The 142,754-nt window shown below is 46.9% G+C and overlaps 12 protein-coding genes across 12 annotated transcripts; 5 read left to right on the forward strand and 7 right to left on the reverse strand.

The window, feature by feature from the left end:
* Nucleotides 1–20,761: 20,761 nt before the first annotated feature.
* On the forward strand, nt 20,762–21,798 carry PtA15_10A317 (uncharacterized protein; the record flags this gene model as incomplete). The annotated part of the gene is made up of 4 exons (XM_053160480.1): nt 20,762–21,016; nt 21,082–21,159; nt 21,229–21,248; nt 21,315–21,798. 4 exons carry the CDS (start codon nt 20,762–20,764, stop codon nt 21,796–21,798), a joined length of 837 nt encoding a protein of 278 aa, XP_053024450.1.
* A 2,223-nt stretch (nt 21,799–24,021) lies between these two features.
* On the reverse strand, nt 24,022–26,176 carry PtA15_10A318 (uncharacterized protein; the record flags this gene model as incomplete). Its single annotated transcript, XM_053160481.1, has 3 exons — nt 24,022–24,297; nt 25,840–26,096; nt 26,164–26,176. 3 exons carry the CDS (start codon nt 26,174–26,176, stop codon nt 24,022–24,024), a joined length of 546 nt encoding a protein of 181 aa, XP_053024451.1.
* A 997-nt stretch (nt 26,177–27,173) lies between these two features.
* PtA15_10A319 (uncharacterized protein) lies at nt 27,174–28,975 on the forward strand (the record flags this gene model as incomplete). The annotated part of the gene is made up of 8 exons (XM_053160482.1): nt 27,174–27,291; nt 27,362–27,687; nt 27,756–27,896; nt 27,973–28,089; nt 28,158–28,298; nt 28,366–28,443; nt 28,510–28,724; nt 28,786–28,975. 8 exons carry the CDS (start codon nt 27,174–27,176, stop codon nt 28,973–28,975), a joined length of 1,326 nt encoding a protein of 441 aa, XP_053024452.1.
* A 9,645-nt stretch (nt 28,976–38,620) lies between these two features.
* Nucleotides 38,621–38,901, forward strand: PtA15_10A320 (uncharacterized protein; the record flags this gene model as incomplete). The annotated part of the gene is made up of 2 exons (XM_053160484.1): nt 38,621–38,750; nt 38,843–38,901. 2 exons carry the CDS (start codon nt 38,621–38,623, stop codon nt 38,899–38,901), a joined length of 189 nt encoding a protein of 62 aa, XP_053024453.1.
* Nucleotides 38,902–43,272: 4,371 nt separating this feature from the next.
* On the forward strand, nt 43,273–44,618 carry PtA15_10A321 (uncharacterized protein; the record flags this gene model as incomplete). The annotated part of the gene is made up of 4 exons (XM_053160485.1): nt 43,273–43,547; nt 43,650–43,779; nt 43,879–44,430; nt 44,532–44,618. The coding sequence occupies 4 exons, from the start codon at nt 43,273–43,275 to the stop codon at nt 44,616–44,618; spliced, it is 1,044 nt and encodes a 347-aa protein (XP_053024454.1).
* Nucleotides 44,619–45,097: 479 nt separating this feature from the next.
* PtA15_10A322 (uncharacterized protein) lies at nt 45,098–46,721 on the forward strand (the record flags this gene model as incomplete). The annotated part of the gene is made up of 3 exons (XM_053160486.1): nt 45,098–45,403; nt 45,543–45,625; nt 45,710–46,721. 3 exons carry the CDS (start codon nt 45,098–45,100, stop codon nt 46,719–46,721), a joined length of 1,401 nt encoding a protein of 466 aa, XP_053024455.1.
* A 29,900-nt stretch (nt 46,722–76,621) lies between these two features.
* PtA15_10A323 (uncharacterized protein) lies at nt 76,622–77,788 on the reverse strand (the record flags this gene model as incomplete). The annotated part of the gene is made up of 4 exons (XM_053160487.1): nt 76,622–76,924; nt 77,004–77,399; nt 77,508–77,648; nt 77,759–77,788. The coding sequence occupies 4 exons, from the start codon at nt 77,786–77,788 to the stop codon at nt 76,622–76,624; spliced, it is 870 nt and encodes a 289-aa protein (XP_053024456.1).
* A 7,355-nt stretch (nt 77,789–85,143) lies between these two features.
* PtA15_10A324 (uncharacterized protein) lies at nt 85,144–85,887 on the reverse strand (the record flags this gene model as incomplete). Its single annotated transcript, XM_053160488.1, has 2 exons — nt 85,144–85,337; nt 85,665–85,887. 2 exons carry the CDS (start codon nt 85,885–85,887, stop codon nt 85,144–85,146), a joined length of 417 nt encoding a protein of 138 aa, XP_053024457.1.
* Nucleotides 85,888–90,806: 4,919 nt separating this feature from the next.
* Nucleotides 90,807–91,716, reverse strand: PtA15_10A325 (uncharacterized protein; the record flags this gene model as incomplete). The annotated part of the gene is made up of 3 exons (XM_053160489.1): nt 90,807–91,064; nt 91,122–91,538; nt 91,699–91,716. 3 exons carry the CDS (start codon nt 91,714–91,716, stop codon nt 90,807–90,809), a joined length of 693 nt encoding a protein of 230 aa, XP_053024458.1.
* A 9,407-nt stretch (nt 91,717–101,123) lies between these two features.
* PtA15_10A326 (uncharacterized protein) lies at nt 101,124–104,609 on the reverse strand (the record flags this gene model as incomplete). The annotated part of the gene is made up of 4 exons (XM_053160490.1): nt 101,124–101,331; nt 101,927–102,101; nt 102,191–102,337; nt 104,099–104,609. The coding sequence occupies 4 exons, from the start codon at nt 104,607–104,609 to the stop codon at nt 101,124–101,126; spliced, it is 1,041 nt and encodes a 346-aa protein (XP_053024459.1).
* A 2,182-nt stretch (nt 104,610–106,791) lies between these two features.
* PtA15_10A327 (uncharacterized protein) lies at nt 106,792–108,852 on the reverse strand (the record flags this gene model as incomplete). The annotated part of the gene is made up of 4 exons (XM_053160491.1): nt 106,792–107,285; nt 107,358–107,691; nt 107,765–108,003; nt 108,075–108,852. 4 exons carry the CDS (start codon nt 108,850–108,852, stop codon nt 106,792–106,794), a joined length of 1,845 nt encoding a protein of 614 aa, XP_053024460.1.
* An 11,644-nt stretch (nt 108,853–120,496) lies between these two features.
* On the reverse strand, nt 120,497–120,790 carry PtA15_10A328 (uncharacterized protein; the record flags this gene model as incomplete). Its single annotated transcript, XM_053160492.1, has 2 exons — nt 120,497–120,543; nt 120,622–120,790. 2 exons carry the CDS (start codon nt 120,788–120,790, stop codon nt 120,497–120,499), a joined length of 216 nt encoding a protein of 71 aa, XP_053024461.1.
* Between the last annotated feature and the right edge of the window lie 21,964 nt (nt 120,791–142,754).

Consider the following 142,754-nt stretch of genomic DNA (forward strand, 5'->3'; position numbering starts at 1 on the left):
TTGTGCGAGGTCGAAGTCGCCCAGGCAAGCGGCAGGCTGGACGTCGAAGTTAACCAGACTCTGGAGAGTTCGGGCGCGAGTGCTGTAACCTTGAAACGATTCGGTGGGCAGCATGCTGAGCTGCTTGACCTGCTTCTTGAGCTCCATGCGCCAGTTGATCGGCAGCGCTACCTCGAACATCCGCTTCTTGAAGTCCGCCCACGACTTGTTCAAGTAATTTGCCGACTCATTGGCGTAGAAGGAAATAAGGTTAGTCTCCGCCAGCCGGTTTCCAACCACCTTAATCTTGTCCTTCGACAGTACCACGTCTTTTGTCGTGAAGTAGATCTGCATGGCGTGGACCCACTTCACGAATGGCTTGACTTCTTGGAACGGGCCCGTGAAGATGGGCCCATCCGACCTGAACTTCTGCATGTCGATGCCCTCGGTCTCGGCTCTTCCTGATTGACTCGGGGGTTTGGTCTTCAGCTGCGCCAAGGATAGAACAAGGTCCTCCAAGCGTCCCGCTCGAACGGACAGGGCTTCCTCCGCTTTCCGTGCCGCGCGACGGTCTTCTTGGGCCTGGAGGGCTGCTGCATGCTGAGCTTTGAGGAGCTGCTTCAGCCAGTCCTTGATATTGTCGCCCAAGGGTTCGGTGGCGTTGTTTACGCTTTGGTTCCTGGCCGTGAGGTCAGCGGCGGAGTTATCAGTTGGGACGGGGTTGTCGGGCATTTTGAGGGTTGTGACTGAGGACGAGGGGAGGGGCGCGATTGGACAAAGGGATGCGTTATCGGCTGTTGTTTGACCCAAGGCTATCTGTGTCGCCCGACGAATTGCGGCGTTTGCTGCTCTGATGATGGCTTCCGGGTCCGTGCGGGGGAGAAGACTGTCAGAGGTCGAGTGTCGTCTGGTGGTCATCCACAGGGGGGTGGCGATTTCGGCGGGAGAAGGGGAGCAGCAATGAAAACAAGGACGTAAAAAAAATTGATTGATTCGCAGTCAGGCGGAACGGATTCAGAACAGAGCGGAACGGAACGGAGCGGAGCGGAACAGATTTCTTCGGACGGAACGGAGCGGAGTCGGAACGGAACGGAGGTGGGTGGTTGGGATTTTAGAAAAAAAAAATGTAAGGGGTGAAGTCCCCTTCACTGGAAACTGGGCTCGGAGGAGGCGCGGAGACGACTTCTAGGACCAACCAAGGGTGAGGAGCTTGTATTGCGCTGGCTCAGAGAGAATGAGGATCAGTTCTCTACTGATGAAAGAGAAGGAGGAAGGATCAGGAAAGGGAAAAGGTCTTACCTGGCTCAGAGAGAATGAGGATCAGTTCTCTACTGAGCCAGAGAAGAAGAGAGGCCGAGCTATGTACAAGTATGTGAAAGGCCAGGTGTCCATTGGTGACACCTTGTGAACCCCAAAGGAGGAGGGGGGTTTACAAATGCTCAACTGGAGGGGTTTGGCATATACCACTGAGTGTCAACTCTTTGTCTTATAGCCATCAACAAATCCGGTCTTGCAAGGTACCGCAATGGATATTCGCATTGCTCCTATTTTCCTGTTTGCTCTTGATAGACACATCTACCGGCTTGATTCTTTGGCCTCCACCGTTCACCCCTTGTACAACATTTTGCGGACATTGGGTCAGCGCCCCCCCCCCCCCGAAATCCTATTCCGTCCTTCCTGTGCAGTTTACGGTCTCGTTGAGTGGGGGGGTGTTGTAGCTTGGTTCAGATTACGTCTCGCTACAGTATACGTCATGACCAACGTATACGATGGTCTCAACAAGACGTCCGACATTCTCACGTCTCTCATTTCCCATGTTTTCCTTTCTTTTCTCTTACATAATGGACCTATAAATACCTTGTATTTCCAGCCACATTATGGTTTTCTCTCTATGCAATCTACCGATTATGGTTTGTCATCCTTGTACTACGTACTTGTGCCTCTACACAAGCTTCTCTGGCGGGATGCCCCTTTTAGCTTGGGGCTGATGGATTTTCCCATCAAGCAAGATAGAAAGGAGGATTGGTTGGTGATCAGAGGCGTGATTGTCAAGACCGACTCTACAATGTCTCACGTGCTGTCGGCATTGGGTGTTGATCCAACACAAATAAATAGTGGTTTGCGCCCCTCGAGGGCTCAGGAAAGTGGGAATGCCAGTTGGCAAGGCAAGGAAAAAGCCTTTTTTGCCGCAGAGCTTGATCAAATCTTTGGAGGTCGTGTGAGTATGATGGTAGTTGGGGGGATTCCAGCGAGGGTTGTGGAGGTTTGAGTCCATCATAATGATGGAGGGGGTATGGCGGCAGTTTTTCTTGCCTAGCCAATCACTTAGTATGGGAATCGCAGAGAAGGAAGATGGAGGGTTTTAAAGCGAGAGGATGTGAAAATGGAGAGGGGTGTTGGTGTGGATCTGGATGGATACCGCCGTGAGCAGTTTGGAATTGTCCGGCAAGCGGTGGAAATGATGACTGGGTAGTGATTTACTGATATATATGCAGCACCTAGGCCTGTCTTCCCTGGAGTGAGGTTGGTCAATTGGTGAAATACGGTACCAGTTTGGATGAGTGGGTGGGAGAAAGTCAATGGGGTTTGTCCAAGGTTCAGCAAGGGAGTAAGTTTTGCAATAAAGGACACTGAGCGTGGAGTCTTTTCTGTTATGGCAGTTGAGTTGAAGGAGAGAGAAAGAATGGGGGGAATGCTTGGCAGAAGATGGAATAAAAGATCTGGTGAAATTTGGAGGAAGAGAGTCTGTGGTAGAGGGTTTGTACAAGGATAATTCAGGGGTAGAGGTTGCGGAAGTTGTACTTATCATTGACGGGGGTTGGGGGTCTTATCCTTTGACAATTTTTCAAGTTCTTTGGTCCGGACAGGGCAGGCGCTACTGAAGGTGGAATGATCATATTTAGGATCCGACAGGTCAATGGCAGTTGAAGCTTTACGGTCAACACGGAGGCAACACTGGCAGCTTCTGCTGGCGTCCTCCATCTCTTTGCAAGAGGCAGAGTTGTGACCTGCTCCGCAGCATGAGCAGATTGGCTTATCTTTGCAGGAGTGGGCTAAGTGACCTACTGCTAAGCAGTTGTAGCACTGCTTGGGGACCTGAAGATAGTGCTGCCCTTTTAGGTGCAGGCTTTTGTAGCATAACCCAGCCCTCTCGATTTCGAGGGCTAGGCTTCTGTCTAAAAAGTAGATCAGGAGCGTGCTGAAGGTCTTAACTGAACCTTTGGGACTGAGGAGCCATCGTATCTTTTGGATTTCCTTTGAGTCGATGTTGTTTTGTTTGCAGAGAAGCTCGAAATGCTCCTTGTTGTCGAAGTCAAAGCTGGTGGGGCAGGAGTGGAGCAGAACTGGGTGAGACACTTGGGGTGTGATAAAAACTGGGTCAGCCTTCTTGGTCCACAAGTGTTTATTGTCTAGCAGCCATTTTGCGGCTCTGCGGTCTTTGGTGAAAATCTTCACATCTCCGTTGGGGAACTGGGCCACTGCTTTTACCTTTATAGTCTCGTTATCAATGGTCGCTTTAGCAAAAGCCAAAGCGTCATTGATCTTCTGGCAAATGGCTGCCGCTGTGAGGCCCTCGAAGGGTTTGAGTTGGTTGAACTTTTTTCTTATCACCACCTTTCCCAATTTGAACCTATTGATATATGAAGAGGAGGGAACCTGCGGAAGAGTCTTGGCCGCCCTGGGGACGGAGGTCCCGGCTGCCTTCTCTGAATAGAGAGGATTTGGTCTAGGAGGTAAGTTGCTTGGTTTCGGGACTGTGTGAGCACGTCAAGTTAGAAGAGTGTGGTAGAGACAAGGTCTCTACCTTCTTTTCTAATCTGTCCATGTTATACACCAGGAAAAAAAAGTAGTCACTTGATGGCAAGTGACATGACACAGCTTTTTTTTCAGCTCCAACACTGCTCCAATGCTGCTCCTCTCCACCAGCACATCTCGGGCTCACATTACAGGTGTCAGGATCAAAGCACTCAATGTGACAAAACCAGATGATGCTCAGCTTTGGCCCTGACCCAGCTGATGTTCAGCTTTTACCCTGGCTCAGCTGATGCTCAGTTGTTTCCCTGGCCCATCTGATGCTCAGCTTTATCACCGGCCACCTGATGATCATCTTTGGCCCTGGCACAGCTGATGCTCAGTCTGGTCTGTGGCTCAGCTGATGCTCAGCTTTGGCCCTAGCCTAGCTGATTTTCAGCTCTGGTTCTGTCCAAGCTGATTCCCATCTTTTTCTTTGGCCTTGCTCAACTGATACTCAGGAAGCTGAGCATCAGCTGGCCAGCTGGCCCAGTACTGGGTCAAAGATGAACATCAGCTGGGACAGGAATAGGAAAAGGCTGAGCAAGGACTGCTACAATGCTGAGCATCAGCTGCGCCAGGACTAGTACAAATCTGAGCATCACCTGGGCAAGGACTAGTCAAAAGGCTTTATTCCAATTCTGAGAGTGAGCTGCCTGAAAAAGCTGAGTATGAGCTGGGTACCAAAGGAAAGAACTGAGGATCAGTTGGGCTCATCAAAAACTGAACAGGACCTCCTTGGTAAATTTTGGAAGTTGAGGAGATGGCTGGGAAATTGGGGTAGATAGTGGATAGATATTGGATAGATGGTGGGTAGCTGCAACGCTGCAACCAATCCGGGACATGGATTGAGATCGGGACGGATCGTATTGTGATACTGTCCAATACTTGGTATTGGTATTGTATTTGTTCCCAATACAATACATGGTATTGGCAGCCTTGCATATTGGTCATCCAATCCAATCCACAGTATTTTACCTGTGTGTATCTGGCAGACCGATACTATCCAGCCTAAACCCAATACGTATTGGCAACACTGGGTCGATACAATTCGATACGATATTAGGCCAAATTTTGTATCGAATCGATCCCCGTTACCTATTTGGACCGTTACCGTTAGCAGTAACAAGATTTTTTGCGCGCTGCGCGTCTCGAAACGCTATCTACGTTACCATACCGTTACCGTTATGGTAACGCAGATAACGTGGTAACGGCAGTATTAGAGCCAAAAAAAGGCTCAAAGAGCCAAACAAATCTCAATAATGCGGCGATATTGACCTCATATCGGCGGCAATATCGTAACGGCTTGAAAAAAAATCCAAAAGTCATACTGAATATCGGCAACGCGCTGCCGTTAATGCTAACGGTAACGATAACGCACCAAAAATCAATACGATATCGATACGTTACCGATACTGGTATCTTATCGACCCAGTGTTGGTATTGGGCTGTATAGACAAGATAGCCGCAAGCCTGTGCCGTCACAATAGTTGGCGGTATGTTAAGAAAATTCACATCAACCATCAGACGGCAACCAACATCCAACGACCAAACCTCAACACTGGCTATCATCCCACCTCACTCCAAAAATTACCCAACCATCTGCATCACCCCACCAACCTCCATCTCGACCACCATCCCGCCAGTCCACTCGTATCAGAACGCCTGCCTGCACCAATTCAAACTCTCTTTGGACTAACCAAGATTCTCGGAGATCGCTAGTGCCGCCAGCAAGTCCTAACCCGAGCTCCCAACAAACTCCAAAAACAAATCAATCTTCGTCTTCTACTCGCAAATCAAAAACAAAGGCGAAGAGAAAAAAAACTGGTACTGCTGCTGATAACGAGTCCGATCAAGTAGAAGATGGGATTGACCGTGAATAGGACTCGGATGAAGATAACTTGAAGGTTAAGAAGCTGAGGGGGAAACAAAATAGCTTATTTGATGATATCACTGACTACTTTGAAACACCATTTCATGCAAATGAAGGAGATACTGCACGTCTTTACTTCATTTCCAACACCAAGTTATCCAGAGCAAATCTTTACAACACTAATATCTTCCTGTTTTAGGGGGAGAAAATGATGTATAAGTGCAAGTGGTGCTCGACAGTTTACAAGAAGGGAGTCGGTACGAAATCGAACCTTATGAAACATTGTGATGGTAATCAGGACCGTATACCCTGCTCGGCACAAATGGACGCAATATCTGCGGGGGCAAACCTACCACCCACCGCAAAGGATGTTGAAAACGAAATGCGAGAAGGACAACACGGGATGATAAAGGCCTACGCAAAACACACCATCTTTGACCCAAGGGTGTTTAACCAGCTTCTAGTGATGTGGCTTGTGCGATTTTTGCTACCCTGGAGCGGCATTGAAGACTTTCTATTAGGTGTCGCATTTGATTACGCCCAAAGAGGTATCATCCTCTTTTCCCGGACTTGGGCTGCAACCGAGGCCCATCGGCTCTATCTCAACCTACAGAACAATGTCATTTCCGGCCTACAGGTATGTTGTTTTGCTTGGTTTCTCAAATGCAAAGGTGGCTGAATCCTGAACTTGTCTGCTTCCAGAAACTGAACTCCAAATTCACATTAATACATGATGTCTGGATGACAAAAGGTAACCATCACGCATTCCTTGGAATCTCAGTTGCTTATGTTACGGTAGATTGGGAATTTAAAATCTCGCATCTTGGCATGAAGTTCATTGCATCGAGTCACAAGGGAAAGTATTTGGCAATCCCATTTGCTAATATTTTAACAAAATTCAAACTCGGAGACAAGATAAGGCTTTTATTTCCTCTTGCTAATTTAATTCATGGATGATCTTTTGAACTAACATATTGGTGATTATTGTTGTTAACACATTTTAGCTCAAACAACCGATTCAGGCTCAAATAACTTCACAATGGCTTCAGAGGTTGATAGGCTCATTTTCACCAAGACCGGTGTCAATCCCGACCTTTCAGCAAATCACATTAGGTGTTTTTGCCACAAAATCGCACTGATACTCAACGCGGGGCTTCGGGCGATTGAGCTACCAACAAAAGGGTTGGTCACATCGAAAAACGGCCCACTCGGAATCACCCCAACCTTGGACCCCATTTGTAAACCCCCACCCCTTGTGGGGTTTCAAAAGTCCTTTCACATGCTTACATCATCACAGACTTTCCACGAGTACATAGACTCGCCTCCTCCCCCACCTTCCTAGTCCGGTAGAGAGTTTTCCCTCTCTCCGGTCTAGGTAAGCCATTCCTCTGTTTCCCCTTCTTCTCCCTTTTCCAGTTGTACTTACAGAGAGATTTTTCCCTCTCTCCGGTCTAGATACTTGCAACGAAGCCCCCCCAACGTTGGAACTAGAACGTTTCATGGCCTTTGTGCCACTTCCCGTGCCCCTTCGACGACGCTCAGTGAAGGACTCGACAGACTCCTTACACCATTGCCAAAGAATCTGAAGAATTTGACGAAGCCGATCTATATGTGACTGAGGACACCATTCTGGGATCATCGGACAACAACGAATTCAGGGAGAACAATGACGAGGAGTCTGATGAATACAAGAGTGAATACGAGCCTGATTCCTGGGATATACCTGATGGAGGAAAGAATCAAATTGACAAAAGCTTAAAAAAGGCACGCTTTTTCTGCATGTTGGCTGTTTTCCAAAGCTAACAGTTGGTTTTTCCGCTTAGGTCAACTTTATTATCCAGAGGATCACATCCTCAGCAGCCAAACGATCTGAGTACGACACGTGGTGCAAAAAACTTGACTTCGACGGCCCCAGCCTCATCGCCGGATACGGTATTCGCTGGAACATTAAGTTCCAAAGCCGGGATCGAGGTTATAAAGCTCAAAAGATCATTGCAAAATTACTGGAAAACGAAAACGATCGGGTGGAACGAGAGGGTGGAAATCACTACTTCAACAATATTGAAATACTCCCATATGAGTGGAAGATTGTAAATAGATTGAATGAAACTCTCAGTGTGAGTCAATCTTCGATTTATTTGCTTCAATTTCACAAAACACTAATAGACCATGGAACATCTCATTTGTTAGGAATTTTATTATCTGACCAAAAAAATGGAGGGTGACTACTCCTTGGCGTGCTTAATCATTTCGGAGTATCAACACATCAAAACCTTCATCAAGATGAAGATGGAATCTTTCTCCGAACCCGAACTCAACACAATGTTTGCAAGGATGCTCACAAAAACGACTACATATCTTAACGAGGCAATGAGATGTGATGCAATCCTCATTGCAACCGTTCTCAATCCCAGCTTCCGAATGTCAATTTTTAAGTTGTATTTCCCTGCCAAGCATGGATATGTCTTTGATTTACTGAGCAATCTCTTCAACACTCGGAAAGCTCAAGTTGATGCAGCGTCCAGTGCAAGCCCAGCCCCGCCAGTTCTTGATAAAGCCAACTCAAGCAAAACAGTTCGCGAAGAAATTGACTACTTTCCTCAATTGGTCAATGTTCCTTGCTCAGATGAGCTGACTATCTATCTCAAGGGTAAGCATAAGTTACCTACGGCTGAAGCAAGCAAATGCTTGAATTGGTGGAAAGTAAGCCTTTTTTATCTTTGAACTAAAAAGATCGATTCGTTCTGAGCTTCACTTATGTGATAGGACCATGGCTGAGAATTCCCAACCTTGGCCCTCGTTGCCCGCGACTATCTGGCTTGCTCGGCAACCTCTGCAAGCGTTGAGAGGTGCTTCTCAGCTGCAGCCGATACCTGCAGCGGCAATCGAGGGAGTCTAGCCGCAAGAACTATTGAACGCTGCGTCAGTTCACATCAATGGGTCGTCCAAGGAGTTCAACCGGACAATGCTCAGAGCATCATCACCCAGGCCACCGCACAGAAGGCCCTTGAGAAGCGCTGATTCTCAGACTTCAACACATTGTTTTTTAAAGTGCATTCCTCATTATTGTATCCGGCAGCAATCTGTAACCAACTCTATGTATAGTAAAAATAAAATCTAAATTTTTACGTGCCTAAAAGTGGATCCCTTCAAGCCTGTATCTATATTGGATTGGTATCGTGATGTGATACCAATACATCCGATACTTTTTATCGGGTTCTCGATACAATCCCGTGGGATCATATCAAGAAGTCGATACGATCCATAGTTTTCAATACTCTGTATCAAAAAAACGATCCGATAACCTGGATTGGCCAATACAAGGATCGGATCAGATTGGTTGAAGCGTTGGTAGCTGGCTGGAGCTGGTGTGATGTCACTTGTCATCAACTGACTATTTTATTTTCCTGATGAATTAGTCGCTATCTCTTCAATCCTCACAAGAAGGGTGTTGAACGAGTCTGCTCGAGAAGGTCCGACTGGTTTGGCAATCTGACCGGAGACCGCTCTCTCAAGACTCTCCAATCTAGGGATCAAGGTATCCACTAATTTATTTAACTTGTCCGCTAGTTGGCTTTTGACAACAGGCAGAGCACCCTCAGTAACGTACATGTCCATGCTGGACATGTTGCTGTCAGAAACCAAAATGTAAGTTGTGCGCTATGGGATTTGAACCCATGTCCTCAAATTTCATGAGTGATGCTTTTTACCAACTAAGCTAAGTGCGCAGTTGAATCTGGTGCTCAATTCACTGTACGGTTACCAAAGTTTGCGCATTTAACATATATCCTGGGATCAAGTCTTACATGTGTTTACATTGCTTGTTATGTTACCAGGGTCAACCTCAGTTGTCTTTTGGTTACAGGCTTCATAAGAGCAGAATTAATTATAACAGTCGTTGCTGGTTGCGGGGCCTCCGCCCTGCGGGAGCAGGGGGGTTGGCATGGGTTTGAGAACCGGTGAGCAATTAAAGTGAGAGAAGAAGGGAAGGGGGAGGAGCGGGGCTAGTGCTCTTGTTTATTTCTGGTGGGATGGATGGGAAGGTTGGGGAAGGGGAGTTTGGCTGAGTAGGCAAGGTAGATTTTAGGATAACATTTTTGGATGATTGAAGAAAGGGTAGTGACATATAGGTAGAAGGTGAGAACCCCCGACTGCCTCTGATGCCCCACCCCGGATGACTGAAACAAACCCCCAAGTCCCGCCGGGCAAGTTGACACAACCTTGCGCTGGCAGTTTGGTACCTAAACATACCTAGCGGCCCTGTTGCCAGAGGGAGAAGCGTGACAATTTTACTGGCTTGTCTGGCAGGAAATGTGCCCAAAACCCTGGAGTATACCTCAAGCTTCACCAGTGTTTTTCATCTGGCATTTGTACCTCGCTGACTTGCCAGGAGGCTCCTCGGCGAAGTTGGTTCTCTTGGTTGGTACCAAGTGTACCCACTTGGCTTGGATGATTCTTGCTTATCAAGTAGATGCGGCCTACACTCACATGTGGATTTTCTGGGGAGGATGCCCAAAAATTGGTGAAAATCTGCCTGCCAACAGGTGACTGATCCAAAAAACTGAAGAATATCACGGTTTTGGCCTCTTGTAAGCCTCTTGAACTCTTCTAATACAACTTGGTCAACTGCCCACTTCCTCTTCTTTGCCTCACAATCCCTTGTTTCATTTTCTTTTTTTTTCAGTTCAAACTGTTTTATTCTCAGAAATCTGCATGGCACTTGGCCTTGGTTTGCTTGCTTGGCACACATTTGAAGTCAATCCCTCTGGATTCAAATTCAATCCTTCCAAATTTGAAGTTGATCCTTCTGGGCCAGCCACATCTGAGTTCTCCTTATCAATTCCTTTTGCTTGTACCGGTTGTTTTTCAGGTATTTATTTCTTAAGATTGTTTAGTCTCTCCATCTCGTTATCAATGCAAATGCTGTATTCTTCTAGCTCTTTCAAATGCTCCAGCCAGTTGCTCTTGCCTTGAAATTTGATTACACAGTTATACAGCATTTCTAATTGTCCATCCAATGCTTCTCCGCCAATGAACTTAGCAATTTTGGTGGGCTTGTGGATCTTTTCTAGATTCAATGCAATGTAATCTCCTTCAATCTGTCCAATGAGCTGTTGAGGACAAAAAGACCATGTTTTTCCATATTTATCCTTGAATAATTGCGCAAAGTCATTCACAAGTCAGCTCAAGAGCTTGAACATAACTGGTTTAGGTGGGTACTGTTTTTCTGGATTTGCTTGTTTGGTTTTTTTCTTTGGCAGTTCCATGGGAATTGCTCCATTTGATGGTTTATCCATAATGGTGTCAAAGTTGCTTTCAGTAATTTCATTCAGTCTATCCTTTAACAAGATGGCCTCCTCCGGCGCGCAATTTGAGCATTGACAAACTGGAAACTTCTCTGTAGCTTCATTATAACTTCTATGTCATTCCGGTGTGGCAATTTATATGGGGCTAGCGGCGTAGAATGTCTGCTCACTGCATCACATGCGGAAATGCAGTGGGGCGGCTGAGCAAATGCTCAGTCTACATATCCAAACAAGGGGATAAGCATGTGTTCTTATGCCTCTGATATATAGACTGAGTGGAATTTTGAATGTACTGCTGAGAAAGCACACAGAAACTTGGCGAACGGGGAAGCTGCGGGACCGGGGACAAGGGAAACGGGGTTTGAGCCACACTCTGGACAAGCGGTGTGATGAAAAAAGTGGTCTCTACTTAGAATTGGCAGGACTCCGCCGCTCCAAGATAATTCCCGTGTAAAGTCGGGTGATCTGCAGAAACTCCGCTCCACAGCTCTGCCGGGTTGTAGGGCTCTGAGTAGGATAAATAAAGTAAAGCACGTAAAATAATAAAGCTCCACAAAAGTAAACCGTAAAATAAAGCTCGGCAAAATAAACCGTAAAATAAAGTTCCGCCGCATAGAGAAGATAACTCCGCAAAACCGCAAGAAAACAGCCGTAAAGCAAGCACAAAACTCCGCAAAAAACAACCATAACACATAAAGCAAGTCTGCAAACGTAAAACTCCACTCTGTAAAGTAAAGGAAGCACAACAGTCCGCAAAAGAGAGAGTGTGGGGAGTATCCTCTAGTATCCTCCCTCCCCCACCATGGTTTTATAGAGAAAAGGAAGAGAAATAAAAGATATCCTCCACCCGCTTTCTGGCACTAGTACGTCAGCTCCGCCCGCTGTTGAAATTACTCAGGTGAAAAGAATTGTGTGTTGTGGGATTTGAACCCACAACCTTCTACATTCATGAGAGCTGCTCTTATACCACTGAGCTAAACACACAGTTGGTCTTACTGGTGATTTTTGGATATTAGATCATATAGCTTGGCCCCTCAAATGGAGATTGAAGCATATATTCCAACACACCCCCTTGCTTCATGCACCATGAACAAACTATGAATATTGCATATGCAATATTCAATTTCATAATTGTTATGCATTAATCATTATCTATGATGCATGACAAACATACATGATTTGCATATGCAATATTCATAGTTTGTTCATGGTGCATGAAGCAAGGGGGTGTGTTGGAATATATGCTTCAAGCTCCATTTGAGGGGCCAAGCTATATGATCTAATATCCAAAAATCACCAGTAAGACCAACTGTGTGTTTAGCTCAGTGGTATAAGAGCAGCTCTCATGAATGTAGAAGGTCGTGGGTTCAAATCCCACAACACACAATTCTTTTCACCTGAGTAATTTCAACACCCGCTTTCACGCACGCCATCCGCTAACTCCGTTCACACGGGCACACTTGTCATCTGCCAAGCGCTATACACACACGCACGTCATCTGCCAAGCTCCGCTCTCACGCTAACTCCTGTTGTCTCCACCATCAAACTCTTCTCCCTAGCTTCCACACCTATGATGTCATGATCCCACACGCCGCCCTTTTGGATGCCATGGCTTCCCCCAATCACCACCTCTGCTAGCATGCTTAGTTTGAGTCCAGTTCCGCCGTCGAGCTCCACGCGCCGCCACCTTAAGTTGTGCGCTCCGCTCCGTTCCGCACCGTTCCACACCATTCTGCACTGATTGCTCCGTGGACAATTTGACAGGTGTTCCAGAATTCATCACCACAGCAAACTTAGTTTAACTGTCGGAGTAGGACTTTTGCGGGACTCACAGAAGGACTGAATAATGCGGACTGGCATCAGGTGAACTGGGGCAGCGGAAGCGGACAGCATCAAAGCAGATGATGTTGGGGTGGATGCGCCAGGTAGAGACTGGGGTTGGAGGCTATTCAGAGGGTGCGGGAGAACAAGCGTTGGAGATGTGCTAGGCTGGGAAGTGATGCATGCAGAGTTTGAATAGTGCAGGAAAGGAAGGGTGCAGGTGACATTGGCTGGGAGCAGAGTTATGCGGGTGAAGGGAGTGGAGGAACAGGGACCTTTTGGGGGGCTTTTCTCTCACTTCTTTGTCTATCATTCTACAATCTTACTACTCATCTTACGGTATTATTGTAGTTAGAGACTTACTTGCAAAGCTTTTGCAATTGCTACAACACAGAGAGTTTTTACCACCTAAAACATTCTTACTTGCTTGCGGAGTTTTGCTACTTGCAGACGGAACGGCTGAAGCTTACGCAGACTAGACAGATCATATCAGGCTCATTGCAGAGTGCTGAAGAGGTCTGTACGTTGCGGAAACCCAGTGCCAATAACCATTCAAAACCAGAGTTATCTAAGGAGGCGTAGCACCAATTCTCATCAGGCAACACACTTTTATCTCAACACCATTCCATTGGGATGTAGCCGTGTCTGGAAAATAAATCAATCCGCAGAAGTAAGTATGTTTTCAATAATAGGAAGATTGATAGGCTGTCACAAGCAAGACTTAAACATTATCTACAGAAAATACTATTTGTACACAGACTGGATTGATTGCAAGAGCATCCATTTGGTTGTTGTTGGCGTCTTTATTGGCTTTACAGATAGCTTCAGGAGTGTTCAAGCCCCATTTGTGCTTCTACTCCATAAGCAATATAGCTACTCTGTCCCTCCCATCACACCCACAACGTCCAATCATCTGGCAGATACACAATGGATCGCCTTGGCCAATCTGGATCACCCGGTGAACCCTCTTCCAGTTTTCTGGCCCAGTCCTAAGGCCATGGTACACAATATACACGGAAAATCACCAGGCTTGTAGCCAGATATTACGTCTTCTTTGTCCATGACTCCATGTCACCGGAGCAAGCGTGGTATCTTTGAATCAATGAGCTTTCTGGATTGTATTCTTTGCCACTTTTTCTGTGCACTTGGTTTACAACTTTCATTACTTGCAGTGTCACATTTCTTGTTACAAAGAAAATTAAGGTAGGTACAACATCCTTCCTTTGGATTTCTTATTTCTTTCCAAACATGGGCAGAATGTTGTTGACTGACTTGAGAGAAGATTCCATTGGGTAGCGGAGGATTTGAATCTCAGGCGGAGTCAGTTCAGCGTAAACAAAATTAATGCTTTCATCTGGAATCTTAAGGTTTTTGAGGATCTCAGTAACAGCTGAAGGACAACAGGTTGCCAAGAGGAAGAGGATTGGTGTGTTTTCAGCGGCTAATAATGCACGGCCCAAGTCACCATACGATGGCCGGAAGACTGGTGTTTGTGGGCAGAAGATTTTTTAGCTTCTGCATTTTGACCAGGCCCCAGCTGTATATCATATGTGCCTCTTCAACCACAAGCAAGGCCAGTTGATTTTGAAATATTGGATTGTTATAGACATTGGTGAACATTTCATTGTTTAGGAATATCTCAGGACTCAAATAGAAAAATTTGTATTTCTCTTGTCAAATATCTGCCGCAACAGTTTTGTTGAAGGTGAGTTTTTTCAAATTAACAGCTGTGTATCCCTGTGCAATATATCTTCTATTTGAATTGATTATCACCAAGAGAATCAAGAGGGTTCAAAACAAGGATGACTGGTTTCTTTTATTTAGCAAATAGGTGAAGGTACATTTCCGAGATTCATGATTTCCCACACCCAGTCCTGGCCATAAAAAATGTATGTTTTTGTTTGACCAGGCTTGTCATGGCGTCAACCTGGACCGTCTTGGGATGTGGGGTAGCAGGGCAAGCATTTGTTGATGACTGCTTCATGGAGGTCAGTATTGCCCATTTCAAGCAGATGCTTGGTTAGGCTAATTTTCTTCAAAACCCTTTTTGTTTTCTTTTTTGTTTGTGAAGGCATTTGTTGCGGCATTGTTAAGGATGTAGCTGTACTGTGGTTGATTGATGCAACTCCAAGATTGATGGGCGCGACTCCACCAAAGAAAGAACTATTGATCATGGTATTTTTTTTCTCCTATGACTGCTCTGTCAATCTTTTTTCATCTTGTTTCACTTTCAGTATGGCCTTATTTCTAAATGCCCAGAGGTCCAAGCATGCTTTTAATTGTCACAGAATAAAAACCTTAAAAGCTCACTTGGACCAGAGGAAAGCCTTTCTTTTAAAAAGTGTAGAGTGAATACACAAAATGATTAGAGAAAATGGAGGAGATGGAAAGCTAGGCAGGAAGGCAGCGCTTCATGGTGGTAGGTTGGAATTGAATTAAAATTGAGGTTTGATTTTTAAGCTGAGAAACAAAAAAGCTAGGGTTCCAACTCAGATCCTGTCACGCAAGGCTCTTGTTGTTAGGCATAAGCCCGGCTTGCACCTACAGCTCCGCGGTGCCGCGGGCTTTGTTAAACTTGGTATATTGGCTGTCAATTTGCCTGGGGTGTATGAATGCCTTGTGAAAATGTATGAATTTTGGCCAAATATCAGTTTTTTGGTTATCCACCTCCATAGGGTTTTCTCTAACTTGACCAAGTCCCACCCTCCTACCCGTGGACTTGGAGTGGTAAAACACTGGTTGCATTGCACCAACCACTAACTTAACTAAGTCCCACCCTCCTACCCGTCAAGTGGTAAAACACTGGTTGCATTGCGCCAACCGGAGGGAGGGACTTTTGTTTTTTGGTGGGGACTTTTTTAAAACTTCTCTGACCCATCCATTTCCTGCCCAATTTCATTATTGTTTGGATTTCCATGATGACCTAAGTATTCTTTATCCTTGTACTATACCCACTTATCCCCAACCAGTCTTCTTGATGTGCAATGTACCTTGTAACATCATGAGTTTTGGATTCTGTACAGTGTGAACTTTGTTTGATGACCGGTCAACCAGTCATTGAGAGGGTGCAGAGTCCCTCTCGATGACTGGTCCGGTCATCGAGAGTTGAAGTCCTCTTCGATGTCATCCGGAGGTGAATAGGTTGTATCCTCTGGATGGCCTGTCCAATTGGCCATCCAGAGTGTGTTGTGTCCTCTTCGATGACCGGTTGACCGGTCATCAAGAGGTGTTGTGTCCTCTGCGATGACCGGTTCACCGGTCATCAAGAGGTTGTGTAGTACGGGCCATGGCCACATATCACCCGGAAATAGAGGTCAGAACCTCTATTTCCGGAATGGCTGGGGATATAAATGGCCTGCGATATGAGGTGATGAATTTTACAATATTATTGGCTGCACCAAACATGAATAAAGCAGGTGCTATACCCCGAGCACCCCCGGTTATAAGTCGCGCGACTTATAACGGAATTTGGGGCGTCCAAACGGGGCCTAATATAGGATGAAGCAGACCACAGATAGTCACAAAAAACAGATCTGAGGGGTTCTGAAGGCCCTGAAAAATTCACAAAAATTTGGAGAGATTCTCCTTGATCTTGGGAATCTTTTGTTCCCCCAAACCTTTGCTGCCCAATGGGAAAGGGTGAAGCCAGAAACATTTGAAAAAAGGCATATGTAGTTCTTATTTGGTCAGCCCAAACTTGAGGGTCCCTGCGGAACAGCGTCCCTCAAATAGAGGGACTTTGTTAAGTTAGGGGGTTTCTAGCTGGGTCCAATTACACTTGTTTTTTTTTTCTTTGTACACATCTTTTTTCAGCTTTGTTGCCAACTCAACGGTCTTCCCAATTTGGAATTGCTTAGGGTCCTCCCTCCGGTTGGGGACATGCCTTGACATGCCTGGAAGGTGGCTGGTGTTGTATGTAGCCCAGGGCTACGCACTCTGACACTCGCCCCAGTCGCGGTATCTTTCTCATCCCGGACAACAATTGACTTTGTGAATCCAATTGGTCACTTCTGGTCCTGGATGTTATATCAAAACATGTATTTATTTCTATTTCCATATTTTCTAGATTCACACACTTTCTATATTTATAGCTTTTATGTGTTTGTGTTCTCATCAACCCAAGTATGTACTTACAAACACTATATATTGTCTATCCATGCTCTGAAGTATATTTCCCTTGAGGGAGTTTTCTTCATCTTACTCGCACAGTTGGTTTCGCATCGAATGGTTACCATATTTCTAAATGTACCGCGGTTCTGGAGGAAACGTGTGCGTAACTGCTTGGTTTAATTTTTATGGAATCAACATTGGCTTACTATTTTTCATACTTTCAGGTCATGACATTTTTGACTTGCCGTTTGAATCTATCAAGTTTTGTTCACTTATAAACCCAGACTTCTTAGGGCAGGATGTACCCCGCACAAAAGAAGCTATTTTACCTCCTAGCAAAGCGGTGTTTCTGAAATTGGCGCAACAGTTTCAGCAGATTCGCCCAAGAGACACCAACACATGCAGTCAAGTGATCTCCTATTCAGTTCAGATGTCGGCTTTGCATGATCAAAAAGTAGGATGTACATCTAGGCCATCGAATACGTCGGAGGCGTGTGCGCTTGAGGAATTCTACTTGCTTGTTTCAGTAATCTTTGACTCATTGCTGCTGCTACAAAAAAATACCACGGGGTCTTCAAACTGTTGCAGCTACAAAACTTCTCCTCTTGGCCTGCTCTGCTGTTTCTTGGTTGCAGGCATTTGTGGACTATTCTTTGGTCCTTGTCAGCCTACGTGATTCCAAGGATATTATCCTTCTAGCTACACGTGGTGCAAAGCAAAAGATTAGAGTTGTAAAACTCTAAGACAAAAGTATGAGGGATAATTCCACCGTAAATGTTGGGAATTATGGCGTAAAAATAGGGCAATTTGGGCCAATTAGACGTAATAAAATTGATATAATTAATTTTAAGAGGGGCATGATAAATCAGGGGTGTTTAATCCCTCTAGAATGAAGAACTGGGGCCTTTAAACAGGGGTGTTTCAAATCCCAGAAAGAAATGGCGGAGAATCTCAAGAGAAGGGGCTTAAACTTACTAGTATAAGACCCTAGAGGCACTTGAGGTTCTTCAGGCGTGAAGTTGGGCAGTTGGAGGCGCTCAGAGGAGTTAATCTTGAGGGCAGGGTGGTTACTGGACAGCTTCAAGGCGGAAATTAGGGCTAAAAATCACGAAAGTAGGTATTTTACCTGGCAAATCACAGGCTATTGAGGCTGTTGAAGGCGGGTAAAATTCTAATAGGTAATGCAAAGCTGGGGAATCTCCTTTTGGTCGGAGAAAGGGCTCTTTTTATAGCCTAGGCAGGCCTCCAGGGGCGCCCAGGGGACAGGGGGACACTTGTGGGCGCATTCTGAGGCAATTTGGTTGCGCTAGAAGGCGCTGTGGGTTGTGGAACCTTGCGTCTTGGATACAAGAGTTGCCAAGGACCATTTACAGAGGTTCTGCGGGTTTTTACACATGCCTTACACGTCATAGGGGCTGGTTTGGGGGTTCTGTGACGCTCATTTCCGTGGAAATGTGCCACAGAAGGTACTAGAACTAGCTTCTGTGCACTTTTACACGTGCAAGCAGTGCTTTATACATGTTCTGGAGGCGCTTATTAATTGCTCCAGTTCATTTGACCCCTTCTACATATTTACTACAGTTGTAATTTACGTGTAGTGAGGCTTGGGAGAAGCTGGGGCGCTTTCTAGTGTCTCCTGTGCACGCTGCAAGAGCCCTTTTCAATCTAGAATGTTTTTATATTGAATGAAGTGGTAATTACATCTTTTTTGGTGATTAATTACATGTGTACAAGACATATAACACATGTAATATTGCTATTGGGGCGTATTCTGGCCCATTCTTACTTACTAGTAGCCTGAGCGCTTTGGTTGCGGGCTAGTTTATGCACTATGCATATGTGTACACCATGCGCGCGGGCTTGAGCTCTAGGCAACAGAGCACGCGGGCTTGGGTGCGCCACACAACAAATAAAGCCATCTTTTAAACTACTAGGGAAATCGCGGCTGCGCCGCGGAACATGAGTCGTACCTTTGGTGATACAAGAGGTCTGGCACAATGATTGAACAGCTGAGGACTCACACAACCACGTTTGAATCCTAAGTACATAATGTGTTCCAATTATGTCCCGCAATTATAACCATAAGATTGAATATTGAACACAATTGTGTGTAAGATACCGAACTCCTGCCCTCAATTGATGACAATTGCTCGGTTCTGATTGGGCAATGGCTAAGTGACTAATTAACCGAGATGTTGTTAGGATCTTGACTTCAGAATAGGAGTAAGTACCAGGGCGAGAAACCTGATATGTACCCTGATTCCGGCGTTGGATGCCCAGGGGGGAATGTACATAGACTGTGTCTATGCTATGCTCTGGCATACAGAAGTTGATCAAATGGTCAGCTTCTTGACGCTCCTTAATTTGTGGTAATAGGTAGTTGATATCCATATAGAAGGGATGGTGAAGGCTCAAAAAGGCCCTAATCTGGCTCAAGCAAAACTCATCATTGTATTGGAACCCTATGTACTTTGCTTGTAAGTGGATCTAGAAATAGGTTAGAAACGGTTATAACAAAGTTCTGAACAACAAGTTGGCAGAATAAACATAATCCAATTTGTGCTGAAGAGATTCAGGCACTGAAATGGGGCTACTTATTGCTGGAATGCATGATGCCACTTAATGATGCTGAGAGGCAAATGAGCAGGCATATGGTGATGATCTGTGCCTTTGACCCGGGCTAACGAATAATGAATTACACCGGTGCAGAAGCCGTACGCGTAGTAAACAATTACAACAAATTTTGTAACGGTCTCATTATACTTCAGCTGGTGGATCAGTGACAGTTGGGCGGAGCCACATTATGGAGGCTGGTGCGTCATGTCCCAGTCACAACTGAGGCGGAAATGTGGGACATTAACTGATCAGAATAGCAACACGTAATGAAGAATTTAACCGCATAAAACATCTACTGCAGGGTATATACACATATTCTTAGCAAGAGTTTTACCGTGGCCCAGATTTGGTATTGAGGCACTTGTTTGATGACCCGACGCGATTGAGACAGCCAAGGTCTTGTGCATGGATAACATCTTAGTGATTGCGGAATGAGGTTGGATCATTATATACATACATTGATCATCCACATGAAACTATCTTCGTCATAGCCACATATGTTGCCGGAAAGTAACACTTTGCGTCTGAGTTGGAACAGGCCAAAGGTATTGGGGAGGTTTCTGCGACCGCTGATTTTGTATTGGGCCTTGAAATGGATTTGTTGTTTGGTCTAATGGTGTTCGAGATCAGCCTGGTGCAGGTGTAGGACCATGCCGACAATACTATGAAACGGGATATGCCGGTTTCAGTAAAACACTGGTCCTGGACTTGACCCAGCTTCCGTAATGGTGCAGGGAATAGAATTTCATCACGATGTATAAGATCTATGTATGTCTACACAGCGGGAGCGATCGAGGACGATCCGGCCCGTCAAACCGACGTGCGGGCCGGTTTGACGGCAAAATCACCACAGATGCCGGCAATTTGCCAGATGAGGGCATTGCAGACGACGCGCTGCCCCATCTCTGACGGCAAGAGTCATATCGACAGGCTTGGAGACGTGATAAAAACTTGTCTATGCGTCCGCATCCGTCAAGCCGGCCGGCATGACTCTGTCATTTGAGACGACATAATACCGGCCTCGCCACCTTGCCCCGGCCCTCAAGAGTTGAACGACCAGCGTCTGAGACAAGGTGAGATCATCTTGATGACATGCTAGCCTTCACTGAGAGGCGCCAAGAAGGACAGCTTTTCATGCGATCCGTGCTTGTGCTGACCCACTTTTGTATGGTGCTCTCTTTGCCGGGAGCCTACACCATAAAGGTGAGCTCAATCATTCGTCCCTCAGTCAATCTGGCCCACCCTATACTTCCATCCCCCCACCATGTCCACCAACCCACCTAATCTGCCTGGTTTTCCTGTTGTACTCAATCGATGTGCCTACCTTCTCGAAGTTGTGGACTGGTATCATAGAGTCCAGTGGGCCCACAGCAAGGCCGTACCGACGATGGAGAAATATGAGTCACTCCTCCAGTACCTCGCGCGCACCAACAAAAAAGACCACCTCAACATTTTGCTCTGTGGTATTCCATTGGAAAGTCGGGTCTTAGAGTTCCGTGAGCTCATGCGGACCTTCTTGGTAAGTTATGTTTTTTCTTTGACCAGATATTGAATCATTTCTGACATGCTTCTTCATTTTTTTAGGCCATCAATTCACTCAACACAACCAACCCCCAAGACGTTTTTGCCGGCATCCTAGTACATTTCAATATGACAAGAGAGGTCAGTAGATTACGTCTGGACTCCTGTTTCCAAATCCGCATCTTATGCTGACTCTTGGCTCATAATCAGCTCTACCTCCGTCTCAAAGCGTGTTATGACCGGGTTGAGCCCACCCCGATCAACCCGGCTTGAGGTTTAATCGGGATGGCCGACAGGGACGAAACTGCGGTCGGCCGATTTGAAGATATTGGCAATGAGGCCATTCACGAAGCTGGCAGGACGGCCACCAACCCATTGCTCATCGAGGGCCCCCCACACCCAGCTCTGGGCAGCTCCGCAAGCTACCCCGTAATCATTCCCGACACTCCTGATCCACCAATGGCGTCCATATTCATCACCAAGTCGATAGTTCGCAAACTGCTCCGTATGATGTCGGGAATTGTGGAGCGGTCCGAAACCCAGTTAGCCAACTTGGAGTCAAATATCAAGCGCAACGAGCAATCCTTCCAATCCTCCTACATGTCCTTGGTTCAAAAGCACGAACAAGAGATGGATCGCTTACTTGCCAGCCGGATGGCCAAGTTGGTCGTGCAGACACAGAAGCTGGCCCAGGCGCACCAGGAGATCTGCGACTTGCAATCCGAAATGGCAAAGTTGACCAATGGATTTGATTTGAGCTGGCGTCGTTCCACCCACTAGTCTTGCTCTGCATTTCTCCACTCACTAGTCCGCTTTTCACCGCTCCACCCACAAGTCCTGATTAACCTTGCCTCCCGTCTCATGTCAATAAGTAAAATATACATGTAGCTTACCTTATCCCCATTATCTGAATGTTAGGCCACTGAGCCCATCTGTAGCGAACATACTTGTGAATTATCCCGTCGCACCAGCAAAGTGGTGCCAGAGAGCAATCATCCATTAATGATTTCAGTCCACATATTTGTCCAGTGAGGTCGCAAGACCAAATAAGTGACTTTTGAACTAGTGGCGCCTGGCGTCATGCATACAGCTGACAGAACCGGCTCAAGCTTGCGCTTGAACATGGTTGTACAGGAGCCGGTCTAGCCTTTTCGCGGCTTGCATGCCGCCCTCCACCCAGGGGCCAGCAGCAACCCAACCAACTGTGTACAACTGAAACGCATCTGATTTAAGACTAGGAACATACACATGTTCCTAATCAATTCACCCAAATGCAGGGGTCAAAAACTCAAGCAAAATACTAAAGAGGCACGGGGTCTGCGTGCAGGCGAACAGCCAAGGAAAGGAGAAATGATCACAGGTAATCATGGGGTTTAACATAATTCATGTCAGAAAGCTAGTTTCAACTCTTTTCCCGGACAGTTTAGACATCCATGGCCCCCCGCCATTTCCGCACGCCGCGCTTGATGGCAGTGTGCCAACTGCTGGGGTCAACCGGTGGAAACGACAGCGCGGCAAGTTGTTGATGTGAAACCGTGGAATGCAGAGACAAGGAATTTAAAATGTAATTCTGACTGTCAGAGTGTTGGATTCTATTGGGCGGGGACCGGCCTCGTTATCTGGAGAACTAGGAGTGGTATTTCGAACCATTCGACAGTGTCCGGAAAAACAGTCATGCTGGACATTCAGACACACTTTTATTTCCTATAAAAAGTGGTCATCAATCATCTCCCCGGGGTCCAATTAACATCTGTGACATAGTCTCAGCAACCAGGGAGCGCCCACTTACGGAAACTGATGCATGTCTGGTTTTGAATGTATTTTCCACCCGCCTCATATGATAGAATGTGTTAATGTCACCGAGCTGGAATTGAGTACTCTTCATCATGTACCCAGAGTAGTGATGGCTTTTGATCTTCCACAGAGATTCCACCCGACCGATTACCTGGTTACATTTCTGGCCACCTGGAACAATCTATGTCACACTGTAATATCAGCTCGGGGATGAGATATTCATGAGATATTCCATCCAATTCATTTACCAGAACAAAGTACCTGCGCTTGACGACGTCTTTTTCACTTAATCTTAGCTGACAGATTTGGGTGACACGAGCATTGGGATATTGATTGAAGTAGACCGGAATTTCTTGCTTGTCGGCTTCAGTTAAAGATGAATGGATGATTGCGGGGAATGCGTTTTGGGGTTCAACCAACAGGTGGTTGTATCCCATTGACTTCTGAATAATCGGGTTGGTGCGGAAAATGTCTGTGACCTCGTTTGATGCGTAGAATTCAAGCCGAGTGTGGTGATTGAAAAGTCGAGCATTGGATACGACCAATCTTAATGCGTGGAAGTTGAGAAAGCTCAGGGCCAAATCTCTCCCAGGTCGATGTCTGTTTGAATGCACTGAGGCGTTCCTCAGGATACTATTAAAGCTCTCAAATTTTTCGGTCGCAAAGGTCGTTGGCGGCCCAAATCGCTCGATAGACTCGGGAAGATGCATGAGCATGTGGAACTTGGGCTTATTAACTCATTGCGCGGTCGTGTTGATCAAATTCCACATGAAGATATCAATATGTTTGCGCAAATCCGCTAGGTACTGTTTCATGTGAAGAATATGAGTTTCAAAGATGTAAGTCGCAAGTTGGCCGAGAGAAATCCAAAGCGCGCGCTGAGCATCCGTCATGAATTGGTATAGGACGAAAGGGGCGGTTTGAAGGACAATCTTGAAGTCCTTGCCAACCAACAAGGATACATGTTTGACGAGATATTGCGCTTGTATAGACGTAATGTTCAGCGAGTCCACGTTGATGGCGTCCCATGACGCCACAATGCGCGCAAGTTGTTTGACCTTCAACCCCTTTATGAAGTCGCGAGTAAGATATTTGACTATTCCAAGGAGAAACACATGCAGGATCTCCACCGGGGTATCGAGGCAACCATCAAAACCTAAGGGGAATCACAGTGGGACATTAGTGGCATTGTCTTGGCGGGGAAGGCATTCACAAGACAGAGGAGGAAGCCGTGACACCTAGCAGGCCTAAAAAAGGGTTGAACAGCTGCGCCAGATCCTCCTCCTCCATTTTTCTGATTTCGTCTTGTTGGGAGGCATTATCTTTTTGTTGCATGATTTCAACAAATCGCCGGTTGATATTGTCTCGAACACCTACAAGTTTAGTTTGATCATCAAAGTGCGACTTGACACCGTTCTTCCCCAATTCCCACAGGTTGGCGGTCTGAGATATGATGGTCTCCCATTGTCGGCCGGTCCCGGAGGTCTGCGGAGATGAACGGCCCATCAGTGAGTTTGCTGTCAACAAGACAATCCATAATGATAACTTAAATCGTCTGCCATGGCCATCCAGACATAGAAAGTCTTGTACATAGGCTACCGTTTTCTTGTCATCTAAGTGCGCCGCGTGTAGGCAACACATGCGGCACGGATTCAGACTGACGTTTGGCAAAGTGGTGTTCGTCACCTTGGCATGCATGGGTGAGTCGCCTTGGAAACATAAGATAACGCTCATGATGAGCACCTCAGTATCTAGAGCAACATCGTGGGCCACAAAACCGGTGGTTCCTAGTGCGCTAGAGTCGTCAGGCCAACCAAAGTAAGCCAATAATTTATTCTTGACGCGAGATTGATTCCAGCAGATCCATGCTTACTTCAGGTCCTCGACTATGGCTTCTCCTAACTCCAAAACTCCAGCCTGGTTGGATGTTGAGAGAAAGTGGCAGTTGTACTGCATATTTGACAACTTTGGGGCGAGGCCAGCAAGGGTAAAATAATATGAAATGTGTTTGTTCCATTGCTTGGATACATTTCCAGAGGTGTCATTGGCGTAGAGATTGATTGGCATGTGTCGGATCACTTTCCTGTCCGCCTGTGTTCTCCATGGATTCGGTAAGGACCACGGGATTCAAGGAGTGCTACAGTCTGATTAATGGGGAAGAACTCCGTGGTCAACATAGGGATATCTTTGAGCAAGCCATGGCCACCTCACCCCAAATTTGACCTGAGCACAACTCGGAAAGATAGTGGCCGCCTCCCATGCGAATATCGGGGTATGGCTTGCCAAACTCGCCCACATGGATAGCCATAAGGTCCTTGGAATCAAACGAAAGGTCTGCACTCATAGATATGTTGATTTGGAGCGGCGAATATGTTGTCATGACTTCGGGGACTGCACACTTGGCATACATTCTGCCGTTTTCTTTGTAGAAGAAGATTGGGATCAGAATCTTTCTGCGCCTGGTCAGGACGGGTTCAAAGATGTAGTAGTGCTTATTCTCTGTCTCTACCATCTGAACACGGAGATTTGCCGGGAGGCCTTTCAGCCATTTTGCGCATTGGGACAGTTTGTAGACTCCGTAACCATGGGTCTCCTCCGGGTAAAAGTCGACATGCGGATTGACATACAGATTCGATACCTCCTAATTTCCAGTCGGGAGAAAGATCAGCCTGCGCAGACAGAGCCAGAGGTTAAATGGCGCCCAGGACACAGACATGACCTAGTATTTCTCGTAAGCTAAGTGAGTAGCATTGCTGTTGCCACACACTCTGCCGCTGCTGTAATTTGAGTGTAAGCATGGCCCAAATAGTTTCTCAAGAGTGCTGGAGAGTTGTCCAATGGGGGAGCTTCACGCCAACCAGGGTGAGGATAAGCTTGATCTGCGCATAAACGTCACGAGACATTATGTGGTGCATGTATCCCACAATGAGAGATGCAATGAGGTACTGCCGCCCCAGAAACACCCCATATTAGCCTGTTTTGGCGGGCATCAGCACAGACTCAGTCAAGTGGTCCGAAATTAGTTACCTCCTTGTTCTTGAAAGGATACCAGACACCGTTTTGAGCCGCACCACGCGTATTTGCATTTTTGTTGCGCGCAATTGGCTTGTCGCGCAACTGATTCGTGGCCTCAAACAGATAATCATCCCAGTCGAGGTCCTCGAGTGGCTCCTCCGTCTCCATATTTTCGCCGGCGTCAAATGCAGCGGAGGCATTAATGATTGACTCAGTCAGCACCAGTTCATCTTCCTCCGAACCCGCATCAGACCCCTCGCGCTCAAGGCCTATCAAGTCAAACACCAAACCTTCAGGATCACGAGAATCTCAACTGCCCTCGCCTGCCGCAGGTACATCCGGGGGCCATGCTTGCTCGTTGATGGTGGCCTGGAACCCGCAAGCTTCCCTCTCGCAAAGCCTTTTCTGATGCAAGGCACTCTGGATGTGATCTCGATAGCTCCGAGTGGCAGCCCGGCCGGTGCACAACTTACATTTGTAGGTGGTGTCGCCCACACGTCCCCGTATGACTACAAAATCTGCATCCAGATGAGCAACATTAAATTGTCTTGCATTAAATTAGTGCAGTCCACAATAATCCGCCGAGGCCCTTATTACAAGCAAACCAACCTTCCAAATCGTCCATTTTAAGGATATTACACAAATGGTTATCGTGCTGTTGTCTGTCCTGGCAGCATGATAATCCCCATTCAAACCGCACCCCCCTCCATCTCACTCCCAAAGTGGGGTGCCAAACTCTTACGCTTGTCACGATAACCCTCCAAGTCGGCCATGATCTTCAGCCCTGCGGCCGCGGGATAATACACCACCATGATGCCGAGTATGTCATGTTGGGGTGCTGGTTTCTCAGGGCCAGAGCCATTTGCGTTAGAAGATCCCAAATGCTGATTATTTGTGTTGTCCAGGCCACACATCTCTTCAAACTGGCCCTTATTGATGCCTGCAGCCACCAAGAATACGGTTCAGATCCTTGCCGGCAATTCCTTGGCAAAAACACGGGCCAATGGCCGTCCTTGGCGTGGGTGTTTGGTGGTCATCTGCAAGAGTGGCATTTTCAGGGTGTGGGCCAAATATACTCTCAGAGTGGCCCCACTTTCAGGCAGGGATGACTCGCTGCCAATGGCTTTTCCAGAGGATAAAAGACCTCTGTTATCCCTCACCACACCGCATATTAAAACCCCGTATCTGGTCTTGCTCACTCCCCCATCCACCCAAAAAATCTTGACTGACCCAACCTCACCCAAAGAACCCGTTGGATTTCCAACTCCCCTGTTTCCTGAGTCGATCACACGCCCTTGTCTGACGTTGCCACTCCTTGAATCTTGACTCAACCTCAGGTCGCTACCATGTTGCGCAACAACCTCAACTCCAGTCAAACCCCTGTGCGTGCTCTGCGACCAAGCCCTATCAGACCTCGTGCAGGGCAAAGCGTGCCCCCCGGTGGAGCTCGCGTGACCCAAGGCAGTAAGTTTCACCGGATTGAGTTAGCACCTCAGCCCCAAATTGACATACAAATAATGCTCCCAATAAACAGATCGCTACAATCCTCTTACGGGTGGAAGCCGCCTTCAGTCGTTGCTCACGCCTGACGCGGAACCTCGCAGGGATCCGACCGGCGTCAATGCCAACTTTTTTCTCCAGGACGACACTCTCACCCCAATGGAGGTAGCGTTAACAGTTGAAAACGAAAACCATGTTCCTGAGAGCATCCAGGCCGCTGAGGACAGGGAAGGGCTGGAAGTCGCCGCGATGTTTGCCCCTGGCACTCAAACCGACAGTGTCGCCCAGGTTGTGCAAGACCTTATTACTCAGATGAACTTTGACGACGACACCGCCTCCCTTGTCAATCGGCTCTTAACGGTGAGTCTCCCCCTCCCCCCGGCATATCCTCCAGTCCGATAATTCGTTCATGACCGAGTTTTACGCAGGTCCCTCGCGAGGATCAATGGAGTGTCTCAGTGGTGCTTGCGGTGGCCAACAACAACCAACTAGGATTGAGACACCATGCTGCAATTGACGACGCCCCTGTCGTGGCCCTTGCGCCGCACACTTATACTAATACCATACGTGTTAGTAGATTTGGCCCTTGCATTGTTCTGACCTCTCCCTAATGGAATGTTTCCGAACTGACACATGTCTCTACAGACATTCCTCCGACTCCAGATTCGCGCACTCCTGACTGTGGGAGACCTGCATGCATACTCCCAAACACGCACCACAGGAGGCCTACCCATTGCCCGTTCCCCCTTGTTGTTGTTGATGGTCAGTAGGTTCCGTGTTGTTCTTGCTTCAATCGGGCTCCCCCTGCTGACCCAAATATACTTTTCCAGACGCGCCTGGCGGGTCAACCCGCAGCCTATATAACCGAACACCTTCCGACGGGCTGGCCCACCGATCACTTGGCCAACCAGAGTGTGTTACAGATGATGAGAGTCTTGTTGAAGCATGAGCGTGGTATGCTGCGCAATCTGGTGAGTCCTCTCCGGTCACATTAGGAAGGTGTTTGTTTTGTCAGATCATTTGACCCGTAGCTCCCAGCTCTTATCAAACATCAAAGAGTTCAATCGCCACCCAATTGATGGTCCAGTGCCCAAGCTATCCGATTTGATACTCATTGTACATAGATTTTGCAATTTTTCTGCTCCTCATACACCTCTCAAATACTAACGCGCGGTTATCCAGATTGACCGACACATGGGTCCAGCAGACGGTATCAGGTCCGCTGAAGACATCCAAGCGGATTACACGGCCACAATGATGGTCAGATTGGCCTTTATTCGACTTCAGGTGGTTTATCACTACTTGAATCCGGATCCAGCAACCAACTTGAGTCAATGGGAAATCATTGATCGGCAACTGGAATTCCTTAGGCGTCAATCGATTCATTACAAACAAGCGTCAGTTTTTCCTCATTGTTTTGTAGCCTAACTTGGCTTGACTCTGTTTGCATTGCTTCAGGTATGCACGTCTCGTGATCCAGCGTGACCGAGACCTTTTTGGTGATTTCCACTTTCAAGATATGGAAAGAGACATGATTGTTCTTCCAACTGAGAACGAGGTGCAACACAAGATCACCATGGCCGCTACTGCCCCGACCACGCAATTCGCACCGGTGGATCACGTTGTGGACAAAGCTGCATTCAATTGAGGCGGCGTGTTCAGTTGCTTGACCTACTACATACATAGCTCAGTATTTACCAGATTCCTCCCCTATTCACGAAGCCCAAACAGCACATATGAAATAATGTACATATGTGGTACATCATTTCCGTTGAATTAACCTGAATTCCGTCTTCCTCCAAAATTACCCTTCCGATAAAATGTTCAAAATCAAATGTCACTTTATACATATTTAGATATAACCTAAATACATATAGCCTGGAGAACATCTCCCGTTTGTTTTGAGCCATTTGTACATATGTATGTCACAGTAAAAAAGAATTTACCCTACCCCAAAAAATCCCCGTGCCCCTGCCTGATCGTCCGGGCAATTTGAACCCCCGGTGAGAGCTGAATCCTGTCCAAAAGCCGGCGCAGGTGGTGCCCCCCCAACGATAAACAGCCCCATACCGTGACCCCAGGGCAATGGTCAGAGTGCCAGCATTCTGACGCCTATGACCGACCTGGAGGGTCGGTGTTCAAGGTTATGGCATCTGGTGGGCTCGTCCCCATGCCACCCATTACCTCGTCGTACAGACGGCCTAGGTCGAGTTGACGACCTGCTGCCTGTCATTGGCCCGATTATTACACCGGCCATCCGACCGGTGTGCTTGCCGGCTATTTGGCTGACATCGTGCGCCCCGCCATTGTGACGTCAACCTCTGGTGGGTCGAACAGAGTCCCGCGTACGGGAATTCTCTGTCCTCTTGACAGCAAAACCCGCCTGCCGTGTATGTCTACAGTGTGTTTATCGCGTGCCTGTGTTGGTTTAGGATAAGCAATCGACTCGGTTAAAATTCGGTTTAGTCAATTCCTCTGTTTGAGGAGTCGCAACGCAGATATAGACAGGAAAAGGAATCAAGGGAGAGGTTTTTGCCCCGGAGGAGATATGGGTCCTGGGGTGTCGGGGCGACCATTACAGTTGGCTCCCTATTATCCCATATACTCATTAACCCATGATTTTTTTAATACCCGCGATTGTGCGCGCGGGCCAAGCGCCCCCCAGCGCTCGCAGAGCTCGTACTGTCGGATTACGCGTAATCCAACAGTACACTGTGCTACTGTTGAGTTGTACTGTCGGATTTTGTGAAATCCAACAGTACGACTGTGCTACTGTTGAGCTGTACTGTCGGATTTCGTGCAACGGTAGCTGTACGAGCGCTGGGGGCGCTTGGCAGCGCTCGCAGAGCTCTTACTGTCGGATTACACGGTCGCTCGGCCCGCGCGCACAATCGCGGGTACCCGTTCCTGCCTGGCCTACTCAATAGGTCCCCTTAATGAGGCGGGTATTGGGAGGTGCCTGCCGCCTATCAGGCCAGACACCCACACCCGCCGAACTTCAACACCACTCCAAATTATCATAGAAATTAGCGCCGCTAATGTGATTTAGCGTAATAGTTGAGGTGTTGGTAATAAATCATGCTTTCAAGCCTTAAAAAGGCTTCAGCTAGAGAATCTCAACGAATGTGTTGGGGGGAACCCAGCTCCGCTTGGCGGGTACACTTCAAGCATATATAATGGTGTCTGATCAGCAGTAAGCTCAAAAAAAAAAAAGGAAAAAGTCTCTCTTATCCCATGTATATTATGGGTTAAGAGAGACAGAAGCCTCATTAACCCATGGAATTCATGGGTTAATAGGGTGCTGTCATTAACCCATGTAATTATGGGTCAATAGAGACTTTCACTCTTCCCCCATGATCCTGTTAACCCATAGCAAAATGGGTCCACCGAGGGGTATGGGTTAATAGGGAGTCAACTGTATGTAGGTCCCATTGGGTATCTCAAGAGGTGCGTCAATTGTTGGACTTGAGACGAATGTGGGGCGGCGCCGATTTCCAATGCAACTCGAGGGACGGCGTTCGAAGGGAACCAAGACCGCTTCGCTCTGATAACCCAACAGGGAGCGTCAGAGTAGCATTGAGTATGGTGAGCGTTGCGGGGACAACCTAGAAGTGCGACCGTTCAGGCCGCGCGCCGGTTTCGCTGCGATGGAGTTTGTAAATTGGGGAAATCTTGTGTCCTAGCCGCCGGCCTACCAGAATCGGCACCTAAACGGCTCCTGATGCAATTGCAGGCGCGTTCAGGTTTCGCGTCACCCTTTTGTCTGCAAAAAATGGAGAGTCCGTGCGGCAGTTGTACTGTCGCGTTACGTGATAACCATACCTGGTGATGCAAAGTTTTTTGAGTTCGGTGATTGTTCCATCCACTGGAACTTAACACGTCTCTTACTACATTCAGGAAAGTAGCGCTCGATGCCTTCAAGTTCCTGGAGAGGAAATGGACGAAGTTGAGGGAGGATGATTCAGGAAATAGCGGGTAGAGAAGTATGAAACGTGGCGAGTTGCATCGGAGGAAACTAAGAAACAACATAACATGAGCGGTGCGGGAGCGTTTGGTTTTGGCAACAATGACTGTGAGGAGGTGGCACTAAAAGGAAACTTCACAGTGATTATTATGAAGACGGTGGGACTTCATGCGTTCGGGATCCTGAAGAGGGAAGAATGGAGGCTGAGGGATTAACGGATCAGGGAATAGCAGGGAGAAGAGAACTGAGAGATATATGGATTAAGTAATTTCAAGAAAATATATTATAGTACTATTGGTTTGGGTCGAATTAGGATCGAGATGATAAACAAAAGCAGCGGAAGTGGAGAGTCGGATAAATATAAATTAGGGAAATTGATGGATACAACATACTATTTGCAGTTGGAATCAAGTGAGGAATCGGAGGGATAAGGAAAAGGAGCGGCAGAAACAATAAACGGGCAAATAGCCTACGAATACAATAGGGTTGTGGTAAACAATAGTGTCGCGCCAGCGATGTGAGGCGGTAGGGTTTGAAAGGTATAAATAAGAGGCCTTGTTGAGACGAAATGCGCCAAGGCTCCAGAGTTTCAGACTCGCTATGGAAGCCTTCAGGTGGGGAAATGCTGCAATTTTATTTCCAGAAACTGGGAAATCTCGGGTTGGGATACACAACACCTCAGTTACGTCACTGAAAATGGGTGTAAACATATGTACTTATGTATATATATGCATACAAGTGCATTCACGCAGGGCGTGATGCACTTGCTTAAACTTTGAAGTTAGTTTACACAAGGAAGGGATAATAATTAAGGGTACGTGTAAGTGAGGTACCCTACGTTATTTTACCCGTAGAATCAGAATCTTCTATAATTTTTTACTTATTGATTACACAAAGCTAAGTAATCAATTATTTACATATGCATTTAATGTTTTTGCGTAGTTTTACATATGTAAGAGTTATAATGTCTCTTTCATATGTAAAACTACTTTTTATATTTTCATTTGTATCTTGTCATGTTGGCTCTGCCATAGTAGCCAGCTGACAGTCCTACCAGCGCCCGAGCCTGTTCACCCTCAGCTGCTGCTCACTTACCCAATTGGGACCATGAGAGCTTTTGTTCCGCTGAAAAGTTTGCCTATTTAATGTTTCCTTTTTTGTACAGATCGAGTTGCCCAGCCCAACCCAGGACGCATTTGGCATTATACTTATCGGCTCATTCAATCCAAATTGTTACGGGCGTTGGATGCGCTTCCAGATGGCGCAATCTCAAAGCCCAACAGATGTGAGCTTGCTCACGCAATCACTCACGATTTCCTTTTACAGTGGACGACGGCCACAAGATCTGAGCTGCCTTGGCTCATTCCTTGCGGGAAAAAAGCACCACCCCCCCCCCCCCCCTCCCCTGCTGGATATCTTTGCATTTTGTCTCCTGTCCTCAGCCGCAGCTCAGCTGCGGATATCTTGTCTACATAAGCCATTGTTCTCTTGCGCGACTGACCTCTCCCAATTTCATTACTTTTCCTCGAAATTGTGCTACCTAAACCGGTCAAAGTCACCTTCAACATATTCCACTTCTGTTTTCCACTTGCCACAGCTCATTGTTCATATATTGATCACCCAACTTCTGTTTTCCACTTGCCACAACTCATTGCTCATATATCAATCACCCAACTAAAACTCGCTCATCCCAACCTCTTTAAAACATGGCTTCTGTCTCCAGTGAGGGAAGCCAAGGTAAGTACTTTTTTCTCTCCACATAATACAGACCAAACTGACTTGTCAAAGCCTTTAGGCCAAAATAATCCACAGGGCCGCCCACAATTACCAAACGACAAAGACGGCAACATCATAGGAGGACACCAGGGGGGGAATGGTCGCACTCTCCAGAGAGTGCCAGACCATAATTCTGTCAGACAACTTGTCTGATGTTAGTCATATGTCAGTGCCAATTTCAACTGCAACTCATTTTTATCCTCATGCGTAACTCATCATGAGACCTGTTGGAAGTATGATGTATGTAAGTTTCTTCCAGTATGTATTCATGAGTGAATTCTCATTATGTGAATCTTACCTCTAGTCCATCCTAACTTTCCGTGTAAGATATCTGATCAAACATACCCTGACTGCAGATGTGCTTGTAGGCAAGCAAGCCAAAAAGTATTACATGGTCACCAATTTTACCAAATTAAATCAAATTCCAAGTCATGTTTCCGCAGTCCCTTTTATTTGTGAGGGATTGAAGTCTCTCTGTGCCAAGCTGAAGCAAGAGTTTATCACTCTGTGATGCTCACATCATTATATTTATCATCTGATTACTTGATTTCCCTTGGGTGTCAATTACCTCTTTGGAAGTTGCACAAACTAACTGATCTTGATGACAAATGTACCCAAAAAATTGCCAAATCCCATTTTCAGCATGTGTCAAACAGTCCGGAATAGAACCTACAGAGTTTGCCATCTATTAGTCACATTCAGCTTAAAAAAAACATTTTGTGCTGTAATTAATGATGCACCTTGCTTGTTCAGGCTATATGGGTATTGCCCAAGTTTCTGACAGGTTTAAGTCCACATGAAACCTCATATTCATACAAGAGGCCACCTGGCAATTGTTGTGAAGTGAGAAAGGAAATGTGTCTTGTTGAACAAAAAAACAGCCCAATATCATGGATTTTGGACCATTACACCTCATGTGACAACTTGAAGGCCGTGAGGGAGGCAGAGGTGGGCCGGACACCAGATACAACAATTTTGAGATGAATTGGTTCCCCTTGAATCTTGAAAGGGTTCCAGGCAGGCCCCTTTTCTGAAGGGGGTGTGGGTGGGGATGCCCCCAGAAAGTGGTGTGCCTTGATGAATGCACAAGGGGGGTCCAACCCGTGCACTTGTCCACCGCAAAGTTCGGCCGAACATTGCGGTGGACAAGATTACAGGTGCTCAGGTGCAGCTGTCTTCACCTGCAGATGGTGGAAGTACATTATATGTGGTTGGGCAATGAGCATGTGTATATGACCTCATTTCCCATCTTGGCTATTGGAGGGAGATCCTCTTTGACAGCCAGGTTGTACTGGCCATCAAGGGAATGTGTGCATAATGGCCGGTATGACCCAGACATGGAGAGGTGTACACACTCCCTTCGATGGCCGAGTTGTACCACCCATTGAAGGGAGTGTGTACTTTCCTCGATGGTAATACAACCCAGCCGTCGAAGGAAGTGTGTATTCACTTCAATGTCGGGTAGATTTCAGCCATCAGGAGTACATATGTAGACTCCCCCCAATGGCTGGGTTGCACCCGCCATTGAAGGGCGACGCACTCCCTTTGACGGCTGGGTTGTTCCAGGTTGTGCCAGCCATCGAGGGGAGTATACATTTCCTTCAATGGCTGGTACAACTTGGCCATCGAAGGGAGTCAAACTACACACTTCCTTCGATGGCGCGAGTGGTGCCAGCCATCAAAGGGAATGTGTACTCCCTTCAATGGCCGGGTTGTAACAGCCATCAAAAGGAGTACACGCTCCCTCCGATGGCCGGTGCAACCCGGTCATTGAGGGGAGTCTACACCTGATGGCCGAGTTGCACTCGCCATCGAAGGGAGTACACACTCCCTCCAACAGCTGGGTTGTACCGGCCATCGAAGGGAGTACGGACTCCCTTTGATGGCGGGTACTTCTCAGCCATAGGTGGCATACTCTCCTCGATGACTGAGTTACACCAGCCATTGAAGGGATTAAGCACTGTGTTTGATGGCTGTTCCAACTCAGCCATGGAAGCCCTTCATGGCTGAGTTGCACCACCCATTGAACGGAGTGCTTACACCCTTCGATGGCTGGCGCAACCCGGTCATTCAGGGAGTTTACCTCCGATGGCTGAGATGTACCCGCCATCGAAGGGAGTCCGCTCACTCCTCTGATTGCCGGTACAACCCAGCTGTCGAAGGGAGTGCTTACTCCCTTCAATGGCGAGTACAATTCGGCCATCGGGTGTAGACTCCCCTCGATGACCGGGTTGCACCGGCCATCGGAGGGAGTGTGTACTCCTTTTGATGGCCATTACAACCCGGCCATCGAAGGGACTCCCTTCGATGGCCCATTTACACCTGTAATATAGGTGGGGGATTTCACAAGGGCCTGTGCTTGACATGTCCACCCTCACGTTCGCCCGAACGGTAGGGTGGACATGGGAGACAATTTTCCTTGCCGAGCTGGATATATTTATTTATATATATATATCCAGCTGGCCGAGAGGACTCCTCCCAGCAAGCTGGGTACATAACTATAAGTATCCAGCACGCTGGGAGGAACCCCCCTTGGCGAGCTGGTTAAAGACGTATCCAGCTCGCTGGGAGGAGTCCTCTTGGCAAGCTGTATATATATATATATATCCAGCTCGGCAAGGGAGATCTCCAGCTCGCTGGGAGGACCTTCCTCACCGAGCTGGGTACATATGTATCCAGCCCACTGGGCCGAGTCCTCTTGGCAAGCTGGATTCATATGTATCCAGCTCATTGGGAGGAGTCATCCCGGCGACCTGGTACGTCAGCTTGCCAAGAGGCATCCTCCTGGCCTGCTGGGCTGAGAGGGCCTGTTAGGAGTGGTCCCTTGTCTCAGCGAGCTTAACCAGCTTGGCAAGGGGGGTCCTCCTGGCAAGCTGGTCACATATCCAGCTTGCTGAGTGGACTCACCTCTTCAAATGGAGGCATTCATCCAGTCAGCAAGGTGTACATGAATCCAACGGTGACAGGAGGGATTGATTCCTCCGGTCAAAGGTGTGTAAACCTCCTTGACCTCAGGGATTCCTCCGGTTGAAGAGGTGTACATAAACCCAACAGGAAGATTGATTCCTGTGGTTGGAGGTATGTACACCTCCTTGAACTCAGGGAATTTTCCCAGTCAAAGAGGTATGTACACCTGCTTGACTAGAGGGATCTCTCTGGTCAAAGAGATGTACATAGCTCTTTGACAGGAATCACTCTGGCCAAGGGGGTATGCCTCCTCAGCCAGAGGGATTCCTCCAGCCAACTAGGCAGTACACCTTTTTGACCGGAGGAATCCCTACATCTGAGGAGGCAACCTATGATTGGAGGCATTCCTCCAGTCAGAGCTGTGCAATTGTTGGAATTCCTCCAACCAGAGCCTCAGAGGTCAATTTGACTTGCAGCACGACAGTTGTACTGTTGTATTATAAGGTGTAATCCAACAGTAAAAAGGTGGTGGAAACAAGACAACTCACGGGTCACAGGGGTATGGCAAGTACTTGTATCAAAGACTTGCATGTTGTTCAGCCCAAGATCCCAGAACATGCACCCGCACCTGGCAACTGTAGATGAGTGGTTGTTGTGAGCCTGAAAGTACTCCCCTATGGGTGCAGAGTACTTGCCAAGGAATACTTTGTGTACTATCTACGGCTAAGCATGAATTGCACTGCTGCAAAAAATGGCATTTTTGATGGTTACAGAAGAAAATATGGAAGTATCTGAATTGCCACATCATCATGCTGTGATGTTAACTTACCAGATTATACAAGCATGACTAAAGAGGAGATTGATATCAGTTGAACATAACATCAAGTTAGCACATGACTAAGTTACAGCTGAGGCACAACTCACATCTGGCAGCCTTCCTGAAAAAAATTACCATCTGGCACTCTCTGGAGAGTGCGACCATTCCCCCCCTGGTGGGAGAAGCCAAAAAAAGGCACTTTCTTCATTGCCACCCAAACCAGCTCCAGCACTACTTTAGGCTGCACAAGTAGTGCAAGTTTGCAACCAACTAAAGTTTTGAAGATAATTATGGAATCACCATGGGCTTTTGAGTCCCAGGGGATGTGTATGGAGAAGGATTCTACGTGCTAATCACTCTAAATGCTGCTATTGGCTTGTACAACCTACTTTACCTATGCATATGGCTGTACCACACCAACTGACCCAACAGGGCACATTTGGCATCCAATTATAGCCTATTGTGGTCCTTTGAGGTGGTGGGTTGATTGGTGTTTTATCCATCAACACTGAACACCTGACTGGCGCGCAATGAGGAAAATGTGGTTGCCACCCAAACCAGCTCCACCACTACTTTAGGCTGCACAATCGGGTTTTCCGGAAGATTTATAGCTGACGCTGATGGAATTCTTGGCAACCTTCTGAGCTTGAACTAGTAATGTGGAACAGTTGTTAGATGTGGGATTTTAGTTTTTAACAGGTAGAATGAAGCCATCCAGCCTACTCACGTAACTCCTCCTCGTCTGTCAGTTGGCGAAGTCCTCCTGATGCGGCTGATTCGTCCTTGGCCAGGCTTACTCCTATTACGGAGTGTGCTTTGGCACACTCCTATTACGGAGTGTGCTTTGGCACACTCCTATTACAGAGTGTGCTTTGGCACACTCCTATTACGGAGTGTGCTTTGGCACACTCCTATTACGGAGTGTGCTTTGGCACACTCCTATTACGGAGTGTGCTTTGGCACACTCCTATTACGGAGTGTGCTTTGGCACACTCCTATTACGGAGTGTGCTTTGGCACACTCCTATTACGGAGTGTGCTTTGGCACACTCCTATTACAGAGTGTGCTTTGGCACACTCCTATTACAGAGTGTGCTTTGGCACACTCCTATTACAGAGTGTGCTTTGGCACAATCCTATTACAGAGTGTGCTTTGGCACAATCCTATTACAGAGTGTGCTTTGGCACACTCCTATTACGCAGTGTGCTTTGGCACACTCCTATTACGCAGTGTGCTTTGGCACACTCCTATTACGCAGTGTGCTTTGGCACACTCCTATTACGCAGTGTGCTTTGGCACACTCCTATTACGCAGTGTGCTTTGGCACACTCCTATTACAGAGTGTGCTTTGGCACACTACTATTACGGATTGTGCTTTGGCATACTCCTATTACGCAGTGTGCTTTGGCACACTCCTATTACGCAGTGTGCTTTGGCACACTCCTATTACGCAGTGTGCTTTGGCACACTCCTATTACGCAGTGTGCTTTGGCACACTCCTATTACGCAGTGTGCTTTGGCACACTCCTATTACAGAGTGTGCTTTGGCACACTACTATTACAGATTGTGCTTTGGCATACTCCTATGAGTGTGCTTTGGCAAACTCATATAACAGAGTGTGCTTTGGCACACTCCTATTACAGAGTGTGCTTTGGCACACTTCTATTACAGAGTGTGCTTTGGTACACTCCTATTACAGAGTGTGCTTTTCTAGGATTCATAGCTCTATTATTAATCTCAACCAACCAACCAACGGCGACGTTCAGGATTCAGCAAATACATCAATAAAAAATCAACTTGGTCCCCTTCTTCCAACCAGCTTACAACGATGAATCTCCAATCACTCTTGGAAATCGATCAAGTAACCTTATCCGCTCAACGCAAGCAATTCCTAGAGTTTCATTTGGAGACCTCCAACCCAGAAGAAAGATTTTATTCCTTTTATAATCGTGTTGGATGTATGTACATAAAACTTACCTGCTTGCCAATTCATCTCAGCCCTGTCCTTGTCCGTTCTCAACTAACCATTCCTACCTTGCCAATGTCAAAGTAAAAGCTCTCCAGGCACATCTCGATGCCCTCAACGATTTAGAAAAAAAAACCCTTTGATTTTGTCAGGCGTGGTGCAAACTTCTCAACAGAACAGCAGGCTTTGTCGTGGTCACTGTTTGTCTTTCCATTGATTATGACGAGCAATTACAAATGGAACTTTCCCAACTCGCTTTTGTGGCACAGCACCCACAGATGCTGAACTGCAAAATCACTCATGAGGCAAGAATTCAGGCACTGAACTGCAAGTTATCTCGAGAAGCGGAAGCACTTCTTCCCTTTCCTGGAATGGTACAGCCTTCTGTGCCATTGTATCAAGAGATTAGATCTCCTGAATACAAACATTTTCTAGAATATTATCAAACACTCTTAGAGCCAAAAAAATCATTCAAATCTTTCCGGGGTATTGTTGAATGTACGTATGCTTTGCTTTCTCATTCATCACAACACTGTGCTCTCAGCTAATTGGTCAGCCTACCTTGTTGATTTCAAAGCAAAAGGTGTCCAAGAACACCTTGATGCCCTTGAGAAGCTGTGCGACAAAGTGACACACAAGTCCGAACTTATTATGTTGTGGTGCAGCCTTCTCAACCGACGTGTGTCCTTCGCCGACGTTGTTTCTATGTCTGACATTGAATCTGATGAGCTCCAAGAAGAACTTTCATGACTTGCTTTCGCGTATCACCACCCGGAGACACTTCAAGGATAATTAAATTTCCCAAAAAAAATACTCAAAGTTTGAGGTTGGGAAAATCATTGAAAAAAAATCACTCTGTACTGAAAAAAAATGCAAACTGAGCGTGCTCAGCCAAAAAAATAAAAATGTGTCAGACTGAGTAAAAAACAATGGGGCACATTTTTGGGGTGATTTGTTAGATGGGCCTGCATCAGGCCCGCATGGGCCCATACCAGGCCCGTTGGGCCCATTGAAAAAGTAGTATTTGTTTGGAATTCCCATGCTCTGCTAAAATATGAAATGGGTCAAACCAAATAAATAATGAGGGGGCACATTTTTTGGGAGATGTTTTCAAGGGCCTGAATGAGGCCCACATGGCCCCCACAAAGCCCACTGGGCCCATTGAAAGATTAGCCTTAGTCAAGAATGCCTTATATGCTCAGCTAAGAAACAAAAATGTGACAACCTGAGTAAAAAATATGGGGCCACACTTTTGGGGAGGGCTTTTTGACAGACCTGCATCAGGCCCATAGAGGCCCACCCAAAGCTGGTTGGGCCAAGCCAAAAGTATTCTTGGTTAAGAATGCCCATATAATGTTTAATCAGAACAGCACCAATTGGCCACTAATCAACAGAAGATATTGAAGGGCTTCTGACATCTGTATGACATTTGTGCACTCACAGAATGTAGGTCCAGGCCCATCCCTTCCCCTAGGAAACCTGTTGGCCCGTACGGGCCTGATACAGGCCCGTCCAAAAAGCCTCCCCCAAAATTCCCCCCCCCCCCCCCATTTTTTACTCAGTCTGGCACATTCTTATTTCTTAGCTGAGCATATGCTTTCTTAACCAAGGCTACTCTTTCAATGGGCCCAGTGGGCTTTGTGGGGGCCAAGTGGGCCTCATTCAGGCCCGTGAAAAAATCTACCAAAAAATGTGCCCCCTCATTATTTATTTGGTTTGACCCATTTCATATTTTAGCAGAGCATGGGAATTCCAAACAAATACTACGTTTTCAATGGGCCCAACGGGCCTGGTATGGGCCCATGCGGGCCTGATGCAGGCCCGTCTAACAAATCACCCCAAAAATGTGCCCCATTGTTTTTTACTCATTCTGACACATTTTTATTTTTTTGGCTGAGCACGCTCAGTTAGCATTTTTTTTCCGTAGGAAGTGATTTTTTTTCAATGATTTTCCCAATTTCAAACTTTAAGTAATTTTTTTGGGGAATTTAATTATCCTTGAAGTGAGATTTCTCGCGGTAACAAAGTAACTCATGAGAAGAGAGTTGATGCCATCAATTGCAAATCTTCCAAGGATGCCGTAAGAAAATTACAAAAAATCACCAAATCTGGAATCCAAGCCAAAATCGTTGCAGAAGGATTTGATCATGTGTATTTCAATTCCGAAAATATTGTACAACCAACGCTCAAGACCCTTTGACAATACGCAAATGATTGGAATCCCAACACTTACTTAGCTCCCTGCACTTCACTCATTGGAACAACAATGATTGGCAAATCGCGCTTATTAAAGGAATTGTCGAGGCATGTATGTGTTGTATATATCTGTCTCTGCCCCCTCAACTCAACCGGATTCCCGCCGCGATCCAAGTATTCTGCGGGCCAGCTGATCGAGCTCCACACCAAAAACAAAGAAAACACAAACAATAAAACTGTGAAGACACATTATACACGTCTGCTTCTTGCTATCTTGCGTGCCGTGGCCGACTACTTTTTGGCTCATGATCCTGCCAAGGCTGCAAAGGCAAGATTGGAAGAATGGATAAACTATAGCTTCCCAAAGAAGGGGGAAACTAACGACCCGCCTTTTTGGACCGAAGTTTGGAACAAGATGGAAGAAATCCCAGGCCTATCGGATGACAGCAGCACAACAATTCAGACAAACATCAAAGATGCAATGCTCTTTGTGGACAACATTCTCCAATTCATACAGCAAGGAAATCTCAGACTGATATTGGGGTTTGATGAAGCTCGTCAACTAATCGGCGCAGGCGAATCAACTCATGATACGTTGTTTTTTTGCATTTTGTGTGGTATCCTCAAGAAAATACCAATTCAAACAGGGTTTTTTTTGCTCTTTGTTGACACCACCTCCCGCGTTTCAAAATCCAACCCTCCAGCATACCACAATCCTAGCCACTGTCCCGGCAAGAAGAATTTATCCAGACTTTTTGCCACAATATACCAGATTCCTAGCTTTGATGTCAATGTTTCTAAACAACCGCCCACAAATCTGGTTGAATTAAAATCAGCATATCAACTTTTTTGTTATGGATGTCCATTTTGGGGCATTTATGTCGATGATGCCAAGAAAAAAGATCAAATGCCTAAGCAAATCGCAAAACAACTAACTGACTTCGCCCTTGAGAAACCTCTCTGCCAGACTGACACGACGATGCCTGCCACTTCCCTAAGCAATGAACAAGCAATTGCCTTTCTTGGCTCAACTATACAGCCATAGCTCTATGGCGCTGCACCAATAAATGCCGAGCTAGTTTTGAGCCATAGAGCGCAATGCATGTGCATCAAACCATCACAAGAAATGCTCATCAGTGACTATCCATCTCAGTTTTCATATTCTTTGGCAGCAAATCAATACCTAGCGCTTGACGATGCCAGACTTATCCGTTGCATCCAAGTCCTTGCCATCACTCAACGTCAAGGACAACTTTCCGCGGGAGATATCGGAGGAATCTGTTGTGAGGTAGGGTGTGCAAACTCCACATTTGGAGTATGGAGCGGTCAAGAGGCGGGCAGGGAGGAGCAATGTCACTCAAGGGTTTTTTGGGTCTTAAACCATAACAGATTAAGAGTCGAATAATGTACAAGAAAGCTAGCAATCAACGCTGTACAGCTCAAAAGTGTTCCTGAGAACCTTTTGCTGAGTGCGGAAAGGGATGTGCCTTTCCTGGGTCACTAGACACTAAAACAAGCCCCCCCAATCTACGATTGGAAGGTTTATGTAGTCATGGTGGAGGTGTATCGAAGGATAGCCTACGTCAAACAAGTGGCTTAGGGGATATGGGTGATGTAGCTGGTGCTGAGTGAGTCGTAAGTTGATATGGTCCGTGTGTTGCCACAAAATGGGGTTGTGGAACACCCTGACAGAGGGGTTAACAGTGATTGAGCGATGTAATAGAGTTGTGATATGTATGTAATTGTTATTTAATAAGGGTAAAACCACAATATAGTGGGGGCTAATACTGTAGAGTGAGCAAGTGTTGTACTGTTATGGGGTAAGCTGAGGGGTAACCATAAAGCATACCACAACGCTTGATTCTTGGCATCTTTGGATACATTTTATGGTCATGAATCGTCAGGATTGACCTGAATTAGCGGGACCCTTACCTCCACCGACTCAAGCAAAAAGGCCAAAGCAAACTAAGGCTTACAAAGCCCTACTCAAGTTACCTCCACTACCCCCCTCACCGATTGAGGAAAAGCCGGATTGACCTCCTTTGCCTTTCATTTCGGCAGTTTCTTACGTTTTCTCCAAAGTTATTACTCGGCACATCGACAAAGCCAAATCATCAGCGGCTTCATTTCCACCTGATTGTTGAGTCGTCAGGAATCCTTTTGGCCTATCTGTCACAACAATCATTCCAAATCCAGAGTATCAACCAATAATCAATAGGCCTTGTTGAACTTCTCCAAACCCCTCTGTTTCTGACACATTACCCACCGGCTCCGATTCCATCTCGAATCCAGGCTCACCCAATTCACCAGTAATCTCCATGTCACAAATCAACACAATCGACGTCTCACCTAGAAATAAGTTCCTCCAACAGCCCAGCGTATACAAATCGGAGATTGAGCAACTCACGGCCGACGGTTCAAACTTCAACAAGTGGAAGCGGGACCTGTTGCGGGTGATTTTGTTGACACTCAGTCATGCAGCTTTTTTTGAGAACCCGGACAACTACAAGAAAATCTCGGCGCAGGAGGAAACATGCTTGTTATACCTCATACAAATCACGGTACATGATGAACTCTCTTTGCTTGTCGATCGGTACACAAAAGGGACCAAAGCTTTTGATGCCGTTCAGGCAAACTTTCAAGGCACCATCCATTTCAGATAAATCGAACTTATTGATTGACTTCTTGGATTCAGGATTACGGGACCTGCCACTGATCCTTCACAAGTCCAAGGTTTATTCAACAAGCTATTTGATGTATTCGCTGATCTCAAGAACGTCCAGGCAGCGCTGCCTCCTTTCGTCGAAAGTCTTATTCTCCAGGCGGTTGCGCCTCCACCACCGGCAATGTCCCGATCTCAACTTTTCCAGAATATTTCTCTTTAACTGGGAGATAAAAAGGATGTTACTGCTCGCAATATACAGGCAATTATCACATCGGCGTATGGGGAAAGCAATTGGTTCGACACCAATCAACCTCAAACGGTTTCGGTATTTAGATCTTTTCAACCCAACTGGCAAGGACCAAGATATAACCAACAGCCCCATCAGAACACTCCCGGCAGATCCAACAATCACCCTCCACAACACGGAAATCAGCCAAATCACCAACAGTCAACGGTGGGAAAGCCAGGGAACCCAACGGTCAATGATATATTGGCGGCTCTCAACAACATCAAGAAAGGAAATCAAGGCCCGTCGGACCCTTCGGTTTTCAGCGGTAAACCTTGCGCGTACTGCGGGGTGCAGGGGCACTTGAGGTTGTCGTGTCCGACCCTCCGCGGCGATGCCAAGCTGCCGCCACCTAACACTCCCCTACATGGTCGCCCCATTTCCGGTTTCGCCCGCCAGGCCGCACCCCCAAACAACCCACCCACAGGCCAAGATCAGAATGCAGCAGTTCGATCAGCTGTGGGCGCGGATGCGACGGGTGCCGCCGGCGATGGTACTGTTTTGGATTCAGGGGCGACCCACCATGTGAGCGGGTCTTTCCTATCATTTTCTTCTTTGTCTCCACTCAAGCCACCCATGAGGCTGAAATTGGCTTCTTCCGATGGTTCTATGCTGGCGACTCATAGTGGACACCTCACAATGGTCAATGGGGATGGTACCCTCATGATCCCGAAATTGTTGTACATCCCGGAGATGAGCGGCACTCTTCTTAGCCTCGGACAGTTCATCGAGTCTGGTTTCAAACCATCTTTCCTTCCAAACCACAATATACATCTAGTCTCAAGTTTTGCTTCCATCAAGGCAAAATTCCAACACAGGTCGTGGATCATCACCCCAAATTCCTTCTCTTTTTCATCTCCATCTATTCAAGCTGTCTCTACTCGATCTTCCGCGCGTCTCACTTCTCCATCGTACAAATGGCACTTCCGATTGGGGCATGTTTCTGACTCAATCATAAAAGACTTTCTCAAGCGTTTTGTCCCGTCACTCGATCTAAAAACCTGGACGTCATTCATATGTGAGACCTGCAAGCAAACGGCGCCGGCATTCCTTGCCAGGAGTCATTCCCTGCAATGAAAGACTTGATCTTCTTGTTACTGATGTGATGGGACCTTTGGATCCTGACGTGTCCGGTAACCGATTCCTTCTCACCATCCGCAACCATGCTACTACTTACTCTTTTGTATATCCAATGAAATCTTGCTCCGAAGTACCACACATCATTATTGCACTCATCAAGAAGCCCGTCACACACTTCAAATTGGCTCCGAAATTTATACGCTCTGACAATGCCAAGGAATACACCGTGAAGCCCCTCTTGGATTACCTCGATTCCGTTGGTTCTCAAATAATCTTTACTTCACCATACACGCTGGAACAAAATGGAGAAGCCAAACGTCTGAACAGAACACTGGGTGATATTGCGCGCACGACACTGGCTCATTCTGGAATGCCTTCAACACTTTGGTCTGACGTGTATCATTGCGCATGTTACTTGGTAAATCGACTCTCTAATCAGCGATGTAAATCAACTCCTCTGGAACAATTGACTGGACGACAACCTTGTGCGGACAGCTTCTATCCATTTGGCTCACGTGCGAGCATTCATGTTCCAAAAGAACGTTGACGGAAACTAGATCAACGCGGCTGGACCTGTTTTCTTGTTGGTTATCAGGACAACAAACGAGGGTGGTTATTTTGGAACCTGGCTACTCAGAAAGTAATTGACTCTGAGTGTGCCACTTTTCTTGACTTTCAAGGAAAAATCATCATCATCCGCAGCTAACAATCACATTGCCCGTAGAATTCTGACACTGGGACAAGAACGCACGAAGGAGGTGTGCAAGGAGCAAGACAGCCAGGTGGATCTTCTTCAGGCGACATCTGATGCCGACATCCCAACCACTCTGCGACATGCGCTACGTTCTCCGGCAGGTGATCAGTGGCGTAAGGCGTGCATCTCTGAATGGGATCAATTGACTGAGATCAATACTTTCGACATCGTGGACAAACTCGGAAAACGTTTGATTGGAACAATGTTTGTTTTTGACATCAAGCAAAACACAGACGGCTCAGGTAACAGATTGAAGGCTAGATTTGTTGTGCAAGGTTTCAAACAACGACTGGGCAAAGACGTTCGATCAACTTTTGCTCCAACGGCATCACTATTGACCCTTTGGATTTTGCTTACTCTAGCGGCCAGGAATAAGTGGATTATCAATTCTTTCGATATTACCGGTGAATTCATCCACAGTCCAATAGAAGAAACCATCTATGTTGATCCCCCTGCAGAACTCTTTCCTCATTTGGAGGGGAAGGTTCTTAATCTCCAGAAGGCTTTGTATGGTACCCGACAAGCCAGTCGTTGCTGGTGGAAGCATTTCAAAGGCTTACTCCACGGTTGCGGCTTTGAGTGTGACGAAGTGGAGGAGTGTTTGTACAGATACAAAAAAGACGACTCTGTTATCATTGTTTGGATACACGTCGATGATGGTATTGTATTCGGAAACAATCAGAAGGACATTGATATTCTGCGGCAAAACATGGATCAAGCTCTTTGGCTCAAATGGGATTCTAAACCGGATAAGCTTGTAGGAATCAGACTTGAATACAAGGAAAATGCCATCTTTCTCAGCCAACATTTGCTCATCGACCAAATATTAGAAAAATACAAGAAGGAAGTCAAAGCCGATTTGATTACAACTCACACGCCTTTGACCGGAGACAATATAACCACATCAACGGGGGAAACTGTCTTGGCGACCTTATATCAGTCTTTTATTGGATCAATCAACTATCTCGCGCTTGGGACTTGACCCGACATCAGCTTTGCGGTTAATTACCTCGCTAGATTCAGTAGCTGTCCGGATACCACACACTGGAATGCTTTGTCCCATCTAATTCATTACATTCACACAACTAGCATGAAGAGATTGAAGTTATCAGTATCGGGTGAAGAGATGGCGACTTGGGTAGACGCAAACTGGGGAGGGGAGTTCCATCGCTCCACATCTGGTTTTGTTATCACTCTGTTTGGTGCGCCTGTTGCGTGGGGATCAAGAAGGCAGAAGGTGGTGGCGACTTCGACGTGCGCAGCAGAATTCATCTCCTTAGGCCAATCTGTTGATTTCCTTTTGTTTCTAGTTCCCATTCTCAAATCTCTCGATATTTGTCCTCAACTCTCAATCAAGTGCCATAACAGAGCTGCGGTTTTGATTTCCGATGACAATATGGAGGCGCTGGACCGACAAAAACGGCCAAATTTGTGTTTTTTTTTGTGAAATGCCGGTGAATCCACGACAAAATGGACAAATGAACCGACAAAGCGGCCATTGTTATGCTTTCAGAGCGACAATCCGGCCACTTTGGTGTTGGTCTGACGGCGCCTCTGGTGCGACAAAACAGCCACCACGGCTCTGAACCAGAAATTCTGGTCAATCACGTTTCATGTTTTGAATCTAGCCATCTTTCCTTGCTTCTGCTTTGAGCATCCGCCAAGCATGTGGGATCAGTATCAGTCTGTATCAGTGTATGTATACAATGGTAGTAGTACTCAAACACGTGTCAGTGTCAGGATTGGTTATAAATCCTGTAATAGTACAAGTGCCTCACCAGGCAGGAGAGCAGCCTGGTTCTTGTATATACCTCTTCTGTTTTAACCCGCTCCATCCCCCCCATCATTCTTGGCAACTTCTTTATCACTCAACAGGGGGTCGGTTAGGTGCCCTGAAGAGTTGGTCAAGCTGTTTACATGCTGCCTTTTTTGCTCTCTCTATCATGCTCCTCTCTGACTTGATTGGGGGTTGGTTAGGTGCCCAGGAGAGTCAGAGCAGCATTTCAGAGCATATAAGCTGAGGAATTGAGACCACCTCTTCCTTTTATTCCAGCAAAAAAATCATTATTGACTGGATAAGAAGAAAAATGGTTGTCAAGTGATTTGCCAACTTATACCAGACTCTCTTCAGAGGGCCTGGTGCAGCCTGGCTGACGCGAAGTACCCCTTGCAAAGGGAGCCTCTGCAAATCACTCTAACTTAACCGAGTCGACAGGCCCCGTCCCGCAGGGACCCAAGTCCACTTGACAAGCCGTTAACCTCTGCAAGGACATCCAGCAATCTGTAAGACTCGCAGGACATCCTCAGATGGCCTTTGTGTATGGTTAAAGGCATTGCTTTTGTACCCATGCGGTGCAGAAAGTAGGTAGAGTGCACATATTTATATACATATGGTGTTGCAAGCCTGTCTGGGCACTCACCAAAGTTTGGCCAAAAAAAAGGCCAAGCGCTAGAGAATGTAAAAAGGTACCCGTTGCTAGGTACCCAGCACCGCCTGGCGGGTACCGCCCACACCCGCCCCGCACCCGCCCAGCGGTGCCGGATGCGGTGCCGGGTGCCCGTTTTTTGGCAAAAAGCGGTGCGGTACCCGGGTACCGCCCCCAAGTACCGCTCATCCCCGGCTGGGGAGCCGGGTACTCCGGCACGCGGCCACCTTTGGCCGGCCATTGAGGGGATCAATTACTCCTCTCAATGGCCGGCAGGGGAGCGTGTCCTTTTCTCGACGCCATCGAGAGGAGTTAACCATTCCTTTGATGGCATCCAGAGGGGGATGGACTCCCATTGGTGCCATCGAGGGGAGTACAAACTCCCCTTGATGGTATCAAGGTGTGTACTCCCCTCGATGTCATCGACAGGAGCACCCCCCTCCCCCCCTCAATGTCATTGAGAAGACACACTCCCCTCCATCGAGGGGAGTGTTTCCTCTCGATGACGAGGGGATTGCGTCCTCTTGATGACACCAGGGGGGGTTGTGTATTCCCCTCAATGTCATCGAGAGGACACACCCCACTCGATTCCATCGAGGGGAGTGCACCATCCCCTCAATGACCGAGGGGAGCCGAGGGGAATATCTAGAGAGTAGAATCCCTCTAAATCCCTCGATGGCATGGAGGGGATTATATCTTCCTCGCGATGCCATAAAGGGGAGTGTTTCCCCCCCCCCCCCCCCCCTTAATGTCATCAAGGGGGTGCACTCCTCTCAATGACCGGTCTCTGCCGGCCATCAAGTGAGTCTTCATGCCCTCCCTTTGGGGCTTGGGAGTGAGTTTTGATAAAAAAAAACCAGCTGGTACCCGTGGTACCCGCCTAAAAGACCGCTGGTACCCGCCTGGCGGTGCCGGATGCGGTGCCGGGTGCCCGTTTTTCTCAAAAAACGCGCAGGTACCGGCGGTGCAACCGGTACCCGGGTCCGTTTTGACATTCTCTACCAACCGCGCGTGGCCGACCCTAAAGCCCGCTTGGCCGATCCTCAAGCCCGCCTGGCACACTCCCAACCCCCGCTTGGCACATCGCAAAGTGGGCGGGGTTCGGCACAAAGCCCCGCTGGGCCGATTTCAAGCGAGGGTGCCACGCACGCCAAACGCTGTGCCGGCCATCAAGGAGAGAATTTTCCCTCCTCGATGGTCGGTCTACAAACTGGTCATCGAGAAGGGAAGACTGCCTTCTTGATGATCGATACAAGTATTGACCACCGCGAAGGGAGTCTTTCCTCCCCGATGACCAGCCTACAGACCGGCCATCAAGAAGGAAAAGCTCCCTTGTTGATGTCCGATGTGCGATGTCGAGAAGGGAGAACATTTCCCCTCCTCGAGGGCACATCGTTCTTGCCTTTCGGGGCAGAGACAAGGGCCGGCGTCTGATGACCGGCGTGTTGCATGCCAAGTCACAGATCCCATCAGCCCAGAGCTTGATCTCGGCCAAGCGGGACTTGGCTGTGTGCCAAGCTCTGCCCCCCGCGCAACCTGCCCGATCAAGCCCGCTGGGCACATACCCAACCCCCGGAGGCACTCGGCCAAGCGGGAGTTGGGTATGTGCCCAGACGCGCTTGCAACACCATATTGGTCTGTATATGTGGTTGTGCCACAGTGGAAACCAATAATCCAATGGCTTCTGGCCATCTTGGAGAATGAATTTCTATAAAAAAAAATGCCAATGCAAAAAATTTCAAGACACTACAAAAAACAAAAAGCTGTCCGACATGTTGGTCCAGCGCCTCCATATGACAACACCTCAAAAGGTAGAATGAAAAGTTTGGAGCGCAATTTCTTTTTTGTCAACAATGCTGTCCGTGAAAACCACATCAATCTTGACTGGGTTTCTACCGATACCAACATTGCGGACTTCCTAACCAAACCCGTGAAGGCAACTATTCATTCTTGGTCTATGAAAAAATTGTTTCCTTGATTCATTTATGATTCTATAATCCCTCCTATTTTTTTTCTCTTTCACTTTCTCAGAATTAATTATCTTGGTCTAGTTTCTTTTTTCATCATTATTTTTTGTTATATTTTTTTTTTCTCAGTTCTGTACTTAGAGGTGTGGAGTTTGAGGGGGGATGTTGTGAGGTGGGGTGTGCCAACTCCACATTTGGAGTATGGAGCGGTCAAGAGGTGGGCAGGGAGGAGCAATGTCACTCAAGGGTTTTTTGGGTCTTAAACCATAACAGAATCGTCAGCCGTATCATTCTCCTGCGAGCAATGCAAGAAACTTTGAAGAAGACCGAGCCAACAATAGACGCAGGCACCGATCCAAAAAGCGTTACCATCCCATTCGGGCATTTGGTCCGGTTGGCGGACTATTTGGGGACCTTAGCTGGTTTGGACCCACAAAAACCGGATTTCAAACAGGAGTTGGATCTTGGCTCAATAACCCCAGAAAATAAAACAAAACTCTTGAAAGACGGGCGCCTTTTTTGGAACCACTTCATTGACATTCATTATACACCAACCTCAGAAGATCTCTTGAAAAACTTGTACAGAGGCTTGGCGGTCCAGTGCCGACCCAACCAGCCGGGCTTTGATCAGATGTTTTCAATTTACCTAGAAACCAACCCGGAGGAATGTCTGACAGAGGAAAATATCACATTCTGTGGTATCCAGGTCAAGAACCGGGTGAAAGCGATAAATCTACGAGATGAATCTGACGACTGGACCCCCAAATATGCAGGCATGCAACTCGAAACCCCGCATCCTTATCTCGTCCTTTACTTTGGTCTGAGAGAGCGACCGAAAAAAATTAAGAGGGGGGAGACCCTTGTAGTGATGACGAATCTCTCTTTCTTTGGAATCTTGATTTTATTGCTTTGCCAGTAGTAGTAGTTAGACTTAATGAAAGAAACAAAAACAAATTAGAAATTGAGTCTGAATCACACAAGAAATAAAGGAAAGAGAAAACACACAGAGTATAGAAGCTATCTATGCTGAAAACTGAACAATGACAACGACACGTGAGATAAACAAGACTAGAACACAAGCAAACTAAAGAGACACAAGTTTTAGTAGCTAATCTAACCAGATACAAAACGAAAACTATACAAACAATATGCAGCTGTTAAGTATTTGTTGATGTAGCTCCTCCTGAAACGAGACGACCTTTAGCGAGTTGACTAGACAGATGTTATCGGCAAACGTGTGAGTGTCTTGAGCAGATGATGATGTTTTGATAGCGTATATTTACCTTGAATGAAATCTCCTTTGTGTCTTCCTTTGAGTTGACTCTTGATCTTGATGCGTTGAGGATTTGACCAGCAGCAAACCAAGCGACTCGAGACCGGAAACGAAGTGAGTGAAAATTTTCAGCTGTGAACTTGAAACTCAAGAAGTCTTCCCGCGCACATCACAATAATGCATATGCAAAGTGTACTAGTCAAGAATTACTCTTGACACTCCTCCTTAATTCGATGAGACTAGTTGTAATTGCTTGACCGCTATGGAAACCTTAATAAAACCCAGTAACTTAGTTGAAATATCGTCAATCATGTCATTGGTTGAAATGTCTTCAATGACTAGTTGATTCTTTGCGACAATGTCTCTCAAGTACTGATATCGGATTTCAATGTGTTTTGAGTTTTCAGAGAGCCAGAGTTCTTTGCTGATGATTACCGCGCCAGAATTGTCGTTCTTGATTACCGGAATTCCAACCGGAATCTTCATGTCGACAAGTAGATTCTTCAACCAACGAATTTGTTTAGCACACACATTAATTGCAATAAACTCGGCTTCAGTCGTCGATTGAGCCACGATTGATTGTTTCTTAGATTTCCAACAGATCACGTTGCCTTGAAATTTTACAACATATCCAGTGGTTGATTTCTTGTCCGCTGTTGACATCGCAAAGTCCACATCCGCATACCCAAGTAGTTTGAGAGGATCGCCGCTGCTCTTAATTTCAATGCCGATATTCTTGGTACCCTTGATGTATCGAAGTAAATGCTTGACCAGAGACCAGTGATGTTGTGTGGGTTTCGACGAGTACCGCGACAACAGATTCGTAGCAAACGCAATGTCCGGTGTAGGACTCGTGTGGGACACTAAACATAATTTGGTGAAATATCCGCTGAGGGGGAAATAAATTGCTTAATAGGTTGAAAGGCTATTACAACTTACGGGTGGTCTGAAAGACCTGCCCCTCTAATAATACTATGCAAATATCTAAGAGTCTTGTAATCAATATTTATAAGGATATGGCTGATTCCAAGATAGATCTTACTTTCATATAGTAATCTCTATCAGACCTAGATCACTTGATTCAACAGGCTAACAAATCTGTTATAACTTCTTCGCTCGCAGGCAATATACTTACTTTGTTATACTCGTACTACATTTTACTAATATGCTGTTTAACTCGAACTTGTTGTTGTGTTATGCTTGGTTCTACTACTTCCGAAACACTAATACTGCTACTAACTTCTACGCTACTTGTGCTAACCACTAATACCACTAATAACCGCACTGCTGACTAAACTACCATATGTGACCAAACCTCTGTAGGCTGATCCTAACTAAACTAACTAACCACTTGTGACCAAACCTCTGTAGGCTGATCGCGACACTAACTAACTACCGTAACTAACTAACCACTGTGACCAAACCTCTGTAGGCTGATGGTGAAAAGTCTGGTGAGGGGGGAAAGGGCCTCCTTATATATTGAAGGGTGAGGGATTTTTGCTCCAGGGAAGCTCCTCATGAGGGATTATTGCTGCAGGGGATCTCAACTACACAGCCTCTCATGCATGTACTGCGCTGCATGTACAAACAACGAGGGGTTTATGCTGCAGGAGACACTCAACTACACAGCATCTGCATGCGTGTGCTGCACTGCCTTACAAACAATGAGGGATTTATGCTGCAGGAGACGCCTCCTGTACATCTTATCTACCTGCATATGATGTGCTTCATGTACAAACAGTGAGAGATTTATGCTGCAGGAGACACTTCCTGTACAGCTTATCTGCCTGCATATGCTGTGCTACATGTACAAACCATGAGGGATTTATGCTGCGGGAGACACTTGCTGTACAGCTTATCTACCTGCATATGCTTCACTATGCGTACAAACAATGAGGGATATATGCTGCATGAGGCGCTTGAGCTACACAGCACTTTCATGCATGTACTGCACTGCATGATGTCATGTGTTGCTATGCAACCAAGCCATCTTCCATCCTCGTCCACACACTCTGCATCCACACACTCTGCATCCACTGTCTAACCTGTTCCATTCCCAATGTTGAGGGTCAAGGCCTCTCCTCCCATCTTGCTCCTTCTTCCCTTCTTCCCCCGCACTGTATTACACACTCCCTCTACTATAATACCTCTGCAACGGGCTTTTGGCATTGTCACGCATATGGAACACCACATCCCCCCCAACTTAATTATGCTGTCCACAGCATTCGTGACAAATGCCAAAGGAACCTGCTCAACTATTCACTGAAAATAATCCTCAAATGGTCGTGATTTCCGTTTGTCCCAATCCAATACGCCATGTTCCGTTTTCGTGCGTCCAACAGATGTCGTCCTAGTATACCCAAGTGCCAGTCGAAATAAAGAACTCCCAAATTACTGATTCATCTCCCCTCCCTACAAACTAGGTCCAATTCCAAGTGCCCAATGTCAACCTTCACCACTCAATCTCCACTGTAATCCCAGGTGTCATTCTCTGATGCCCATCCACGATCCAATGTGAGACGAAAAAACATTCCAAATTCAATCCCTCTTCTTCTTCATTCTAATGACATTGTCCCAAGGAAAAAGCCAGTTTATTCCACAAAAGGTTATTGAACATTAGTATTCAATAAGGTCTAGACTCCTTTGTCCTTTCCGTATGATACCCACCCAATCTGATTCTTCAGATAGTCCAATCCTGATGCCCGCAATTGATGAACCCCGCTAATCCGCAAATTCCTATCTCGTCCCGTTATTTGGCCTTACATTTCCAACGTCCATTCCACGCCATCCACATCGCCTGTTTGTATTGTCCTGTTCCAAATATCAATTCGTCCGTTCTCCTATCCCTTTAATCTCCTAATGACTGACTAATGCTGTGCTAAATTGCTTGTAATTTGTGTTAAATTGGCCCACCCTATTCCCTCAGCTAAACAAAGGAAACTGTTTGCCTACCAAATGCTTTCCAATATATTCTATATACTAAGTCTTGAAATATAAAAAAATGCTTGAATTCGTATGCCTAAAACTGTCCATAATATTCTGTGGTCCTCAACTGTTGATCTGTAATTCCATATTGCGCTTGTTTTTGAATTTCCCGTTCATAGCAGTTTGATTCTCATGCTGAGGAGCCAAATATATGTATACACATAGCAATTTTATCTCTTGCTGAGGAGAAATGAGCAGTTTTGTCTCTTGTTGAGGAGAAAGCAGGCAGTTTTAATACCTCTTACCAAGGAGGCAGTAGGCAGTTTTACCTCTTACCAAGGAGGCCTAGGCAGTTTTACCTCTTGCCAAGGAGGCCTAGATAAATGTTGAAATCCATGCTCCGCTATTGCCTTGTCCTGATATCCTTGCGCGCCATCGCGCGTCGCTGTCTTGATTATGTAACAATCTGAACTCGCCCCGTTGCGCCCGGTCCGCTCCCCGAAGTTAAGTCCAATGGTTACCGGACCTTGCCAGACTTGAAAACAACCGGGTCCGTGAATTTTACAAAACTTATTTTACAAGGCATAACCCTTGTAAAAGGTATGCGTTGGGATTTTATGAGATTTATGGGGTAATATGTATTTTTCCGGGGCTTTCGGACTTTTCTTGGCCCTTGTAAATTATACATTGTAATACATACAATGTAAATATACTGTGTACAGAGGGCTTACATAATATTACACTGGATGTTTCACAAACCTTGTGAAACCACCTTTGGAATTTCATCATTTGAATTCAGAAATGTATTTTTACGGGATACAGGTTACGAGCCTTGTTTTACAATGCTGTATTCTCCCGGAAAAGTAAACCAATTCACAAAGATACATGAATTTTACACGCCTCAACACCCCGATCACGTTGGATTTCCACCCACATATATGTAAGTCGTTTTTCCTTCTCTGTTTGGCACACTACACTTCGAGACGTCGCTGCTCACATCCATAGTTGTTTCCTCCTCGGACGCCTCGTTCGGGCCGGAGGCGACCCTATCACTGTGATCAGCGAAGACAGTGGCTCCAGGCACCCCACAGTTCCTGATCCTGACAGAACAATTGGACATGTTTATGTCCCGTGGGGTGGGGGCTTTAAAACGTAGGTTGAAAGAGGTCGGGAACGCTAACACATCTCTTTTTGGCTACAACAAAGTCAACATACGACAAATTCTAACCCGACGCGCTGTGAAGAACGCGCTTAACTCGGTTTTCTCGGCGGCCGGCTACCACGGCCTCCTGGGCCACAGTTTCCGGGTGGGAGGAGCCTCTTTTCGGCACGCTATGGGCACGAGCAAAGAATGTGTTTGCAGGCTGGGGTGTTGGTTGTCGAGCTGCTACAAGCTCTAGATTAAAATCTTTTCATATTCTAGCAAGGATCTAAGGCGTACAGTCGTTCCGGTGAAGCAAGTACCGAAGGTAGCGATTTCGAATGACACGGAGGTCGCCCCTGCTCCAACAAAGCTCAAGAAATCTCAAGCAATTGTGAGCCCTCCATCTGGAGCGGCTCAAGCGACCATTGGTGCTCCATCTGGAGCGGCCAAAGCGACTGTTGGCGCTCGCTCTGGAGCGGAAAAGCCAACTGATCTCAAACAAAAAGTGTCGGGGGAGTTGAAGATACAATTGAAAGTTGGGAAGACTAGCAATCAGCAACAGATGATTGAAGAGTCGAAGATCGAAGGGGAAAAGACCTCGGGCAAAGTCAAGAAGACTAAAAAAAATATCATCGAGCCCAAATGCTTGGCCACCGATCTAGCGCCCGCAAAGCTACCCAAGGTTGAGTACCAACGGCAAGGCTTGAGACATGCTGTTTTACATTAGACTTTGGCTGTGTTCAAATTTTCACTGTCATTTTTTTTGTCTTGTTTTCTGGTGGGAAATTATGCCTTGTAAATAGACATATGCCTTGTAAAAATCTCATCTTTCTCCCTCTGGTCAGAATTTTGCAACCCTTGTGAATCCAAAAAAGGATCCCATGTAAGGGAAACCTTGCAAATTTGAATGTATTGTGACTCACATGCTTTTTTACATGGCTTTTTCTTTGCAAGGGAAACCCTTGTGAACAAATCACTTGTAAAATTCTATTTGAGTCCACCAAGCGGAAAATTGACAAGGTATTTTTCACAATGGTTATTTTACAAACTAGGAAAAAATGGAAGAACACTTGTAAAATTACAAAAAACCCGTGGCTTAATATGATTTTACATGGCACTGCTTTTACAAAGCATAAGCCTTGTAAAATAAGGGTTGTAAAATTCAACCCCCCCAAAAACAACGGCTCAGCCCGCCTGGTTCCATCTGACCTGTCAATCGCCTCCCTTCCCTTGTTGGCTTCATTCGCTGCTGGTAAGTTCTTCGTTCTTTGTTTCTCAATTTCTGTCTGCTTTTATGTTAGCTGCTCATTGTTCTCCTGTGATTCCAGACCACACTTGCAACTCATTTTTACTAGTTCCAATCAGTAGGATTGGTTGCTACTGCTCGCTCGTGATATGCTCCTCTCCTCTCATATGGTCGACCTTTACTTGCATGACGTGCCATTGCTGAAATGCATCTTTTTAGACTTTTCCTGTCAAAACCTCAGTCCCGCTATTGATCTCGCGAATGAATCACCTCCGCGGCTATCCGCTCGCCAATCTCCTTGTTTAATGAATCCGCCAACTTCAATTGTCCCGATTGTTTATTATGCTTGCTAGCTTCGCGATGATGCAAGGCATCGCCGTCCTACTATTGCCGATATTCTGACCGATCCGATAAGCAGCTGTCAAACCCAATCATTGTATGTATACCTCCATCTTCCTCGCCGCTCGCTCCCAGCCATTGTACTCGCCAATCCTCATACCGTTTCTTTTCTTATCCAGCTGCTTCCTTAGCCCGCGGTGCTCTCGTCGTCCCTCGGCCTGCTAGCCGACATCATCACGCCTACAATCCATTCAACCTCGCGCTCTGATCTATCTACTCGCTTCCTTAAGCTATTGCCGACCTGCCTATTTTACATAAAAAAAATTGGAGCCCAACAAAAGAAAGGATTGGACCGACTTAAAAACTAAAACTATATTCTGCTTGTATTGTTATCCTACTTATGTACCCTCATGTCAAACAAATAGAAACAAACACTAACAATGTATGATTCTGTCAATTGTGTGTTCATCCTATCACCTGTAACCTCCTCTTATCTAAAAATACAAAAAAAAAGCTGCTCCCTTCCTGTCCTGTTAATTAGCTTCTAAAGATAAAAACAAAGGGTCTCTTCCAATCTTGTTAGCCTTAAAACAAATATGTCTCATTCCAATCCTGTTAGCTCTGGAAATAAAATAAAGTTTCTGCTTCCCATCTTGTTAGCTCTAGAAACATGTCTCCTTCCAATCCTGTTAGCTCTAAAGATAAAGACAAAGGGTCTCCTTCCTATTCTGTTAGCTTTATACTTTTCATAGAAATAAAATAAAATAAGACAAACCTGCCCCCCCCACTGAGAGTAATGAGCCCTAAATGGAAGTGGAAAACTGAAACCTAAAAACACATGACCAATCCCCGCAAGGTGGAGTGCCAAGAAGATTGAAGCTATCAAGTAAATTTCTTCCAGAATCTATCCTATATACACCAATCCGTAATCTGCTATGGGTGGGGGCTATTCTGCAATTGCAGAATACTCCCAATCTGCCCAGAAGGTTCTGAAGTCCATACCAAGTTGATCTTGTTTGTCCCGTAGCGCCCATTTGAATAGATCCCAGCTGAATCTCCCAAACAACAGCACCATCTTTGCGCATACACGTCTCAAGAACTCCTCCTCCTCCCCCCTCCGATCATGCAAATCATACCGCATCTCCAGTTCTGCCGTATCAATAATTCCTTGAGTGCTGCCAACGTACATTCCAAACCGTTCCGTAGATGCAATCCACCAGATTTCTGGCCAAATGGTGTCATTTTGAAGATATCCCATGGTCCCGTCGTAATTTAGCAACATTATAAATCCTATTCGTCCAACAGGGTGCCCAGGGAGCTCTTTCCAAACCCCTTCAGTTGTGCAACCATAATTTTCTGGATAAATGCGCAGGAATTCTTTTACTGGATACCCCTCATCAATATAATCAGCACTTATTGGAAACAGCTTTGGTTCTGGAGTAGTATGAGTGCCCATCCACAATGGCAGTTGTTCCCACTCTGTATGCCAATCTTTCCTCATTTCAGACGAAGGATGTGACTGCCATTCTTGCTTTAAAGGCACATGCTTGGGTTTATGGAGGTCAGTTGTGTCTGAAGAATGATCTTGTATTCCCCTTTCCTCATCATCTTTACCAGTTTCCTTCAACACAAATCCCGTACAATTTGACAGAGTATTTGAAGGGGTGTTCAACGGCCCATATACAGGTCTACTCTCTTCTGTGTACCCTGTGCTGTTATATAATTTGTTATTTGAGCCGTCATCTGTTCCAGTATCCATCCCGCTGGCTGTTCCACTGTCCGTTCCTTCATTGCAACCCATATCCGCTCCGCTATCCGTACCAATATCCTCTCCGCTGCTCGACCCCCTATCTGTACCAATATCCGCTCCGCTGTGGTGCTCCATTCCAAACCATAAGTAGTATTATATTGCTTTCTTTTACATATATTCATCATTACATTGAACATTTCCCCATAAACCTTCACAAATACCTCATTATTATTGCATATTCAGATTCTACATCAAATTTCACATATAGTCCCTAATAAATAGTATACCCTTATCTTCAATGGTTCAGTAGTTATAGAGGATATAAGACTTACAGATAATCTACAGTCTTCATTAGTTACAATACTCAATTCATTAGTAACTTACTTGAATCATTACAGTACATTACTTTTACATAATTACTTTCACATCCTAAACCCTTTACATACATTCCTCATTATGTACTATGGCTATTATACACATTACATCATTAGATCTGTGCTTACCTCTTTCAGTAGTGCTCATCATTACAAGTTGTTACTATGTTCTCATCACTTTTCCCCATTAGTGCATTCTTTTATTCCCATAACCAGCATTCCCTTTTCAGCATTGCTCATCATTACATACTGTTACTATGTTCACATCACTCTTCCTCATTTGTACAACCTTCATTCTCATAGCCAGAACTCTTCATTGTCTGTGCTCATCCCTCCTTACTATAAGAATTGTCTCCCCCCCCCCTCACTTGTACCTCATGCAGAGAAATATATACAGAATTTATAGATAATTTTGGATACAGAAATTATAAGTTCCCCACTCTCATCAATCCTCCATCTCTCTTACCCTCAGTAGTCAGTAGTTAAAGCTCATAGTACTAGCTCCTAAGATCAAGCAGAAATCAGCCACACCTTTTCTTCTTTTTTCTTAGTGTTACTCTCATCCCCTCAGCATTAGTCAGGAAGGCAGCCTCATCAGCACCCTTGCATAGCTTACATTAGTACTAGTGTTGCTATCCATTTACCTTCCAAGCTCTATTCTCCCCTTTGAGTAGTTCCACACCGCTGCCCACTCCATCATTTGCTGTCTCCTTAAGTTGATATTCACTCACCTGAATGCTATGGGAACACTTACTGACAATCCTTCGAGGGGGTGCCATTTCCCATCCTGGAACTTCTGGAGCGCATATTGGTATACATAACCTTTCTCCATCCCATAGCTCGTAACTCAAAATTTCTCCTTGTGCTTTGGACAACTCCAGGCGTACTTTGTGATCCGCCAAAAATGGTCTTCCCAACACTGTATATACCTTCCCTCTCACAATAAAGAAATTGGCCGCTTTGTTGTCCTCTGCGTCTATATGGAATGGGATGGCCTCTGCTAATCCCACAATGGGTGAAGAGTGGCCACCAATACCCGTAATATTCATACTGATTTCCCTAGTAGGTAATTGCAATTGCAGAGCCACAGTTTCCGGCATGATGTTCAGTTCTGCGCCACTATCAACTAACGCCTTGATCTTTTGTCCGTTAATAATTATATTCACAAATCCCAATGGGCATGCATATGTCAGCGGTGCTATGGTATTCAGTGGTCGGCCACTACAATCAAATTCTTCCTCAAAGTTGGTTCGGTTACATATTCCGGAGTTTTGTTGACGATCCGCCATCTTGACCTCAGCCAAAGGTAAATTATGTAAGTCTTGAAGGAATTTTGGTGCAATAAGCAGGAGTTCTTCCAGGGTGAGTGTGAAGCTTTGTTTCAATATCTTCTTTCTCAGCCCCCCCCCAACTTTGGCTCTGTCCACTGTTGTCTCCGATGACTCCTTTGCTGACTCCTCTGTATCCTTCCTTTCGTTGTCCTTTGCAGGTACCCGCTCCCGTTCCTGAATCTCTTCGCCTTCACTGCTTTCGTCATCAGATTTTCCCTCCACCCATGCTCCCGGATAGCTTGATCTCCTCTTCTTTGTCACCGGGGGTTTCTTGTTGGCCTCTTGATTGGGTGCTGGTGCATTATGTGTGCTCTCCTTAGGCTTCTCCACCTTATCTGGTTTAGATTGCACTGGCTGACTGTCTTTTTCCTTCTCCTTATCCGCATGTCTCGGAGATCGCCGTAAGCCAAATCCAACCTGAATCTCCTCGTCTTCCTCCCCATAGTGCATCTCCGGTGGACTCCACATCTCCCATTGGTTAGTCGAAATCATGGTTGCTGTTGGCTCATGCGATTTCTCCACTCCCGTGTTTCCTGCCGCCCTATTAGCTCGTATTTCCGCTCCTTCCCTGCTTAACTCAACCCGCTCCGCATACCTCCGTACCAGTTCACGAATAGAGTCGCCTGTGTCAGATGGAATTGGTTCCTTGTTGGGATAGTAATAGTTTGGTCCTGACTTGAAAACTGCCTGCTTGGTTATATCTTCATTCAGATGTGAACAAAACATAACTGTATGATCCATCTCCTTACAATAGAAACACTGAATTGTTGGCCGTGGGAACAGTGGTCCTCCTGGTCCTACTGGTCTAAATCCTGCTGCTGGTGGTCTTGTTCCTGCTAAATGAGGCGGAAAGGGTCTAGAATTTGGGTTAGTATTCAAGTTAGTATTTAAGTCAGTACGTAATTTCTTAATTTCTTCTTCTAATGCCTTTACCTTGTCATTCCCCTCCTCTGGCTGGGGTTTTGCTTGAACTTCCTTGTTGGTTTCTGGATCCTTGCTGACATTCTTCCCTTTTGTAGTACCCACATCCATATCCAATACCGCCAATGATGCCTCCACGTATTCCTTCAACTGTTCCAGCTTAGGTACCAGTGCCTTTCCGTCCTTGGTCTTGCGTAATTTCTTATTATGCGCCATATCACGTGCCACGTCTCGCCGTATCTCTGTTGAAATTGCCTTCCAAAGTGGTTCCCCACTCTCCATGTTAACGTCCTCGTATCCCATCTTCTTCAAGTATGCCAGTACTTCCTCAAGATCACCTATAAATGACCGGTACTCCTCCTTTGTTTGGATGCCACCCTTGTCTGCATACTTATCAACCAAGGTGCCTATTGAGCCCTCATTGAATCGCCTTTTTGGTGTTGCCCTTCCCCATTTTCAAATGAGTTCCGTCTTCAGCAGCTCCCAATCCCGGTTCTCATGGCCCTCCATGTTCTCAATACATTTGCTAATCTTCCGTTCCTTTACCAGGAATGGCAATTGTAAGGCCACATCTTTCCCACCAGCTTTTTGCATTGAAGCTATCTTTTCCACACGCTGAATGAACAACTCCACTTCAGTCCCATCAAAATGTAAGTTCATCCTCTTGGTATCTAGTAAAACACCCTTTTCCTGGTCCACTAACTTGATCTCTGCTCGTGATCTGAACTGACTAGAGTTTGGTGATGATCCAGGTGTTTCCCCCACGCTATCCGTAATTCCTTGAATAGTTGTGTCCATACCCACTGGTCTTGGTGTGAACGGAGTTGAAGTTGCAAATCGAAGTGAGGGTCCTTGTTGAACTGGGGTTTCTGGTATAGGTACATTCTGTGGTGCCTTCTTCTGTCCTAACAGTGCTGCCATCATCTCCCTCATTTCCTTCATTGCATCCTTTATTTCTGATATCTCCGCTTGCTGGTGTTGGATGATTGCTGACTGATCTTCAATAGGTGGATCCATGTTGACTACTTAGCTTGAGTTGGATTGTGTTCTCTGTTCCCCAATGTTAGGGAAATGCTTCCGAAAGACCTCCTGTATCACTTCTCTTTCCCGCAACCGATGTTCCTTATCCTCGACGTCAAAAATCCTATCCTCGTTGTCAAAAATCCTATCCTTGCCAATCGAAATCCTATCCTTGTCGTCCGTGATCCTATCCCTGTTGGCCAAAATCCTATCCTTGTCCTGCGAAAACCTATCCTCGTCGTCCAAAATCTTAGCCTCTTTGTCCAAAATCCTATCCTTGTCGTCCAAAATCCTATCCTCGTTGTCCAAAATCCTATCCTTGTCGTCCAAAATCCTATCCTCGTCGTCCAAAATCCTATCCTCGTCGTCCAAAATCCTATCCTCGTCGTCCAAAATCCTAGCCTCTTTGTTCAAAATCCTATCCACTCCGTCCCGTCTATGATCCTCGCCGCCACTATTTTCCACGATTGGTTGAAGTTACTGATGATCTGCTTAAATTGATTGATGACTTGATGATCTTGCTGAAGGTAATTGGCCAATGTTGGGACACCAGATGTAGGACTCGTGTGGGACACTAAATATAATTTGGTGAAATATCCGCTGAGGGGGAAATAAATTGCTTAATAGGTTGAAAGGCTATTACAACTTACGGGTGGTTTGAAAGACCTGCCCCTCTAATAATACTATGCAAATATCTAAGAGTCTTGTAATCAATATTTATAAGGATATGGCTGATTCCAAGATAGATCTTACTTTCATATAGTAATCTCTATCAGACCTAGATCACTTGATTCAACAGGCTAGCAAATCTGTTATAACTTCTTTGCTCGCAGGCAATACACTTACTTTGTTATACTCATACTAAACGTTACTAATATGCTGTTTAACTCGAACTTGTTGTTGTGTTATGCTTGGTTCTACTACTTCCGAAACACTAATACTGCTACTAACTTCTACGCTACTTGTACTAACCACTAATACCGCTAATAACCGCACTGCTGACTAAACTACCATATGTGACCAAACCTCTGTAGGCTGATCGCAACACTAAATAACTACCGTAACTAACTAACCACTGTGACCCAACCTCTGTAGGCTGATCGCGACACTAACTAACTACCGTAACTAACTAACCACTGTGACCAAACCTCTGTAGGCTGATGGGGAAAAGTCTGATGAGGGGGGAAAGGGCCTCCTTGTATATTGAAGGGTGAGGGATTTTTGCTCCAGGGAAGCTCCTCATGAGGGATTATTGCTGCAGGGGATCTCAACTACACAGCCTCTCATGCATGTACTGCGCTGCATGTACAAACAACGAGGGGTTTATGCTGCAGGAGACACTCAACTACACAGCATCTGCATGCGTGTGCTGCACTGCCTTACAAACAATGAGGGATTTATGCTGCAGGAGACGCCTCCTGTACATCTTATCTACCTGCATATGATGTGCTTCATGTACAAACAATGAGAGATTTATGCTGCATGAGGCGCTTGAGCTACACAGCACTTTCATGCATGTACTGCGCTGCATGATGTCATGTGTTGCTATGCAACCAAGCCATCTTTCATCCTCTTCCACACACTCTGCATCCACTGTCCAACCTGTTCCATTCCCAATGTTGAGGGTCAAGGCCTCTCCTCCCATCTTGCTCCTTCTTCCCTTCTTCCCCCGCACTGTATTACACACTCCCTCTACTATAATACCTCTGCAATGGGATTTTGGCATTGTCACACATATGGAACACCACATCCCCCCCCAACTTAATGCTGTCCACAGCATTCGTGACAAATGCCAAAGGAACCTGCTCAACTATTCACTGAAAATAATCCTCAAATGGTCGTGATTTCCGTTTGTCCCAATCCAATACGCCATGTTCCGTTTTCGTGCGTCCAACAGATGTTGTCCTAGTATACCCAAGTGCCAGTCGAAATAAAGAACTCCCAAATTACTGATTCATCTACCCTCCCTACAAACTAGTTCCAATTCCAAGTGCCCAATGTCAACCTTCACCACTCAATCTCCACTGTAATTCCAGGTGTCATTCTCTGATGCCCATCCACGATCCAATGTGAGACAAAAAAACATTCCAAATTCAACCCCTCTTCTTATTCATTCTAATGACATTGTCCCAAGGAAAAAGCCGGTTTATTCCACAAAAGGTTGTTGAACATTAGTATTCAATAAGGTCTAGACTCCTTTGTCCTTTCCGCATGATACCCACCCAATCTGATTCTTCAGATAGTCCAATCCTGATGCCCGCAATTGATGAACCCCGCTAATCCGCAAATTCCTATCTCGTCCCGTTATTTGGCCTTACATTTCCAACGTCCATTCCACGCCATCCACATTGCCTGTTCCAAATATGAATTCGTCCGTTCTCCTATCCCTTTAATCTCCTAATGACTGACTACTGCTGTGCTAAATTGCTTGTAATTTGTGTTAAATTGGCCCACCCTATTCCCTCAGCTAAACAAAGGAAACTGTTTGCCTACCAAATGCTTTCCAATATTCTAGATCATTATTGTAAAAGGAACCATATAATCCCACCAATCAGTAATATATATCCTACTGTACTGTCACAACACCTTATGAGTATGCATGTTTCCGCTAATACCGTCCATCCTTGTGATATTCCAATCCGCTCCGAGTCCATATTCACACGCCAAAAGATCCTCAATGCCCTATATCATCACACCAGTCTCAAATTTCTGCCCCATAGGATTACAGATTCATCTATCCTCCCTACTAGCTAGTCCCAGTCCCAGGCCCGTAATGCCCTCTGCATATCCACGCCTTATTCCGCTTCCTCTATATCCGCATCCGTCCAAAAGAAAAGGCTAGCCACCTGCCAGGTTGATTGGGGAAACAAACAAACATTCTTTATCTTCTACGTTTCCAGAATAATTTCATCCTTCACCCGTTGATCAATAACACTACTCATTCTCCAAAACTAATCTTCTAGTATCCAATCTCCTAACGTCCACATTATGAATCCCGCTCGTCCTATGTCACACTGTTGGTCCTGTTGTCCCAATATATTACTTTAATAATCCTTCCACGTTGTCCACTTCTTCTGAGAGTTTCTTCCTATCCCAAAGTTGTCCTTCTTGTTGTACTCCAAGCATGGCTTCAAAGGTTGTGTCTCTTGATGTCTGATGTTGCCTTCCTTACTAGAATTCAAATCTGAAGTTTTGAAGTTTTCCAAGACCTGTCCGCTACGCTGTAACTCTTCTTTAGGTTTGAATATGTAATTCCCTAATCTACCGTACTTTATACTGAGGAGCTAAAGAATGTGTAAACATAGCAGTTTTATCTCTTGCTGAGGAGACAAAAGCAGTTTCATCTCTTGCTGAGGAGAGCTAGGCAGTTTTAACTCTTGCCAAGGAGGCCTAGGCAGTTTTACCTCTTGCCAAGGAGGCAGTAGATAAATGTTGAAATCCATGCTCCACTATTGCCTGTCCAAATTGGTGATGTCCTACTACCTATTCCTTGCGCGCCATCGCGCGTCGCTTCCATTCTGTCTTGAATCTTGATTATGTAGCAATCTAAACTCGCCCCGTTGCGCCCGGTCCGCTCCCCGAAGTTAAGTCCGATGGTTACCAGACTTTGCCGGACTTGAAAAAGACGGCTCAGCCCGCCTGGTTCCATCTTACCTGTCGATTGCCTCCCTTCCCTCGTTGGCTTCATTCGCTGCTGGTAAGTTCTTCGTTCCTTGTTTCTAAATTTCTATCTGCTTTTATATTAGCTGCTCATCGTTCTCCTTTCCTTACAGACCACACTTGCGACTCATTTTTACTAGTTCCAATCAGCGGATCAATTGCTACTGCTCGTTTGTAATATGCTCCTCTGCTCAAATAAGGTAAACCTTTACTTGCATGCTTTAATCCATGCCAGATCCGAATTGTTCCAAAAGATATGAAGCTGGGTCGAACCAATTAACAAACAGACTGTCTATCATGTTTACTGCGCTTGCTGACACCTGCCGTTGCTGAAATGAATCTTTTTTTTTTTTTTTTTTTTATTCTTACTAGCTGCACTGCTTATGCAAAGCCTCGCCATCCTACCGTCGCCGATATTCTGACCGATTCAATATGCAGCTGTCAAACCCGATTGTTGTACGTATACCACCATCTTCCTTGCCACTCGCTTCCGGCCATTGTACCCGCCAATGTCCGCCTTGTTGTCATCGCCAGTTACTACATATCCATCCTCTCGTCGTCACTACAACTGCTTGTCTCCTACTGCCCATCTGTTGTACTATATGGCCTTCGCTTCGCTGATCCCCTGGCCAATCCTGTCTGTAACCGTCAAGCCCAATCATTCTATTTATCGCTCCGTCGTCCTTGCCACTTGCCCTAAGACATTCTACTCGTCGGTCTCCCTCCTATCGTCCCTGCTAGCTTGTTGTATCTCTGTTCATCGGTTCTCCGCCTCGTCCAGCTAAAAAAAAATATCCCTTTGCCTACAATCTGCCTAACTAAGCTCTCTGATGTTCTTGCTGTCCTTTGCTATGTTTTGAACCAGCCTTTTCTACATCCAAGAATTTCATAAATCCAAAGGCAAGAACCCACCTGAAAGAGAACTCATACTGCCTTCTTGAAACTAGGCAAGTCATGAACTCATCACCTGGGCTTGACCCAGGTGCAATTGATTAAGCCAAGTGAGTTGTGAGCTGCAAAATACTGAATAAGTCTACCTCTGATATAAGATTCTGGAAGACCTACACTACAATCTGGATACTAACTTGCAATAATGTACTAAAAAAGAGAAAATGAGATCAGCCTTGCTTCATTATAACACTATAATAACCTAGAGAAAAATATATCTTCATGTACAATATTTCATGTTGTCCTTAAGGGTAGGTGTTATGCTGCAATTGCAGAATTAACACCTCATTTCCCAAGGCAATACTCTATATACACCAGCACCTGCTTCTCTTGATGTGTGTTTTCCAAAAAATCCTATCCCTGCTGTCAAAAATACTATCCTTACCTTCCCAAATTCTTGTTCACGTCCTTTGTCCTTGTTCAAATTCCTATCCTCTCCCCCCTCTTTATTAGCCAAAAGATCCTATCCTTGCTGTTCGAAATCCTATCCTTGCCGTTTGAAATCCTATCCTTGTTGTCCGTGATCCAATGCCTGTTGGCCAAAATCCTATCCTTGTCCTGCAAAAGCCTTTCCTCGTCGTCCAAAATCCTAGCCTCTTCGTCCAAAATCCTCTCCTTGTCGTCCAAAATCCTATCCTTGTTTTTCAAACTCCTATCCTTGTCGTCCAAAATCCTAGCCTCTTTGTTCAAAATCCTGTCAACTTTGTCCCGTCTATGATCCACGCCGCCACTATTTTCCACGGTTGGTTGAAGTTAGTGATGATCTGCTTAAATTGGTTGATGACTTGATGATCTTGCTGAAGGTAATCGGCCACTGTTGGGACACCAGATGTAGGACTCGTGTGGGACACTAAATATAATTTGGTGAAATATCCGCTGAGGGGGAAATAAATTGCTTAATAGGTTGAAAGGCTATTACAACTTACGGGTGGTCTGAAAGACCTGCCCCTCTAATAATACTATGCAAATATCTAAGAGTCTTGTAATCAATATTTATAAGGATATGGCTGATTCCAAGATAGATCTTACTTTCATATAGTAATCTCTATCAGACCTAGATCACTTGATTCAACAGGCTAACAAATCTGTTATAACTTCTTCGCTCGCAGGCAATATACTTACTTTGTTATACTCGTACTACATGTTACTAATATGCTGTTTAACTCGAACTTGTTGTTGTGTTATGCTTGGTTCTACTACTTCCGAAACACTAATACTGCTACTAACTTCTACGCTACTTGTGCTAACCACTAATACCACTAATAACCGCACTGCTGACTAAACTACCATATGTGACCAAACCTCTGTAGGCTGATCCTAACTAAACTAACTAACCACTTGTGACCAAACCTCTGTAGGCTGATCGCAACACTAACTAACTACCGTAACTAACTAACCACTGTGACCAAACCTCTGTAGGCTGATGGTGAAAAGTCTGTTGAGGGGGGAAAGGGCCTCCTTATATATTGAAGGGTGAGGGATTTTTGCTCCAGGGAAGCTCCTCATGAGGGATTATTGCTGCAGGGGATCTCAACTACACAGCCTCTCATGCATGTACTGCGCTGCATGTACAAACAACGAGGGGTTTATGCTGCAGGAGACACTCAACTACACAGCATCTGCATGCGTGTGCTGCACTGCCTTACAAACAATGAGGGATTTATGCTGCAGGAGACGCCTCCTGTACATCTTATCTACCTGCATATGATGTGCTTCATGTACAAACAGTGAGAGATTTATGCTGCAGGAGACACTTCCTGTACAGCTTATCTGCCTGCATATGCTGTGCTACATGTACAAACCATGAGGGATTTATGCTGCGGGAGACACTTGCTGTACAGCTTATCTACCTGCATATGCTTCACTATGCGTACAAACAATGAGGGATATATGCTGCATGAGGCGCTTGAGCTACACAGCACTTTCATGCATGTACTGCACTGCATGATGTCATGTGTTGCTATGCAACCAAGCCATCTTCCATCCTCGTCCACACACTCTGCATCCACACACTCTGCATCCACTGTCTAACCTGTTACATTCCCAATGTTGAGGGTCAAGGCCTCTCCTCCCTTCTTCCCCCGCACTGTATTACACACTCCCTCTACTATAATACCTCTGCAATGGGCTTTTGGCATTGTCACGCATATGGAACACCACACCGGACGAGTATGCATCGCGAGATAATTAATATACCCCATTGCTTTCTGCATTAACGACGCATCAAACGGAGAAGATTCAAGCTCAACCTGATGAAGTGCATTTGTCGGTAACGGAGTCTTCACGGAATTAGCGCCTTCCATGTTGAAAGCCTTCAGAATCTTTTCAGCGCATGCCTGATGATGCAAAATAACCGAATTAGCCTTCCACTCCAAAGTGTACCCAAGATGCTGACTCGGCTTTTCTTTCACTTTGATCTTATATGCCTTCGAAAGTTCAGATAGAAAAGAGGTTATGAGAGATGCGCTTTGACCTACAATCAGGCCATCATCCACATAAATGTGCAGAAATAACGTCTGATCGGCATTGTAGAACAAAGCATCGTCCATAATCGACGGAGTGAGGCCCAAGGTCCGTAAAGTGCTTGGAAGATGGTTTTTCCACATGCGCGGAGCTTGCTTCATACCGTATAGCAACTTATTGAATTTCCAAACCCAGTTCTCTTTCCCTTTCACCTCAAAACCCGCGACTTGACAAACGTACACATCAGCATCCATCTCACCGTGCAGGAAGGCTGTTTCAACATCAAACTGATAGACCTTCCACTTGAACGTAACCGCAATAGACAGCAGAATTTTGAATGTTTCAACTCGACCGACTGACGCATACGTGAGAAAGTAGTGCTTATTTGGCTCTTGATGATTGCCAAACCCGACCCACCAAGCCTTATACCGAATGACTTCATTTGCTTCGTTGAGTTTCCGACATAGTACCCAAATTCCGCCAATGATTTTTTCATTTTTCGGCGGCGGAACAAGATCACCAGTTATGTGTGCGAGTTGCGACGCATGTTCATTGGTCATCGCCTTGATCCAGAGTGGCTTCTCCTTTGGACTACTTAACGCATCAGCCATTTTTACTTCTTGAACCAAGTTAACGACCTCAGGTTGTTCATCAATAACCGCCAAACCGCTAGAAATTTGCTGTCGTCTTTTTGTCAACAGAATGTTTGAGGTATCAATATCCGCACAAATCTCGTTTGACGGCTTGGCCGATGAACTCCACTCCCAGCTTGGTCTGAGTCGGCCCAGAATGTTGTTCGAAAGCTTGAAATGTCTCCCTTGATTAGGACGATGTTCAGAGGATTCACCTAGTTGATGCGGTCAAACAGTTTCACCAGTCTGAATTTCTTCTCTAGCTTTTTCTGCACGAACTTGCTGACGACGACTTAACCACGCTTGTTTTGTTCGTAGAGATACATCCGAGTCCTCTTCACTTTCCGATGTTTGGTTTAAACTTCGTACAGACGCTGACTTGTCACGATCTGAATCAAGTCGAGTTGATTTGGATTCATCCGACGAGTCTGAAGAATCTGAACTACTTGATTTATCAGAGCCGGACGATCTATATTTTCCCGGAAGTCAAACCATACGCGGTATTTTACTTTCGGAAGCCGTGACCACGCAAGGAAGAGACTTGAGGTCTTTAGTGGGCGGAACATCACCAGATTTTACCTGAAACGCCGGCACGATATAATCCCGGCTAATAACCACTCTATGAACCAGAGGATCATAGAAACGTGACACATCTGAGAACGGCTTGAATCCCAGAAATTGTAGCTCCACACCACGAGGTTGAAGTTTGAGTGAGTCCGGTCTATGCACCACGACTTTAGCTCCAAAAGGAATGAGCGGCATATTCGTCCTATCAGGCTCAATCAACAAGTTCGCTTTAGCTAACATTGACGTAGGCGAAACCCAATTTATCGACGAGTGCGGAAGAACATTCAACAAAGTCGACGCGTGAACGGCAGCTTCATGCCACATTGATTGTGGAACTTGAGATTGAAGCAACATGCATCTCATTTTTTCCATTAAAACACCATTAAAGCGTTCAGCAACTCCATTCGTTTGAGGAGAATTTGCTGGACCTCGTTCAATCAACACTCCCGACTCCTGTAGTTTAGCGAGAAACTTTGATGAACTGAATTCACCACCACGATCACTATGTAGATAAGCCGGAACACGTTGAATCTTGTTTTGTAATTCTTCGATGAACGATACGAGCTTTGTTTCTGATTCTGATTTTGCCTTGAGTAGGTAGATTCAATTGAATCGAGTCGCATCATCAATTATCACCAGAATGTACCGAAACCCCAATTTTGACGGTGGTGACATTTGCAAAACGTCCGTGTGCAATCAATGAAACGGCAAGCTTGATGACGGCAACACTGGGTCAATAGAATTTGTAACGATATTCGGGCTTTTTTCATATCGTAACGTCGCCGCGTTACCTTTTTTGCCTTTACTGTTAACGGTAACGATTTTTTTCGCGCCTTGCGCGTATCGAAACGAGTCAATCCTTGTAAGATTGTTACCGGTATGGTAACGCCAATAACGCAATAACGGTGTTTTTCCAGCCAAAAAAGGCTAAAAAAGCCAAAAAAAAACACGATACCAGCGCGATATTGACATTATATCAGCAGCAATATCGTAACGGCGGCAAATAGAATTAATAATCTAAATCTAATATTGGTAACGCACTGCCGTTACTGGTAACGGTACCGGTAACGCGCCGAAAATCAATACAATATCGTTACGTTACCGTTATTGGTATCATATCGACCCAGTGTTGATGACGGCAATTTTCAAGCGTGAGGAGACCGATGGATTTTTCCTTTTTCACATATTAGACAATCCTTTGATTTCGTTGAAGCACTGGGTGACACATTGTTATGCCGACAGAATAGGTCTATGTATTTATCCGACGAATGTCCTAAACCGTAATGCCAGTCGAACTCTTCAGGAATCTTCATGTTGACTATACACACGTATTCAGAGATAGGGCTCATGAAAAGTTTTCCAATCCTGGGAAACGTGGTAACGATTTTATCCCCGCCTTTGATTAAGAACTGGTCAGTTTTGAAGTGAGGCTTGAGTCCATGGTCAATCAGTTGAGTCGCTGAAACTATGTTGGCGCATCCATTGGGAACATGAAAAACGGGATTGATAAAATAATTGCCCATTTTTAGTGTCCCGACATGTTTTGCTTCGATCGGAGAGGAAAACGTGTTCATGAAGTGATTCGTAAGTGGCTGAACATCCGTAAGTAATTCAAGATTGATGACACCAGACTGTGTTGCTCCCGTATCAAAAACCAAAAAACGCGAGAAGTATTCTCTAGACGCATGTTGCACTGTTGCTACAAAGAAATTCGAGCGGTCTGAATCTACGTCGAACGGTCCTTTTGATGATTCTGAAACTTGATGAGAGCCGTGAACCATACCAAGCATGTTGGACAATGCGAATTTTTTCATCATGTCTGTCAAATCACTGACTGACTGTTCAATCTTTTGAATTCGATTTTCAACGGTATTCGACAAATTACTCGGCGCTTTTCCTTTGCTTGACAATGGCTGACTATTATTCAGGGTAGGAGCTACTGCTTTTGGCTTTGGAGCATTTGACTGCTTATGTTTCTTCTTGCTTGACTTTGACACAGGTGGTGTAGACGACGTAAACATGACATTTTCATGATTCTCATTTCGACTATCGCGGCGCATCGCTTCGATTAAGATCCGATCGGTGACGCCCTTGAGTGTAAATGGCTTGATGTCATAGCACGTCTGAACTAATGAAGACATTTCCGAATCATTTTCTAAGCTATCCAGAAATAACGCTGCGGCCATAAACGAAGTGACGACTCCAAATTCTTGAACATGATTTGCTGTTATATCTGACAATCGAGTATACGCTGTCTTGAATGCTGTAATGTGATTTTTTAACGACGTTCCTGGATTATACCGCATAGAGTGAACCTTTTTGTACGCAGCGCAAGTCGTGATCACTGAGTTTTGACCACACGCTGATGCTAAAGCTTCCCAAGCGTCCAGGAATGATGTATTGTTATCAAGAATCTCATTGTGGAGTTCTTTACTGACAGCCGTATACAACGCCTCCAAAGCCCTTGTGTTCTTTTTCTTGTATGCCGAAGCATTCTTCTCGCTGTTTACCCATTTTCGATTGAGCAGATCCTCAAGATTATGTCGTTTAAGATATAATGTGAACCGGGATTTCCACGGAACCCACGTGCCAAACTTCAATCGTTCGACTCGTAATGACAAATGGTTATCACTTGAGGAATCTGACTTGTCTGACATATTGGGCGTTTGTGTTCAGTTTGCGTTTAGCCCTCCTTCTCTAACTCTGAGCAATACGATTCAAGAGTAGACTCTCGCTACCATGTAGTGATGACAAATATCTCTTTCTTTGGAATCTTGATTTTATTGCTTTGCCAGTAGTAGTAGTTAGACTTAATGAAAGAAATAAAAACAAATTAGAAATTGAGTCTGAATCACACAAGAAATAAAGGAAAGAGAAAACACACAGAGTATAGAAGCTATCTATGCTGAAAACTGAACAATGACGACGACACGTGAGATAAACAAGACTAGAACACAAGCAAACTAAAGAGACACAAGTTTTAGTAGCTAATCTAACCAGATACAAAACGAAAACTATACAAACAATATGCAGCTGTTAAGTATTTGTTGATGTAGCTCCTCCTGAAACGAGACGACCTTTAGCGAGTTGACTAGACAGATGTTATTGGCAAACGTGTGAGTGTCTTGAGCAGATGATGATGTTTTGATAGCGTATCTTTACCTCGAATGAAATCTCCTTCGTGTCTTCCTTTGAGTTGACTCTTGATCTTGATGCGTTGAGGATTTGACCAACAGCGAACCAAGCGACTCGAGACCGGAAACAAAGTGAGTGAAAATTTTCAGCTGTGAACTTGAAACTCAAGAAGTCTTCCCGCGCACATCACAATAATGCATATGCAAAGTGTACTAGTCGAGAATTACTCTTGACAACCCTGCCACGCACTCCCATACTGTAGCCGACGCCACTCGTACCTAGGCTACATGAGCCCTGACGCCACCTCCTGAACCAGTTGGCCCAGGCTGCGGCGCCAGGGTGCGCCAGGTCTCATAGCCCTGGTTTCAGCCACCCGTAGTTTCTGCCCAGACCAGTTGGTCTAGTTGTACGCGCCTCATGCGCTGATGTTGTTCTTGGTTTTTGTAGTCAAAGACTCGGGTATATAAACCCTCATCTTTTCACTCTTTGTCTCTTTTCCTCAGTCATCCAGTTTCCTTCCATTGTTTTGCTTCTAGCAGCGTTTTAGCTTTTCATTTGCATTGCATTCTCCGTTCTCAAGCGCTCCGCAGCCGTAGCCCTTAGTCTTATCCCCGAGTCCTGTAGCCTTCTGGCTTCAATACCCAACAACGACACACTTCCGGTAGAAGACAAAAATCGACGGGCTTCTTTGGCATTCCATGGTCTGAAGGCTTTTCCGTTTCTGACTCCGCGGCTTATTACTGCGCTGGAAGAATTATTAGATGCTCATCCAAAAATCTTGTCGGTTCATCACGACTCTCCCGAAGATACCAAAAGCTTTGTCCTGAACGCTTCTCCCCGGGTTTATCCTTCACACTATTACCCGCCAGATGATCCTATTCCATTTAAAAAAACAAAAGTAGCTTAGTAGTGCACAATACCTGTTCTGTTTTGTATGTATCTGTTGTCCTTCTCCTGCCGCTTTTATTCTTTCCCCATTGCTTCGAGTTCAATCTATTGTTTGTGTTGCTCTGATCCCAAAGTGACCCAGCTTACCTCTAAATGTTTAGCATACCCAATTCTGAAGAATCAATGGATGGTCACGATGCCCACAAGGCCAACCCGAGCCTAACCCAACACAAGCCCCGTTGTTCCAGAGGGCAAGTGGCTAATCCCACGACCTTCGAGAGTCGCGGAAAGATTTGTTTGAGCAAGGGCAGCCTGTCGACGGCCTGCCCGGCCTGCTGCACGTCGGGCGTGCGGCACCGTTTGCGGTCGCCCGACAGTGGGGCTGGAAACCCCGACAGCCCGACGGCGGCCTGGGCCCTGGAGTAAGGTTTTATAAAGGTCGGGTTGCCGCAGAAAACAAGCGATAGGTTGTGCGGTCCCGCGCACTTCCGTGGTTGCTCCGGTCGGGCCGGGGAACTGCCTCTTTTGTATATGGATGTACCGCGACTGGGGCGAGTTGTCAGACAACACCAGCCTCCGTCCGGGCATGTCCCCAGCTTTCAGCCTCCGCAACAGCCAAACGGGCATGCAATCACGGAACGATCGTGGTCAGCTCAAATCTCGGCCAGCTCGAAGCGGCCCTTGGACTGATTCCCAGCATGGTAAGCCCGAGTATTCGAGCCCCTTGACGATTGATATACGGTCGCTGACCGCTTTTGCTTTCCTCTATTCCAGGATATCATCGACTCCAAAGCCGTCGGCTCGGTGCGATCTCCAGTCACCAGTCTGGTCTACTCGGTCACTAGCGACATCTACCATCACTGCTTCGTCCAACACCTCTCCCGCGCATTTTCGCGGCATCGCTAGCCTCCCTTGAGCCATCTACCAGTCGGAGGTATGTCCCAGCTTCTTATTCTAACTCCCATTCCACCGATTTCCTTTCACTTTTTGGTGACCCGTTGTCGGGAATAATCGCATGTCTATCCCAAGATGACGGATGAACACGAGCTGGCTGTGAGGAATTGAAGGTATGCCCGTTCAATCAAGTCAAACCACTCCCTTTTTCTCTCCCTCTCTTTGTACAATAATCTCTGAAACCAATCGCAAACCACCAAGAACAACTGACCCAAACTGTTCCCCACCGGCGAACAGTTTATACTCTTCATAGCCCCAGTCAGGGCATTGGGACTTTGGACTAACTGAACAATCTACGCGAGTATTTAGATTCAGAGGGGCGAACATTCCTGTAAGCTCTCTCTCCAAACTCGCAATCACCATTTTGACTTCATTCTTCTAATCATTATTTTTCCCTTGATGGGGGGCTTGCTCTTGGCAGGGTCTAGTGACCTAGAAGAATGGAGCAATTAAAGATGTTAAGGTCGATGATCATGTCTTACAAACTTACTCATCTCTTCAGCGGAATAGTTCTAGCCAATTTTATATAGGTGATCGGATCAACTGTTAACATCTTTTTTATCCAATGACTTGGTTGGGTTGAAAACTTGACATCATTGAATTCATAGCAGCTGGACCAGAGACTCATTCAGAGAAAAAAAAATGATGATGAAGCAGACATGGCAATATGTGATGATTAGAGACGCTTCTGAGATACATAAAATTTCACGATGGAAGGTCGGAGGCACAAAGCCTCTCCGCGGCGTCCTCGTGACACGCTCGCCGTCAAAGGACCGCCATACCCAGGTGAAGGGATTAGACGAACTGCAACTTTAAGTGTATGTAGTCACAGTTTGAGATTCCACAATCGCGGTTTTCAGAATAATCTGGGATGAAATATTATACGTAACAAGCTTGAGATGCGTGGACCAACGAGGACCTAAAAATAATGATTTGACTTTCCAAGCAGCAAAGCAACACAGAAGAGGATTAAACTGAACGTCATGCCGGCCGCTATCCCGATATGTAGAAGGCACATCGCTGTGGTTTTCTCATCGGAGGTTGTTGCTAGGTCTGTGTGTGACGCTAAGTGCAGCTGGGCGTCCGAGGCGGCCTCCGGAATCCATCTGCCGCGCGCGTCCCGGCGTGCCCGGTCTTCCTGCAGCTTGCTTTCCCCGTATGGCGTGTAGTACTCCACCGGTGCCTGAGGAACTAGAATCTCTGCCAGCTCCAAGTCCAAGTCCTAGAAAACAGAGTCACGATTAAATTAGTCCATGCCTCCCTCCCTCTCCCTATCCGCCTGTTATGTGATAGCAATTCACCTCAACCCTCGACCGTAGCATCCTCGTAAGTGCATTTTTTAGTCTGGCCTTGATTGGGGCTTGATGGCCCGGATTCGACCGGAGCGTGATAAGCATCTCTTTCAGTCCCGCCTTGAGCGGGGGCTCGTCTTGATGGGTAAGACGAATTGCTTGGAGCGTCCTCAGGCTTGCCTTTAATCCAGCCTGGAGCGAAGGCTCTCTTTGATGGTTAAGATCCTCTAATACTATGAGAATTCTCATGGCGTCCTCCAGCCCTTCTTTGATTGGTGTCCGATGACCACGCGGGGCGGATGGCTCCCGATGGAAGCTGCGCTCCCTCACTGATCCGGAACTTTCGTCAGGGTGTCCCGCCGTCGGCTGCTGCAAGAACCTGAACCTCCGCCCCCATTCAGAGCCCTGTGTTTACAGTTGTATAAAAGGTTAGGCGAAATTGGTATGAGTCCTCCTTTGAGGCTTGCAGTCTGCCTTTTCCAGCTATCATGCGGACCTAGGATCTCCACTCACCGGACCGTTGGAATTGAACATCTGACATAACTCCTTCAACTCCGCCCTCATCCGTCCCAGGCCTCGATAGCCACATGGAAGGGATTGCTCGAGAGCCAACTCAGTACCAGAAACGCTAGCGCATCTTGTGAACATGAGAATCTGAACCAGAAGATAAGAAAATCGTCCACCTGGTCAGTTTTGAAAACCTCAGACTTCATCCTGCAGCCGGGGATGCCCAGCTGCACATGGGAAAAAGGTAAAAACTCAACTGTCAAGACAGTTCGGAAGACCAAAAGCATTGCCAGAAAAAACTCTGTGACAAATGGACAGTTGGCTTCAGGAGAAGTTTTTCTCGTTCGTATCAGTAATTACCGGTATTGATCGAAAAATATTGCTGTCGTGGGCTATTAATAGATAAATCTCTCTACAAATCTTTATTTTCCAATTATGTCATTACCTCGACCAATAAAAAATACAGATCTTTCCTTCGGTAGATATTTATGTGTTATCACGGAGACTTGGGCGATGAGATTGAAAGAGAAATTTTTAGAAGTTATTGGCTGTGCTGGAGGAGCGACGAGGCAGATTATCAATCTCATATGGAATTTTCTCCAGGGACCCAAGGAGAATCATGGATGATAAGGACTGAACATTTGAGCAAAGTTTGTGAAACCACAACAAGAAATTATTAATCGAACTGCGCCAGTTATACTGACGTATGAGGAGGAGAGGAATTGTGAAACTGCTGCTTCTACTGCCTCTGATGTCATGAGGCCATGCTTGATCGTTCGATATCGGCTGTATGTGTGGCTACAGGGTCACGGAGTAGATAGCACTAAAGGCTGTAGCGATTGTCTTCGCAAAAAAAACACGATCCGTTCCCGAGCCAAAAGTTGTCTGGCTTGAACGAGCAGTGACCGGGGGAGATTCAAAGGATTGCCAAGATCGTGCGGCGAGCTTCCCAGCGGGTAGGACGTGAAGCGGAATCAGTTCGAACTGCTCAGCATCAGTTCCAGAACTAGTCTATTAGGGGATTCGCAAAGCCGCCTTCTGTAAGTCTGCGCCTGGCTCAGTCGAAAACGCCATAGCGCCTTAATAAGAGTCTCTGCGACACTGTCGATCTCTGTCGATCTGATAGATCTCCACAGATTCAAAGACGCTCTTGGGCTCTATATTGCTCTGAGGATTCATTCAGTCTTGAACGAACCCTAAACGCTTAGCTTTCTGAAACCCCAAGACTGTGGCCTTCCAAACAGGAGAGCTGAAAAGAGCCGATCTCCTACACAAACATTACACAAACATAATTCACCTGCGTCATTCAATGGCACGGCTCACTATAATGGCAACTTGAGCAGGGTTTGCTGTTGATTGGGCTTGATGGTGGGGCCCGACAAGGCCTCGTTCTGCGACTGCGCATGGGGATATTGTTTCAGTCGGCTTGATCGGGACGGGGAAGTGGATGGGCGGAGTCTTGGCCAGCGCAAATTACAAGTCCCTGCCGTGCTTGCGGGGTGCGAGCACCTTCCGCGGAGACGCGTTGCGCCTCCTCAGCTCGAGCCGGACCGCAGAGCAGACGGCGGTGTCCTGACTTATATTTCATTGATGCTATCTCACAATACCGAAGTCTTTATTCCTTGCCATGACTGGTCTGGAAACTTGTGGTACATGAATATGTTCCGCTGCTCTTAATATGGGTTTCGGAGAAATCTCATTTCTTGGTGATACATAGGTCCTCAACACCGGTCACCAATTGTGCCAGCAGAGATATGTGGTTGACAAGTCCATGAAACTTGCAATTACTCAAAATTGATGAAATCATGGACACGCTTACTAAAGATATTTTGGGGCACCCAATATCTCAAAAGTCACTGTGCTCCGTGTCTTTCATCCTTCCGGCAAGACAGGCAAGTTATCAACGGATGATCAACATAAAGATTTGGTTCATTTTGGGTTGAAAATTGACTCGAAATCCGGAGTGGCCTAGAATGCTGAGTGAAAATTAGAATGTTTTCTGGCGACAAGGTAATAAAAAACATGGAGAGAATGTAAGCTTGAGGTCCAGGATAGGCGTATCTGTGCTCGGGTGTCGCTTGTCTGAACATTGCTGAATCATTTATTTATCAGGTGAAAAGTGCCTGAGATGAGCAATGAACGCAAGGACTCGACTCACGACATCAAACCAAGATATGTGCAAAACATCCTGTGTGCCAATTACTGAAGTCAGGCGTAGACAACATGAGATGATTAGCAAGAAGACCTGTTTTTAAAAAAAAACCTGCGGAGTAATAAAGGTGAAGGTGCAGCAAGCTTACATTAACATTTAAATGGCATGACCATACCCTGACAAACACAGTCTTCATCGTCATTGGGCTTGCATGTCAGAGAAACAACAGCGGGAACAAGGAGAAGTAAGAGCACGACGATGTTGGTGGCACCGGAAGACGGGTTCATTTTGATGTTTCAGAATTGATTGGGACCAAAGGTGTCGAAAGGAACTTTTATTATGCAAACAGTTGTCTGGAGAAAACTTCGGTTTGGTTTCTTTGGGGAAGAACGACCGAGAGGAGGGCATACATAATTTAAAAGCCTTTAAATATCATGGTAGAGGCTGTACACTCGCATGTTAAGCTTTTCAGACTCCGAGCTGCTTGATCTGAGCTCGCCAGACTCCCGCCCGAGATTCGAAAAAAAACGTCTTTTGTACGGCAGACCTCAGCAGATCATCGGCTTTTCAATGTGCTCTGATCATGTTTGTTCCTGCTGATGGTTGTTCAAAACTCCATAGCGTCCTGGCTCCGAACTAGCACAGCAGTGAGCAGCGGTGCAAACCTGTCTCTTGTCGCCACCAAGAACTCCATTTGGTTTTTTTTTGGGAGGGGGGGGGGGGGGGGGGGGGTGACGTCACACTACATCGTCATGAGGAGTAGAGAACTGAAAGAATATCGGACGGTCTGTTGGTTGCAAAATAGCACTGAAGGGATAAAGGCTTTCTTTCTCATCCAATCCTGCTATTGTTTCTTATTATTTTGCCAACATCAGTTGTACTACGCTAATTGGTCTTCCCAAGCCTTCCAATAGGGGGGTTCACAATTGAAATTTGTAAAAGTTTAGGACCCATTTTAACCTGTTTATGAACATATTTTTAAAAAGTTGATAAATTGCACTGATTGATCAGTCACACCTTTTTCTGGACATCTTGCCAAAATTGGAAAATTATGTTCATAAAGGCCTTAAATTGGCCTTCAAAGTTTTATAAAATTCAATTGTGAACCCCCCTAATTGGTTCATCTCCCCCAAGTTTGTGGGTTACTCACACTAGTACTATTTGTTTGCTGTTTCTTACACCTACATATGACACTGGAGAGCTGACATCTAAAAGGCAGGCTACCAGATGTCTGGGAAGGCACCTTTTAGATGCCCTTCTCCGAATTGGCGGGCAGCTTAGAGACAATTGAGCTGCACGGAGTGCACCTGCAAAATCCCGGCTGCCCCTCCAGACTCCATTCCTGCGCCCCCAGCCCCTTCCCCACCAGACACCTGGCAGTCCAAATCTGTTATTTAAATATTGTGATTCCGCTTAAGCTTGAACAATTCAAGATTTTCAGTGGGCTAAAATTATGGCCTTTGAGCCACAGCAACGGTAAAATTTTGGTTTTCTGACCAACACAGCTGCAAACTTGGCATGTCAGCCCCCTATTGTTGCCCAGAAGGAAGGCTGAAAACCTGAACTCAAATGTCAGGATTCCACAATTTTGAGCTCACAGCTCAAAAATCTTTCCAAGAATCCTGGAATCACAATATGTACATGTAGCACTGCATGAGCTATCTTCTCGGACAAGGTTGTTGGACAGACTTTATCCGATGAGTTTGGTAGCACAGGCCAAGCAAATTGCCAAACTCCTTGGACAAAATAAGTCAGACAGCTGCTCGGAAAAGGCTGTCCAAGCAGTTCTTGGACAGAGTTTGCGGAACTCGTTGGGCAGAGTCTGTCCGACGACTGGTCACTAGTCGGGCAGTCTTGTCTGACCAGTTAGTTTATGCAGTGAGTGTAGTATATGTATGCAGCCCAAAAAAGCAATACCAAATCACAAAGAAACATGAAGCTGAGGATTACATAGCAGCATATCATGTGGACAACACTTGAGGGTGAGATTGCAGCATTGCAGACAATGCTTAAAGTTGATGGTCTGACAAGCAGGGTGTAAAACCCAACATCTGAATCTGCCCAATGTTTCTGATTACTATTTGGCTGAAGCTCATTCTAATTGAATGATGTAGAAGAAATATTGATCAGTATCAGGAGACAGAACTGAGATAGATTTGTGATGTCAGGGGTTGATTCTGATTCCCTTAGAACTTTTGGCATTTGGGATTTGGTATTTGTGGTCTTGGCCAATGTCAGGATTGGAAAATAACTAGAGGCCAGGGCGGCTTCGCCGCTGCAGATCCACAGTTCATTTTTTCACCCTCTGTGTTTGATACCCCTGCAAACAGACATAGCTCTGCATATCCCTCATAAACCATCCAGGAATAGAAATCAAGTTGTAGTGCACTCAGTGTTGACTTGTCTCATGCCACCCATTTGAATGATAAATTTCTCCACTCTGCACCAACAGCTTTAAAGATGGCATGTGGGTAATCATTGCTCTGAGTGGCAGGTACCCACTCCACGTGTACCAAGTACGGATTACCTGTTGGTGGGTACTCATTGCTCTGGCAGGTACCCGCCAAGTACGGGTACAGGTATCTGGATTTCATAGTTTTTTGTCAGGGTACCCAGGTACCCGCCAGTGAAACCCGGTCAAAACTTGTAATGAAGCAGGTAGGCCTCAGTCTCACTGTCAAAGTGTTGCTTTGCAACAACACCTGTGCACTTGCAAATCAATTGAGGGACTTTGCTAAATTTGTGATGAGCAACCCTTCCCATCTGGTCAGTAATCACCCACGGCAAGCAGGATGATCCATTGCCCTGTAGGCTATTACCATTGGCACTGAATTTTCCCACCATAGGTCTCCTTGGCATTGTTTTTGCGCCAAGAGTTTGGCCCGGGGCTCAAGGTGTAGAGACGCACGCAAATTGGAAACCAGCAAAAAATGTGTGCAAAGGCACCGCATTGTACAGCAGGCCTGCATATTTTGCAAGCTGCACAAAATTCACTTAAAATCCAACAAGATAAGTATATAAAGAAATTTGTTTTTAGTTTCATTTTTTTTTGTACATGTATTTGTAAGGGTCCGGTGGACCCTCACTGGAGATGATGAGGAAAGCGGGCAAAAGGGGACAAGGCCAGAGCCTTTGGGAACTTTCTAGTTCCAAATGGTGGGGGACTCGATTGCAGTGGGCTAGCCGGGAGAGATGTAGGGGGCAAGATCTCTCATAAGTACAACTAGAAACAGAAGGAGAAGGAGTAAAAAGGGGGAAGGCTTACCTAGCCGGGAGAGATATAGGGGGCAAGATCTCTACCGGCTAGGATGTGGAAGGAGGCGTGGCTAAATACTAGAGTCTGTGATACTCTTTGTGAAAGCTTTGTGAGACCCCAAAGGAGGGGGCTTACAGTATTTCATAACAAAGCAGAGCAAGAACACATCAGGGAAACCCGGTACCCGGACCCGCCACGGGTACTGGGGTCCTGCTGATAATCTCTAGGATCAAGCTTGTTTGTTTGAAAAGTACCCGCAATACCCGCCAAAAAACCCGGGTACCCGCCGCCGTTTGTCCGTTTCCTGTTATGGGTATCCAGTAATTGCTGAAAAAAAGAGGGTACCTGTACCTGTCGCGGGTACCCGGGTCCACATTGCCATCTTTAAACAGCTTCATCAGCCAAGGACTTCTCCTATTGATTGTGCTGAAGGTGACTTCAGGCGTAGAGAAATGTCTCAGAAATAAGACTTTAAACAATTGAGTCCTTGTCAGCCACCAATTTTTGTATATTGAGCAAGCAATGTTATACTACATGACTTACCAAAGGTCATATAACCCATGTTTTCTGTGGCTGCAAGACCCCAAATATGATTTATTCCACATGGAGGCTCTTGGTTTGAATAAATGATTTTGGGTGTATTTTGGATAGCAGGACATTTCCTAGCATCAACAAATTCCTGGAATAATCATTGGTGTGTAGTGTATTTTGTTAGCTTTGTTAGAATTCACAGAACTAAGAGCAATTTATTCCAATCAAAACAATGGAGTGAAAGAGAAAAAAGAATGAATATGACAAGCAATAAAGGCTAGCAATGGCTCTTACCTAAGAGCAAGGGTAGTGGCAATGAAGAGTCTTAGAGAGACATAAGCAGCAAAAAGTAGCAATAGCGAGATGGGAGAATGTAAAAGGTCAATCAAAAGTGAAATAGCTATGAGCGGAGGATATCATAGACCTGAATCTATTACACTGAATTGATAGAAGCAGAATTTATACCTATTACAATGTTCCAACCATACTAACCATTTTAAGTGGAAGTATAGCCTTTTATTTATACAAATATAAGCCACAATATATTGTATCAAAGACAAGAACAATATGAACAAACACTGATGTCTTGGCAGAAAGGATTTAGAAGGAGATGTATGTGGCAACAAGACAGAGATTAGGTCAGGCTGCAGATGAAGCAAATTATTCAACAAGTTTGTGCAAAGAAGCAGGTAAGGAAAGCTAACAAGGCTGTGTGGCAACACAAATCTTAGATGAGAAATATGAGGCAGAAGTGAACTGAGAAAAGCAGATGAATCAAGTAAGATTCACCGGACCAAGCTTGTCCTTATATAGGCAATAAAATATGTGCTTACAGGTAACAAGATTGCCCATAGTGAGTATTCCTTCTCAGTGATGAAATCAGGACTCAGGTTGAATATGCACCTCTCCTGAGGGAGTAGGGTTGTGAGCTGAAATATCACAAGCAAAGGCTGTGGTATAAACAAGAATGTCATTGTACATGATCAGTTTTGGAGTGTGATGACAGCTAGAGCTTGCTCAGAATGGAGCTTGGATTTCATGAAGTGTTCTGCTTTGGGGTTGAGAATCTGATCAGCTTTCTAGTGTTTCTCTGCAACCCGGTCGGATTGACCAACAACTGATAATGTTGGGGATCATTCTGACCTGTGAGAACACGCCGTCAGTCGATGCCAAAGAGGAGCGATTAAAGATGATGATCTCAGCAGAAAACTCTTGCAAGACCTTGAACCTATTCGTCCCGGCCCTGCCCGTCGGACTTCAGCAGTTCACCTTGATCATCATCTCGCCTCTCCCGCTTCCCCTCCTTCTTTCAAAAGCACCACCGATCCCACCACTGACCAGTCGGGACCGCGTGCCCAAACAAAGAGCCAATCAGGACCGGCGTGTTGAGCCTTGCTCCTTGAGCAACATGAGGTCTGTTGACGTCCGAACTTCCAGGATACTGCCCAGGGTCACCTTCAGCAGGTTGATGCGCGCGTTTGGGGACTTGGGGCGATGGATGATTGGCAGTTAGAGTAGGAGTTCTCTGTAGATTTTTTGGAAGAAATTGACGGCAGGTGTTAGGTACACTGGACGGTGGAGAGTCGGGAAGAGATAGGTCGTCGCCATCGAGGAGGAGGCCTGGCTGAAGGAGGCGGCGGCGTTGGAGAGCTTGCGCAGCCGGGAGGAGAAGCCGCGGGGCCTTCTTTCTTTTTGCCATAATTTCAGTATCCTCTTGAAAAGTCGTACTGACCGTCGATGTCAATATTCGCATAGATTTCTTCCTCTGGGCGATATTTGAGGGCCATAGGGTCCCAATTGGTGGGAGCCACATCAGGATTAGACGGATTAGCTTTGAGTGCCTTCTGGATCTCAAATGCGCGTTCGAAGGGTGCCGTCAGTGCATTGCGCTTGAGGACTGCAACCAATTGGATCAAAGCCAAACGTTCCTTTAAGCATAAGCATTTCCAAAGAGAAAAGTCGGTTCAGAACGGTCAGCCTTCAACACAACACAAACATCCTGATGAATGTCCCATCAGGTTTGTACTTTCAGATACACAATCAATGAAAGTTACCTAGATCAGTTGGCAGCTTCTCCACTTTGAATTCCAAACTAATATTGTAGTCTGGCTCAATGATCTTGCTTGCAGAAAAGGTTGAAATTAAAATGAATGCTGTCAGTGTTGTTGTGGTTGTTCGCGGGCAAGGCTCGCAGCCATTGGAGAATCTGTGGTGGACGGCGCACCTGAAGCAGAGGTGAAGAGGAGAGGAAGTCCAGAATTTGGTTGTATTACAGGGGGCTTGTGAGCTGTGAAGGCAGAGACAGCCAGCGCGCCGGCAAGGCGGACCGCCGCTGGCTTGACCTGCAGCCTGATGGATCTTGGTGAAGATTTCTGGTCATGATAGCTGATGATTGACGTGGGGAAGGGGATGTAGAGACCAGACTTGCCTGACTGGGCCGAGTACATCACAGGGTTCAGGTTTATTGGTTATGCCTTGCTGGTGTCTAGGCAATGGAGAGCATGGTGCGTGCAATTGGTCAATTAGGCATGAGGCAGCGGCGTGGCGGTGGCGGTGTCATTGTCCAGGCTGCATGCAGAATCCAAGGTGGAGTTGGGCAAGGGATTGACGGTGGATGAGTCGTATTATATAAACTGCAAGGTTGTGATTGGTTTATACCCCCAGGGCGTCCTCTGCCGCTGTACTTCCAGTGTGCGGTTCGTCCTCAACCCCCTCTGCTGTTGCACTTGCACAGTTTGAGGGGCTAAAGAGTGCCCCCTGTTGAGTTGTCTGTTAGTCTGCTACCATGATGCATCACCACAGTATGGCGGGCTGTTGGATTGACCCATGAGCACTACCAACCAACCACCCAGCTGGCAGCCACAAGCGTCTGTAGCCTAGTTGGTAAAGGCAGCACTCTAGTATGTGTCTCAGCATAGCTGAGGTTGTGAGTTTGACTCTCACCAGACACATCTTCATTTTACAGTCTCTACAGGTTATGAGCCCAGAGCTACCTGAGCCCTACTCGCTTACAATAGAGACTTGATGAATTTGTGAATGCTTACTTGTAAGACCACGCAAACCCCTATAAGCCTACATCTAGATCAAGGGTTCAATCCCTACACTGATCATCTTTCCTGGGTCTTATTCCCACTCTCTCTTGGGGTCAATCCCCACTTCCCATGATGTAGCAAGGGGGGGTGTTGAGTTGTCTGTTAGTCTGCTACCATGATGCATCACCACAGTATGGCGGGCTGTTGGATCGAACCATGAGCACTAACAACCAACCACCCAGCTGGCAGCCACAAGTGTCTGTAGCCTATTTGGTAAAGGCAGCACTCTAGTATGTGTCTCAGCATAGCTGAGGTCGTGAGTTCGACTCTCACCCGACACATCTTCATTTTACAGTCTCTACACCTCCCCCCCCCCGGGTTCTGCAGCCTTTGCTGTGGGATGGGGGCCTTCAACGCCCTTCCTTTTTGACCCGTGCGCTTGACACGGGCTGGAGGTTGGCCCAGACGCAACAGCCATTGCTGTGGAGGTTGAAATCCAGCTCATCCAGCTCACGCAGTAGGTCAAAATCCAGCTTACCCAGCTCATGCAACAGGTTGAAATCCAGCTCACCCAGCTCACGCAGCCTGCAGGAGGTTGAAACCAAGCTCATCCAGCTCATGCAGCAGGTTGAAATCCAGCTCATCCAGCTCACGCAGGAGGTTGAAAACAATCTCACCCAGCTCACGCAGCAGGTTGAAATCCAGCTCATCCAGCTCACACAGCAGGTTGAAATCCAGCTCATCCAGCTTGCTTAGCAGGTTAAAATCCAGCTCATCCAGATTCCACCTCAAGCAGGATGAACTGAATCCAGCTCACACAACTGCTGCCAGTTGACATGCAATATTACAAAGACGCCCTTTGTAATATTGCATGTCAACTGGAAGCAGTTTCTAGAGTTTTTTGCACAGTTTCAGCTCACACCCCAGGTAGAAATCCAGCTCACACCCCCTCTAGAAATCCAGCTCACTCCCCAGTTAGCAATCCAGCTCATCCAGCCCACGTAGCAGGCAAAATTCTTGCTTATCCAGGCAGCCAGCTTATGCCCCATGTTGAAATCCAGCTCAAGCCCCTCCCAAAATTTGAAAGAACTGAGTTAAATAACCTCTCTAAGAATGGTTAGCTTCTGGGCAGTACCTCACAAAAGGAAGTTAGTTTTGAGGGTGTGGCAGCTTTTGGTCATATCTCCTACTAATGTACTTATTATCCGGCACATTCATAACTTTTTCTTCCCATGCACCACATGCATAAAAATTTGATAGCACAGATAATTATGCATAAAATGAACTCCTTGAAATTTCTAGAAATATTGTGTCATCAGAAAATGTGATATAAGGGGTGCGCAGGGGAATTACTAGGAAAATGAATTCTAACTGTATACCTTTTTGCTTTCATGCCCAAACACTCTAGAAACTTCAGGAATAATTTAGGCCCCGTTTGGCTGCCGCTTTTTATGTCACTAGAGGCCAAGGCGGCTTCGCCGCTGCAAATTGGAGGTGCAATGTGCAATAATCAATTTCCAAGGAAGAAGAAAAATAAGGTGAACCAACTCCTTTTTCCAGAACACAAGTGGATATGGATGCTCATCCAATGGGCACAGTTTGAAGTGGCTAGGTGCCCCTCACATCCACTTTTGTGAGTCTTTTTTCAAGTTTTATCTCAAACACCAAGTGGCACAGGCACATGCAAGCCAATTTGCACTACATCCCTTTGTCATCTTAAATCTTTTGGCCAACAACCTTATTGAACACCAACCTACAAAATTAGATATGAGAAATATTGTAATATCTGTGCCAGAAGAATTAAAACATATTTTTGCCCTTCTGGTCTGTGTTCCAATGTATGGCCAAACTTCCACCACACCCAGGGCCAGAGTCAAAATGAGGCAGGCTGCTTTGATGTCTGTTCTAATCAACTGATTATTTGTGCATTCTTTGTTGACACTATGTAAATTCACCTATTTATAAGTCAGATGTTGATGAATATACAAATGTTTTTCTGTTAATTCCCTCAGGCAGCTCACTCCACTTGTGACCAATACACCACAGACATCAATCTAATATAAATAAATTTCTATTGTTAGCAGTTCAGGATATCATGGATCACAAGTTCAAAATCTTTAACCAGGATGGAAAACCAACAGGAAATGGCCACATGTGAAACAATGCAAAGATTCTTTTTGGAGTAAGTGTTGCTGAGCAGCTTGACTGAGCCCTTGCGTTAGCATCAGCTGATGCTCATGGGATAAGCGCAGTAGGAACAGCACCGCCCGCTGTGGTGATCAAATTGGTGGAGGCCGTGAAAAGGCGCAAAATCAGGAAATCACCCCCTCTCAGGATCATCTAGACAAGTCTAAAATTTTTGATGGCGGCACGCGTCTCAGGATCAAGAATTGTCCGGCTCTCCTGGTTTTTCTCCCCACCTCCCCGGTACTTCTCTTGGTTCTCTTATGGTTTCTGTTCTTCCCAGTTTTCGACCTCTCCTTTCTTCCTTTTTTCTTTGTTTCTTTTGTTGTTTTGTTTGCCTTTTTTTTTCTTTTTCTCTTTCTTTTATGAGTGTGCTATTTCTTTCTGTTTCTCTTCTGCGCGCGTTGGATGGGAGTGTAGGAGATGGGTTAGTTTTGGTTTTAGTTTTTGTTTGTTTGTTTGTTGTGTCTGGTTTCCTTGTTTTGTTTTTTTGTCGCGGTCTCTGTTTTCTCTCTCCCTAGGTTGTAGCGCGCGCGCGGCGGGCACAAGGGCCTGTCGTGCAGCCTGTCGCAAGGACTGTCACCGACCCTGAATTTAAGTTCAGCCGAACTTAGAGGAGGAGTCGGCATGGTACCTCTTTCTGATCCAAGAAAAGTATCATCACGATTCTAGGAGTTTATTTTCTGTGTGAGTTTTGAGTACCCGATACTTCTGAGTTTATTGATCCAACCCAAGCTTCTTTTCCCCGACGCGCTTCGCGCATAGTTCCAAGACCCATTTCCGCATCCTTCACCAAGAGATTCTTCCCTCCCCTTTCTCTTTTTCCACAAAACCTCAACACCGCCGAGGGGTATTCCATCCCCTTGTCCTCTCAAAATCCCTACCCACTCGCTATCTTTCTGATTCTAAGACTCATTTCCGGATCAACCACGAGGGCAGCTTTTCTGCACCATCCCCTCAGCCCGCTGTCTACCGCGCACAGGTAGAAGCGCCATACCGCACATTCCGCATGTTTGACTTGCTCCGCTCCAAGTTTCAGGTGTACTGGAATCCGGGCCACTCATCTGAAGCCCTCTTATGACAGGTATCATATAATACATTGATACAAGGCTCAGCCTGGGACCTCCAAAGCCAGAAAGCGCAAGCAGCTGCATGGTTTAGTCTCTCTCTCTCTCTCTTTCTGCTGGAGCAAGCAGGAAGGACAAACATAGGACAATTTGTCTTCCTCTGTTTCTTGTAAAACACTGTTGTCAGGAGGTTCAGCTATTCCCAATGCCGCTCAAGGATTGCTAGGAATTTTTGCTTGTAGATTCAGTCCAACTGCAACAACATCAGACTTGATTGGGGAGACAGCAAGTGGCAACATTGGAAGTACAAATTGCAGGGCAAGACCTCAATTAAGGATGTCTGATCCAGACTGAGCCTGCACCAAAGACTTCTTGAGATATATGTGTCACAGCTTATGTTGAAAGTAAGGCTGAGACAGAGACCTGCCTTAATCAGGCTCTGCTGGATTGCCCAGTGTAGACTTCCCAAGTTTTCATGGCTGACAGAGTTTTCACCAGGGATGCATGTCAGCTTAATTTTCAGAGTTGGGGCAGGTGTTGAGGCGCTCTTGCGGGCTTTTGTGAGCAAGCGGAGACAAGACCGCTCGGACTTAGAGACAGGGATGAGTACATCTATATCAGTGAATCCCACACAAAGAGTCATTAAGCTTCAGAGAGAAAGAGAGAATTGAGGTTGAGATTGACCAGTCAGGGCCACCTTCCTCAACTTGATTGAGGACAAATTCAACCATCAAGCAGTTGAACTTGAGCCGAGGCAGGGAGTCCTTTGCTATCAGGGAGACATTCTGGGAGCGGGCTTGTTGACGCCAGCGGCCTTCAGGTTGTTGACCAGCAGGAAAAGGCCTTTGCCCGGCCCAACCAGGATCAACCCCCAAGTAGCTAGTTGCGTTTGTAGGCCAGCTTTTCCTTCTTTGTCGCCAGTAGCTGCTGGAGCGAGGTCATTGGCCTGCTTGGGTACAGGCCTGGTCGCTAATATCCTGCTGAATGCATCGACTCATTGTAAGCTCTCCTTGTCAAGACTTGGACCTTCTTGATTGAGGATTTTTAGAGGGCATGCGAACGGGCCCCTTTTGAGGAGAGAAGCTAGACCTGGATGTGATGGCTGAGGAGGATTTTTTTGAGACAGGAGATTTCAGAGGACAGGGCGGAGTTATAGTCGGTCATCCAGACAACAAACTTGGCTGCGCGTTTGAGGATGACAAACTTACTGGCGCCGGTCTTGATCTTGCCTCTTCTTCCGCGGCTGCCGGTCTTGGGCTTCTTGGCGTTGTTCTGCTCGGACATCGGTGTGGCTGAGGAGCCGGGCGGAGGCGGGTCGGGCGTGGCAATGGAGATACCCGACTGGGATTCCCCCGCTCAAAGGATCTCCACCAGGCTTCTGAAGCCGCCTTGGATAACGTTTCTGCGCCGTTGTTTGGACATGATGTGGGTCGCTTTGACCAGCTTGGCGGCCTTCTTCGCCGGCCGACACATTGGGTCCGTCTCTCCCAAAGGAGGAGAATCATGGGGTCCGGTAGCATCGGATGGGAAGACGGGCAAAGGGAGCTGCTCCGGTGGTGGCGGGATGCGGGTAGGGCTGCTGGATGGGATGCTGGCCGGGCTACTCGCCAACAGCCGGCTCAGCATTGATGCGGTTCCAGGAGTGCATCTCGACGTCCGGCTCGGCCTCCGGGCCTCCAATGTGGAGAGGCACTTCGGGAGATGGCCGGGCTGGACGAGCAGGTCAATGGAGGGCTTGAACTTCTTGCGGCGCTGGGCATCAGGCTCTGGGTAGGTCAGATGCGAGTCGGACGAGCCCAAGGTGGTCTGGAAGGACTGCAACAACGGCCGACGGAGGTGGGGAAAATGTGCTCGTTCCTCGCTCTCAACCCTCCAATATGTGCTGTACAACTGTTCGGGTGGCCTCGACAGAGATTCAGCCCGTGGACCAACACCCGTGAAAACACCCGGGGTACTGGATTTGGGTTACACTTACAGCTTTAACGCTGGCCATTACATTCATGGAAGTTTTCAGGAGCGCAGCGTATGGCGGCGTAGTCCATGGAGCGGCGCGCCCAATGCACCTGAAGCTGCCACTGGTACCGCGCCGCCCTGGGGCGGCGCGGTGCCTGAGCAGCACATGACGCGCAGCGAGGCACAGCCGCAGCAACCTCGCCCACGAGGGGAAAGGGAAGCCGGCAGAGAGTCCCGGGCCGGAACCCAAGCAATTCCGCCGATTGACTCCCGCCGGACTCAACACCGAACTACCGACATCAGGCCGACATAAGGGAAGAAATTTTTCGCCTTTTTCACCTGACAATGATCGACGGCATGAAAGAAGCTTCCGACCAGGTAAAACAATTAGCCCAGACGAACGCTGAAGACAACCCCGACTTGGACGAACCATTGGTGCAACAAGAAATCGCTGAAACCCTGACCTCCAAGCCCCAGAAGCAGAAAAAATCCAAGACCGTCGCCACCACTGACCGAGCAACGAGGTCATCGTCTAAAGCTCCAGTAGAGGCAAGAACCCCCGCCGGACCGCCAAACCCGAAGGAAGGCCCACCAATCACTCGCGGCGAGGGATCGAACGGAGGCAACGCACTCGCGAGCCTCTACCGGGAACTGATCGGCGACCTGAGCGGAGACGGCCCAGGTAAGTAAAAAAAAAAAAAAAAAAAAAAGAGCAGGTCCTTCAATCACCGCCGGTATCCCAAAGGAAGCACGCGAGACTGAGATGGCACTGTTGTTTACCCTACACAGCGGCAAATCCGGTTGACGCAGATTCAGCAGAACAACCCACTACCACTGGGAGTTCTGGCAACGACGACGCCATTAGGTGCAAGATCAACGTGCTCACCGATCGGGCCTTCGCGGCGGAGAAAACCGGAAACGTTGCATTGGCGGAACGATACTTTGCGATCTGTGAGGGGTTGACCAAACCCAAATCTCAACATACGACGGGCACACAACTCGGTCCATCTGCCTCACCAGCCGTCCAGAAACCGTCTGCGATCGCAACCGCAGTCCCCATCTCATCAGTCAAATTGGCACAGACGGGCGGAACCAAAGCGACACCAGGGGGGGATAGTTTTCGACGACGACGCAAGGCCTACAAGCCATAACGTCGGTTTCACACCCTTTTTCAAGCAGAACTTGATCGAGCTCCGGGCCCCCCTCCCCCTGACCATTTTCAACGAGGTCTGGCAAGACAAGGCCATCCTCCACTACTCTCAGAAGAGGAGCCGAGCGGACGAGACCAACATCGACAAGGACCGATACACCAGGTACCCATACCCATGTGAGTATACACAAACCTACGCTGAATGGTTGATCAACCATCAGGGTTTCTACACCGCCCTGATCGAAATCCCCAACTACCCAAAGTTCGCCGGGTGGCTCCTGCTTCACAAACGGAACTGCGACCAACTCGTCACACAACACGGTTTCATGACAGGACTCCGCTACGATATCAACGTGCGCAGCAACACCTTTGCGCATCGGATTGAGATGCCAAACAAGTCGATTTTGATCAGCAACATATCGGTCTTCAACGATACAATCGCACAGAAGATGATCGCTCGTTGCAGGAAGTTTGACAAGACAGAATCCATGGAGAACCCCTACATCAAGGGCGGCCCGCAGAAAGGATGGGATCCGGTGACAGGAACAGACGCCTCAAAGTCCAAACGCAGGCAACAACCGGCGGACAAACCGGGAAGGCCACCGCCAACCAGAACCAAGCAACCGCAAAAGGTCCACAACGAGGCCACTCTCCACCAGAGAACCTCGGCTCCGGCTCCGGCTCTGTCAGATACCCACGCACGCAAGGTTGTAAAGGCAACCGGTGCGACGCAGCGTACGACGACCGTGGCACTCGACGGGACCACAGAGGAAGGAACTCGTAGGCTACCCGCCTGTCATCCATGACTATCTTTCCCACATTCCTGTGACCCCCCCCCCCCCCCTTCCCCAGCCATCCTGCTGAACAAGACACCACCAATACCTCACCAAGCTTTGGCTCCTCTGAATTGTTTGTAATTCCGCGTCTGATCCCCCCTCTTACGTAATGCATTAGATTGTTGCAGTACAAAGACGACAACCCTCCTGTGCCACCGAGCGCTAAGAAGCCTCGCCTGAGTCCCGCAGCCTTTGAAAGGAGGTGGCCGACAGCGGTCTCTTGTGAGATGAATTTACGGGAGTGGGAAAACGCGCTGCGTAAGTGGAACCTACTCCCACAATTTGCGGATGTTCTACACGGTTTCGTGCATGGTTTCAACAAAGGAATCCCTCAGCACACAGTGCAGTCCGCGGGTCCTTTCTACACTCCTCCAAACCACGAGTCAGCGCTTCAAGCGCGGGAGAAAATCAAAGAATCTATTGCAAAAGAGCTCAAAGCCAAACGGATGTTTGGGCCATTCAGCCGCGAAGAAGTGAACCAACACTTCTCATTTTTCCGCACCAACCCCTTAGGCGCCGTCATCAACGGCGACGGGTCCTTACGTCCAATTAATGATTTATCATTCCCCCACGGGAGACAAGGGGTACCGTCCGTGAACTCCTTTGTAAGCGCAGACGATTTTGCCACAACCTGGGACGACTTCAACGCTGTGGCGAAATTTATCAGGGAGCTGAAACATCCGGTCCTATTGGCAATCTTTGACTGGGAGAAGGCCTACCGGCAAATCCCAACCGCACCAAACCAGTGGCCCTACTTGATGGTGAGGACGTTTGACAACAAAATCTTACTTGACACACGCATAGCCTTCAGAGGCGTGGTGTCAGCCTGTATGTAACTAACCGTGTCTGAGAGGGTTGTTACTATCAAGATGATGGTGTAAGATGCCAAGGATGGGCCAATGGGTTCGTGGTAAGACCTGTAAAAGGTTTCACTCTATCAGTAATCTTGACTGAGAGGCTTGCTCAATTAAGGCGCATCCAGATCAACACAGAGTGTTAATAGGCATCCAAGGAATAACTCAACTTGGGTTCGTGGTTTTACCTACAGAAAGGTAAGGGTAATCAAGAGTTGAGAGTATTCCTGAATTGAATGATGGGTGAGAATGAAGGCACTGTTTAACTATGTATGTGTTAAAACTTGCTGTAATAATATTCTGAGGGATAAACAGTCCTGGAGGGCGTGTTTATATAGAGGGGAATGAGCAGGAGGGAACATGAGGCGCTTGGAGGCGCTTCAGGACCAGGGGGGAACTGGAAGCGCTCAAGGGAAGCAGATCCTCATGAGGATCAACATTGGAAATGATCAGGGCAGTGTAATGATCAGTACTGATCCTAGATCAGTAGCTGTGCACACTAGCTGATCATAACCAATCATTGATTCCATTCAGTGCTCTTTGAATTGGATTACATCATGTATTGTTTATGTATTTATACCATAACCAATATGTTATGTAAATGGGAACTGAGGCGTAACAGGGGATAAATGAGTGATACCTGTCTTGGGGTATTTCACGTGTGCAGTAATATTACAATGTATTGTAATCTTACTGTTTGCAAGTAAATTAACTCTCATAACAACATTACATTATGGTAACTGTATTTAACTATGGTTATATAATGTGATGTATAACAAGAGTACATTCTTAAGCTTGTATCTAATGATATACATATGTAATAAAGGTGTAAAGGGAATGTACTATATGTAATGTGAACCATTGCAGGTACTTGGTACGTGTAAGGTACTGTGACATGTACTCTGTGGCTGACACGTGGCGGGATGCGGATCGTTTGGTAGGCCGGCCGACGCGTGGAAACAGATCATGATGAAAGAGTTTGACATCATCACCATTTTCCGCTGGGTCGATGACAACCTATTTGTCAAAGATGCCCGGTCAAGTGTCCAATTGAAAGACGTGGTATTACGGTCCGACCAGCTAGGCGTCAAGACTAACAAAGAAAAATTCACCCCATTCCTAGCGGAACAGAAATATCTTGGTTTCATATGGAACGGCTTCCTTAAGACAGTGCGCCTCCCGGAAACCAAACTCAAGAAGAGGATCGGACAAATCGAAGTCTTCCTGGAACTCGGCGCGCGTTTCAATTACAGAGAAGTCGAGGTCCTGGTTGGACGACTAAACCACATCTGCTACGTCCTGCCCCAGCTCCGCTGCTATCTATGCAGTCTCTACAAATGGCTGATGGAGTGGGTCAATCGGAAATCAATCCGCCCGGTCCCGCTAGACGTCAACGAGGACCTCCACGAGTGGCTCTCAACCTTGCTCCGTTTTGAGTCAACTAGGTTGATTTCAAATCCAGACCCGACCGAAATTGGGTGGGTAGGCGACGCGTCCACCAGCTTCGGGACAGGCGTGCTGATAGGCCGCAAATGGGCCCAATTCCGCTTACGATCAATCGAAAGGCTCAAAGAAGGACTGCTGGAAAAGACAGAGAAAGAGAGGATATCCCGCCTGGAAAATATTGCGGTACGGCTTGGCTTACTGATGCTGATCAAAATCGGGGCAAAGAAAAGCAAAACCTTCATCGTCTGGACGGATAACTCAACAACGGAGTCGGTGATCCACAGGAGGAAATCGGGCGACAGATTCGTGAATGCCGAATGGAAGATAATACAGAAGATGTCGATCGAACACCAGATAAACCTTGTGGCCAAACGCGTCACATCAGCGGAGAACAAAGCAGACACGCTGTCAAGAGGAATTTGAGACGGGCATAGGAGCCAAGACCAATTGGTGATCACGGTACCACGAGATTTGGAAGAGTTGATAACCCAAGTAGAGCATTGACTTTTTGTGACGCAATGCAGGAAATAGACCGCGCTGAGGGATACTGTTAGGCGCAGAGCCAGGCTCAGGCTTCACCTGAGTTATGGGTGCGGGCTCCAGCTTTCGGGCCTTAACACTATCCAGGAGTGATGCTCTTGAAGGAGGGACAACCAAGCCCCTCCCACAAGTAGCTCCTACTCTCCTTCTGAGGGGAAACCCTCAGGAATCCCAAACCCTGTTAAAGGGAGAGGAATAAGAGGAGAGAAAAGGAAACTAACTCCACTCAGCCCGTACCGGGATGACTTGAGGGCTACAGGAGTAGCACCTGGGTCAGCCCAAGTGGGAATAATCCCACGGAAGAAAAGGAGCCTGATGGCTACCCAGGCGACACACACCCGCCCGCGGCACAAGGTAATTCCCAGCACAGCAGAATGGAGGCTGTTTTCCATGGCCGTGCTGGTGGCGTTGTTGCCATGGCAGTGTTTGGTGGCGTTGTCGCCATGGCGGTGTTGGTGGTGTTGTTTCCGTGGCATTGGTGTTGTGAGTACGAGTCCAACTCAAAGCCCAAGGGCCGCGGGGACTCGGGTACAACAAAAATGTATGTATATATAAGAAGAACTTGCCTGTCTGTTTGTCCCCCCAGGCGCATCCGTTTTGTCTGTAATTCCAGCTGGCGGTGTGTCTCATGCTCCCCAACTGCTGCATATGCATTTGCACAGCCTGGGGGGTTAAAGAGCTGGCCCCCCACTAAGCATTCTGCCACCGCGCTGCTGGGGGCCTTCCTTACATACTGTTTGATCCATCCGGTGAGTTGGGCGGCAGTGTGGGCCTGGGTGCAGCAGCTTTGGCTAGTGTTGGGCTAGGTTGCTGGTTGAGATTTTATTTTTAATTTTCAGTGTAATTTAGCCTGTCACAAAAATTTTCATTCATGTATTTATTTAGTGATGAGAGTGAGCGGGGCGGAAAACTGAGGACAGCGGACACGGTGTGGGGAGCGGACGAGGTTTGTGGAAGGATCAGATTCATTACACGAGTCATGGAGCTGAGAGAAAACAAGAGAGAGGAAGAGAAGAAAAAGAAAGAGGATGAGAAAGAAAAGAAAGCTACATACCTGAGGACAGCGGACACGGTGTGGGGAGCGGACGAGGTTCGTGGAAGGATGAGGAGAATTTCCTTCCACGACTGCTGCCTCAGGTACAATACATACAATCTGTGATATGTGTGTGAAAAGAAAGAGACATGTGTAAAGCAGAAAAAGAAAACAGAAAACAGAAACCTGAGTCTAACTCAACACCCCCCCTTGCTGCACACATGGAATGAGAAAGTGAAAAGAAAAAAAAGAAGGAAGAAAAAGAATTTGAAAAACAACATAAGAAGGAAAGGGAATTAGGATGGAGGGGGAGAGGGAGAAGAGGAATGGCCTGACTACTTGACAATGCCGAACACATGACGATGTTTTTCCAGAGATACTCGGGTTAGCGGTTTCGTGAGCATGTCCGCTAGCATGTCCTTTGTGGAGACATGGAGGAGCGTGATTTCTTCATTTTGGACGCACTCGCGGATGAAATGGTATCTTGCATGGATGTGCTTCGTTCGAGCGTGATGTTCGGGGTTTTTTGCTAGGGCTTCCGCGCCCTCATTGTCCACATGGAGGGGAATGGGAGTATTGGGGCGGAGTCTGAGCTCTGTGAGAAGATGTCTTAACCATAGGCCCTCCTTGCACGAGTCAGAGAGGGCTTTGTACTCGGCCTCCGTGCTCAAGAGAGAAACCGTAGCTTGCTTACGGGATTTCCAAGAAATTGCCCCGTCACCCACACGGTACGTGTAAGCCGATGTTGACCTGCGGTCGTCACAATCCTCTGCCCAGTCAGAGTCCGTATAGCCTGAGAGCGTGAGATCACCTCCGAGGCGCAGTTTCAGATCCTTTGTTGATACCAGGTAGTTTAGAATTCTCACCGCTGCGGCCCAGTGCGAGGCCGACGGGTCACGAAGGTGTTGAGAAAGTCGATTTACTGTGAATGCAATATCGGGGCGTGTGCATTGAGACACCCACAGTAGAGATCCTATCAGCTGTGGGTACGTTCCGGGAGACGGTTCTTCATCGGGACGGCGTCTCCCGAGGCTTTTGAATGAGGTGTCGGTGGGTGTTGAGACTGGGGTATGTTTGTTATCGAGGAAACGATTGCAGACGTCTTCAATATAGTGTGATTGATTCAGGTACACATACCTCTTGGACGTGTCGCGAGTGATCTTGAGTGACAGGAAGTGATTAAGTTCCTTGTTGGCTCCGATTTTGAACTTCTTTCCCACAGAGGCGATAATCGAATCAACCACTTTGGGTTCCCCAACGATCGCTAGGTCGTCGACATGAGTCGTAAGAGCCCCTACGAGACATCCTGAGCTGATCTTGAAGTACAGGGTGGGGTCGTATTTTGAGTTCAACCAGCCGACCTCCAACAGGGCTTTGTGCAACTCAAGATTCCATTGACGCGGGGATTGTTTGAGGCCGTAGAGAGAGCGGGAAACTTCACACACCCAGTCCGGGTGTTGTGGATCCTCGAAACCGGGTGGTTGTTCCATGTAGATCGGGGCGTCCAGGTGGCCGTTTAGAAACGCGGTTTTGAAATCGACCTGGCGGCCTTTCCATCCCCGCGAGGCCAGAAGACTGGAAATCAGTCTGAGTGTTTCGAGTCGGAGAGTCGGGGAGAAGACCTCGTTGTAGTCGAGTCCTTGAATTTGTGAGTAACCCATTGCCACCAGTCGAGCCTTTAGTTTCTGGATAGATTGATCGGGTCGTCTTTTAACCTTAAAGACCCATTTAGACTTGATTATTTTCCTTTTTGCAGGCCGAGGAACCAACTTCCAAGTCTGCATGCCGAGAAGGGATGCAAATTCTTCGTCAGCTGCTTTTAGCCACCTATGCTTGTTGGGAGATTTCAATAACTGGCGCCATGTTTTAGGGGTGTCCACCTCTTCGGGGACTGTGGCGTTTTTCGGCCAGTTACCGTAGCGATCAGGAGATTTTCGGTCCCTCCCAGATCTACGTCGAGGAGGCGGAGACGCTTGTTTTGGTGGCGGAGATGGCGGTTTTAGAGGAGAAGGAGGGTCCTTCCGAGGAGTTGGAGGTTTTGCAGACAAGGAGGGTGGGTTCGACACAATCGATGGAGCTCTTATGGATGATGAAGGGGAGGCTTCTTGTACGAGAACCGGAGTGATTAGGGGAGGAAGGGAGATTACGGAAAGTTCTGATGACAGGGCGGGGCTCGAAGGGTTGCTCTGCGGAGAAAGCGAAGGGGACGAGTCCGAGTCCGACGTTATCTTCTGTGGACTCCGCGGTGCGTTTCCCGGAGCGTGTATTGAGGCGGTGAGTCTACGGTCGAAGCGAGGTTGAAGTTTAATGTCTAGTGGACGGTCGTCCTCCGGTATGTTTGACGGAGGCAAGGAGGGTGGTTGGTGTTCAGGCGGTCCCGAGGCTGTGTCCTCCCTGAGAGAAGCTGGTTCAGCTGCTGGTTGTGGCTCAGGATCTTGGTCATTGCTTGGCGGGTCCCGTGGATCTTGCCTGTCGGGTATGTACGTCTCGGGAACCGGCCAGGCGATTTCTACCGACAGGTTCGGCGGAGGAGAGTCTGTCAGCTTGGTACCGTACGGGAAAACACAGTCGTTGAAAACAACGTCTTGGGATTTGATTAACGAGCGTTTCTCCAAATCCCAGAGTCTGACACCATTTCCGTCCCCCAATTATGAAAGAAGAATTGACGCCCGGCCCTTTTTGTCGAGCTTTTTGCGGTTAGCTTCTGGTACCTTATACCAGACGAGGCATCCAAACGGGTGTAGAGACCTTACATCCACCGGCGGAAGATTGAGGATTGAGTTCGGAGACTTGAACCCAAGGGGTGTGTGGCATGGGAAGGAGTTGTAGGCGAACATCGAGTGGCGCAGGGCGTCGGCCCAGAAGGATTTTGGAAGGTGGGCTGTGAGCAGAGCACCTGTGGCCACTACATACTAGTATAGTATACCGAGGCATGTAGGGGTGGTTTAATACATGCTAGAGGGTGATTTTCAGTGTGTTAATACAGCAACTCCAAAATCCCCAGAACTCCCGCAAACTCCAAAAATCGGGCCACTCATTTTTTTTACAAGTCGGCAGCCGACCATCCCGTCATATGACCCCCCTACTCCAGCGAGCCCACAGCACATCACACCCACCTCCGCCCGGCACTTTGTCCGGCAGAACACACTACACGGATCACCCGGACTGCCAACCACCACGGTGGCACACATCACCGGTTGATATATACATGTATGAAAACCCCCACATGCACTACTGCCTGTCAATGCAACACAAACACTCTAACCCACCTTCCAAACCCTCCTTTGCAACAAATACAAGTCTTCAATCTTAAGTTCCAATTTTTGTTTTGCTTGGTCTTTAATCGCGCATAATATTTATGATGAAATTACAAGACACTTCATTCACTATTCTGTCTCAGAGAACAAAGTGAAAACTATGGGGAATTGAAATAATTAGTGTGGCAAAAGCACAAATAAATTGAAAGTAAAAAAAGGATGAATGAAATTTTTGTCAAGAAGACGCATGTATATTGAAATGTTTTAACCAGGCAAAGAAAGTCAAGGGAGTCAAAATGAGTTGTTGGCCGGCAATAGTGATATCAACCTCCTAATCATCATCAGTGCCGTCATCCTCCGCGTCGGTATTAAGAAACATATCTTCTTCAGCATCCTCCCCATCGTCCGCTCCCACTTCGAGTATTGCCTCCTCCAACTCAACATCTACTTCAGGCAGGTTTGATGAGCTTGCATATTCTGGTAAGCCCATTTTAGTCCGCATGTTGTCCCAATTGCGGAGCATTGATGTGCGGTATTCACTTGGCTGACAATGATTTGCAAGCCATGGGACATGTGAATGCCACTCTTCAACCAAGGCTGCGTGAAGAGTCTGTCGACAACGTAGCTCTTTAAAAATTACTCGGAGTCGATCTCTTCAATCCAAGCCGTGAAGAACTAAGCTGTCAAAACGATCCACATCTACATTTTCCGGTTGGTTTCCGAGCAGAGTGATACCTATAAAAAGAATGTAAAAGATCAGATAATGTATCCAACAGCAAATGTACATTCTAACACACGTTTACCCATTTCTGTTATTACATCCTCCACATGAGTATAGTAACTGATTGCCCAACCTACTGCCCTTGCTAACTCTTGAGAAATGAGTTCAAACTCTTCTTGGACTCTGTCCAAGATAAGAACACAGTTTATACCCGCTCGCACATTTGGCTCGATTTCCCAAGGGGCCTTTGACTGAAAATACAACCCGTCATTCCAGAATTGGTGATCAAGGGGCCAGCTGGAGAAAGTGTTGTAATCAAGAGGATAGTGGGATGAGTCGGTTGATTGCTGATTCGGAAATTTCTGCAAGTATTCAGCAAACAGTTTGTTATACTTGTTGAGTAATCGTTTGACTGCTGGGCGGCGATTCCCCATTGCTTTGAGGATTTTTTCTTTGAGCTCAGTCCCCACACGAGTCCCAAGTTTTTTCGCATCCAATAAGGGTTGGCGTTCTGCTCGGAGTTGGACAGCTTGGGTGTATAATTCATTTTTCGAATTCCATAACAGCAGGAGCAGCCGTTGCTCATCGCTTGTCAGAAAAAACAGAAATCAATTTCAAGCTGCTTCCTGCAATCAAATGAAACGTACTATTTTCCTCCCCGGAAGGCAAATCAATACCCAATGCCTCAGCTTCCGCAGCATCTTTGTTGAGTTTCTTGGACACCTTTTCGATCTTATCAGAAATCTTCTTGACCTCCGCATCCGATAAAAGATCAAGGTCCGGATCCGTCAGGCGCTCTCTGCATTGATTTTGCTCAGCAGTAACTCTAGAATTGGGAGTTTAAGGAAATACTTGCCTTAGGAGTTCAAGATTTGCTCGATGTTCATAAATCTTGACCAGCTTTTCCCTTCGCTCCTGCTCTTCATCTGTGTGATCTGCTCGAAACGTTCGCTGGTGGTTCCATTGCTTCCTGAAATATGATACTGTATACTTGCGGCCTGCCTTGAAAGGATTGTCGAGCAATAAGATCTTTTCTAGCTCTTTACGGATCTCCCTGCGTCGAATTGATGCTAATTTGAACTTCCTGGACAGCCAATAGACTGAAAAATGTCTGGTCAGAGGGTCACTAATCCCAAATAAAAGAGAGAAACTCACGGAGTTTTTTCATCCCTCTTTTGTTGTGGTATTTTAATCGATGCCCGAGTGCGGAAAATCGGTGATTGCGACTTGCGTATCTCAGAGAACTGACCAGCGTTGACAGATAGGACCACATTCGCTCCAACCCTTCACCGTCAGATAGCCCCCACCCCTTGTTCAAGCGAGGATTATAATCCAACTGGCACGTCCAATTGTGGACATACGAGTGCAATATTGAAGTTCCAAACGTTGCGCCCTTGATCAAATCCGGTAGAAGACCACGCTATTTGGTAGATGAGAGATGTAGTGCATCATTTTTAGTTCAAGTTTGAAATGAATCAGAATTGGAAGGGAGCGAGCGAATCAAGCTCACCAACTTGATATATTTATCAAGGGAGCATCCAATATCGTATAAAATTTCTACCGGTCGATCCGGATCCACACCAAGCAACTTCTTCAGCAATGCTAAAGGGAGGGCTCTTAGCTCGCCAGACTTATAGATATTTGCCAAGGAGATTGCTGCATCATGTCGACAGCAACATCCCATGAGCCCGGTGTCGTCGCACCCCTTCCAAGTGGATTCATTCCTCTTATCGTCGGCAGCCTTATGAGCATCTGCACATCGATCTGCCTAGTAATACCATGGCCAGTGCAAGTCAGAGAAGTTCATATGCCAAGCAAACACGTCATCACAAACACACACACCTGAGCTGGCGGCTTATTAACAAGCTCCATATGCCGGATTTCTTCGGTCATTTTTTCGACTGAACCTTCGGATAGGAAAATGTTGGGCATGTAAAGAGTCTCAGAATCGCGGCTTGCCTTCGCGTGGTGTCGGTGTTGAAAATTTCCATCCAAGCATACAACAAGACGATTCCGTGTGGACGCGGGGTAATCAGCGTCGTTAGATGGCTTCGGACCAAAGCAAGCTGGGCATGATTGATTTGCCAATTTGTCGTGCTCAGTCAGGTTAAGCGCCTCGTCCATCAAGTCGTCTGTCCTCCTTTCTAGTGAACGGAATAGATCAACTGCGGCTGAGAAGGGCTTTCGCATATCTCGGGCCTACCAAAGGGTTTTTCTATGATTTAGTTTCCCATCTTTTTTTATCAGTGTAATCATCACTTACGTGTTTTTTGCCCTTGACACATAGTCGCTCCGAGCGCGGCTCGAGGAACTCAGTGAGTGCAACTGTGAAAGGCAACATCCCAATGTTGCAGTTGTTCCAAAGCGAGTTGTGGAAGATCAGCAGAGGGAGCGAGAACGCCGTTTGAGGTTTCAGCGGGGAGCCGGCCAGATAACCAAGCCGCAATAGACGGACTGCGTCATATGTACATTTACAAAATTCAACCGGCCTCCGCCTTTGTGCTGATAAAAGTGAAGGGAGGTGTCAAGATGGTCATCATAACTGGGCATGATCTTGCTGATTAGGAAAAAACAAAGGCACATACCGTATATGTCCACCATGTCAATGGGGCGAGTCGTCTTCTGCTGAGCTGTGCATTTACATGCGTCTGACTTGTATTCTTCATATGCGTTCGTGCCCGACCAGTTCTTCGTGTGCAACTTGAGCGTAAGGTACCAGGTGTGAAGTTGTTTCATCAAGCATGACCAGTTGAATTCTCTAGCTCGTCGACGATATTCCTCTTGAATGGAATGGATGGAGGGGCCAATGCCTTCTTCTTGTTCTTCTTCTTCGGCGAAAGTTAACCATCTCGAAGTAGTGTCTTCTTCCTCATCTTCGGACTCGGAATCTTCATGCTGCCGCTGAGACTTGTCGTTTGGATCGTAAGGAATCTGCATTGTTTCTGAGTTTTCAATCTTGTCTGGTTCTTCTGAAGCAATTATTTCTCTCCTGCGTAGTCGAGACCATGCGCTTGCGTTCAGGGCGGCATTCTGCGAGCGTCTGAGTCGTTGGGAGCGAGCTTCGCGTGGATTTTTTATCTTTGTGCGCCTGGCCATTTCTCTCACCGGTTTGGAAGCTGAGTACCTGAAGCTGGCTGGATAAGTAAGTTGCGAGAGGTGTCAAGAATATTGGTGACCGAGGCGGAAAAATCGAGATAAACGATACTGATGAAGCCCGGGGAAATTGCAGACAAGCGATGTTGATCGAGCCGAGGGCTGTGCCAGTTAGTTGAGACCGATGAAGCCAGCGGCAGAGAAGCCGAGAAAGCAAAAAGACGGCAAAGTAATCTGATAGACACGGCGAGGAGGATCCGGATGGGCGAGGGAGCTGAGGGCAATGAAGGTAAGAGAGGATAATTGTCAAAACCCAGCCCAAGTTAAACGCGCAATAATCCCATCCTTGTACACTATGATCAGCTACATACATAAACCAAATATCAACAATGGTACTCTCCTGGATCTTCTGAACTGAATACATTGCACCAGTTATGTATCCTGGAATTCTCAAAGATAATTGCTCAATTTTGTTTGCTTGCCAGAGCTATACCAAGCAGAAATGGATAATTTCTAATCAAATTTTCACTGTGGGGAAAGGAGCAATCTGAATGACTTGTACATCAGTCCCAACAGCTTTGAAGTTAAAAGCAACTGGGTATCATGACTAATTCTATTCAAAATTTTGAATTTTATTCCTTAGGCTACATAGGACGGCAGAGATTTGCTTAGATTGAGCAAGAGGTTTTGCCAAAAACCCTTGTTATTAGGGAAAGGGTGTACTTGGATATTGTGATCCCTTTTGTGTTTGATTTCCAACTGAACTGACAATTGGATGGATTAGTCTTTGATAAATTAATTTAATGTGCATGAACAAAGAAATCATGTGTTGACTGGAGCAAGAAAAGATTAATAATAATTGACATACACTGCTATTTTGACTGGAAAATATACACTTTAAATTCTTGAATCGGACAGGACACATTTTATGGTGTTTAACAGTTTTTTCTGATGTGGTAGCATTGGCGGACTGTTATTGCTGCTATACTAACAGTACACTGTGTTGCATCACATTTAGTAGGAATATAATAATTATTTTATAGATGGCACTTCACAAAAACCATTATTAGATTGATTTGGACAAATGCAGGCAGGACAGGGATTTATCTGTTAGGACGGTTTATGTCTGAGGTTTTAGCAACTTTGCTGATACTCCTCCAGATTGGCTGAAATTTCAAAAAAACTCACTGGAGGACCTATTAACTGTGTCAGAGACACTGTTAACTGTGCCAGAGGCAAGGCACTATTAACTGTGTCAGAGACACTGTTTACTGTGCCGGAGGCACTATTAAGGGGTTTCAAAGTAGAACCGCACATGCAACTTGCAAGGCAAGGCAAACCGGTGTTCAACTCAAATGTTGAACGCCGACTTGCAGTCTCCCCGCAAAACCGGGTTATGCAAAGTGACCTGCATGCATGCGCGGGTCTACTTTGAAACCCCCTATTAACTGTGTCAGAGACACTGTTTACTGTGCCGGAGCCACTATTAACTGTGTCAGAGACACTGTTTACTGTGCCGGAGCCACTATTAACTGTGTCAGAGACACTGTTTATTGTGCCAGAGGCACTATTAACTGTGTCAGAGACACTGTTAATCACTGTGAAAAAAGTCAAGAGACTGCTGCCAGTTGAGATGCAATATTACAAAAGCGCCTTTATAATATTGCATGTCAACTGGCAGCAGTTTCTTGAAATTTCTTGATTTTTTTCCACAGCAAATAGTGCCTTTAAAAGTGCCTCTGCAATAGTCTTTTTTTACAGCAATATGCCCCGCAAAACTGTGGACTTGTCAAGATCATCACTGCTGTCAAGCAGATCCCTTCTTTCCACACTGCCCAGACTGAGCCCATACCAGATCTGATCAATCTACAATTTAGAATTTGTTTTTTTTTGGGAGAAGTGGTCAACATTATGTCTGAGGAAAAAAATGTATAGTTGGGTTGTTCTATCTCTATCTAATATTCTTTATAGAAGTATAAAAATTATTGAATTGGAGGAAAAAGACCATTATGTTTTGCTAGTCAGTTGTGTATATATAGTGATATTTAGAATGCAAGCCTTGGACAGAGGAAGGAATATTAGAAAAAAATTGACTACAAAAGAACAACCCTTGCACTAAGGAAGGTTAAAAATGCCTTACACAGTGCAAAGACTATCTAAGAATAAAAAGACAGGTTACAACTACTTATTCCATATTATCACTGTCCTCCTCCTCAAAACCTTTTTCCGCTTGTTCTACCTCATCTTCATCCTCCTCCTCACTGCTTTCGCCAGATTTCTCCAAGTCAGAAGTGGTGGAAGAACCAAGCTTGCGTTTTTTCTTTGGGGCCGCTTTTTGTTTCCTCTTTGACTTCAGCGGTTTCAGGACCACATCACATTTACCTACAGAAACTATGGTTGGTGAAGTGTCACCCTCAAGAGTTTGACCATCAACGTGGAATCCTAGAGCGTTATTTTTGGGAGCGGGTGGGCCAATGAGCTGGACCCAATCTTCCTCTAATGCTTCAACAACAAGTTGGGCATGTTTATCTCCCATGTCCCCCGGTCGCTTACAGAAGTGCTGGGGGGTAACACCGCAATCATTGTCCTTCACCTGCAAACTGACTTTGAGTTTCGAAAGTCGCCATTGAGTGCGAGTACCAGGCCATCCTTTGATCCATTGACCATGCGTTGCCTTTTCTGGATAGAAGCAGAGTGGATTTGATAAAAATTTTCTTACATACATACACGGTTTCAAAAGAAGAAGCTTACCGATCGCAGAATTGAGTTTGGCTCGGATGAAATCAATGTTGGCTTCTTTTTCTCCTTTGTCGTGTTTTGTGAACAATTGATGGGGCTTGTTCTGTGTGCGGGGTCTCTTCTTTGTTACAACTGGTGTAGATTCTTTGCCGGTGATCTTCTTGATGACATGTTGACCTCTAAGAAAATCAACAAAGTTGAAAACCGGATCGTCCTCAGTTGAGTACATATCCAGAAAAAATTCGCCTAGATGACTGCCCCCGCTGAACTTTAGAGTGGCATCTTTGCCTCGCGATCCAACAACCAGAAAGCCTTCAGTACCAAACCTTTGGCTGAGCTGTTTCAACTTTCTTAATGAGAAAAGGGACAATCAGATGCAACACACCAAACAAACAGAATTAAATCAAGGCATCACTTACGTCAGCAACGACCTTGCGAGCCCAGCGATCCGAATCAAAGGTTGCTGATTTGTGCTTTTTAAGTAAAGATGTGGAGGCGTTTTTGTTGTTGGTTGCAATATCGATGCCATCAGTTGGATCGTCTTGTCCCAAAAAGGATTCTAAGAAGTCAGGATCCTTCCACTTCTTCTGAGTCGCAGGATCTACTAGCTTCCAAAGTCTACTGCATTCACGCTTACGATCATCGGGATGCATGTTTGCTGCAATTAAAAAAATATTACCGGTGAATTTCCGAACTCAATAATTCAAGGAAGATACCAAGAAAGCGCACAATCATTAAAAGCCTTCCTAGCAACTGGATCGTACTTGCAGAAAGTGTTATAGGTGGTCGAGCTTCTGGGATTTGCCCCCTCGCCAACATATCGTAAACACGGTCCGATTTCAAGCTTGTTCTTGTACGCTATCAAGTAAAGCTTCCGCTGATACTCCTTGTACGCAGAGTTAAGCTCAAGCTTGTCTTCACTTGTAAGACGAGCATATTGAGCATTTTGAGCAACAAGTTTCATGAGCTGGTCGAGTTCCATATGATCGGCTTTCTCAACTAGGCTGGCTGCAGTCTTAGCACGTGGAGGGGGCTTTAGTTTGGCGATTTCAGGGTTGGATTCGTGGCTGGTGGTACACGAGTGTACTGAGTTTGAGTGGGCTGCCAAGTTTGTGGGGTTTGCAGCGCTAGTGGTGGCTGGAGGACGATGTGCAGATAAATCAGGTTGTCCAGTATGGTACATAGGCTGGCCGTCCTGAGGTAACGGAGCTGGTCCTGGCGGCTTAAAGTGGGCTGGCACTGTCAGACCATTCGTTGGATCCAACGGTATTTCAAAGGTACCTCGGGGGTTCACCTGACTGAGGGGCCTTCCATACTGCAGGTTTGGGTTGGGGTTCGATGGCTGGTATGGGTCTGGATAGTAGTGAGACAGATCATTTGACTGATTAACAACAGTTTCGAATGGATCGGAAGCGCTATATTCACGGTGCAAGAGTTCAAATGGTTCAAATCCGTCATCTAGACAAAGCAAGGACGGGCACTGAGACATGTATCCAAATAAGTCCATTTGGGATGGCGGAGGCAAGTGGAAGATGTGTGAGTGCGGCTTGAGTTCTTGGAGGTGTGATTGATCGTTTGGCTTGAAGATAATCTGTGTGTTCAATCTGGATGGAAGCGGAAAAGAAATTTATTTTCATTCAGTCAAAATTTGCCTTATTTGGGGTGCTGGTGGGATCATAAAACATGAAGCAATATTCTACCAGTGTTGCTTGTGAGTCAGCAATATGTGGTGTAAGGTTGTTTGATCTGAAGAAAAGCAGAAAATTGTGTGGGTTTAAATCAACTACAGTTCCTTTTTGGTTAAATTATTGGGAGGATATGACTTACGCTAATGTTGGACTTGGCACGGTTCTGATTTATGAGAGTTGAATTAGAACGGTGGATAGACTGTAGACTGGGCACTGTAAATATTACAATCGGTTGGAAATCCGGGTGATCCGATGGGGTGTGGTCTGCCGGACAAAGTGCCGAGTGGAGGTGTGATGACGGGGGTGATGTGCTGTGGGCTGGCTGCAGTAGGGGGATCATATGACCGGTAGGCCGGCCGCCGACTTGTAAAAAAATGAGTGGCCCGACTTTTGGAGTTTGCGGGAGGTCTGGGGATTTTGGAGTTGCTGGAATCGCACACTAAAAAACACCCTCTAGCATGTATTAAACCGCCCCTACATACCTCGGTACAGTATGTTAGTATGTAGTGGCCACAGGTGGAGCAGAGAGCACCTTACGAAATTACTTATCGTGCAATTTGTCCTCTCGGCGACACCATTCAACTCTGGCGAGTGAGGAGGGCCGGGTTCGTGTTTAATGCCGGCCAATAGAAGATAGGAGGTGAACTCATTTGACAAATACTCCCCGCCGCTATCAGTTCTCAGAGCCAATATTTTATGTGATCCATCTCTCTCAAAAAATGCACGGAAGGTTTTGAAACAAGCGAAAGAATCACTTTTAGATTTCATTGGATAGACTACTAAAGACTTGGAACAATCATTGATGAAGGTGATGAAGTATGAGTAGCCCTCCCTTGATTTTACCTCATATGAGCCAACGTCCGAGTGAATGAGTTGGCCGGGCTTTGAGGATCGGTGGTTTGAGCGAGACTTGAAGGCCTTCTGTGGCATCTTTGACTGGAGACATATCGGACACTTTTGAACGTCGATCTCGTTCATCACTGATGGGGTAATGTCATGTTGTTTCAGTAACAACTTTAGAGGCTTAAGTCCCAAATGGGACAGGCGAGTGTGATAGCCGAGTAGAGAAGTGTCAAGAGGTGTGGAAAGTGAGACAAAAGAGGAGAATGAGCTCACAGGCTCCGACGGGAGATAATACAGGTTTCCACGGCGATATCCGCGACCCGAAAGAACCCCTTCGACTTTGCTGACCTTCGTCTGATAGAGGTCGCAGGATGATTTGGTGAAGACGACCGTGAGGCCGCTGTCACGAACTTAACACAAGTCCCTCGCTGCTGCGGGCGTCTGGTCTTGCGAAGCAAGCCTCCGATAGCCCTTGGCAGGAGGGACTTGCACCGTACCTCCCCATTCTGGCGCACGGAGAATGGGTTTTTCACCTCTCTTTTCACCTTTCCCCTTGTACCTCCCTGATTCCATAATAAGCTTTTGTTTTTTTTTTGCTACAGATCAGCTCAACATGCAAGTGCTGAGCCTTGTATTTTTTTTTTTTTATGTACTGATAGAAGTAAGTCTTGAAAAATCAAACAAGACAAATAAACTTTACGACTGTTACCGAGTCTATAACCCAGACTTGCAGAAATCAATCACAAAATGAGAGCACGGACTCTCTCATTAATGCTAGCTTGAGGACCGTGCTCGCTAGTCCGGTATCTGCCGGTTATTGAGAGGACTCAACACTCTCAATGACTGTATGTGCCGGTCATCGAGAGGATAAAACCCTCTCGATGAACGGTACAGTACCGGTCATTGAGAGGGTTGAGTCCTCTCTCTCGATGACCGGTACATACCGGTCATTGGGAGTGTCAAGTCCCGTCAATGCCCGGTTGATCCCGGTCATCAAGAGTGTCGAGTCCCCTCAATGGCCGGTCTGTACTGGCCATTGATCAAGAGTGTCGAGTCCCCTCGATGGCCGGTCTGTACTGGCCATTGAGAGTATCGAGTCTCCTCAATGACCGGTCTGTGCCGGTCATCGAGAGGGCTGTATCCCCTTGATGACCGGTTGATCCCGGCCACCAAGATTGTCGAGTTCCCTCGATGACCGGCACAGACCGGTCATCGAGAGGTTGTACACATCCCTTCAATGAACGGTCTATACCAGTCATCCAGGGCGTTGTACGTTGACTGTAAGTCAAAAAAAATATGTATGTAATAAGTCATTGAGCACGGATCAGCACGGATCCCTTCTGTTACTCGGCTTCAGTAAGCTCCAAGATTCTATTTACTTTGATAATTTATTTAACCTTGAAGAGGTGATGTAACACAACTCAGATTGTGTGGGATGACACACAAGATGCAAGGCGTTGTGCCAAGCAAATTTTTAGGCTTTTAAGTTTTGAGGGCAAGAAACTGTGATGGTTTGGAGAAACCACCCAGCCAAACTCAGAATCTTGGCACGCCAAAAAGGGGCGATAGCGCGCAAGTCCCTCCTGCCGAGGGCTATCGGAGGCTTGCTTCGCAAGACCAGACGCCCGCAGCAGCGAGGGACTTGGGTTAACTTCGCCGCTGTCACAGAGCGAGGCAATCGAGAGGAGTGGTTCGTGGAGAGACGGCACCACCAGTGTCTTGACCTTTGGGCTGCCTTCGATTGGTAGACGAGACATACCCTTGTGCGTGGCTTCGACGAGAGAATGATCGGCGAGTCTGACCGGAGTCTGGTCGGGCTTGGGATTCTCGATGGAGGACAGGTCGGGTTTCATGGACATTGAACACCCAGAATCCAGGTTGGCATCCCCCGACGCGAACGGGTTAAGAGAGACTGAAAGGGATGCCACCGCGTTCCCTGCAACCACATCGATCTCGGAACCGGAATAGTCGGACTGTTCTCCGTCCTCGTCGTAGGAGTGGGAGGAGAGTCCGAGGGTTGCTGCAGAGGTACGGCCCGCACGGGCAGCTGGTTTGTTGGTGTGAACAGGGGCTTTCCCAGAATCGTTAGAGGAGGGCTGGCGGGGCTTTTGATTCGTCTTGACCTCGTCCAAAACGCGCCGGGTATTCTTGCAGTTGTTGAGGTCGTGTCCATCAACCTTGCAAAAGTAGCAGTGTCGAGGCTTGTCTGAGTTGGATCCACCTGAGCGACGGTGGTTGTTGGATTTGGGCTTGCCTCTGGTCGAGGATGCAAAAGAAGCAGAAGCCGCGACATCGGTCTGGGCCTGTCAACGGGTATGTTCGTTTTTCAAGGCCAAGACGATGGTTTCGGTAGGGGTATCGTCCTGGTTCATGAGGTGGGACACGCACCCGACCCAGTCGTCGGGGATGGATCCCAAGAGAGCGGCGGAATGCACGTCCGAGGGCGTGAGCGGTTTTTCCGGAGTGACAAGGGCGTTGAGACGCTCATACGACTTCGCCATTGCGTCCAGATGAGAGAGGATATCGTCTCCCTCCATTTTCGTGAGGAGGAGCTTCCGGATCCAGAATATGCGGCCTCCCGTGGATGAGTCCAGGTGGGCCCGTGGCAGAGCAGTCCACATGCCGTGTGCGTCTTCGCGGAAAGACCAGATGTGTCGAAGGTTGGCGGCATCGACTGCCTGAGTAAGAACTGCAACAACTGCGGCATTGTTGGTGACCCATTCCGCGGTACGCCTCTCCCTGGGTACAGGGGAAAGGACATATTTGACTCCTACTGCGACGAAGTAGGCCATAACGACTAGCTCCCAATCGAGGTAGTTGGAGTTAGGGCCTGGGGCCGCTAGGATGGGGAGTCTCGCGCTGGAGACCTTTTGGTTGGAAGCCGTGGACTCCATGTTTATCTTAACGTGCTTGGAAGAGGAAGCGGTGTTGTCGATTGCCTTGTCGGATGACATGGCGGCAAGAGCTTTGGCGAAAAAAAATTAAGTTGGTGATGATCCTTGAGATGTCACGAACGATCTGAAACCGCGGTTAAACCCTTCTTTAACGTGCCGGTAGCTGGTAGTTATCGCAGGCTCATAACCTGATGAGAGTGAGCGGGGCGGAAAACTGAGGACAGCGGACACGGTGTGGGGAGCGGACGAGGTTCGTGGAAGGATCAGATTCATTACACAAGTCATGGAGCTGAGAGAAAACAAGAGAGAGGAAGAGAAGAAAAAGAAAGAGGATGAGAAAGAAAAGAAAGCTACATACCTGAGGACAGCGGACACGGTGTGGGGAGCGGACAAGGTTCGTGGAAGGATGAGGAGAATTTCCTTCCACAACTGCTGCCTCAGGTACACTACATACTGTAAAAATCACCTTCCTGTCACATCCGTGACATGCCCCTTTCTCTCTCCTGTACTCGACTTAACTCTACTCCTCTTTTCTTCCTCTTCTCACCTCTCTCTCTTCTCTTCTTAATCCTCAACTCCGCTTCAAATCAACAACCTCAAAAAACCCGAATTCAACTCTGCGGCGACTCATCTCGACTCGTCGCTCACTTCAAACTCGTCACTCACTCCTCACTCTCATCTCTATCTCTTTTACTTCCCTTCTCCATTGTTCCTTCTTATTGTCTGGTGAGATCTTACCCCAGTCTTCTCAATCATTCCGACAAACCAACTCAACTGACTCTTCCTCCCCAGTGTCTGCTCTTATCAACTTCCTGTCCTGTTCTCCATCTCTCAACTGCCATTTCTCACACATCTCTGCTTGTCCCAATGTTGGTTTCTATTCTCTTCTCTATCTCTCCAAAAACTTCAAGTGTTCCTTCTTTCTAATTGTTTTTCACTTTAGTGTGTCGGTTTCATTTAGGTTTCAAATCACAAATCAATATTCCTTTACGGTTAAAAGCCAACGACCGGCCAACCTATGCCAAGTGAAACCGACGCAGGACAGCAACAGATACCGCCGATCACGATAACTGATACGACGGCAATGGCAGCTCCATCGAACAACGATGGATTCCGACAGGCGATGCTGAAAACAGCGCTCGAAACAACCCCTCAACTGTCGGAGGAGAATTACTCCATATGGAAGGACAAGATGTCAGCGCTGCTAGAGCTACGGGGAGTACTTACAGCTCTCGACTCTCAAGCCCCAAACAGTGTACCTCTAGCCGATGACATAAATGCAGAACTCAAACTCCTATTCATCTCAAAGATGGATAGCGTGACGCACAACAATATCGTCACGGCAGACAACAGAGGATCCGCGAAGGAACTCTGGAAGGCAATCAAGGATTGATTCGCTTCGGACGAGTCATCAAACCGAGCTCGAGTTTTCAATGAATTCCTGTACGTCAAATTTAAAGAAGACGCTCTGGAAACTTTTGTGACAGACATCAAGGTCTCAATCAAGAAGCTCGTTGACGTCGGGATCGATCTCCCTCAAGACATTCTCGCATACCTCATCCTGTTCAAGCTACCCGACAGTCTTCAACTCCTCAAACGGCAAATTATGCATTCTGACAAAAATTTGACTGTCCAATTCGTTTGCAATCACTTAACCCAAGTCAACAACGAGAACAAGGCGGAAATAAAGGATACTTTGTCTTCTACCCAAGCTGCGCTAGTCTCAACGAGATCCCAAAAATCAAATCGAAACAACGCGCAAAAAGGAGGTCCGAATGATAATGGAGGGAAGAGATGCACGACTGGATACCACAATCCCAAGCAAGACTCGAATCACTCGTCTGACTCGTGTTGGCACCTCCACCCCGATAAAGCCCCGGAGTGGTGGAATGAATCTCAAGCCAAATGGCAAGCGAGCAAAGGCAACGGCAACGGGAACGGCAATGTCAATTACTACCTTTCCCTGGTAACCCTCTGGACACAAATCGGCAATCCCAAATTCAAAATCGTTCTCGACAGCGGAGCTTCTGCTCACATTTTTAACGACTCCAAATTCTTCGATAACCTGGAACTTGGAGATCGGGACGTAATTAGAACTGGAAAAGAGGGCGCGACTCTTCCTATCAAGGGTACCGGCCGAGTGACCCTTCAATGGGGAAGCTCAATTATTTCTCTTGAACACTGCTTGTATGTTCCTGAGATTGTCATCAATCTCATTAGTGCCGGTGTCCTACTGGAAAAGGGGTGCGAAATTTCAGCGAAGAAAAACGCCTTCGATGTTTCAAAAGACGGAATCAGTCGGTTCAAGGGGAAGATCGACAACCACCTTTTTGTAGTCGACAAACCCGATTCAGTAGGGGGTACTGTCAAATACTCTCATTTCACAAACCCAAATGTCCCGGATTCACTCAGAATTATTCACGAATCCTTCGGTCACGCCTCGATCCAACGCTTAGAGAAATTCATTCCTCAATCTATCTCACGGGCCGAAAAAGACGGATTTGAGTGCAAATCCTGTACCCTCTCGAAGATTACCAAACAACCGTTCAAATCAGAATTGGAGCCAGCTTCGAAGGTGTTTGAAAGACTGCACCTGGACATCATCGGTCCCATTTCTCCAGAATCCAAGATCAAATCGCGATTCATTCTCACATTGGTCGACAACTATTCGGGATACCTGGCGGGTTTTCCTCTGGTCAAGAAGGACGATACCACCGAAGTCTTGATTAACTTACTTGAATCCGAAAACAAACGGAGAGGCTATTTCCCAGACTTGATCTGCTCCGATGGAGGAGGCGAATTCATGGGAGATAGGTTAGTCAGCTTCTTGGAAAAAAATCATATTCAGAGGCTAATCTCCGAACCCTACCATCCCGAACATAATGGCAGAGCGGAGAGAGCTAATAGAACTATCGTCGAATCTATGAGAGCTACTTTTCGTGCTTCGGGAATCACCAAGAACTACTGGCACGAGGTAGTAAAGTCCTGCTGCTTAATGCTCAACCAAATTCCCCGAAAAGACAAGACCGAATCGCCTTGGGAGCTCGTTCACGGCAAGAAATTTCCGGCCAACTTCCTCAGACCTCTCGGGACGACGGCTGTCGTGCTCAACATGAACAGGGTGAAGGGGAGAAAATTCGAAGTAAAGGGCCAAGAAGGCCTACTTGTAGGTTTCAACGTACTACTACAGTCGTATAGGATCATCTCTCTAAGCGGCGCGATTGTTGATTCCAAACACGTGCGCTTTCTAAAAATGCCCCCAATGGACCTCAAGGGATCAAGCGATGATGACTTCTACCCTGAGACGACTGCTGAAGCAATCGAACAGAACTCAACAGCGCAACAAGTGGAAAGGAATGAAGCTTCCGACGATTCTGAATCCTCAAGTCGGGAAGGGATGGAATCTCAACAGAACAACAATGTCAATTCGGACTCTTCAGACTCAGACTCGGAATCAAACGACGACGTTTCACAAATGTTGAAGCCGAGAGAACCCGAAAACGTTCCAGTTGCTAGGTCTCTGAGAGATAGGTCCACCATCAAACCTCCAGTACGCTTCGGATTCCATCATTACTATGAACCTAATACCTTCGAATCAGCTATCCGATGCTCGGACCAAAAATTCTGGAAGACGGCCATAGAGAAAGAAGTCACATCAATCGAAAATCACGAAGTATGGGACGACTACCACGAAGATCCACCAAATCCTCTTGACACGACCTGGGTCTTCAAGATCAAGGACAATTGTCATGGAGACCCGATCAAGCACAAGGCCAGGTTATGTGTTCAAGGTTTCAATCAGATAGAGGGTGTCGATCACGGGGAGACTTTCGCCCCTACTGGAAAAGTATCAACTCTCAAAATGATACTACTGTACGCCCTGCACCAAAATCTTCCTATCACTCAGTTCGATGTGCAGGGGGCGTTTCTCCATGCTCCCTTAACGGAAAACGTCTACATCAAAACTCCGAAAGGAGTCAACCGAAATGCGCCGTACCTCAAACTCAAAAAGGCGCTGTACGGTCTCAAACAATCGCCGAAGAACTGGTACAAAACCTTGTCTTCATGGCTCGAATCGGTTGGATTTCATGAATCAAGCTGTGATCCTTGTCTCTACTTGTGTGACGACGATATCTCTCGGATTTTCTTCCATGTCGACGATCTCATACTGGTCGGCTCAGGTAACAACTTCAAGGAAAAGTTCAGCAAAAGATTCTCCAACTCTTCCTGCCATGATCCAAATACTATACTAGGCATGAAGTTCGAACGGATAGGGGATAAGATCCTACTTTCTCAACCAAAGCATATCGAACATGGTTTGGAAGAGCTAGGACTCTCAAACTGCAAACCCTCAAGTACTCCTCTTACGCCGAATCTCAAACTGAAAGAAGCAAGCGATAACGATCACGCATTATTCAAAAAGCAGAATGTCAATTACCGATCTGCTATAGGTCTCATGAATTATATCGCAGGGTACTCTCGCCCAGACATCAGCTTTGCAGTCTCCAATCTCGCGCGATACTCCATCAAACCAGGAATGTCACACTGGCACGAAGTTAAAAAAGTGTGGCAGTATCTAAGACACACTAAGGACCTAAAGCTCTCGCTGGAAATACGGCGTCCGGATCAACTTTTGGAAATTTACAGTGATGCCACCTGGGGAGACGACCCAATTCATAGAACCTCGCAATCCGGTTACCTTTGCTATCTATTCGGATCACTCGTCTCGTGGAACAGTAGCAGACAACATAACGTGACGTACTCCTCTACAGAGGCCAAACTCAATCCCTTGGTTGACGCATTTCACGAGGGCACTTGGTTAAAGGCTCTCCTCTCTGATATCTGGAATCTGCAAATCAACTCCGCCACTCACTACATCGATGATAAAGACCTGAATGAAAGACTTATGATGAGTGATGATGACTTCAAAGAAAAATTCGCCAACTCACACTTCATAGACAACAAGGGTCTCGACGACAAACTCAAGAAATTCGGATCCAACCCAAAGACTCGGCACATTGACCTCAAAACAAAGGGAATTCGTCAGGAACTGAAACACAAAAACATCAAGATAACTCTTATCCGTACCTTTGATATGCTTGCCGATGCTTTGACAAAAGCCGCCTCAAAATCATCGATAACCAATCTTACCAGAACAATCGATCCTTCATTCACATTCCCGGAGGTAAAATCTCTCCAGCCACGGGGAGTGTAAAAATCACCTTCCTGTCACATCCGTGACATGCCCCTTTCTCTCTCCTGTACTCGACTTAACTCTACTCCTCTTTTCTTCCTCTTCTCACCTCTCTCTCTTCTCTTCTTAATCCTCAACTCCGCTTCAAATCAACAACCTCAAAAAACCCGAATTCAACTCTGCGGCGACTCATCTCGACTCGTCGCTCACTTCAAACTCGTCACTCACTCCTCACTCTCATCTCTATCTCTTTTACTTCCCTTCTCCATTGTTCCTTCTTATTGTCTGGTGAGATCTTACCCCAGTCTTCTCAATCATTCCGACAAACCAACTCAACTGACTCTTCCTCCCCAGTGTCTGCTCTTATCAACTTCCTGTCCTGTTCTCCATCTCTCAACTGCCATTTCTCACACATCTCTGCTTGTCCCAATGTTGGTTTCTATTCTCTTCTCTATCTCTCCAAAAACTTCAAGTGTTCCTTCTTTCTAATTGTTTTTCACTTTAGTGTGTCGGTTTCATTTAGGTTTCAAATCACAAATCAATATTCCTTTACATACAATCTGTGATATGTGTGTGAAAAGAAAGAGACATGTGTAAAGCAGAAAAAGAAAACAGAAAACAGAAACCTGAGTCTAACTCAACACACTACAAACATTTATTATTTTGCCCAAAAAAAAAATAAAAGTCAATGTGAAAAAAATAAAACCAAAATTTCACTCAGGGGAACAAACTGAGCATGCTGAGCCAAAAAAATAAAATGTCCCAAACTGAGCAAAAAACATTGGACAATGTTTTGGGATGGTTTTTTTTCATGGGCCTGGCGGGCCTGGAGCGGGCTTGAGCGGGCCTTGAACGGGCCTGAGACGGGCCTGCCCCAAAAGCACATTGGGTCAGTATTAAAGGAGTTTTGCCTTGCCCTGGGAGCTTCTTGGGCTTTTGATGGGCCCAAATCTCAACATGGGCTTTTGGTGGTCTAGAAGTATCAACCCGGGCGGGCCACTGAATAGCCCATGGGCCTTTGAATTCCCAGAAAGCCCACCATGAGCCCCCACATAGCTAATGGGCTCTTGGTGGCCCATGAAGATCCCTATGGGCCAACAGATACTTCCAATGGAAAAGTTCCATCATGGGATCCCATGGGCTTTTTGCTTCCTTTCTGGGCCACAAAAAGCCCATGGGGAGCTTTTTGGACCACCAAAAGCCCATGAGGATATCTGTTGGCCCATGGAGATCTTCATGGGCCCCCAAAAGCCCACGAGGGTATCTGTTGGCCCATGGAGATCTTCATGGGCTACCAACAACCCATTAGCTATGTGGGGGCTCATGGTGGGCTTTCTGGGAATTCAAAGGCCCATGGGCTATTCATTGGCCCGGGTTGATACTTCTAGACCACCAAAAGCCCATGTTGAGATTTTGGGCCCATCAAAAGCCCAAGAAGCTCCCAGGGCAAGGCAAAACTTCTTTAATACTGAGCCAATGTGCTTTTGGGGCAGGCCCGTCTCAGGCCCGCTCAAGGCCCGCTTAAGCCCGCTCCAGGCCCGCCAGGCCCGTGAAAAAAACCATCCCAAAACATTTTCCAATGATTTTTGCTCGGTTTGGGACATTTTATTTTTTTGGCTCAGCATGCTCAGTTTGTTCCCCTGAGTGAAATTTTGGTTTTATTTTTTTCATGTTGACTTTTATTTTATTTTTGGGCAAAATAATAAATGTTTGTAGTGTGTTGAGTTAGACTCAGGTTTCTGTTTTCTGTTTTCTTTTTCTGCTTTACACATGTCTCTTTCTTTTCACACACATATCACAGATTGTATGTAGTGTACCTGAGGCAGCAGTTGTGGAAGGAAGAAATGACTGGATGTACACAAGCCAAGAATGGACAAGGTTTGCAATCAACTTGTGTCCTCACTGACCTCAAGACCCCTTTTGCGCATCAAAGGCATCTCTGCATTGTTTACTGCTTGCATCCTTGATCAACACGAGCAGGTCCTCCTGCTCATTCTCATTCTCCTTCTGCGCAGCACTCAGGCGGGCAGGTTCTTCCTGCAAGCCGCGTACCTCTTTGGCCAACTTCTCGCTCTCTTTCCGTAGAATTTTGATCTCCTCTACCTCCCGTGGCTTTGCTTGCCGTCAAGACACCTAATCAGCATCAAAGCCTTATCTTGGCGCCGTTTAGTGCTTGCATACTCGAGCAACACAAGCAGGCCCTCCTGCATCTTCTTTTTCTCCTTCTGCTCGGCACACAGGCGGGCTGTCTTTTCCCTCAAGCCACACACCTCTTTGGCCAACTACTCGCTCTCTTTCCGTAGAATTTTGATCTCCTCTACCTCCTGTGGCTTTGCTTCCCGTCATGACACCTAATCAGCATTGATCACGCACCTCATTAAAAGAACAGTACAAACCAACTTCTGAATGTCAATCACTTGTTCTTTTAGTTTCAGTGTCAGCTTGGATCACTGCTTCTCAAGAGCTTCCATATTGTTTGTTTGCCATAGATGGGGGCGGCGGATTGGAGGAGGAAGTCTTGGTGGTGCACATTTAGAAGAGGGAGAAGTTGAGTCTGATGGCAAGGAATTTCATGTCGGCTGTGCAAGCAGAAACAAAAAAAGCGAGATGAGTATTGTGGAAACAGTGTGACTGAGGAAAGTAGTGGGGAGGTTTACAGCCTTTTTGGGTGGAGAGCGGGGAGATGAGGTCAAGGAAAAACTCGGCAAACCGGCGCAAATGGTTAGCAAGCGTGATCCAGATTGATTCGAGCTGCATTGATCTGCTTGCATCAGCTGTTGGGTCATCTGAGCCGGCGCCCTCATTGTCCTCTTCCAATTCCTCCATCCTCCCATACTTCACGCCCACACAGACACATATGGGCAAGGGTGGGCCGTTACGTTACCCGTAATTGGGAACGTAACTGTAACGTAACTTTTAAAGTTACGTTAACCAGTAGTTACAAATACCTTGATTTTAGTTACGATATCTGCCGCAGAAAAAGGGCTGTTCATTTTCTAGTTACGTTACCCAGAAGTTTTCAACAAAATGGGTTACGTTACAGGTCTGCCCAAATTTGGGTAACTTTGCCGTAACTTTCCAAGAGAAATGACTATTTGTGGGTTTTTTTGTTCAATAGGGGGGTTCACAATTGAATTTTATAAAAACTTTGGAGGTTGTTTTAAGGCCTTTATGAACATAATTTTAAAATTTTGGCAAGATGTCCAGAAAAGGTGTGACTGATCAATCAGTGCAATTGATCAACTTTTTAAAAATATGTTGATAAAAAGGTTAAAATGGGTCCCAAAGTTTTACAAATTTCAATTGTGAACCCCCCTCATATGAGTACGTATTGGGCTCAAGTTGATGTAAAACAGCCACTGATGCCAGTTTCTGCCCAGGGTGTCAGGTCAAAATAGGTGCACACTGAGGATTGAACCCGCAACCTGCATGTTGCAAAACATACAAGAGGCAAGCACTAACCATTATGCTAAATTCAGTATTCAGATGAGCAATTTTTGGAAAATATTGAACAAAAAATTTCCACCCCAAAAAAGTTACGTTATCCAAAACCTCCAAAACTCAAAAATAAAAAAGTTACTTTACGTTACGTTACTCAAAAAAAATGTTACGTTACCCAAATGGCTAATTTGGATAACTAAAAAAAAGTTACGGTATCCAATTAGCCCTCCGTAACGTACCGTAACGTAACTGCCCACCCTTGATATGGGGAGGGAAACAAGCAGGGTCAGTCAGATCGCCTGTGGGGCCGGAAGAGGTCGGAGGCAGACTCACTTTTGTCCTCCCGGGCTTTGCGCCTGACTGCTGCTTGCTCAATCGTTGGAGACAGGCAGATTTTGTGAGTCTGTACGCAAACAAGTTGTCCTTTGAGATTCAGTCTACCATGGATAACTCACAGCTGAGCCTGATTGTGACGTAGATCAGCAGGGGAAGATGGTGGCGAGGCGGTTTCAAGAATAATCAGATGGACAGATCACAGTGAAGCTGTGGCCTACGCGGTGAGAGTATCAATTGCCGGGCCTTGGTGATGATGGACAAAGTCAAACAAGATGCCGAGGGGATGGTTACAGAAAGGGTCGTGCCTGTTGCCTGGAGTTGTAGGAAGAAGCTAAGGGTCAGACTTGTACCAAGAAGTTGACCAAAAAAAAATCATACCGCCACGTGAAGTCAAACCAAGGTGAGGTAATAGATGCATAAAATCTCAAAGGGGACATTTGAAACAGGAAAAAATCCAATTGCGTTGACCCGCCAATAAGGCTGGATGTGTATGTATGACAATGCTCCAAATGAGACGAGAAAGGGATTGTGTTTTGTTGGCCAGCAGATATGAGGGGCAAGGCTATAAATAGGGGGAGATGAATCTAGCCTAAGCAATTCTGCTTTAGTAGAATCACCATGGTTATGTACACACAAAAAAAGGTCAAGTACGTATGCTGACCATCTCAGGTGCCCACCCTCCCACCCAGCCGCGGGTGGATCTCATCCAGTATGACCCATACCAATCTCCGGCGCGGGTATTGGTCCTACTGGAACGGACCAGAATGGCCGGAACAAAATGTCCATTGAGGGGAGTAGTTTGATCCCCTCTTGATGATCAGTTGGGGTCGGCCATTGAAGGCTTGGTGAGTTGTTCTTGAAGGCCGGATGGCAGGTAGCGAAGGGAGTGTGTACCTGACAATGATCAAGAGGAGATTCACACTCCCCTCAATGGCTGGAATAGACGGGCCATCGATGGGAGTGTGTACACCCTCTTGATGGCCGGCTATCGAGGAGTGTGTTGCTCTCGATGACTCCAGCCATTGAGAGGACATTTCGCACTCCTTTCAATGGCCGGATGTACAAGAGAGTAGAATATACGCACCCGGCATCAAGAGTTCTGCCTTGATGACCGGTACGGACCAGCTATCCGGCCATCAAGCGTGATTGCCGATATATGCTGACACCTGCTGACACATGTAGATGAGCGCCGAGCGGTACAACCGGCCACGGGGAGGGGGAACACACAACTCCCCTCGATGGCCAGGTCGTTCCGGTCATTGAGCCTCAATGACTGGTCCGTTCCAGCAGTTAAAGCACCCGCTTCCCGGGGAGGCTACTCAGCATCTCGGTCGCTTTTTTTGTTGCACTTTTTTTTTGCTGTTGTTGCAAATCCACAACCAAATTATATTGGTGATCTTTGTTTAGGCTACATTCAGGTTTGCTGTCAATCCTGCCGCTACCGTTCCGTGTGGGTTTGGGCTGAGTAACATCAATGGTACTCAGCCCCTGTGTGTTTCTCTTTGCAATCCCCTGATTTGGGATTGCCTAGGTGACCTGGGAGTTGTCCTCACAACTCCCCGAGCCGCCTGAGTGTGGGAAAGGTCCTCTCCTCATCTCTCTCCTGGCGTGCCGCGTCTCTTCTCCCCGTGACGGAGAGCTTGGCGCAACAGAAAGGTGAGCTGGGAGGGTGGCCACTGCTCCTAGGGAGTGTGGCCTCTCCTCCTGTGTGAGCACTAAGATGTGGGGTCTGAGCCCGACCCGTTACTCCAGGTGGCCTGGAACCTGCTCAGACCCAACACTGCAGGAAACCTGGTCCTAGTGGAGGCTTGATGCCTAGACCTATCCTATATTTGTAATGTTATTCATTTCCAACCGTCTCCATTCCCCCGAGCAACACCTATCATAACCTTACACTTCTGTTACTTGTTTGATTAGCTCCCCTAGATCCCGGGGGGCTTCGACCCGTAGTTGGTAGCGGGTCCTGTGGTTCCGCCTAATTCCTCTGGATAATTCGTCAGCCCTATTCTTAGCATGTCAGCGGTGGGTTACTTGGGGGAAGATGGGAATCCACTCGATGGAAGTTTACTGGAATAATCCGGTGGCTCCGAGTCGTAGATGGGGTTGAATCTGATCCAAAGAGTTTACACCCAGCCGATGATAAGTTTTGAGACAGTCAGGCTTGAGTTTCCATACAGTGATTTGTTGATATGAGGGGAACTGTCTATTTGAAGTAGTGATTTGTTGATATATCTTCAAATAAAGAGGAATGAGTAAATAAAATGATGTTGTTATTTTTGTCTCTTCTGAAAGTCTAGGGAGCAATAGAGCTTGAGGAGTACAACTTATGTATCAGGCTTCTTGAGTTTGACTAGATACAAGCATACATAAACTATGTCAATAATAAAATTATGGTGTTCAAAATTGCATATGTCACGGTTTACATAAAATCATAAAGCCAACTTTGGCTGGGAGATGTCAGCATGCATAAAACTTAAAGTGACATCTCCCAGCCAAAACTGGCTTGATGATTTGATGTAAACCATGACATATGCAATTTTGAACACCATGAATCAAAGAGTGTGAAATGTGAAGAAACATGTGAAATAAGTGTGAAACTAGTAATAATTGCAGATGGTGTAGCAAAACAGGAAGTTGGCAAGTTAAGGGGAAACTTGGTTTTGCTTGCCAGCTGACAAAGCGCAAGCAACACGTTTTGCAATGAGATTGATCTGGTGTTCGACTAGCATCACCTGTATCTTCTTCCATTCGGCGTTGACAAACCTGTCTTTTGATTTCCTCTTTGTGACGACACTCTCTGTTGTCGTGTTGTCTGTCCATACAATGAATGTTTTCCCTTCTCTTTCCCCAAGCTTGATTAGCATCAATAGGCCTAGTCGTACTGCGATGGTCTCCAGTCGCAAGATCCTCTCTTCTTCCCGTTTCTCCATGTCAATTTTTTTGTCTAGCTCCTCTAGCGATCGTAGGCGGAATTGTCCCCATCTTTTGCTGATAATCATGCCTATCCCAAATCCTGTCAATGCATCGCCGACCCATCCTACCTCGGTCGGCTCTTGTCTCGCAATTAATCTTGTTGGTTTGAAATTCAATAGTGTTGTTAGCCACATGTGTAGATCCTCTTTGGCGTCTGGGGGTATTGGGCGGGCTGTTTCTTGGTGCACCCAGTCCTTAAGCCATCTATAAAGTCCACATAAGTAGCACCTTAACTGAGGTAAGATATAAGCTACATGGTTCAACCTGCCTGCGATGACCTCCACATCATTGTATGTGAAGATTGCACCTATTTCGAGGAAATCTTGAATCTGATTGATCCTTTTCTTGAGTTTTGCTTCTGGAAGCCGTACGGTCTTGTCGGTTCCATTCCAGATGAAGCCGACGTATTTTTGTTCCTCTAGAAAGGGTGAGTATATTTCTTTGTTTGTCTTTACCCCCAGTTCATCGGACCGCCTTACTATGTCGGCCATTAGAGTTGCTGAGCTCGGCTTTTTGACAAATAAGTTGTCGTCGACCCATCTAAAGACATTTAGGACATCAAATTCTGACAGCATCAGCTCCTTCCACGCATCTGCTGGCCGGCCAAAGGATCCGCAGCCCGCCACTCCACCAAACGCGATCCTGGTATCTAGCAGGAGTTGATCGTTAAAATCTTGTACCATGAGGTACAGCCATTGGTATGGCGCGGTTGGGATCTGGCAGTACGCCTTTTCCCAATCGAAAAGAGCTAAGAGGACCGGCTCTTTTTGTTCCTTGAGAAACCTTGCTACCGCATTGAAATCGTCCCAGGACGTCTTGAAATCATCCGCGTTGACAAACAAGTTCACGGAAGGGATTTCCGTCTTCCCGTGCGGGAACAATAAGTCATTAATTGGCCGCAAGGACCCGTCGCCGTTGACTACGGCTCCCAGAGGATTAGTCCTGAAGAAACTGAACCGCTCTTGTACCTGGTCGTACGTAAAGGGCCCGAACATCCTACCAGCCTCTATTTCCTTCCAAATGGAGTCCTCTATCTTGGTTTTCGCCAACAAAGCTGAAGTGTGATTTGGGGGGGTGAAGTAGCAAATGTCGTCCGATAACCTATGTGGTGGGATCCCCTGGTTGAACCCATCTCAAAAGCCATCTAAAACGTCTTGGAATCTTGACAGGAGGCCTGCACGCCGTAGCGCGGTCTCCCAAGCATTGATATTCATCTCGCAGGAGACGTTTGTTGGCCATTTTGCTCCCTTAAGTTGGTGGGTTTGCACTACCGCTAGCCTTTGTCTCCTGTTTATGACTTGTCGGCTCTGTTCAACTCTCGTCTCGTAGCTGTGACTCTCCCGACTCTCTATACTTTGCACAGAATGTACCGGATTGGGTACCATTAAGTTAGATTGCGAACTCTATTTGCATGTGTAGATGGAAATCAAAAGAGGGCAAAGAAGTTGCTACGGTCCCTGCATTGGGCGTACAAGAAAACAGAGGATGGATTCAACTAAGAAAACCGCTAACTAGTAACCTCTCCCCTTGCCATAACTACTCCCGGGTCTTCCTCCTCCTCCTCCCCCGCCGATGCTCGAGTCTCCCGCCTCGCGATCATAGCTTTGCCCCCACTTGCCCCCCTTAAACCCGTTGCCTTTGCCGCCGGTCTCTTTCTGGTTGCTAGGACCCCTCGGGGTTTCTGGGCCGGGCTTCGTCGCGGATGTGATCGCCTTGTTGGATTGTTGCAGGTGGAGCGGAGTCCTGTTCGCCTGCTCGCCTTTAACCTTCGCTTGTTGACCAGTTGTAGGGTCCCAGCCAAAACAACAGCCACCTGCTGCGTAGGGGTTGTTGGTGAATTCCGTTTCGCCGGACCTAACCGTTTTGGCGTGGACCTCTTGCACAATCTCCGTCCAGAAGATTGAAATGTTCGCCACCGAGAGCCGCCCACCTGGTACGGGTACCCTATGGTACAGAGCGTTCATCCGAACGTGGATGTCGTACCTTAGCGCCGTCATGAACCCCTCCCTCCTGATAATACCGTCTGCGTTCCTCTTGTGGGCCACCAACCAAGTCGCCAAGTTGGCGTGGGAAGGTATCTTGCACTGCCAGCATATTTGTCTAGGATGAAGTCATCCCAGTTTAACTGGGATGCACTCAACCAATCTTAAATGGGTTGATCTCAACCAATGAAATATAAAACTAAGGGGGGCCCCTTGGATTTGTATTTCATCAGGTGAGATCAACCAAATTTAAATTGGTTAAGTGCATCCTAGTTTAACTGGGATAACCTCAGCCCAGCTAATTATGCCGGCAGTGTTGCTGACCACTCGAAGAAAGCCTTGATGATTGACCAACCATTCTTGGTAGGTCTGGAGGTATTTGCTTGGGTACAGAAACCCGGTATATCTGAATCGGTCTCCGCTCGCATCGTCTGATTTACTTCTCTTCTCCGCGTGGTGGAGAAAGGCTTGTTCTTGCCACCACTCATTGAAGATTGTCAAGGGCAAGGGGGCTCGGAACTCTAGGAGATTCTTGGCAAAGAATTGCGGGAGGCCGATATTGTCGTTGTTTGGGATAGCTGCATTGTCAAACAGGGCTGCTGCTTCCGGTCCGGAGGAAGTCAGCATCTCGTCGTAGTCCCTGACTTTCGGTATGGACGATAGATTCGAGGCTGGGACCTTGAAGCCAAGGAGTTGATGCAGGGGGGTTGGGATAGCCGGTGGTGCGGTTGATGATGAGATGGGAGGTGCAGCGATTCTAATGGGGAGGTCGGTCCGGGTTGGCCTGCCGGTGTCCGTCGCTGACTGGGTCGGTGATTGATGGGCCGAGGTCGTAGGGACGCTTGTGATGGTATTCCCCAAGCCTTTGCAGATCTTGAATAGCATGGTCGCCTGTTCCGATTTGCCTGCCGCCTCGGCCGCTAGCGCTTTCCCGATGACCTTTAGCATAATCTCTTGTACCCCCTCTTTACCACCTTGGTTCTCCCTAGCCATGATTTCCTGCTCTGCGTCCACCGGATTCTCTGCTAAGCGATGTAAGGCGCCACAATCCGTCAGCTCCTTTCCCTAACCCTATTCTTCCTCCCTTCCAGCTCTTGTCGACGACTTACCAGTACCTATCCGGTTCCCGAGCCCTTTGATCCTATCCCCCCCCAGATCCCCAGATTCCCCTAACCCTGTGACCCTTTCCTCCTCTCCTTCCTCCTCTACCCCTTGATCCTCCGCTCCTTGCTCTCCTGGCCTCTTTGATGTCGCTCTGGTCGATCTTCTGGTTGGCCCTTTTGTGAAAAATGGTAGACAAGTACTTTATTGAAATAGTATTATATTAAGAACTCAATAAAAGTAATACACTTTGAGAATTGAAAACAATGGTTAGATCTCTTTGAATGTTGAATGATAGTTTGAAAATAAAATAAACGAAAATACCTCAAAGAAAGAACCAGTGCAAATACAAATCTTGAACAAGGACAACGGGCGACGGCAACAAACACACGGAATTATCACAACAAACTAGTCTGAAGTAACAATTTAAAAGAAAAGTTAATATAACGATCTTTGATAAAATACGATAATAACATGAAGTAACTACCTGCCCCGAGACTAGATCTAGCTCCTCCTGAGTGCTTAGAGTCGACGGCGATTGAACTTGATCTTTGATTTGATCAAAGAGGTCCGAAGAAGATTGTCTTCGAGTAGTTTTTTGTAGTCGATGATTGAGTTGATGTGAATGTTTGATCGACGAGTAGCGATGAAAGATAGGATAACGGAAAAGAGGAAGGAAGGGGAGGAATAGAGTTGTTGGCGAGTAGAGTGTGGTTGAACAGAGTTTTCGGGAGCGGAGATTCAAACAGGTGTACATCTTATGCATCGACTATGCATGACGTCATGCATACACATCAAACCTAATGTGCGTTTTAAACTTTGACACTCCTCCTAAACACGCACATTAACCAAATGTAACTGTTTAAAAGCAGATAGTAATTTTATTTTTCTGAGGGGCTTTGTTAAAATGTCCGCGATCATGTCGAGCGTCAAGACTTGATTTACCCGCAGAACCTTCATGATAATGAGTTGTTGAACATATTGAAAACGGATTTCAATATGCTTTGTGTTGGGATTGAGTTGAGCTTCCTTGCTAATCGTGACCGCGCCAGAGTTATCGTTGAAAATCAAGGGAGGATCAATAGAAATGTCGAGAGACGTGATCAAGTTCGACATCCAGCGTAGTTGTTTCGCGCACCTGTTGATCGCAATGAATTCAGCTTCGGTTGTTGATTGAGCAACCACCGATTGTTTCTTTGTTGTCCACGAAATAGGATTGCCAAAGAAGGTGATGACGTATCCTGACATGGATTTTTTAGTTACTAGAGAAGAACCATAATCCGCATTGGCCCATCCGCATAAAACATCGGTTTGTTGTCCCTTGCGGAAATGAATGCCAACCTCAGCTGAGCCTTGTAAATATCGAAGAAGGTGCTTGATCAGAGACCAATGACCTAAAGAAGGGGAAGACGCGAACTGTGCCAAAACATTGACTGTAAACGCTATATCTGGTCAAGTATGTAGTGCCAGATAGTTTAACATTCCAATAGCTTTTTGCATTGTTTTGACGTCGAAAGCCGATGTTTCTGAAGCCACCACACGATGAAAGTTAAGAGGTGACAGAGCTTTTACCGCAGTGGAGTTCGCCATTCCGAATTCGTCAATGATTTTGTGAGCAAAATCAGATTGGTGAACCACCAATGATCCATCAGATTGCCAAAGGAACGTGTAACCGAGATGTTGCTTTGGTTTTTCTTTCACTTTCAGAACATACGATTTTTTCAAGTTGTCCAGAAACAAAATGACTGCCGCACGCGATCGACCAATAATTAAACCGTCATCAACGTGCATATGTAAAAGAATTGATTTGTCGACATTGTGAAACAGTGCGTCATCGAGAATCAAAGACTTGAACCCGATAGATTTCAGAGTCGATACCAGATGTGCTTTCCACATTCGTGGAGCCTGCTTAGTACCGTATAGAGATTTGTTCAGCTTCCAAACCCATCCCTTTTTAGCTGGATCTGGATCCTCAAAACCAAGTACTTGAGATACATAAATTGAGGCATCAATGTCGCCGTACAGAAAAGCTGTCTCAACATCAAATTGAAACACCGACCAATCCATATTGATGGCGAGAGACAACATCATCTTGAGCAATTCATTCCGTGCCGCCGATGAGTACGTTTCGAAGTAATGTAGCATATGTTCCTGATGATTGCCAAAAACGACCCAACAAGCTTTATGGCGAATAACCTTGTTGAACTCATTTAACTTTTTGGTAAGCAACCACATTCCTCCTATCGTTTTGTCGTCAGACGGGGGCGGAGCAAGAGTACCGGTATTTTTCGATTGTAGAGAGTTAAATTCTGAAGACAGCGCTTCCTCCCAGTGAGGTAAAGAAGCCTTATTGTTCATGGCGTCGGAGATTGTCACGGATTGAGTCAAATTAAGATCTGGAAATTCAGATTGAATTGCTACACTTAAATCTGGAAGATGTTTGTTGAGACGTCGAGATCCTTCTACAATATTTGATGGATCAACCGTTGAACTGATATTTTTTGGAGCTAGATGATCTTTAGATTGCCACTCGTAAGTAAAGCGTTTAGTCGGAAGCTGTTTTGATGACGAAGACAAGGGATCAGTTTGACGAATGGGAACATCCAATGCAGGAGAAGGCGGAATTGGTGGAAGAGTAGGTGGCGAAGATGAAGGCGAAGAAGGAACAGATAGAGGAGGGGTAGTAATCGCCGGATTAGAAACAGGAATCTTTCGTTTCTTTGCAGAAATGTCAATTTCAACGTGTTCATCTTTTGAACCCAAATCCACACACGATGTGGGCAAAGTTGAGGGTAACTTCATCATGGCAGATTTGGAATTGTAAGGAAAAGAGAGGATAGATGGGGTATAGTCTTGACTAATAATTGTTTTGCGAGATATCGGATCCAAAAAACGCATTGCGTCCGATCGGGGCTCGTAGCCGAGAAAAAAGAAAGGTTTGGAGGGCGGAAGAACTTTTGAGGAAGGGGATTGGGTGTGGACGTAGACTTTCAGACCGAAGGGTATTAATGTATGAACGTGTCTTACTTGTTCAATTTCACTGTTTTCGTCCACTAGTACTGAATTCGGTGATTTCCAGCCAAGCGCCGACGTAGGCAACATGTTGATTAGTGTCGAAGCGTATTTTGCGGCCTCATCCCAGTAATTCAACGGTACTGCGCATTGTGCTAGCATACACCACATCTTCATCAAGAGAGTTTGATTAAATTGCTCGGCCAAACCGTTCGTTTGAGGTGAATTTGCCGGCCCTTGTTCAAGGCATATTCCACGCTGAGACAGAAATGTTTTAAATACTGTCGAACCGAACTCTCCTCCACGATCAGTATGAAGAATAGCAGGCGTTTTGTTCAGTTGATTTTTGATTTCATTAATAAAGGACATAATCTTAGCTTCAGATTCGGATTTCTTTTGCATTAGACAAATGCGATTGAATTGAGAAAAATCGTCTATTAAAACCAGAATGTAACGAAAAGAACCACGGGAATTTGGCGAAACCTGCAATACGTTGTGGTGTGCCGCATGGTACACATGTAGACTCAGTTCAAAGCGTGGCGCGCCGGCGCGCGGCTGGTCGAGGTGCCCTAGGATTCAAGCCTCAAGACTCAAGACTCAGCTCCCGTCAAGATCTTCGCGACGCGGCGCGCGTCGCGCCCTCAAGACGAGTTCAGGATCACTCTTCCCTTTGTTTGTTCTGCTTGTGCTCTCCGGTTGTTGTTTCTTTTTCATGGATCCTCTGTTTTATTTTCCTTTTTCTCTACTGCGCGCTTTGGATGGGTTCAGTGGGGAGGGTTTGGTTTGTTCTCTCTTTTTGTTTCATGTTGTTTTGTTTGTCTTTGTGCGCGTGTGGGGCGTGATGACGGGTCCGCAGTCCGCTGCGCCTCCCTGAGTCTGAGTTCAGCCCCGAACTCAGACGAGGGGCGGCATGGAACCTATCTGATCCCAAGTCAGAAAATCCATCAAATCTTATCGTAGATCCCGTTTGGCGCACTCCACGCCCGATCCTGAATCTTATTGATCCCACTCGAGCTTCTCTTATCTCCTCTTTTCTCCTCAAACAACAAAACCGCCGACGCGCGCTCAACGCGGTCGTAAAATCTTTCCCCAACCTCATCGCTCCCTCGATCCTCAGCACCCTAACCGACCAAACAACCCGGAGGGCACTCATCTCGAAAAACACTCTTTCCCTCCAACAACTGCCGCCGGCCTAGCACCGGACGGAGTTCCACATTTGGTCCCCCGAGCCGGGATCGAACCAGCAACCTCAAGATTTACAGTCTCGCCGATTTTACGGTTTTCGAGACGCTTGGCGGTCGAGTTTCTTTTTTTTAGGTTATCTTTCCGGACGGATCCGAGTTTTACCGTCGGGAATCTTTTATTTCTGTTTTGTGTGTTCAGTAGCGGAGGCAAGGAGAGCTAGAAGTAAGTCCTCTCCATAAGTGCACCTCCGAGGGCTTCTACTACGAGTTTCGAAAGCATTACATCTGCCACTGCCGTGAGCCGCCTCGACTGTTTCCGCTTCTTTCGTCTAGGCCACCATGGAAGCGTCTCAGGGCTCGGGACCGTCGCGCAAGATGGTAAAAATAAAGCCTCAAGACCGGACACTCAGGTTCACCGGGACTCGAGTTGAAGCTTTCCTCCGCCAGTACGAGCTAGCGGCTAATCTCGACGGCGCGTCTGATGAAGACAAGGTTCTTCAGATCCCATCCTTTCTCGGAAGTGAGGATATCCAGGATGCTGTCTGGGACATGAGCGGCTACGCGACGAAGTCGTGGACAACGCTTCGTGAACAAATGATTGAACGTTGGGGTCAGGTGGATACAGTCCGGTACACTGTCGCCGATCTTCAAGCCCTTAAAGACTCGTGGACCGCCAAGGGCGGCGTCGCCTCATTGGACGCCTATCAATCGTTTAAATCTGTGTTCGACGTCGTCTTATCTTACTTGATTCGCTACCAGCATCTATCGTCGGAGGATCTAGCCGTCGATCATTTTTTCTTCTCGTTCTCCCCCGGCTTCCAGCAGCGTATCAAGTCCTATCTAATTAAGGAGAAGAAGATGGTCAAAACGTTGGACGGGTGGTATCGTCTCCCATTTCTTAGCGAGCTTCGACTAGCAGCCAAATCCGAGATGGAAGAGGAGGTGGCGTTTACCTCCGAGCAGATCAAACCAGAGCCGGCCACAGCTTCCACCTCTGAATTCAAGGCCTCAAATGAGATTATGCAGAAGATGGAGGTCGAGCGGCGCCCCAAGGACGCCCCTGTTTCGGATAGAGCCCCGGCCACTGTAGATGAAATCTCCAAGATGCTGCAGTCCTTCGAGCAGCGCTTGGAGAAGAAGTTCGCGGCGAAAGGCGCATCTTCCGCGCCCGGGACGCCGAGGGAGCCTCGTGGACCTTTGGTCTGCTACTACTGTCATCGCGAGGGACACGGCACGGGACGCTGCATGGAGCTTGTTAAGGATAAGGAGGCGAATCTAGTCGAGCAGAAGGGCAGCAATTTCTTTCTGCCAAACGGCGCGCTGATCCCTTTTGACTCATCACGCCCAATTCGGCACGTGGTGGCGTCTTTTCAGCCTAAGGCCTCGGTGGCTTCGACAGCTCCAGAATTCCGTGCCACTTGCGGCACGCTTGAGCCCTGGTACCCTCCAGCTATTTCTTCTCAGTCCTTCTCTGGCACTTATGAAGCGGATCCAGCCCGTAAGAAGCATGAATCCCCGAATCCCTACAAGGCGCCAATGGTTCCGCCTTCGGCAGCACGGAAACCATCTAGGAAGACCGCAGCGCCACCAGCAGATTCTGAAGCGGAGGATATGGACAAAGAGCCCGAGCTTTTCGAGAGGAGCCCGGCAGCGCCTTCAGCGGATTCGGTTCCGCAGAGTAAACCCGAGGCGTCTAGCAGCCCAAAGTCACCCGCTCAGAAGGTTCGATTCGAGAGGGCCATTTCCAAGGATCAGCCTCACGCGATCGAAGAGATGATCAAGAAAGTTTCGGACCTTCCGGTCCCAGGAGTTACGGTCAAGGAGCTTCTGGCGATTTCTCCGGCCATGGCGGAGGGCTGGAAGAAGTGGGTGACGAAGAGGCGTGTGGAAGTGGGCACCGAGGAGCTGAGGACGGCTTCGGGCACGTTGTTAGCGGAGGGACCCGACCCAGAAGGCCCAGGCGCGGACTCTCGGCTCTACTCATGTCCCCTGGGTTTTCTGCCCTGCCTGATTGGGGATGAGGAGAGTGCCGCTTCTCCCATGATTGATTCTGGTTCCCAACTGAACCTGATTTCGAATGCGCTGGCTAACAAATTCAATATCAGTCCACGCGTTAATTTTAGCTCGGCGGTTTACGGAATTGGGAATCAGTCCTGCGAATTGATAGGTGTCGCGGAGGATGTGCCGATCCGTGTTGGGCGTACGATTGTCGGATCCTGTCACTTCTGGATCACTCGCGCCGATGGGCCTTTGATATTGGGCCGACCATTCCTCATTGATTTCGAGGCAACTCTTATCTACTCAGGGCAAGGTGGCGAGAAGATCCTGCTGCCGGATTCCGAGGGGCGGCAGATAGAGCTTTCGTTGTGCGCCACGGATCAAGGGCGGTGGGAGCGTGACTTCCCTGGCAAGGGAAGGAAGGCGGTGTTGTCCCGGATGGCGGTGGTTTGCGACGATCTCGTTGCGGAACCGCATTTTTTATGACTTTAGTTAACCCTGACGTCAGCCGAGCTAATGTAGAATCTCGCTCTCGAGCTGCTGGGTTAACTCATCTTCAAGAGATTCACCGGTCGCGCTTTTCTCAATCTCAGTTTTCCTCTTTCCAAGACCGCAAAACCCAAAAACATCAAGAAAATCAATCAAAGCCTAAAAATGTTGTTTCCGATCCACTCTCCGATTCGCGAGCGGCTTTCTTTTCTTCAAGATACCATGTACCACCAGTTTCTCAACTCTCCTCGTTTCATAGCAAGATGGCTTCGTTAGGCACTGAAGGCCAGGACTTTCGGCGGATAAGACCCTTGAGTGTGGAGGCCAGGGCGTTTGCGGAGGAAATGGGTATTGGGCGGAGGTATAGGAGTACAGAAGTAAGTTCTTTCCATAGATGCACCTCCGGGCTGGATGCCACCTCTCTGTCGAAAACCCTACGATCCGCCACACTCGTGAGCCGCCCCCCATGTTCGATTTCTCCTTTGGTTCCAGGTGGTTCTCCATACAACCCAACTCGTCTCCGCAACGAGAATAAACTAGATCCTTCTCAATCCCGTCTCCGCAACAAGAATAAACTATCCGTTCATCAAGATGGTCTCCGTGATGAGTATAAACTATATACGTCTTCAGACGTCCTCCGCAACGAGGGTAAAACTAGACTCCGCGATGAGTTTAAACTCCCGAGCCTCCGCAACGAGGGAAAACTAAAGATCCTCCGGAATGAGGTGAAACTAGATGGTCATTGGATGGCGGCGGAAGGGGGATTGGTGCAGTTTGGTATTGGGCGGAGGTATAGGAGTACAGAAGTAAGTTCTCTCCATAGATGCACCTCCGGGCTAGATGCCACTCCGTTGTCGAAAACTCTACCGCGTGCCACACTCGTGAGCAATGGACGTCCCTCCGGTCTTTCTTTCGCAGACAAAGCGGCGTTTTTGGATGACGACGAGCAGCGCACTTGGTCCCTTTTGGAGCACGGTCTGCGTTTTTCGGCGCAGAAGGCCCTTCTGGAGGCGTGGTCACGGGGCGAATACCTCACATTTGCGGCCAAATACAAGCCTGTTTCCAAGAAGATCAAACCGGTGAATCAAGCTATGCCCCAGGGCCTCAATCCTCCCTTACGCCGGCCTCCTCTGTCACGCGATCCGTATCGCGGACTCGCGCGCTCTCTTGCGGGCCCTTTTGTTCCCCAAGGGCGCGTCACGGAAGAACGCCTGGCTGTGGTCAATTTCGGTCCCGACGGGTGGCTGCGGCCTGACGAGCTTAATCTGATCAAGAACGTCTTAGCAGAGCGAAACCTAGCGATAGCCTTTACGCCATCGGAGCGCGGTCTCTTAAAAGACTCGTATGGAATGCCATACATCATTCCCGTTGTGGAGCACGCGCCGTGGCAAAAGAAAAAGATTCCGATCCCTGCGGCCAAGCTAGACGAGTATATCAAGGTCATCCGGGAGCGAGTCGAGACGGGGCTGTATGAACAGTCTACCTCCAGCTACACTTCCCCAGTCTTCTGCGTCCTCAAGAGCAACGGCAAACTTCGAGTTGTTCACGATCTCCAGCCCCTAAATAAGGTCACCATTAAGGATGCGGGCGTGCCGCCCGCCACAGAAGAGTTTGTAGAGTCTTTTGCGGGACGGGCGTGTTACAGGCTCGGCGATATAATGGGCGGCTACGACGAGCGCGCTCTGGACCCGATTTCTCGTCCTCTCACAACCTTTGAGACTCCTCTTGGGCGTTTCCAGCTTACGCGCCTCCCTCAAGGGGCCACTAACTCTGTGGCTGTTTATCAGGCCCAGATGATGTGGATCCTTCAAGAGGAGATTCCAGATCATGCCGGTATCTTCATAGACGATGGTGGCATCAAGGGCCCCAATTCTGATTATGATAATGCGTCTCTCTCTTGGCACCCCGGTATTCGCCGCTTCATCTGGGAATACGCCACGACATTGGAGCGCGTTCTGTTTAGGATTGAGGAGTCAGGACTCACTGTCTCCGCCTCAAAGCTTGCTGCTTGCGTGCCAGCGCTTGAGATAGTAGGGCACGTCGTCTGCAAGGAAGGGCGAAGGATGTCTCGAGGAAAGGTCAACAAGATCTTAACGTGGCCGACCCCCGTCAACGCGACAGAAATTCGCGGTTTCCTTGGAGTTGTCGTCTACGTTCGTATCTTCATTCCCGCTCTCTCTCAGCTTTGCCTTCCTCTTCGTCGCCTGACGCGCAAGGACGCCGACTGGATCTGGACGGAGGAGTGTCAAGCGGCTTTCGAAAAACTCAAGTCTATCGTGGGCAAGGACATCGTCCTTGTCAAGATCAACTACGGCCCTGACGCTGGGAAGATTAAGCTAGCTGTAGATTCTAGTTTTCACGCGACGGGCGCGGTTCTCACGCAGGAAGACTCAAACGGACTGGATCGGCCAGCCTTGTATGAATCCCTCCTCTTCTCTGATGTCGAATCGCGGTACTCACAGCCCAAACTGGAGCTGTGCGGCGTGGCGCGGATACTCAAGAAACTCCAGACAATCCTTTGGGGCCAACACTTCGAGCTTCAGGTTGACGCCCACTCTCTCATTGAAATGATCAATGCGCCAAGTCTGCCTAACGCCCCGATGACGCGCTGGGTGGCCTTCATTCAACTTTTCTCGTTCGATATTGTGCACCGGCCGGGAAAAACATTCCTGATGCCTGATGGTCTGTCCCGGCGTCCTAAGGGTGAAGATGAGTCGCCTCCTGATTCTGTTTTCGACGAAGAGGAGCCCACGATCAAACCCCTAGGGTTTTGCTTGACAACTGCTAACGGTAAATATTCAGGATACCAGCAGGGGTTCTGGCGACAGTTGGAGCGCTACCTGATCGACCTTCGGGCGCCGCATGGGATGGCGACGGAAGATTTCAGAGCTCTCAAGCGCAAATCGTCAGAGTTTTTTGCCCACGCGGGGCGCCTCATGAAGAGAGGCTCCCCTTGCCCGCGAATTGTTATCACGATCCCAGCAAAGCAGGATGCGGTGCTAGAGCAGCTGCATGAAGGATTAGGTCACCGCGGGGAGACAGAGACGTATCGACGCGTGGCGGAAAGATTTTGGTGGCCCTCTTTGAAGAAGAGCGTCGCGCTCTGGTGCAAGAGCTGCGAGGCATGCCAGAAGCGCGATTTGCGACGGCCTTTAGAGATCAGAGGACCCACGGGTGAATCATCTGTTTTTGGGCGTGTGGCCATGGATGTTGTCCATATCAAAGCCCCTGGCGCTCAATACCTCATCGTGGCCCGTGACGATTTTTCCGGTTGGGTCGAGGCTAAATTTCTGAATAACCTCAGCTCAGAGGCGGTGGCAACGTTTCTTCACGAGAACTGGACGATGCGCTACGGTTTGGCGCGATCTTATTCGACAGACGGCGGGTCTGAATTTGGCGGCAAGCTTGCGGAGATGTTGCGCGAACTTCCCGGCCAACATCGCGTCTCTACGCCTTATTACCCAGAAGGTCAAGGGATGGTCGAGCGCGGCCATGGTCCTCTGAAGGCTGCCCTTGTCAAGCTCGCCGGTGAAAGCGCGAAGAACTGTCGAAAATATCTCCCGCTTGTCTTATTCGCGGATAGGATTTCAACAAAGCGCACGACGGGGTACTCGCCTTACGAGCTCGTCTTTGGCCAGCGCGCTGTGCTGCCTATCGATCTGGAGATGGAATCCTATCTCGGAATCGACTGGGACGAAGTTCACAACACGGCCGACCTCCTAGCGGCGCGCTCACGGCAGCTGGAGCGTAGCGAAGAAGTGCGCGACCTGGCGCACCGTAAGCTGATGAAGTCACGCGAGGAATCCGTCAAGTATTGGGAGGAGAAGAACGCGAGCCGGCTCCGGACGCCTCTCCAGCCTGGCGACATGGTGCTGGCGTACAACCGGGCCCTTGAGACACAGTGGGGCAAGCTCTTCGCCAGCCGCTGGAATGGGCCTTTTCGCGTGGTGCGTCAGGTTCCCGGTGGCTCCTATATCTTGGCGGAACTCGACGGGACCCCCTTGGCGCGGCGTTTTTCAGCAGATCAGGTAAAAAGGTATTTTTCTCGTGGAGGCACAGGAGAACAAAAGTAAGTCCTCCCAATGTGTGCACCTCCAGGGTATTTCTACCGCTTGTTTTTTTTCGAAACCCTACTTTATGCCACGTTCGTGAGCACCGCGCCGGCCTTTGGTTCCTCCGCAGTTTCTAGGCTCTTTCCCCCTTTTCTTTGCTTTTTTTCTCTTCCTCGATTAAATTCCCCGACGGCGGACGCGAGCAGTCTAGGGACAGACTGCAAGCGTGGTGGAGATGTGGTGTGCCGCATGGTACACATGTAGACTCAGTTCAAAGCGTGGCGCGCCGGCGCGCGGCTGGTCGAGGTGCCCTAGGATTCAAGCCTCAAGACTCAAGACTCAGCTCCCGTCAAGATCTTCGCGACGCGGCGCGCGTCGCGCCCTCAAGACGAGTTCAGGATCACTCTTCCCTTTGTTTGTTCTGCTTGTGCTCTCCGGTTGTTGTTTCTTTTTCATGGATCCTCTGTTTTATTTTCCTTTTTCTCTACTGCGCGCTTTGGATGGGTTCAGTGGGGAGGGTTTGGTTTGTTCTCTCTTTTTGTTTCATGTTGTTTTGTTTGTCTTTGTGCGCGTGCGGGGCGTGATGACGGGTCCGCAGTCCGCTGCGCCTCCCTGAGTCTGAGTTCAGCCCCGAACTCAGACGAGGGGCGGCATGGAACCTATCTGATCCCAAGTCAGAAAATCCATCAAATCTTATCGTAGATCCCGTTTGGCGCACTCCACGCCCGATCCTGAATCTTATTGATCCCACTCGAGCTTCTCTTATCTCCTCTTTTCTCCTCAAACAACAAAACCGCCGACGCGCGCTCAACGCGGTCGTAAAATCTTTCCCCAACCTCATCGCTCCCTCGATCCTCAGCACCCTAACCGACCAAACAACCCGGAGGGCACTCATCTCGAAAAACACTCTTTCCCTCCAACAACTGCCGCCGGCCTAGCACCGGACGGAGTTCCACAACGTCCATATGAATCATCTTGAAAGGTAAAGAAGCTGAAGGGAGAGGGTTGGAGTGTGAGGAACGCTTTATTTTCGCCATTCTACACACCTCACAAGTTATTGAAGTGCCGGATTTCTCATTTGGTGAGATCTTCATTAATTCAAAAAACTTCTTCAAATAATTATTGGATGGATGACCCAGAATGATGTGCCAATCCTTAAGCGCATTGCTTTCGTTGATCAAAAACAAAGTCCTAGACGTGACGACACTAGATCCAGATGAGATGTATAAATCACCGGTTTGAGGAAAGCGTTCTATAATTGTCGTACCCATGTACACCAAAAACAATTTGTTTTTGTGTACACAACGAAAACCATGGTCCTCCAGTTGCGAAACCGAAATGAGATTGCATTTTCTGTCAGGTGCAAGATAAACTGGGAATATATTATACTTCCCGAAACGCATTGATCCAGTATGAGTAATATTTATCGAGCCTGAATATGTTTGCATAGTTTTGTTGATAGGTTGCAAATTTGACAAAAGGTGAATGTCCGAAACTGTCGACTTTGAAGCACCGGTATCAAGAACTAGCCAAATGTTTTCATTGTTGATCGGACCAACATGAAACGTATGTTCATCCTCAACAAAAAATCCAGTATCTTCCGCATCGCTGTTTGAGATCTCAGCAACCGCTTCAGCCACATCCGGATCATCTGATTCGTCAATAGAGTTTAATCTCTGAGTCCGAAGTTTTGTTAAAGATTTGATTAACTGATCCAGTTCTTGATCATTCAGATTGACGTTCGATTTACTCGTGGAAGTTCTATTCTTTGTTGGAACAATGTTCCTGAACTGCTTATCGACTGCCTTGAATTTGTCTTTGTTCGGACGAATAAATGGCTTTGATGAAACAGCATTAACCGCAGCGGTACCAGATTGTTCAGCTCGACTGTGCTCGACACTCATACGAGTAGCCAATTTTTCGAACGTGAAGGGATCAACATCGTAAAGAGTTCCAACGAGAGAAGTTAATGATTCATCAAAACAAAAACTTTTCAGAAAGAATATTCCCGCCATCGCTGTATTGACTTTCATATTTGGAGTCGTAACTTGAGCAGATTTTAATGAAGTGTACATAGATTGGAATTTACTAATATGATTGGCAATTGATGTGCCAGGGATGTAGTCAAGATGAATGAGTGAATAGAGTTTATCGCCAAGCTTTATCAATGAGCTTTCACCGCATGCGTCCGCCAAGTTCGTCATTGCTTCCGAAAATGTGTCAACAGCCTGCACAACGGGATATAAATCGGCCGAGACGCATAACTCAAGAAGAGTGTATGCATTTGATGTCTTCTTTCAAAACTTCTTCTCTTTTTTGTGTTCTTCGAGCCAGACAGGATCGAAAACTTCTTCATCACCCTGTCCAGTAACGAGGTGTTTGAACGATTTATTCCACACCGGCCAATTATTGCGGCGGAGCTTCGTAATCCGAATTTTATCGCTACGATGATCATTTTCACTTGACGAAGAGTCATTGACTTGAGGCACTACCGGAAGTTCTGCCATCTTGTTCGTATTTATCTATAAGTGTTTTCTTATTTTGAGTTCTTATTTTAACTATCAAGTATGACTCTCGCTACCATGTGAAAAATGGTAGACAAGTACTTTATTGAAATAGTATTATATTAAGAACTCAATAAAAGTAATACACTTTGAGAATTGAAAACAATGGTTAGATCTCTTTGAATGTTGAATGATAGTTTGAAAATAAAATAAACGAAAATACCTCAAAGAAAGAACCAGTGCGAATACAAATCTTGAACAAGGACAACGGGCGACGGCAACAAACACACGGAATTATCACAACAAACTAGTCTGAAGTAACAATTTAAAAGAAAAGTTAATATAACGATCTTTGATAAAATACGATAATAACATGAAGTAACTACCTGCCCCGAGACTAGATCTAGCTCCTCCTGAGTGCTTAGAGTCGACGGCGATTGAACTTGATCTTCGATTTGATCGAAGAGGTCCGAAGAAGATTGTCTTCGAGTAGTTTTTTGTAGTCGATGATTGAGTTGATGTGAATGTTTGATCGACGAGTAGCGATGAAAGATAGGATAACGGAAAAGAGGAAGGAAGGGGAGGAATAGAGTTGTCGGCGAGTAGAGTGTGGTTGAACAGAGTTTTTGGGAGCGGAGATTCGAACAGGTGTACATCTTATGCATCAACTATGCATGACGTCATGCATACACATCAAACCTAATGTGCGTTTTAAACTTTGACACCTTTCACGGTAACCTTTTTTGGTTTCTTCGGGGGGGCTGGCGGTTGATCTTCGGTTCTGTTTCCGTCGAATTTCCCTGGCGAATTTCCCTGGCAATGTTGCGTTCGGCGTTGAGCGTTGTGTTGCCGGTTCCGTTGTGCTAGCTCCTAGCCGGTACCGGTTGCTCCCCGACTCACTAGGTTTGGGATCTGCCAGGCGCGCCTCAGCTGCGCACTGCGGTTGCCTCCGCGCGCTTGCCTCGCGGTGGCTCCACTGCCGCTGTCCCTTGGACTCGGCCCACCTCCCGCTGCGCTCCCGGTAAGCGCACATAAATAGAGCTGGGTTTGGGTGTGCTTGTCCCTCACGCTCCCCCACCTGGACATTTTAAAGCCACGGGGGAGTGTCAATGGCAACGGGGTTTTAGGGTACTGGTTAGCGGGATTCGCGCCAGCCCTAAGAGAACTGAAAACTTGGGCTTTTGTTCAAATTGCAGGGGAAACCCTTGAACCAAAAGTCCATGAGTTATTGGTTTTATTAAACTTAAATTATATACTCGTGAGGAAGAGACCAGTAAGCAAATTTTCCTTTTTTCATCAAGCAACCAAAACATCAAGCAACACAATAAAAACTAACAACCACTTCCAACAAACCCTATTTTTCTTTTTCTTTCTTTAAATGTACATAGATCATTAAACTCTTGTGCGCGTCCCTCAACCGAACAAATCAAGAAAAACTCAAAAACAAAATCACTGCATCTATTGCAGGTATGCTGTCATCACTCGTTTTGTTACACGCCGCTGAAAAAATCTCGCTGAAATCTACGGAATTTTTCCTGCAGGACAATCAGCAAATAGCACAAGTGGCCAACCGCTGCTGAAAGCGCTAGGCTGAATAGCAAAGCGGGCTCAAACACGCTGCACTTTAGCTACGCTGCCGCTGCCCGCTAGTTGTTGCAGTGTTGCCCCATGGTACCGGGTCCAAAAGAGCCCCACAGGGTACACAATGTGCTAAAGAA

This window comes from Puccinia triticina, chromosome 10A, assembly GCF_026914185.1.
Source record: "Puccinia triticina chromosome 10A, complete sequence".
NCBI lineage: Eukaryota > Fungi > Basidiomycota > Pucciniomycetes > Pucciniales > Pucciniaceae > Puccinia > Puccinia triticina.